The sequence below is a fragment of the Acomys minous genome, assembly GCF_964271855.1.
Source record: "Acomys minous genome assembly, chromosome: 20".
Lineage (NCBI taxonomy): Eukaryota > Metazoa > Chordata > Mammalia > Rodentia > Muridae > Acomys > Acomys minous.
In genome coordinates this window covers 8,901,887-9,017,492 of record NC_140502.1, presented here as the reverse complement: position 1 = coordinate 9,017,492, position 115,606 = coordinate 8,901,887, and the positions used below count along the sequence as shown (strand labels likewise).

General features: G+C 45.2%; 2 protein-coding genes, 1 long non-coding RNA gene and 1 pseudogene across 9 annotated transcripts; 3 read left to right on the top strand and 1 right to left on the bottom strand.

Annotated features, from left to right (window-relative positions):
• Positions 1-1,773: 1,773 nt before the first annotated feature.
• Positions 1,774-23,508, bottom strand: TTYH1 (tweety family member 1). 3 transcript variants are annotated; one of them, XM_084770731.1, is made up of 14 exons: positions 23,253-23,505; positions 19,898-20,076; positions 17,560-17,671; positions 16,026-16,246; positions 12,412-12,507; positions 11,005-11,077; positions 10,682-10,757; positions 9,495-9,550; positions 9,196-9,288; positions 8,692-8,784; positions 3,459-3,601; positions 3,280-3,325; positions 2,858-2,933; positions 1,774-2,208 (listed from the first exon to the last, which is right to left on the bottom strand). In XM_084770731.1, exons 1-13 carry the CDS (start codon positions 23,376-23,378, stop codon positions 2,895-2,897), a joined length of 1,353 nt encoding a protein of 450 aa, XP_084626857.1. In that variant the 5' UTR covers positions 23,379-23,505; the 3' UTR covers positions 1,774-2,208; positions 2,858-2,894. The 3 variants fall into 3 exon arrangements, with proteins under 3 accessions (XP_084626857.1, XP_084626858.1, XP_084626859.1); XM_084770732.1 differs by lacking the exon at positions 1,774-2,208 and adding an exon at positions 2,313-2,711 and having other exon boundaries at positions 23,253-23,506; XM_084770733.1 differs by lacking the exons at positions 1,774-2,208; positions 3,280-3,325 and adding an exon at positions 2,313-2,711 and having other exon boundaries at positions 23,253-23,508.
• On the top strand, positions 22,497-71,434 carry LOC311591285. The gene is made up of 4 exons (XR_014777049.1): positions 22,497-23,122; positions 23,225-23,353; positions 53,316-53,500; positions 71,087-71,434. It is a non-coding gene; the product is annotated as an uncharacterized lncRNA (long non-coding RNA).
• A 3,869-nt stretch (positions 71,435-75,303) lies between these two features.
• Positions 75,304-97,955, top strand: LAIR1 (leukocyte associated immunoglobulin like receptor 1). 4 transcript variants are annotated; one of them, XM_084770247.1, is made up of 8 exons: positions 75,304-75,552; positions 81,613-81,648; positions 93,849-94,178; positions 96,216-96,332; positions 96,428-96,470; positions 96,557-96,594; positions 96,759-96,808; positions 97,228-97,955. In XM_084770247.1, exons 1-8 carry the CDS (start codon positions 75,519-75,521, stop codon positions 97,372-97,374), a joined length of 795 nt encoding a protein of 264 aa, XP_084626373.1. In that variant the 5' UTR covers positions 75,304-75,518; the 3' UTR covers positions 97,375-97,955. The 4 variants fall into 4 exon arrangements, with proteins under 4 accessions (XP_084626373.1, XP_084626375.1, XP_084626372.1 ...); XM_084770246.1 differs by lacking the exon at positions 75,304-75,552 and adding an exon at positions 75,590-75,821; XM_084770249.1 differs by lacking the exon at positions 81,613-81,648 and having other exon boundaries at positions 75,305-75,552.
• A 10,737-nt stretch (positions 97,956-108,692) lies between these two features.
• Positions 108,693-111,102, top strand: LOC311590894 (recombining binding protein suppressor of hairless-like; annotated as a pseudogene). Its single transcript has 3 exons — positions 108,693-108,850; positions 109,903-110,751; positions 110,806-111,102. The product of its transcript is annotated as a recombining binding protein suppressor of hairless-like (transcript).
• The last annotated feature ends 4,504 nt before the right edge of the window (positions 111,103-115,606 follow it).

The window sequence follows — 115,606 nt, the reverse complement described above, 5'->3', positions numbered from 1 at the left end:
CTGTAGGGTGCGGAGGTAGAGATGTGTACGGAGAGGCAGCTAGGAGAATCTAGAAGTATTTGCATCCAGTGTAGAGGAGGCTGTCCTGAAACTCAAAAGAGATTCGCCACCCTCTTAGGGGATTAAAGATGTGAGCTACCAGGCCTGGCCACAAGGGCCTTCGTTAAAGCTCACTGTTCACACCGGGAGTGACTGAATTGTGCCTTCCAATTACAGATCCTTGTTAAAAGTAATCTATGAGCCGGGCGGTGGTGGCGCACGCCTTTAATCCCAGCACTTGGGAGGCAGAGGCAGGCGGATCGCTGTGAGTTCGAGGCCAGCCTGGTCTACAAAGTGAGTCCAGGACAGCCAAGGCTACACAGAGAGACCCTGTCTAGAAAAACAAAACAAACAAACAAAAAAAGTAATCTATGAAACAGAGAACCTTATACCCCTTTCCAGTCGCACTTTGTACTAGCAACTCGATAATTAAACAACACTTTGGATGACTTTGTATCATTTTGTTAATGTTAGCATGGTAGATTTCTTCCAATCCCTCTCTCTATTTATTTAGTTTTTGTTTTTTGTTTTGTTTTTCGAGACAGGGTTTTTCTGTGTAGCCTTGGCTGTCCTGGACTCACTTTGTAGACCAGGCTGGCCTCGAACTCACAGCGATCCGCCTGCCTCTGCCTCTCGAGTGCTGGGATTACAGACGTGCGCCACCACGTCCGGTTCTCTCTCTCTTTATAATGAACTTTTATTTTAGAATAAATTTACGTTTACAGAAATAAAAAGGTAATACAGGAGTTGGGCATAGTATGCCCAATTTCCCCTATTGCTAGATTTTACACCTCGAATTCGTCATAGTTTATTTGTTAAAAGTAAAAACTGACATTGCTTTAATACTCGGAACTAAGCCGCGGTCTGCAGGCTTCAGCGCTTCTCTCACGTTTCCTGTGCGCCAGAGTGTGACGCAGAGCATTGTAGTGCTTTCCACCTGTCCTGCTTGACGACTCAACTGAGGTTCAATGAGTCAACGCAGTGGTGCCTGGACTGGGGGCCCAGAGACATCCAAGCAGCCGCTGTGTGAGACCCTTCAGGGTGTGTCCCTTGGCGCTTCTGTATCCTACTGCCACTCTCTTGTCACATTCAACCTGAGGGCCCTGCTCTACCAACTTCCCCTACAGAGCCCGCTGGTTTCCCAGAGTTCTATTGGGCAGATTACTTCTCCTCCTTTTGTGCACTTTGTGTGTCTCCAGGGTTTAACTGAAACAAGCGTCGCCTGGGCAGAAGGTTCTTCGCACGCGTCTTCAGTTACCTGTTCACCTCTTTCTGGAAGCTTGTTCCCCCAAAGGATCACCATGTCAGTCATGGTGCGGTTTTCATTCTCTCCCATGTAAGCAGGTTTTTCTTTTTTCTTTCTTCTTCGTCTTTTTTTTCCCTCTCCCCCCCCCCACCCCCACATAACTGGTGACTCACAGCCTCTGGGGAGCATATTGTGAGAACCCCCTTCCTTGGGCTTCCAGACCAGCTCCAGCCAACACCCCATTCTAATGTCACAATAAGTAGGTACTACATAGGGGAAAGCAGCGCATTGTGTTTCGAATCATTAGAATTTCAACAACTTTATCAATTTCTCTTGGGGTTTTTGTTTCCTCATATGTTCGTCTCCATTGCTGATTATTAAATCGAGTTGTCTGTTAGGTAAATAGCTTTTGTGAATTATGTTTATCTATTAATACTAACAGTTTTCCTCGCCATGTGTGCTAATTTTGTTTTGTTTTTTAAAAAAAAAAAACACAACTACCTAGGTATTGTTACCCAGACTATTTTGACAATCATGTTTCTTTGTTTTCCCCTTATAACTTATTGACTGTGTCCTCTTTTCCCGTCTGGATTTGTAATGTCGTCTGTAAAGTTTCCCCCTCTACGTCACCCTTGCGGCACTACCAGCAAATAGTCTACTTTCTCTCTGTCCCTTCCCTGATACAAACTCGGGGTTTTCTGACGTCTTGTGCTGGGTTTGAGCTGTCAGGAAAGGAGTTGCTTCCACACCGTCCCTAAACCAAACAGGCCTTGCACATTCCACATGATTGGAAGCTTGACTCTCTGTTCCTGTGGATGCACGCATGTGTCGATTTTTAGTGCTAGGTTTATTCTCTTGCTGGGATCTGCTTCTTGCCTTGTCAGGATGCACATGCGACTTTCAGAAGCAGAGCGGTGCCGAGCCTGGACAAGAGGAGAGTTGCCTTTCAACCACCAGAGAAGGGGTCTCTCCCTAGCCCAGCCAGGATTTCCTCTCCCAGGAGATGGGGAAATGAGCAGGACCTGGCTACTTGCAAAATAAAGTCTTCCCTTTTATTTCAAATCAACCCTTTTCCGAGTTAGTGCCACAAGTTGAGATCGCTGGGATATGGCGGGAGCAGGGACATCCCCGCATGGCCTCCAGCTTAGGACTCCACGGACAGGGCTGGCAGCCAGAGTTGAGGGACACCCAGCTGTATAGGTCAGCCCCCCCCCCACTTCCCAGCCAGCCCTGGTCCCTGCTGTGCCACCTCAGCAACCCCCTGCGCTAAGGACAAATGGAACTGGGGCGGCGGTGGGGGGGGGAGGAGTGTTGGGGCCAGAGCAGGATGTCAGCCTATGTGAGGTGTCCACGGCCAGCAGTGTTAGTGGTCAGAGCCCAGGCAGGGTCATGTTAGTGGGGCCATCTCCAGCAGCCAGGAAAGCAGCTAGAGAGAGAGAGAGGGAGAGAGAGAGAGATGAGGAGCTGACATAGGCAGGAGACACTCCATGGACATCCACCAAGTATGAGTGCAAGCATCAGTAGGGGAGAAGCCAAGGCCCAGCTGCACAGGAAGGCATCAGTGGATCTTACCAACGAGGAGAGGCCAGCTCTGAGCTGGAAGGGAGGCTCAGATGGAAGACTGCCACTGCACAAAGCGCTTGGATTCCTGGCAGGATAACAAGGGCGGAAAAGACATACAGTGAGAATCTGTTGTGTACTGTGGAGCCCCGCCCCCCGGCCTCGCCCCCCTTCCTCCCTCAGACACAGGATGCTGGACCTCAGCCGTCCTCCCTAAGGTCCACGACCCATTCCTCTTCCCACAGGATCCAAGGCTCCATCCTCTCTCAGATCCAGAGTCCCAGGTCCCATTGCTCCTCTCCTCAGACCCAAGACTTCAATACTCTTGGGTTCCAAGTCCCTTACTTAGACCCAGGATCCCAGGCCCCAGTCCTCCCAAGCCACAGACCCAGGAGTCAACAGCCCAGCCTTCCTCCTCAGACCAGGGTCTGTACCTGAGGGTTGAAAGGGTCGTCATCATCCGTGTCGTCGTAGTCATCACTGAAGTGTGACGTGGGCAGTGGCAGAGAAGCAGGATGGAAACCCATCAGGAGGCTGTCCCATCCCCACCAGTGGCCCTGGGTACTGCCTCCTGTCCCCTCCCTGGGGACCCTGCCCTCTCTCCCCTGCTGACCTGGGCGGGAAGAGGGCCCAGGCACGGGGCAGGCTGCAAAGGGTGGTGGCCAGGGCCCCCGCGGACAGGAGAGAGAAGAGCATCAGGAACAGCAGGCCTTCCAGGGCATCTTCGCACAGGCCTCGGAGTGCCGAGCCATAGTCCTGAGACAGAAGGTGAGCCTCAGAGTGGGCACACGTGCTTTCTGTGCACAGCCATCTACCTGGCTGTGTGGATTACATGAGTCACCCAGACTCTCTGTGCCCAAGTGCAGTCACCTGTCGGAGAGCTGCTCCGAACAGGGGAAGTCACCCATGTGTTCAGCTTACGCACTTGCTGAGCTGCAGCCCCACCACCTAATCCTATTTCACCTCATTTTCCACCCACATGCAAAGCGGTCTAGCATCTCCACTCATCGCCCAGAGAACCGCTCTCCCAGAATCATGGGCGGGGCAAGCCTCTACGCTGCTGCCCCCTGCCAGCACCAGCCCTGCCTATCCTTGCCCCATCCAGGTGCTACTGACAGATGAGGATGCCAACAGCATCCTAACCTACGGCTGGTGACAGTCACATCCCCCAACGCATTGTCACATGCCTCCTGGGTCCCACAGATTGCTGGCTTACATAACACTTAGGATTGGACGTCCATATGATAGACCTGCAAAAGGGACTGGCTACCGTGACCACCACCACCCTGGAGGCCAGCGGGACCTCTGTAGCCTCAATGCCCAGTGGCGCAGCCAACAGACGGGGGCTGGAGAGACGGCTCGGTGGTTGAGAGCACTGACTGCTCTTCCAATAGGTCCTGAGTTCAATTCCCAGCAACCACATGGTGGCTCACAACCATTTATAATGACGAGATCTGGTGCCCTCTTCTGGCCTGCAGGCAGAGCACTGTACACATAATTTAAAAATATTAAAAAAAAAAAAAAAAGATTCTGCAGGGATGGACTAATCCACCTTTGCACCAGGCATGCCCCAGCACTGGCAACCTCATTTTGGAGGCTGGTGAACTGGTAGGACAGGGAGGGAGACAGATGGCAGTGCCCGGCAGAGGCCATGTGAGACAGGCACAAGGAGCCAGGGAGATGGTCAGGTCTACTCAGAAGCGGGTGGCTGGGCTGATGTGGAGGACAAGGGTGAAAACATCAAGGTGGTGGCCAGAGCTTTTGCGAGGGCTTTGTCTACACAGGCTCTTCTAGGTCAGGGCCAGAAGCCCCCAGGCTTTAATCCCATGCGAACGGGATTCAGGAAAGGGTTTTTAGAGGAAGACTGATCCGATTGTGTTTGAAAGCATCACCAGCTGTTGTTGGACAGATGGAATGAGCGAGATGGGCATGCAAGAGATGAGGAGCTGGGGGGGAGGAGCCTGGAGAGATGGCTCAGAGGTTAAGGGCACTGGCTGCTCTTCCAGAGGTCCTGAGTTCAATTCCCCGCCCCCCTCCCCGGCAACCACATGGTGGCTCACAACCATCTGTAATGAGATCTGGTGCCCTCTTCTGGCGTGCAGGTGTACATGCAGATAGAGGACTCATATACAATAAATAAATAAAATCTTAAAAAAAAAAAAAGGTGAGGAGGGCGGCTAGGGCCTGATGTAGTGTTGGCTGTGTGAGCAGCAGCTGTAGTGGGAAGTGAGGACAGGGACCTCAAAGGACAGTCCTGACTTCTTAGTTCAAATGCTGGGGTACAGGAAGGGGCTCCTCCTACTAAGGCCTGGGGTGAGGAGCCCAGCGGTTATGTTTGTTTTTATTTGTGTGCACACATTTGCACGCGCGCTTGTCGGGAAAGGGTGTTCTTCTGCCTGTGCATGTGGGCTATGGCCAAGGGTCAAAGGTCAAGTACACTTTGGGCTTTTTGTTTTTGTATTTCCAAGGCAGAGTTTCTCCTTGTAGCACTGGTTGTGCTGGAATTTGCTTTGTAAACCAGGCTGGCCTTAAGCTCAGAGATCTCCTGGCGCTGCCTCCCAAGCGCTTGGATTAATGCCATGTACCACTACAGGCAGCCAGCAAGGTTTTGTTTGGTTTTTGAAACAAGGCTCCGATCTGTTTCAAAACAGGGGTCTGATGCTCACTATTTGGGCTAGGCAGGTTGGCCAGCAGGCCCCAGATGTCCACCGTTCTCTTCCACCTCAGTGCTGGGATTTTCAACCAGCACCATATATGCTCTTCGTTCTGCATGGTGTAAGGGGATCAAACTCAGGTCCTCATGACTGTGTGGCACGTGGGCGGTGGTGGCGCACGCCTTTAATCCCAGCACTCGGGAGGCAGAGGCAGCCGGATCGCTGTGAGTTCGAGGCCAGCCTGGTCTACAAAGTGAGTCCAGGACAGTCAAGGCTACACAGAGAAACCCTGTCTCGAAAAAACAAAAAAAACAAAAACAAAAACAAAAAAAAACCAAAAAACAAAAAGCACAATTGTGTGGCAGGTACTTAATTGATGGGGAGTTATTCTCCAGCCCAGACCTAATTTTAACATGTGAGGAAACTAAGGCCTCGATAGGAAACCCAATACCCAAGGTCATGTGGTTTATCAATGTCAGGCACAGACTCTGACCCCTCATCTCTCCTTTTACAGCCATCTTAGAACCAGAATTGGACATCAGCATCTGCATGAGTCATAAAGCAGGGCTGGAGCCCCAGCATGCCATTGTATAAAAGAGCAAGGCACCCCTTTGCCCGCCTCCCCCGATCCTTCTCCTCCCAGCCCGAGTCCCCTCACCCTCACCCCCCAGCCCTTCTCAGATACCCGTTGGTGCCCTTTAGCTCCCTGTTTGGTACCATTATACACTGACTCCTCTGAGGGAGGCAGGATGCCCTATTAACTTCAGACTTTGGGTACCCAGCAAATAAGTGGTTCAGGGCCGGGACCTCCCAGGTGTTGCTTGGGGTCTCCTTGTAGAGATGAATCTGTTTACCGAGTCTGTATCCTAAGTCTAAGGCAGACCCAATGCCTAGAAGGTGGCAAAGAATCCTATGTCTTCTAGATCTGAGCTGCAGGGAGCCCTTGGGTGGTGGATGGGTAAAAATGTTTCAGAAACAGAAAGGGGACGGGCTGGCCATACCTAACAATACAGACCAGAGGCAGCTCAGTGTCCTTCCAAGGGGTCTGTCCCTTCTGGGCAACCCAGATAACTGTCTCATCCCAGCCTTTGGATTTGCAAAAACAATGTAGTAATATTTAGTGCGGAGTCTGGAAGAGCTTGTCATCCCAGCTAGTGGGGAGGCTGCGGCCAGAAGACTGAGTCCAAGGCCGGGCGTGGTGGCGCACGCCTTTAATCCCAGCACTCGGGAGGCAGAGGCAGGCAGATCGCTGTGAGTTCGAGGCCAGTCTGGACTACAAAGTGAGTCTAGGACAGCCAAGGCTACACAGAGAAACCCTGTCTCAAAAAAAAAAAAAAAAAAAAGACTGAGTCCAAGGCCTATTTAGGCAACTTAGTGCGACTCTGCCTCAAAATGGAAAAAAAAAAGTCTTTTAAAAAGCACTTGGCGGGGAGCTGGAGAAATAGATGGCTCAGAGGTTAAGGGCACTGTCTGCTCTTCCAGAAGTCCTGAGTTCAATCCCCAGCAACCACATGGTGGCTCATAGCCATCTACAATGAGATCTGGTGCCCTCTTCTGGTGGTCAGGTGTACATGCAAGCAGAGCGCTGTATACAAAATAAATAAATATAAATCAATCTTTAAAAAAAATAAAAAATAAAAAGTACATGGGGCTGGGGATGCAGCTTGGCTGGTAGAGTGCTTGTCTGAAATGCAAGAAGCCTTAGGTTCCATCCTCACCACTACGTACACTGGGTGTGAGGGCGCGCGCGCACGCACGCACACACACACACACACACACACACACACACACACACAACCTGTAGTCAAAGTACCCAGGAAGGAGGCGCGGGCAAAAGATCGAAACTTAGGATCATCCTCTGCTATGCAGCTAGTTTGAAGCAAGCCTGGGTCCCATGAGACCACACACACACACACACACACACCGATCAATGGTAGAATGCTCATCTAATAGACTGGAAAGAAAAAAGTCATCCTGGTCTTATTATGGGGAGTGTGTGTGTGTGTGTGTGTGTGTGTGTGTGTGTGTGTGTGTGTGTATGTGTGTGTGTTCGCGCACGCAACCAGTGAATCACACAGAGCCAGGATCATGGCAAAGCCTGTGTGCATGGGGGTGGGTGGGTGTCTCACTGTGGGAGACTGTAACCAGGGAAAGCAGTTATGCCTCTATTTAGAACAAGACTCTGTTATAAGGGTGACAGTCTTTTTTGTTTGTTTGTTTGTTTTTGTTTCTGTTTTTCGAGCCAGGGTTTCTCTGTGTAGCCTTGCCTGTCCTGGACTCACTTTGTAGACCAGGCTGGCCTCGAACTCACAGCGATCCACCTGCCTCTGCCTCCCGAGTGCTGGGATTAAAGGCGTGCGCCAAGGGGTGACAGTCTTTACAACGCTCAACACCACTCCCGGAAAGGTGTAAAGGTGGGGAAACTGAGGTTCAGAGATGCTGGCTTGTTCTAGAGGCCACAGAGCCCAGAGCTGAGCCCAAGGTGGCCTCACAGGCTGCCCTGTCCCCACTCCCAGCCCCACCCCCACCCCCGACCCCCAGCTTTTTTTCCTGTCCACTTCACATCAAGAGATGCCTGGGAACTAGGGGTCTGCCCGGACTCTCATTCCAGGCCTGAAGTGGCCGAGCAGCTTTCAAGGAGAAAAGGGAGAGGGTGGAAGATGAAGAACTTGGGCAGGAATGGGGCGTAGATAAGAGAGGCCCAGGGGTTCTGCTCAAACTGTGGCACCAGCCAAGGACGATACGTGCAGTAAACTTTGAACCCCAAACCAGATCTTACCAACGGACAGGACAGTCTCCACAGTTGAGTGGAGAGTGGGAACTGACTTTCATATGAACGCGGGTGCACCATATTTGACCATGTCCCCTTGATGGGGAGGCCTGGTGGCCCTCAGAGGAAGGATAGCAGGCTACCAAGAAGAGACTTGATACCCTATGAGCATATACAGGGGGAGGAGGTCCCGCCCCAGTCACAGTCATAGGGGAGGAGAGTAAGGGGAAAATGGGAGGGAGGGAGGAATGGGAGGATACAAGGGATGGGATAACCATTGAGATGTAATATGAGTGAATTAATTTAAAAATGATATTAAAAATAAAAGAGAGAGAGGACGAGAAAGAACGAGACGAGACGGGGTGGGGGGTGGGGGGGGGTGGGGGAGGAGCGGAAGCGACCCGCAAGCGTCTTGAGCGCACCTTGTGCAGACTGCGGCAGTGCAGCAGCGCCACCAACTGGTGGAAGCTTCCCTCCGTCACGTTCAGTGTCTCCTCCAAGGATAACAACGGCGTCTGTCGTGGGAGGGAACACAGTGGCTAGCCACCAAAGTAGGCCCTGCCTTCAACCCACGAGCCCCACCTCCCAAAGGGATCAGTCCCTCCCCTTTCCACAGGTTCAGCCGCACCCTAGAAATCTCCCTCACAGCCACTGTTGCCTCAGCACCAAGAGACCCTTCTACTTCTGTAGCCACACCCCCTTCCTGCAGGCTCTGCCCTAGAGACCCAAGTCAGCTCCATTCCCTTGCCCCTGTCCATAGGCTTTGCACAGCACCTGAAAACCCGCCTACTAGGAGAAGGGTCTGCCCTGCAAGCCTAGGTGACCCAGCCCATCTACCCCTTCACGTGACCCGGGCCAGCATCCCACAGGTTCACCAGGCTCCGCCCCCCCTCCCCCACCCGCTGGTGCAGTCCAATTGACCTAACCTGTGCAGCAGGAAACTGAGGGACAGCTTCCCGCTCCAGGCCCTGCAGCTGAGAGTGAACGCTGGCTAGAGCTCGCTGCGACAGAGTCAGCCTCTGCACGGAGAGAAGAGAAAGGAGGAGTCAGGTCAGGGTGTCCATCCCGTCACCCGTCCACTAGACTTACACACAACTCTGGGCCTTGGTACCCTCCACCTCCCGTGGGACCCTGGAGCCCCTAGTGTAGCCCCCAGCGTATGCCCCTGAGGGCGCCACAATTAGGCACCGCCTAAATACCCATTTCTCTTGCCCATAGTCCTAACCTGTTGGAAGGGGTTGGAGACCGCCTGGTTGCACAGGAAATAATAGTTGAGGATGTCTGAGGAGGAATGAGAGAACGGAGCAGGCTATACGCCTGGGCCCAGGCTCTCCCTGGGCAAATCTGGAGGGCCGTAGGCCGGGGGACATTCCCCACCCAGTTTGGAACTTTCTTGGGGTCTCAAAGACCTGTTAGTCATTCTCCCATCTTTTTCTTGCCCTCCCTTCCTCCTTCTTCCCATTTTCCTCCCTCTCCCTCCCTCCTCCCTTCTCTGACTCCATTTTTCCCTTCCATCCTTTCCCTCTGTTTCTCTCCTTCCACTTCCGATTCCTTTCTTTCTCTCCTCCTCTTCTTCCTTCTTGTCCTATTGTTGTTATTGTTTTTGGTGTCTCTGTGTAGCCCTGGCTGTCCTTGACTCGCTTTGTAGACCAGGCTGGCCTCGAACACACAGAGATCCGCCTGCCTCTGCCTCCCGAGTGCTGGGATCAAAGGTGTGTGCCACCATGCCTGGCCTGTTTTCAGACAGAGTCTCACATAGCCCAGATCTGCCTTGAACTTGCTGTATAGCTAAGGATGACCTTGAACTTCTTGTTTTTGTTTCTGGCTTTGGTTTTTCGAGACAGGGTTTCCCTGTGTAGCCTTGGCTGTCCTGGACTCACTTTATAGACCAGGCTGGCCTCGAACTCACAGAGATCCGCCTGCCTCTGCCTCTGCCTCTGCCTCCCAAGTGCTGGGATTAAAGGCGTGCGCCACCACCGCCAAGCCTGACCTTGACCTTGAACTTCTGATCATTCTTCCTCTACTTCCTCAGCGCTGGGATTTTAGACACAAGCCACTATGCCAGGTTTTAGAACAAGGTGTGACAAGGTCTGCTCTCGAACTTTCGCCCCAGCCTCCTGCTTGCTGGGATTATAGGTGGGCAGCATGACACGCCATATATTTATCCCTTCTGTTTCACCCATATCTGGAAGCAGATTCAACTGACCTAATTATGCGTCCTTGCTGTCCCACAGTCAAAACATCCTATCACTGAGGCCCAGGGCCCACTCACTCCCCCTTTTACACGCCTGCAGGCATTTCCATCCAACCCTTTTCCTATCCTGCCAGATGATTCTGCTCTTTACTGTACAACGGACTGGGCCCTCGAGGCGGGAGGGGGCGCTGAGGACAACAGGGACTTATGGGAATCACCTGAGCTGAGCCCAGTCTCCTCTTGGGTCAGGTTTAGCACGTAGGTGTCTGGGTTGGAGCAGAAGTCACTGAGGCCCTGATGAAGGGAGTAGAAAGGGATTAGACTGGGGTCCAGGCCCCAGCCCTTCTCCCTCAGATCCAGGGATCCACACTCCAGCTCTCCTTGGACTGAGGAATCTAGTCTAGGCCCCAGCCTCTGTTCGCCCAGGATCCAGCAAGTAAGGCTGAGACCTCACGATCCCCAAGCCTTAGGACTCATGGCGTCAATTAAGTCACACCCACCCCAGGATTCAGAACCCCTTGAATCCAAGCCCCATACTCACCACGGCTATGGCAGCCTCTAGGCCCATGGAACCCCAGCTCAGGACAAGCACCAGGAGACTCATGGCGGTCATCCTAGAGGTGGGGGGGGGGGGATGTGGTTGGACTCAGGTGTCTTAATCAGCCTTGCCTCTTTCTACACCCCCATATCCAGTCCCAGCCCTCCCTATTCCCCACCAACCTCTGTAGCCTAGAGGATTAGAGTCAGAGGCATGGGAGTAAAGAGTGGGGTGAGGCCCACGACTGACGTCAAATCGAACATCTGTTCAGTTGGAAAAGGAGAGGGGACGGTCTTGGCAGGCAGGTCAGTAGCCGCCGTCCCAACTGTTCCTGGACCCTTAGGAGGCAGCTGTCCACCCCTGGGCTGAAATTTCCTGGGGTTTGACTGTACAAGGTCTAACAGGTTCTGAGCCCGCTTCCAGGTCCTTCCACAGCCCATTTTCTTTAGCTGTAGTCTCTCCCCACTCTCTGTGTCTCCAATCTGTAAGGTGTGGGGATTGTTCCAGAGTCGCTTTTCTGAAACTCGGAGCGTGGCTTATTTAAGGCTTGGCTTACATCCAGGGGTGTGAGGGGTAGAAGGATTCTGGGTCATGGGGTGGTGGGCGAGGGTGACAACTGTTGTTAACTGAAAGACCAGTCCTATTCTTGCTTAGCACACACACACAGTGTGTGTGTGTGTGTGTGTGTGTGTGTGTGTGTGTGTGTGTATGTGTGTGTGTGTGTGTGTGTGTGTGTGTGTGTGTATGTGTGTGTGTGTGTGTGTGTATGTGTGTGTGTGTGTGTGTGTGTGTGTATGTGTGTGTGTGTGTATGTGTGTGTATGTGTGTGTGTGTGTGTGTGTGTGTGTGTGTGTGTGTGTGTGTGTTTTAAATCAGTCTTCAAGCCTTGATGACAGCCTGGATGTAATAGCTGTTCATCTGTCTGGGGGGGGGGATTCCAAAGACAGTGGGCACCAAGGGAGGAGAACCATGGGTTCTCTCAATGACAGCCAGGCTGATTTTGGGACCTATCATAGTACTTCCTGGCTGGGTGGCCCTGAACAAGTAACCCAGTCATTCTGGGTCCACCACCTCCTACTGTCAAACAGTGGACAGTGCCTACCTCCCTGGGAGGCTGAAGGTGAGAGTTCCACAGTGTCTAGTACACAGAGAACTGTTTATTGAGAGCATAGGCCCTATGTGTCCTCACAAGTACATCAAGTCCCTCCCCTGCCATATAGGGGAGCTGCTGACACTGGTTCCCCTCCATGGGCTAGTTGTGGTGACCACAAGAAAAAAGCATGGGGTGGCATGTCAGAGATCACCCTCCCCTTTAGGGCAAACACGACCTTGGTCTTTCTCACGGCTTTAGCGTGCTGCTTGCCGGAAAGCCACCCGTTTCCCCTCCCCTGGGCAATTTGCTCCACTCACACAACCACCAGCCATTTGCTCTGCTTCGCCAGGCCTAGGAGGGTGAAGAGGCAAACCAGAAGCACCAGGAGCAGCAGGAGGACATAGGCCAGCCACCTGCAGGAAGAAAGGCCGAAGACTGTGAGCCTCGGGAGGTTAGCAGCGCCCTAGATTCACCCCAACCCAATCCGGTCCTGAGTCCTGCTTGCTGTCTACTACAGCTCATTGGTGAAATGGCGCGAGGGGCCACAAGACTCTGGAGTGCTCTGCAGCGTAGGTTCTGGAACTGAAGCACCTGAGGGGGGCTGGGGGGGGCGGGGAACCTATCCTGACCAAATCACGTGGAAGTTCTGTGGTTGTGCACACATGCATTAGCCTCTCTGAATAGAACCCCCAAGCCAGCGTCGTAGGGTGTCAGTCACCCAGGACCTAATTGCATATCAGCTACCCAATTAGCCATGCAACCCGTTGCCCTCAGTTTCCCTGTAACAGGAGGGACACAACAGGCTCAATTTCAAAATCTGTCGCCAAATGAATGAATGGGTTTGTGAGTGCAGTTAACGCCAGATAAATTACCATCTAGGGGGTTTTCAATGGTACATAATAACATAAGAACGCGTAAGGACTACAGAGGAGGCTCCGTGGAAGGTCCCAACTCGGTGCCTGGCACACGGCAAAGGCTCACTAAACAGTGTCACTCTCAGCAGTTCCCATCAGCCGCGGTCTGCACTCTCTGAGCCCTTGCCCTGACCACGCCTCCAGACTCAGCTACAAGGCCCTAGTGCGTTTGTGGAGGGGCCTCTCCAATGTCAGACACTTTTACAGAGCATCACCTAGAAGCATGCTCACAGTCACCGCCTCTACCTCCCCAACCAAGCTCCAAGTGACACAGCACCTGTAGCCCATGAGCTCAGGCCTGCCTGGCCTCTCCATGTTTCAATGGCCCCACCGTGCAGCCTCAGTCAGCTGGGGATTGTTTCAGCCCCAGTGTGCTTGCACCAAGGCGGGAGACTCAGGGGCGTCAGCTGAATGCTAGATGTAATAAAATAACTATGAGTGCATAAAGGCTGGCTGTGTTGGCTGCTGAGAGGAATATCGTCCCCAGAGGGCCGCACGGCTTGACCTTTCCCCTCAAGTGCCACCCTTTAGTATGGCCCTTCGAAACACCCTGACATAAACTGTCTGCCTGTCTCCAGACAAGCCCCTTCCTATTTAATTTGTTCCAAAGCACCCACTATAGAAAATGTGTTTACTCTTTAAAAATATTTTCATTTTATACGTAGGAGTGTTTCCTTACATGTGTGCGTGTCTACGAAATGCATGCCTGGTGTCTGCAGAGGTCAGAAGAAAGTGGTGGATTCCACGGAACTGGAGGTACAGATAAGTTGTGAGGCACCATATGAATGCTGGGAACTGAACCTAGGTACTGTACAAGTGCAGCAAGTGCCCTCAGCCACTGAGCCATTTTTACGGTCCCCCCCCCCCAAGCCCTGCCTCCCTTTTGATGCTACTATGAACATAGAGAGAGCCTCGCACATGCTAGGAAGGGGCAACTGTACCTCTGAGTCATATTCCTAGTCCCTCAGTAATGGATTCTCTATATAAGTGAACCATACTCTAGCCCCTCGCTGGGGGATTCTAGGCAGGTGCTGTACCACTGAGCCACATCCCCAGTGCCTCACTGGAGGATTCTAGGCAGGGGCTCTACCACTGAGCCACACCCCAGCCCCTCACTGGGGGATTCTAGGCAGGTGCTCTACCACTGAGCCACACCCCAGCCCCTCACTGGAGGATTCTAGGCAGGGGCTCTACCACTGAGCCACACCCCAGCCCCTCACTGGGGGATTCTAGGCAGGGGCTCTACCACTGAGCCACGCCCCCAGCCCCTCACTGGGGGATTCTAGGCAGGTGCTCTACCACTGAGCCACATCCGCATTATCCACATCCTCAGTCTTTTTTTTTTACTTTTTATTTTGAGACGATGCCTCACTACGTTGTTCAGACTAGCCTGAGTTTTCAATACTTCTGCCTCAGTCTCCAGAATAGTTGACCTTACAGAGCTGTATTACCAGCCCTGGCTTCATAGGCCTGTTTTATATAGATATCCCAGCAGAGACCCACCAATGTGGGATTCCCTGTGTTATTCTCATTGCGTGGCATATCCATGCTTTATTGGCACTGTTCCCTCTGTCACTGTGTGCGCAGACACTCAAAGTTATTAATTAACTCTCTACAATCCATTTTGAGGTTTCCATGACAGGACTCGTTTAAAGGTGGGGAAACTGAGACTGGTGGATGAAAAGAAACTTGCCTAAAGATCTACAAGTACAAAGTGGCCTCCTAGAGGACACCAACCCACCCTTAAAACCTTCTACCCAAAATGTGTCTCATCTACAAGACATGTAGGGATAAAGATAAAGCAGAGATTGAGGGAATGGCAAACCGATGACTGGCCCTACTTAAGACCCACCCCATGGGAGACAGCCAACCCCTGAAGCTATTAATGATACTCTGCTATGCTTACAGACAGGAGCCTAGCATCACTGTCTTCTGAGAGGCTTCATCCAGCAGCTGAGAGAAAGAGATTCTGAGACCAACAGCCAAACAAATTGTGGCAAAGCTCAGGAAGTTTTGTGGAAGAGTGGGAGGAAGGATGGGGGAGGCAGAGAGGTCAAGGACACCACAAAAAAAATCTACAGAATAAACTAACCAGGGCCCACGGAGGCTCAAGGACACTGAACCGAAGAGCATACATGGGCTGGACGTAGACCGCCTACACATATGTAGCAGATGCGAAGCTTGGTCATTATGTGGGTGCTCTAAAAATGGGGAGTCGGGCCTGTCTCTGACTCTGTTGCCTGCCTATGGATCCTTTCTCTCTAGCTGGGCTGTCTTGTCTGGCTTCAGTGGGAGAGGATGATGTGCTTAGTCTTGCTGTGGCTTGAGGTGCCAAGGTGGGTTGGTACCACTTGGGGGGCGGGGCTTCCCTTTTCTGAGACGTAGAGGGGGAAATCAAGGAGGGAGGCGTGAGGGTGGGAGTGGGAAGAGAGGAGGAGCAGCTGGGATCACGCTATAAAGTGATCAAACAAATGAAACAAACAATTGATCAAAACCCAAAGTGGCTTCCTGAAGGCGAAGTTTCTAATCACATAGGCTGTCACTCGTCAGACGTTAAATTAAGCAGTTTGCTCAGTGAACACAGTCGCTAACCAGTTAAGCTGGTCGTCGGTAGGATTGCTACTAGGGTTAGTCCAGGAGCAACTATACGTAATGGTGATTGACTTGCTGAATGAATAGGTCAAGAAATGGCCAAGTGAGCGAATGAAGGAGGAAAGCCATCATTCAGGATTTATGTAAGTATGAAGGTGGGCTCTCGGTCACTTGGTCCATGTCCTCACAGCTGCGTTTATCAGCCTTGTCTTACCTTCCCAACTAGGTAATTCTCCTCAGGGGCTGGCAATAGGATGATGGACAGCATCCTGCCTTCACCCACTAGGTGTCAGTAGCTTCTCTTCCCACCGACGGGGACAAACCAAGCTGTCTCCAGATTCTGTGCCACATCCCCCACCCCCACCCCCACCCCAGCATCTAGTTCGAGACCACAGTGCTTACAAAGTAGGAACATCCTTCTCCACCTGTATTCTTCTACAAAAGTCACATCTTCAGCCACCTGCACTGGGCTCAGGGACACGCCTTGCCAGAAGGCCAGTCCTTGCAGGTGCTGCGCGGCAGCCTCGGCCTGCCTCCGGGCTCCACGGGTGGCAGCCACCAGCTCCATCCGTTCGGACAGCACTTCCTCCAGGGTGGTCAGTTCGGTCCTCACAGCCTCACTTAGCCTCTCCACTGTTTCCAGCACCTGGAGAGATGGTATGGTGTCCAAGTCTGGCATGGCCTTTCCCCAAAGCCTGAGGTTGGGGATGAGGGATAAGGCCAGGGTCGGCGGGCGGGGGGGGGGGGGGGGGGGGGGGGGGGAGGGGGGGGAGGGGGGAGGGGGGAGGGGGAGGGGGGAGGGGGGGAGGGGTAAAGCAGGAATAAAGAGTGCCTGAGATCTGGGCTCTGGGGCATCTGAAGACTGAGGAAAAGGTGACTCAAGGTGAGGCTCCAGGCCCCTGTCAGGAGCTCTAGCTGGTTAGGGGCTTGTATCCAAGGTAATGATTCTAACACCAGCATTGAAATTAAGTCAAAATGGAAGAAGGGATGCTAGAGAGGTGGCTCAGAGGTTAAGGGCACGGACTGCTCTCCCCGTGGTCCTGAGTTCAATTCCCAGCAACCACATAGGTGGCTCACAACCATCTATACTGTGATCTGGTGCCGCCTTCTTCTTCTTCTTCTTCTTCTTCTTCTTCTTCTTCTTCTTCTTCTTCTTCTTCTTCTTCTTCTTCTAGATTTATTTATTTATTATATACAGTGTTTTTGTCTGCATATATGTCTGTGTACCAGAAGAGGGCACCAGATCTCACTATAGATGGTTGGGAGCCACCATGTGGTTGCTGAGAATTGAACTCAGGACCTCTGGAAGAGCAGACAGTGCTCTTAACTTCTGAGCCATCTCTCCAGCCCTGGTGCCCTCTTTTTGCCTGTAGGTGTTCATGCACGCAGAGCACGGTATACATAATAAAGAAATCTTTTAAAAAAAGAAATGGAAGGGACTTTTAGGTCTGAAGTCTGCATCTGCCTTTTCAAGTTTGGGGTCTCAAATCTGATTCCTTGGGTGTACACAAGCAGGCCCTGAAGTTCAAGGTTGGAGGTGGGCTGCATCTTATCCCTGAGCCCTGGAATCCTGGGGCATATGCTGAACTTGTTTTTGGGCCGAGGACAGGGTCTGCAGCTTTGGATCTGGTCTGAGCATACACACACACACACATGGGCTGTTCTCCTCGGTGTTTTGCCTCTGGCTTGGAATATAAATTCAAGTGCGCGCTTGGGGCTGGATGTGAGTCTTTCTCAGTGTGAGTCTGAATCCAGCTCCAGGTTTGCAGGGCTGGGGTTGAAACTGTGATGTAATGTCTGCAGGTCTGAGTTTGCAGTTCTCCATCTAGGGATTAAGGTTTCGGTCTGAAATCTGCTTTGAGCCTTTTGTTCCTCAGTGGGGGACCCCGCATCGCATCCCCCATTTGGAGACCAACTGGGGCATGAATCTGCCGTCTGGCCAGAGGCTGGCCCCCTCACCATGTCATCAATGGTGCTGAGCGTGTGGTTGGCGTGCAGCAATGCCGAGCTGAGCTGGGACACCCCATCGCTGGTCTCGCTGTTGCCATAGAAACCAATGCCAATGCCGGCACTGAGGGGAAAGGAAGAAGAAATACCAACGAGTCTCAGACGCTGGAAAATGGGCATCCGTGCCTCCACGCACCTACCCCGTCCTCCCTTTTCTTCATTTGCCTATCTGATCTCTGCATTCATCCTATTGGTCCATCCTCCGTGGGAAAAAAAAGAACAGCTCAAGGTTGGCCTCCACCAGTTGCCAAGGTAACCTGAAGACCTCACTCCACCCCCCCCCACGCCCCACCCCCTAAGCCGGAGAGACGTCATTGTGATGCTAATGGTGGGTGGAGTGGTGGAAAAGAAGGAGCCCCCAGATTTAACTCGCACCTCCCCAGGAGTAGAACCACGGTTTTGCCCGTTCCTAATTATGATCAGCACACAACCAACTCCTACATCCTTTGCAAAACAAAAACAAAAACCCAACCAGTCAGCATTCACAGCTGTGTCTTAGGAATCACTAGGTCAACACCTGCCTCTTTCTAGCCCAGGTGTTCCCTGCCCCTTCCTCTTAAAAGTTCTTAGGAGCACAAGGTCCCTAGGCCCTATTCTTTTGTTAAAAAAAAGACATTGTGCCTGAAGCCCTCAGCCTTCCTCTAACGATGCCCAGGCAGCCAGGCATCTGGCCAGCTGGAAGAGACCGAGTAACAGAACGTGGGAGGGAGGGCTGGAGGCCAGGCCAGGAGCTGGGCCCCTGTCTCTGCTCAGCCAACACACAGACCTCCATTGTGGAGCTTGAATATGGGAACCCACTTTCCTCTCTCAGTCTGTGCTTTACGCTGGAGAGGGGGTGGTGGTGGTGGCGAGAGCCTGATGCCCTCACAGTTCCCAGCCTTGGGCTACATAGGCCCCCCCACCCCACCCCACCCCACTCCTTGGATAGGAGCCTACTGCCCTAGGCCCATTGTTCAGAACCCTACAAAGCTCCTCTTGTTCCCAGGCTCTGAGGGGGCTGGGGCTGTGTCACTCCCCCACTGGGCCTTTGTTAACCTCCCCTCGTCCACCCCCATCCTGGAGAGTCTGATGAGAAAACTTCTTGGATATAGGGCGCCCAACCCCCATATACTCCCAAACACACACACACACACACACACACACACACACACACACACACACACACACACCCTCTTCTTCCTACAATGAGGAAGAGTGGCCCAGAGCCCAGACTGGGGTAAGTACTTCAGGCCATACCCACCCCCCCACCCCCCCACCGGCTGGAGGGGGACACCATATTCCTCTAGGGCTCCTGCTGAGTATGGATGAAGTCCTCAGCAGGCCTGAGCCCCTCAAATCTTGAGTCCTGTCATATGTGACAGATGTCAGCTAACTAACTATGATAGTTAGTAACTATCAAGTTCACTGAAACTCCTAGGGAGTTCCTGCTGAGGGCCCTCGTGGTGTCTTTTACCGTGAGTCTCTGCTTGCCTCTCAAACCATCTTGGCTTGAAAAGTCATATTCGTCCCCTCCCCAAGGCTTCCTCATTCAAGAAAACCAGGTGTGACAGTCTCGCACACAGCCCTCATCATGACGAGGACTGGGAGCTAGCTCGGGTGTGGGCTGAGTGGGTGCTCCTGCTGGTGACTCTGTAAGGTCTCTTTCCTGGATTGGAACCATGGCTGAAATCAGAGAGCCTAGCCTGGCACGCTCAGTGTCCGGCACATGGCTGTTGAATGAATGAGTTTGATCGTGTTAACACTCACAGAGGACACTGGGAGTCATGCACTACCCACCCTGTTTTCTAGTCTTAGTGCAACTAGGCTATGGGTGGCTGTGAAACACACTTTGCTATAGATGTGCAAACTTAAGTCTCACTCCCCTAAGTAGGACCACTGGCCAATGAGAGAACCACTAAACTCCCACCCCCACCCCCACCCCCATCCCCAAACAGGGCTTAGGCTTTGAATTCTACTTCCAAGCAGGCAGACAGGCAGGCACTCTTAGCTCCTAGGGAATCTCTCTCCTAACTCTGGGACCATACTCAAAGGTATCTTGTTTTTGTTTTTGTTTTTGTGTCTTTGTTTTTCGAGGCAGGGTTTCTCTGTGTTAGCTTTGGCTGTCCTGGAACTCGCTCTGTAGACCAGGCTGGCCTTGAACTCAGGGAGAGCCGCCTTCCTCTGCCTCCCAAGTGCTGGGATTAAAGGTGTGCGCCACCACCACCCAGCTCCCAAAGGGATGTTGAAGGGTTGGAACAGCAAGTGTAGGGAGCTCTATGCCCTCTCCCCACCCACCCTGGGGCCCCATTACCAGCCCACGAGCAGGGCAGCGATACAGCTCCAGATGACACAGCCTCCTCCGGGTGGGGGACTCTTGGCCCCAGGGGGTTCTGGGGGGCGGCAGCAGCAGAATCGGATGAGGTAGACAGCGATGAAGATGAGGCTCAGGCCCAAACCCAGCCCAGCCAAGGCTGCCACCAGCAGCAGGGCCTGAGGAAAAGGTGTTGAGAAGCCTCAGAGGCACTTTCACATCCCAGACAAGAAATCTCCCCTCAGCTGCATGGGGGCCAACCCCAACCTGTGATGGTGCTTGCTTTGGTTGTGGAAGAAGACGAGACCCCCCCTCCCCCAATTCCCTCTCATATTAGCATCTGAGGCCTCTTCAGATTTTGAGGATAGGTTGCTAAAGACAGCATCCAAGTATAGGGCTTAAGCCTTGGGGTTGCAAGCTTGCTTGGTTCTTCCAGGGGTGTGTGGCTTCAAAAGCACCCCCCTGCCTGTGCCCCCATCTTGATTTTTTTCCTCACTGTAGCCAGGCAATTGAAATGAAACATGTCCCAAGGAACAGGTTCCCTCTGAACTGTACAGGATTTAGGGACAGGAGGTTCCCATTTCTGTACTTCAGGAGAAGCAGCCTTCCTTACCCCTCTCTCCCTCCCGCTGCTGAGCTCACACACCCACTGCAGCTGAGTCTGTCACCCCAGGGCTGGGGATGGAACCTGGGGTGCTGTGACAGCTTGTGTGTGTGTGTGTGTGTGTGTGTGTGTGTGACTATGAGTATGTGGTATGTATGAGTGTGTGAGGGTTGTGTATGCGTGTTGTGTGTGACACACACGTGTAAGGCTCAGAGATGGAGATAAGGAAGACAGAACAAGCAAAAGAGAGGAAAATACAGACAGACAGAGGCAGCCAAGGAAACAGACAAAGGCAAGAAAGAGAGAGATGGGGCCGGGCGTGGTGGTGAACACCTTTAATCCCAGCACTCGGGAGGCAGAGGCAGGTGGATCTCTGTGAGTTCGAGGCCAGCCTGGTCTACAAAGCGAGTCCAGGACAGCCAGGGCTACACACAGAGAAACTCTGTCTCGAAAACACAACAACAACAACAACAATGACAAGAACAAACAACAACAACAAAACCCACATACAAAACATCAGATAGATCAAGTCAGAGACAGGGGGGGAGAGAGGGAGACAGAGGCAGAGGGATGAGGAGACACACAGGCAGAGGTGTAGAAAGAAGTAGAGAGAGAAAGCAGGCGGGTAGATAGGGCCGAGTGTGTAGTGAGACCCACGGATGGAGGAAAGGAAACGTAGGCAGAAAGGATGCTAATAGCTCGGAACACCTTGCTGAGCTGGGTGTGGTAGTGCATGCCCGTAACCCCAGCAGCATTCTGCAGGCTGGTGCGGGAAGACTGCCACAATTTCAGGCCAGCCCAACACAGAAAACTCCAGCCAGCCTGGACTAGAGGGAGAGGCCATGCCTCAAGTAAGTTACGGAAATAGCGGGCTCTGTTTGTGGTAGAGACCCGTATCACACGCCTTCTCAGAGGCCCAGAGCTGAACATGGTTTGCCTAGAGCCTCTTAGGTAGGGGCAGGGTGAGGTCTGGAATCACAACCGTGCACTCACAGGGGCTCTTTGTAGCACACCTGCTTGTCCTCCACATTACCTGTGTGAGTGACAAGAGTGTGCAGTATTTAGGTGGCTGTGAATTTGCCTTCCACCAGGTGAGGGCATATGGAGCGTGAGTCTGAGGTGTTCGTGTCGATCACGCTGCATGCCCCTAGGCAAGAGAATATTTGTGGGCATTAATGTTTTCTGAACACAGCTGCTTCTGAACACAGTGCGTGGTGTTGGGTGGGCTGAGTGTATGTGTGTGACTTGGGGGTGAGTTTGTAAGCTTTTGTGGGGCGTGGGGGTGGGTGGGTGTACGTGTGTGTGGTATATAAGTGTGCACATGTGTGTGATGACGTACACCTGAGTGTGCTGTGTATATGTGACTGGGCATATATATGGTCATGCAGGTCCTATCCCAGAGTCTTGGAGCGTTTCTTTCTGGGTCTTTTCCACGAAGAATAATGGCCCAGGGTTGCGACTGTTTGCCCCAGCTGCGACTCTGACTGCTGAGTATCATCTGTCTGCTAGGTATCGGGTTGAGTGAACTGTTCTGAGAGCCTGTGGTCGTGCTGGGGGGGCCCGTGGGAGATTCCTCGTGGCTGAGGAGCTCTACAGAGCCACAAGCCCCGTGAGTCTGTGCCTGGGGGTGGGTGGACCGACTGGCTGGAGGCTGTGATTGTGTAAGTGGCTGTGGGCGAGGGGATGGCGGTCCCCGTTTGGAGGGGAGAGGGGGCGGGTGGAGTAGGCAGGGAGGAGCCGCTCAGCCTGTGCCAACCATGACCCAAATAGCAAGCACATCAGCACACATTCTCCCTTTGCTGCTTTTCTGGGAACACCCCCCTCCCTCAAAGCTCTCCCAAGCCGATGGTGTCTCTTCCCTAGAAGCCACTCTGGACAACCGCAGAGGTTCCGACTTGAGGAGAGGGCAGGGCCAACTCCCATCCCCCCCCCATCCCCCCCAGGCCCCCAGCTCAGCCAAGCTTTTCTCTTCATTAATCTCAAAGTCAAGGACTTGAATTAAACTGGGTCAGGGGACAGCACCCCCTCACACACTCAGGGGCTGCAGCTGGGCCCCTTTTCCAGGGACCCCAGCGTCTGTGAGGTTCCACCACCTGCCTCACCCTCCTGGGACCCAGGCCGAGAATCTTCGGTAGCCCTGATTCTAACCACACCTCACCATGCCGACCCTGTCTGGCGCCCTGACAACCTCGTCTGTCCTGGGACAGGCCAAAAAGCACTCTGAATCCTCACCTCACATTATTTTCTCAGCCCTGGCCCTAAAAATCTCTATTCGCTGTTTGAGGTTATCAATCCCTGTCCCAGAACTCAGCTGCCTCCCCAGCTTTGCCCCTCTCAGTTTTTTCTCCCTCACCCCCCCCCCCCCAAATCTGGGACATATTTACCAGCTGGGATCCTGTGGGGGCGGGGTCCTTCTCGCCTAGGACCTCAAGAGCGGACCTTTCCTTAGATGACCCCGGAGACTGGCTTCCCAGGCAGGTCTCAGAAACCCAACTGCTGAGGCCCCATGTCCTCCCATTCAGGACTCTTGCGGGGTCTAGGATCCCGGCTCTCCCTTATTTAGGAGAGACGGGTTTGCACCAGGTTTGCACCCACAGCGCACGTCCTAGGAGAACCTCAAGGTATGAGCTCTCTACCTCTAGTCTTGGACATGTACCGACAAACGCAGGCCGGGTCCCCAGCCCCTAAGATGCAGGAACTCTGACCCAGCCTCCTTTTCCCAGGGATCTGGCCCCCTGTTTGCCATCCCACCTGCTGGTACTCTTGGTCGCGGGGAGCAAAGCCGCTGGGCACCGGGCGGAGCTGGAAGTCGGCGCGGGGCAGCTGGTGGAGAAGATGCACCCAGGCAGAGGGTCGGTAGCCCGGGGGTGCCCCCATGGCCCCGGGGAGGGGCAGCGGGGCGGACCGGGCCGGGAGCCTGGGTGCTGTGCGGGGCGCGGGCGGAGCGGGGTTTGTGGGGCTCCCGGGAGCAGGAGCCCAGAGGGCGGGGGGTGGAGATTGGGGAGGGGGAGGTGAGGCAGGAGCCTCGGTGCTGCCTCTGGCGGCCACCGGAGGCAATGCGGCGTGAGCAGTGGGCCCAGTTGCTCCGCCCTCTCCCGGGCTTCCACCTGCTGCCTGAGCAGGTGCAGGGTCTCCACTCCAGTCAGTGGTATCCCGGAGCTGCTCTGTGCTGAGAACAAAATCCGTTAGCCTTCTTTGTCCACGTTCGTACAAGAGCCAGGATACTGTGACTGATTTCTTTTGGAGGCCCACAAGCTTTTTATCTTATATAAAACCTTCACCTTGGTGTAAAGGTCATTAGTATTTGAGCAGTGTTTTGCAAGTGGTAGCCAGGAGCACCAATGAAAATCTCTCACTTTTCTAAGAACACCCTCTGTTATTTAAAAAAAAAAAAAAAGAAGAACGTTGCTACTTGGTAAAAGTCCCTCCCTCTTTGTCCTAACCTATATATGGACACGATTTCTAGACAGATCCACACATGTTGTGAGCACTAACTGCTTATATAAGGACCCCGCCCATTTTGAATAGGACCTTCGTTTTCTATATAGGGAGCCATCCGATCCGTATATGATGGCTTCCCAGGTGTTTGAGGCCTCCTCCAACTGTCTCATTCTATATAACGACACTCGTTCATTGGCGTTCACTTTACAGTTTACAAGTATCTGCTAGCCAAAATACTTGTGTTAAGTCAAATAGGAAACTGCTAAAGTCACACAGATAGACGATGGGGGAGGGGATTTAGAGACCCTGGAAGGGAACTGGCCACCGTTACACCGTCACCAAGGCCTTCACTGTGTGGCCTAAAAACTAACATTCCTGGGGTGCTACTCAAGGGTCCCTCTTGGAGTGGAAGAGGCCTAGTCTTTGGCCCCAAAGTACTCAGTATTGTTTCTTCCTGTTGGGGGGAAGTTAGGTGGGAGGGAGTAAAGAGTGATCCACCCAGCCGGGCGGTGGTGGCGCAGGCCTTTAATCCCAGCACTCGGGAGGCAGAGGCAGGTGGATCGCTGTGAGTTCGAGGCCAACCTGGTCTACAAAGCAAGTCCAAGATGGCCAAGATGACACAGAGAGACCCTGTCTTGAAAAACAAAAAAAAACGAAACAAACAAACAAACAAAAAGAGTGATCTACCCTTCCCATCCCTGCATCTTGGTCCAGGGCTGGTAGGAATGGGCTAGCGAGAGAAGTAATGATGATGGTGTTGGTGGTGACTATGATGGTCCTGATGATAATGATGGTAGTCATGGGGACGGTAGAGTTGTGGTGTTCATGGTGATGGTCATGATGGTGGGGAGACGATGATGCTGGTAACAGTGATGATGGCGAACCTGCAGGTGACAAGGGTCTTGGTGGTGTTGATGATGGTGGCTGAAGGGAAGCAGTGATGATATTGGTGGTGATGTTAGTGATGGTAATGGTGGTCATAGTGATGGTGATGATGACGGTAATGATGCTTGTGATGGCGGTGATAGTGATGGCGGTGGTGATAATGAGGATAACAAGTACAAGTAAGAAGTTGGATGGACCTCTTTCCCCACCATCCCAACTAAATGGTCTTCATGGGGCTTAGGAACAAAGAAGACCCCGAGGTGTGCATCTGGAGGCATTCTAACTTACATTAGTCAAATACATGGCTTCTGAATCTAGAGTGTTTATTTCCATAGCTGAGAAGATAGATATTTTATGTGTCAGTTTTAAAACACGTCGTGGGCCGGGTGTGGTGGCGCACGCCTTTAATCCCAGCACCAGGGAGGCAGAGGCAGGCGGATCACTGAGTTCGAGGCCAGCCTGGTCTACAAAGCGAGTCTAGGACAGCCAAGGCTACACAGAGAAACCCTGTCTCGAAAAAAAACAAAAAACAAAAAACAAAAACCACTTCATGGTCAGAGACAGTAAGATCACCTTGTTCTAAGAGCTCTAGCTTTCAGGGCCAGAGTAGATAATACTACAGAGTAGTGGCATCTCAACTAATAGGATCACAAACTCCAGTGAGAACCATAATCCGGTGTGCACGTGCACACGGGCATGCACGCACGCACGCGCGCACACACACACACACACACACACACACACACACACACAGTGGGAGGGAGAGAGGGAGATTTTGAACTGATTGCCTGCCCCTCCACTCCATTTGTATCCATCTCTCTGTCTCTTGCATATGTGGTTTGCTCCTAGAAGGAAGCCTCTGTGGGGAATTATGTCAGCCTGTATTGATTAATAAACTCAAGATGCTTGTCTTATTACATCAGAGATGTGTGGTACCATCCGACACAGGTGTACTGGCTTGACCTCCACTTGGCATTGTACCCTGTCTGTTTCATCTGGAAGAGATATGGACGGATTATTCCCAGATGGTACTGTCGGTTTCTAGAGTCCCCAGCTGGGGACACTACTCCCCAACGACCTCAGGTCCCACAGGCATTACTTCAGGCTGGGTGTAGAGATTGCTGGCTCTGGCCACGTGGCCAATGCCATTTAGTTTCAGCCAGTGTTGCCATATGGGAAGAGAGACCCAGCCTTACCAGATGTTCCAAATTTTCAAACGGAGACTGAAATCTGGATATTTTAAAAGCAAAAATCCCTCGGCTTTTAAATGTTAAAATGAATTCAAATTAAAAAAAAGTGACTGTGTGGGCCAAATAAAACCTGTCTGTGGGTTGGAGCTGGCTGGTCTTCAAGCTCTGGTCTAGCCAGACACTGTGCCTCACTGGCATGCAAGGGGCAAGCAGAGGAGTGGGGGGGCACATGGTGATGCTGAACCAGAGAAGAGTGAGCGAATCCCAGGAGAGGTAGTAATGTGCCTCCTCCAGGGAGCCCTCCTACCCAACCCTTCCTGGCAGAAGGTGAGAGCAGGTCTTGCCTGAGAAATCCAACCTAGACTCTAGGAGCCTTGCTGGTTAATGAGGCAGGTGGAGGTTTCCGGAGATATCACCAAGTTCTGCTTCTTATTCCCAGCACATAGTAGGTCCTCTTTAAATGGAACCAGCTATTATTTATTGTCCTATATGTCTCATAGACAATATAGGTCCCAGCTGTGCTCCAGGCACTGCTTTGTGCCATGAAAACAAACAACACAGCCTCCTATAAATGGTAGACACCTGTGTTCATGTATGGGTAAGGCAAAGAAGAAGAAGAAGAAGAAGAAGAAGAAGAAGAAGAAGAAGAAGAAGAAGAAGAAGAAGAAGAAGAAGAAGAAGAATTGTGTGTGACCTTAGGAAAAGGGAAATATTTAAGTCAGTGTACCACAGAGATGCCCACATTTCTGTGTTTCCTGCACCATTATGCATGGCTGTCAAGTTACAGATTCAACCTTGGAATATATTGGCAGATGAATACAGAAAATGTGGTATGCAGGCTGGAGAGAGGGCTCAGTGGTTAAGAGCACTGACTGTTCTTCCAGAGGTCCTGAGTTCAATTCCCAGCAACTAGAAGGTGGCTCACAGCCATCTATAATGTGATCTGATGCCCTCTTCTGGTGTGCAGGTGATTATGCAGAAAGAGCATTGTATTCGTAATAAATAAATAAATCTTAAAAAAAGAAAAGAGTGTGATATGTATATACAGAGGAATTTTATGCAGATGTAAGAAAGAATGAATTATTATGTACAAAAAAATATACGGAAGTGGAGATCATTGTGTTAAATGAAATAAGCCAGATTTGCAAGGACAATATTGCATATTTTCAGCTGGGTGGTGGTGGCTTTTGCCTTTAATCCCAGCATTTGGGAGGCAGAGGCAAGATCTCTGTGAGTTCAAGGCCAGCCTTGTCTACAGAGTAAGTTCCAGGACAGCCAGGACTACACAGAGAAACTTTGCCTCAAAAAAAAAAAAAAAGAAGTAATATTGCATATTTTCTGTCATATGTCGACCTAGGTCGTATATATATGTACATATAGATGTACACATATGCACATATATGTACACATATGCACATATATGTACATATAGATGTGCACATGTACACATATATGTACATATATACATATAACATGCACATATATGTACATACATACATATATATGATATCTTTATTTCTGTGTCTATCTATCCACCCATCCATCCATTTATGCTGCTTCTCTGCGGAACTCCTACCCTATAATCTGGAAAGCCTACTCTTAGGTATTTCTTTATTCAGGAAAAATGAAGACGTATAAAAGAATGTCCATAACAGCTATATTCATGCTAACCTAGGGCTGGAAACAGCCTGCATGTCTATCCACAGATGACAGTATAGAAGCCATACCTGAAATTATTAAAGGGGCCATGAGTTTGTGTCTACGTAGGTCATAGGCCCCAGGGGAGAGCCTGATAATCTTCTGCCAAATGGACATAATATTTAAACAATGACTCATTACCATACTTGTAAATCAGAGAGTCTCCCAGGCCCTCATCAGAGAAGCCTTGCCTTGCAATAGTTGGTAACTAACACAGAAATCTTCAACTGTACAGAGAGAAAAAAAAATACTGTGGGGTTCTCAGACCTAAACTGGATGCCAAATTTATACTCTTCCCTCTACGGATGAAGGATTTTTTTTTTCAGAAGAGGCAGAGAGATTGTGAGAGGCAGAAATGGTGGGTAACTTCAAGAAAACAGTGTTTTCCAGACTTAACAGGCCAGATAAACTTATACATTTCTGGAGATGTGACATTATGAACAAAACCTACTCACGCTCCAGCCGAAGGCCTAGCATAGATGGGGAAAGGCTGACACATAATGCCACCACTAACTGAGGAGCTATTGGCACTTCATAGCTAGGAGAGGGAGAGTCCATTTTTAAAAAATGGCGCGACCCCTGGCAAGCTGAGCATACATCGTAACAAGCCCCACTCCCAAGACTAGCTGGGCAACAAAGAATGGTCTGAACTCAGTCCCAAAGAGTGGGCTGTTGGCTCCCTTCTAAAGTGAAAAGTCTTGGCAAGGAGACATAAAAACAAATAACTTTAAAGTTGAGAGCCTTGAAAACTGTTTCCTCAGCCAGTGACAAAGGTCAATGTTCAAAGCCATGAAGGTGATGGCTCCATGCCTGGGGTTATCTGAATGATGGATGCCCTCCATATTCTTGGGCATAGTCTTGGTACTGTTGATTGAGGCTTAGCTTGGTGGGAGGAAATGCGTCACTGGTAAGTTATGGGGATCATGGTAGCCCATTTCTAATCTCTCATCTTGAGAAGCAGAGACAGGGAACCCTTGGAGCTAGGTAGCTAGCAAACTCTGCCCTCAGCAGAGACTCTGCCTCAATACATAAAGTAAAGGGAGATAGAGGAAGGCAGTTGCTGTCCACCTTTGGCCTCCACATGTATGTACACATTCATGCCCAACGACTCTAACATAAGTGAACGTGCATACATACACTCATGCTCATCACACATGCGTGCATACACACACACACACACACACACACACACACACACACACACAACTGAGGAACATTTCACAAAATCCTGAACCAGTGTTTTCAAAGTTGTCAGCATTAGTGAAAACAAAGAAAAGTCTGTGAAACTTCCAAGGCCAAGAGGAGCCTGAGGAGATAGGGGGGATAAATGTAACAGGGATCCTGGGACAGTGTGCAGAGAATGTAATCTTGCCCTAGTCTGGGCCCAAGGTGAAAACAGTCTTTGGATGCTTGACCCCACTGAGACTTTGTCTCTACAAACTAATAAAGATCTTAGTACAGACTGAGATGGGGGAAGGATCAGCCCAAGACAAAAGACAGGGGCCACAGTTTCTGGCCCTGGCATTGTATTGCCAAAAGCGATGGACCATCTATAGGGAGGAGGAAGGGAGGCAGGGGGCGGAGATCGGACAGTGGAGCTTCTTCTGTGTGATAGATGATCTGGTGTCTTAGACTCCTGAGATTTACGCCAGGAGGATTTGCCTTACAGAACTGATACCCAGTTCTGTTCTCCTTAATCTCCCTTTCCCTCCTATTTAGGGTAGTTGGATGGTAAGGGAGGTACATGCCTTTAATCAATCCCTAATAAAGTAGAATCGTTAAGGAATCGGAGCCAAGAGGACAGAAAAATGACATTAAGTCAAAGCGAAGGGAATCTGACTGTAATGTGACTATCGTTAAAAAACAATGTGACCATTAGCTGTGACAAGGTATCTTAGGAATGTGAGCTGATAACAGGAGGGGAGTCTGGGAAAGATGTTACTTGGCAACTTACCTTGCCAACTGCATAATACCAACAATCTAAAATCATTCTAAAATTAAAATATTACTTTAAAAATCAGTCTGAATTAGAGACAGGGTTTCCCTGTGTAGCCTTGGCTGTCCTGGACTCACTTTGTAGTCCAGGCTGGCCTCGAACTCACAGTGATCTGCCTGCCTATGCCTCCCAAGTACTGGGATTAAAGGCGTGGGCCACCACACCCAGCTAGATAGAAGAGTTTTAAGTATGAGATCTGGAGGCCAATGCAAGGGCTCAGTTTATATGGCAACTGACACCAAGTGTCTAACAACCTGACTTTGATCCGTGGCAACCATATGGTGGAAGGAGAGAGCTGACTTCTGCAAGGTGCTCCATGACTTCCACAACCCATAAACACAAGGTGTGTCATAAACAAACAAACAAACAAATAAATGTTACAAACATCTTCAAAAATAAAGTCGGGACTCCCTGTGTAAGCACAAAACAGCCTGATCTTTCTCATCTGTCTTCATGCTCTCTGGGTGTCTGAGCCCTCCTTTCTGTTTTATTTATTTTAAATGTGTATGATTGTTTTGCTTGCCTGTATGTCTGTACAACAGGTGTGTGCCTCGTGTCCTTGAAAGCCAGTTGAGAACCCTTGGAACTGGAGTTACAGAAGTGGAGTTATACCACCGTGTGTGTGTGTGTGTGTGTGTGTGTGTGTGTGTGTGTGTGTGTTGGGAGTTGAACCATGGTCCTCTGGAAGAGCACTGAGTGCTTTTAGCCACGGACCCATTTCTTCACACCACACACATGTGTGTGAGACAAGATCTCATTATATAGTTCTGGCTGGCCTGGAATTTGCTATGCAGAACTGGCTGTTCTTGAACTCAGAGATCTGCTTGCCTCTGGCTCCTAAGTGCTATAGTTAAACATACGAGCCACTCTGCCCACGTAAGGCTCTTTTGTTTGTTAGGATTTTTTTGTTTGCTTGTTTGTTTTGTTTGTTCTTGGGCCATAATCTTGAGAATGCCTTTGATATCTTTTGGTAATTTTGGAGTTGTCCAATTGGAGTTGGAATTTCAGAGGCCCGGTCATCCACCCTAACTTATTATGAAAGCTGCTAACTGGATCAGCTCAAAGTTGCTTTTCTTAACCCAGTGGACGACTGAACGAGACTTTCCTCCACAGGACAAGGGAGGGGAGCAGAGCACAAACTATCCTGTTCTGTGCCTTTATTCTCTTCCTTTCTCTCTTGCTCTAAATTTTGAAGTCAAGTCGAGGAAAACGGGGTGCTCTTATTGGTGCTGTTTTGGCTGTTCTCTCCCACATCTGGCTGGGAAAGCAGCTGGAATCTTCGTCTGGTGGAAGCTCTTGGGAAGCCCTCGTCTCTTGTGCTTAGGCTTTTAAGAACGGCTACTTTCGGCTGTGCGGTGGTGGCGCACGCCTTTAATCCCAGCACATGGGAGGCAGAGGCAGAGGCAGGCGTGAGTTCGAGACCAGCCTGGTCTACAAAGTGAGGCCAGGACAGCCAAGGCTACACAGAGAAACCCCTATCTTGAAAAACCAAAACCAACCAACCAAACAAAGAATGGCTACTTTCCAGCCTGGCGGTGGTGGCGCACGCCTTTAATCCCAGCACTTGGGAGACAGAGGCAGGTGGATCTCTGTGAGTTTGAGGCCAGCGTGTTCTACAAAACGAGTCTAGGACAGCCAGGGCTACGCAGAGAAACCCTGTCTTGAAAAACAAAAACAAAAACAACAACAACAAAAACACAAAAAAGCTACTTTCCTTAGTGTCATTTACTGTTGATGTCAAAGTAAAACCCTGACCCTTACCTCCAAAACATGCTCCTTACCCCAAGGGGACTACGTGACAGTTTATCATGGAACCAAAAAATGAGTAGGCATGGTCCAGGAACACAGACTCAGGCTCTCCCTAAAAGCCATGTTCGACTATGAAAATAGTTGCATAAGATTTTGTATTAGTTATAGAAACACGTCATAAATCAAATATTTGTTAAACACATTGCCGGAGGAGGGGTGCACAGGTAAATGGGTTATGGAAAAGTGGGGGAGATGAAGGGACACTGGATAGCAGGACTTTGGCGGGCCTTACCCTTCTCCCAATTTCTTTCTGCCTTTGCTTAAAAACCATTACATTTCTAAAGCCAGTTCCCCAGGGTCTGTTTCCTTTTTTGGCCACTTCCTCCTTTTAAGGCTGACTGCCAAGGGCCAGCTATCAAAGTCCTGAAGTCCAGCAATCAAAACTCGCCTAAGGCTCACCTAATTAACATGTCCAATTAATATTTAACAATCCAACCTAACTTGGGGCTTTCCCTTGGTTTCTTTATACACTGCCATTTGCCCGTGGGCCAGTCTGTCTCCTCTATTCAGAGACAGTACTTTGTCTTCTGGGACAAATACCCCGCCCTCTCTCCTTTGTCCTCACCCCTTTCTCCTCTGTCTCATGTCTTTGTCTCTTATTCCTTGCCCTAAGTCCCTCTGGGGACAATAAATCTCCTTTATGCTGAGAACTTGGTCTTGCCGGTCCTGAGCCTTTACTTTTCCTTACAGGAACCTCCTGCTACAGGTTTCTGTTGCTCTCTATTTTTAGCATTTAGGTTGGTGGTATACTAAGAATACATTTTAAGGGTATTTCTTTTCCTGGTATCTCATTTCCCACATTGCTTCATGAAACCGATTAATAATTTATTTCCTCCACCTGGATTTCTAGTTCTTACAACAGCTGGAGGTCAAACAATTCAAGCCAGTTCTGACGATAACATTTTAAGGTTTTGATCTTTGCAGGATGTTAGGTCAGACACAGGGGCCGCCAGTGGATTGCTTTCAAAGGGAATGAAAATACCCCCAAGATAATTGGACTGTGGGGGTCTGGTTTGCAGCATTTTAGTTCTAGCTCTCCAAGGTCAGTCCTTATAGAGTTGTTAACACAGTTGCAACGCCTGTCTTGCCTCTTTTGTTTTTCCTCCTTCTTCACCCCCCCCCCTTAGCTTCAGCTCACATATTTTTTATGTCTTCCATTCAAAGACCACCAGGAATGCAGCTCCATTATGTTACCTCACCCTGGGATCTTTCTCATCATTTAGGGTAGAAGGGGAAAAGACAGGTGGGAGGAATGTCTTCCTCTAAATACAGCCCCAGGGGAGACAGAGACAGGCTGTTCGCTGTGAGTTAAAGGCCAGCTTGGTTTGCAAAGTGAATCAACAACAGCCAAGGTTACACAGAAAAATCCTACCTTGAAAAATAAAGCCAAGCCAAGCCAATATCCAGAAGAAGAAGAAGAAGAAGAGGAGGAGGAGGAAGAGAGGAGGAGGAGGAGGAGGAAGAGAGGAGGAGGAGAAAGAGGAGGAGGAGGAAGAGAGGAGGAGGAGAAAGAGGAGGAGGAGGAAGAGGAGGAAGAGGAGGAGAAGGAGGAGGAGGAGAAAGAGGAGGAGGAGGAGGAGGAGGAGGAGGAAGAGGAGGAGGAGAAAGAAGTCCAATCAGAAGCTGTGGATTTTCACACTGGATCTCTTAATGATTGAGATATATATATTGCACTTATCCAACAATCCACCACCCTGAACTAAAAATGTAACAGAGACTGGAGTAGAAAAAAAGAAGTGGGCTAGCTCTAGTTGTGTATGATTTGGTGTGTTAATGCATCTAGGTTTATAAGGGGGCAGACCTGCCAGGCAAAGAATTTATCACATGAATGGAAAAGAAGCCATAGGGGATTTTGTGTGTAAAGGAATGACATTCTAACTGTCATCTGCATCCCCGTGACCAAAATACCTGGCAGAAACACTTTGAAACTAGGAACAATTTATTCTGCTCGGTGTCAGAGGCAAGGCAGGGGAGATGTGGTGGGTCTCAGCTCATGATAGCCGGGGGCCTGTGGCAGAAGCTGTCCCACAGGTAGACTAGGAAGCAGAGAAAAATAGGAGTCAGGCACCACCTTGAAGGGTCTGCTCCTGGTGACCTGCTCCTTTCGGTTAGACCCCAAGTAAAGATTTCACAGTTTTCCCAAACAGTGCCGCCAGCTGGAGATAAACCTTTCCGAAAGAGCCTGTGGGGAGCTGTGGGGCCGAGTAGGGTGGGGCGTGGGTTGTGATTTTAGATTCAACTCACAAAAAGCATCCTGCTGGATAGTTGGAGCCCTGCTGAGCTTACCAAGATAGTGCTTGGGCTGTTTGGGGTAATAAGGGTCTTTTTTTCCTTCCTTCCTTCCTTCCTTCCTTCCTTCCTTCCTTCCTTCCCTCCTCCTTTCCTTCCTCCCTCCCTCCCTCCCTCCTGTCTTCCCTGCCTCCTTCTCTCTATTCTTTCCTTCCATTTTTCCTTTTCTTTTGTTTGAGATGGTTTTAAGTACTCCACTCTGACCTTCCTCAAACTTGCTATACAGCAAAGAGCACCTTTCCATTTCCAATCCATCCACCTCTGCCTCCCAGTTCTGGGATGGCAGGCATACACGACCACACCCAGTTTTAATGTGGTGCTGGGGCTCAGACCCAGGGCTGCTTTCAAGCCAGGCGAGCGCTCTGCCAGCTGAATTACATCCTCAGCGCTTGCTTATTTTCTTTCTCATTGGAAAGTAGCATCCCAAACAGGCACCACAGCTCCTCCCCCCCAACCCCACCCCCACCATCAGATGAGACATTGTGGCTATTCTAGGAGTGGAAGACTGCAAAGATTTTTTTTTTCTTTTCTTTCTTTTTTTGGTTTTTCGAGACAGGGTTTCTCTGTGTAGCCTTGGCTGTCCTGGACTCGCTTTGTAGACCAGGCTGGCCTCGAACTCACAGTGATCCGCCTGCCTCTGCCTCCCAAGTGCTGGGATTAAAGGCGTGAGCCACCATGCCCGGCATGCAAAGATTTTTTTTTCAACGCTAGGCTTGGTCATGAAAATTTGTCTCAGCGGCTCTATCTGTCTCTGTGTCATCATCTGTAGGAGCATCACAAGGGACTAAGGAGTGGCTCACCTGTGCAGAGAGGATCTGCAAGTGAGAAAGAAAACTCTCATGGTGTCGGGACTCAGGTTAGGTCCCCAAATCTATCTGCTCTATGTTACTTCCAATTCATGTGGGCCGTGCACTAGCTCTTGCTGTCCTGCTCTGACCCTCTGTGCTCTTGTTTACCATCCGTCTCCTTGGGCCAATCTCTCCCTCAGGCAGCCTTCGGGCTGTTCTCATTTCTAGGCCGCTTTCTCACCGCCAGACCTAGATCCTTCTTTGAGTCCCCTACGATCCCTGCAAAGACGGCTTGGTTCAACGCTCACAGTGGCAGCCTTCCCACCCCAAACCTCTGGGTTGCACATCCTTATCTCTCATTTTTGTGCAGGCATCAAGATGTTGTAAAACACAGACGTGATGAAACCAAGAGATATGAAGAGAACATTGAAAGCGTAGCTTTTTATAGACAAGGCGGCGTGCGGTGCCACACGAAACTGCACGGGGAAGCACCAGGCTCATCAGGAGGCACCGGAAATAAGGGGAACCGATGAGCAAGAGGTATCCCTGTGTTTTGTGAAGGTCAAGTTTTGGATTAGTTATGTTGCTCTGAGGAAAAGGGTATCTTTCATGCCTGGCATTTTTTTTTTTTAAGTGTTGAGGACAGAGAATTACCCAGGGCAATGACAGACGCAAGAGAAAAGCAGGTAATGTGCATTTGGGAGTGGGTTCTAGCTTGTGTGGTCTGCATAGGGAAACCACAGTCACAGATATATTAGGTGGGTTTACTTAAAGCAATGGTTCTCAACCTTCCTAATGCTGTGACCTTTGAATACAGTTCTTCATGTTGTGGTGACCTCCAAACACGAAATTATTTTCCTCTTCACTTCATAACTGTAGTTTTGTTACCGTTCTGAACTGTAATGCAAATATCTGACTTGCAGGATATCTGACGTGTCACCCCTGTGAAGGGGTCTTGACCCACAGGTTGGGAAGAGCTGATTTAGAGGAACAGAATTGCAGAATGGGTTGTTGTTATTGTTGTTTGAGACAGAGTACCAAGAAGAGACTTGATACCCTATGAGCATATACAGTCACAGTCATAGGGGAGGGGAGTATGAGGAAAATGGGAGGGAGGGAGGAATGGGAGGATACAAGGGATGGGATAACCATTGAGATGTAATGTGAATAAATTAATAAAATATATTTTTAAAAAAGAATAGATATTATATAAAGAGTTTATTAGATTGGCTTATACAATACAGACTGGATACTTCAGCAATGGCTGTCTGGACATTAGGGAGGATGAGAGCCCAGTAGCTCAGGCCACCAAGCCGGATGCCTCGGCTGTCTTAATCTAGTGTTGAAGGCATAGAAGATTGCTGGAGAGACACTGATGTCCAGTCTGCCTTGGACGGCTGAAGAATCTGGCTTCTGATGTCAGGAAAGGATGGCTGTGGTACAGGCAGCAGTAACAGCATAGACACACTCAGCAGCCAAAGCTGACATAGGCAGGCCAAACCCATCCTGCTTCTTATTCAGGTCTCTTTATCTAGGCACGAAAATGGACAGCCCACTCTTGGGGGCGAGCCTTCCACTCTTAATGCTTCTAAGAAACATACTGTGGATGTTTAGTTTTAATGATCAACTTGACCGTAATCTAGAACGCCCAGGGAAAGGCATCTCCATAAGGGACTGGCTCTATTAGGCTCCTGATGGCATGCCTTTGAGGAGTTGTTATGATTGATACAAAGACCTGCACACTGTGAGTCAAGTGGCCCCAGTTCCTGAATAGGGGATTCTGGATAGTCTGAAAATGGAGACATTTAGTTGAGCACAAGCGTTCATGTATCAAAGCACTGTTCTCTGCTCTTGGCTGTGGTTGCGATGTAACTGGCTTTTTGTCCAAGTTCCTGCTTCCTGACTTCTTCTCCACAGTGGTGGACTGCAACCTGGAGCTGAAAACCAGATGACCCCATGTCTCACTCGAATTGCTTTTTGGTCAGAACATTTTATCATGGTTAAAGGAAGTGACCTGCCTCAGGTAGCTGCGTCTCTTGAGCCCAGGCCCAGTCAAACTGGCAATGAGATGAAACACCACAACAAGTGGGGTGTTTGGCATGTCTAGAAATTTAGTTAGCCCTTTACAGATTTTTCAAGACCCCCCCCCTTTTTGTTTTTGTTTTGTTTTTTTTTGAGACAGGGTTTCTCTGTGTAGCCTTGACTATACTAGACTCGCTTTGTAGACCAGGCTGGCCTCGAACTCACAGTGATCTGCCTGCCTCTGCCTCCAGAGGCAGAAACAAATATATGGACTAGAAGTACATGATTCACGTGCAAGACCTAATGGTCAGGAATCCAGTGGTTTTGAAGGGAGATGTTTACCTCGCTGTTTTAAATGCATCTGACTTTCTGCAAGGTATTAGGAATGCAGTAATTTGTTGCATAGATTATCCCCAGGCATAGCCTCATCATTGAGTTTTTTTGGTCTTAACACTTGGCACGCTGGATACTGACACCTAGTGGTACTATCTAGAACGTTGGCCAACGTCCCTCGAACCAGTAGCCTGTTTACTTCTCTTGGAGTGTTTCTGCCTCAGATATGGGGGCGATTTGAGAAAGACTTCTCTCAGGAGTTCCCTGGGATCCTTCCTTTTGAGTGTTGTAGAAGCATCTTCTAGATTGCATGGCTTCCGTATGGTCCTATAAATCTACTCCCTCCCCCCTTTTTGTTTTACTTTTAGTTATTTAAGTCTGGTGGTTTTTTGTTTGTTTGGTGTGTGTGTGTGTGTGTGTGTGTGTGTGTGTGTGTGTGTGTGACAATTTCATATATGTATATACTACAGGATTGCTTGCACTCCTGCCTAGCCTCTCTTATCTCTCTCCCACACTTGTTAAATTCCTATAAATCTTTTTCTCCCATTTGTGTTTTTTGGTTTTGTTTGGAGACTCAGAGATTAATGAGTATTTTCTGTGTTGTTATCTCTTTGGAAGTATCTACTGGAGCCTGGTGGATGCACCAGAAGGTTGAGAACTAAAGGCAATGGCTCTCTCTCTCGCTCTCTGCCAGAGTTTATCAGTAGTCAATAACTAAGCAGAGAGGGTGTGAAATCTACGCTCAACAGTACCAACCTCCCAGGCAAGACTAGTCTCCTTGTGCAATAGCAGCATGACTGTTATTGGAGTAGCACATCTCTGCTTAGATTTGAGTTCTGCTCCATAGAAAGGAATCCATCCTTGGTACTGCAAATCTGGTCAGAAACACATGACTGGAGAACTCATGAGCTCTCAGAGGAAAATCAGTACTGTTGTTCAGCTAAGTTGACATGGCCTCAAACCACTTTCTAAATATATGTATACCCACAGATAGTTGTTACTTAGCCTTAATCAAAGAAACTTGTCTTTGTAGCAAACAGTGGTGAATACAGAAACTTATACTGTACAAGGTGCTGAGAATAAATGACAGTTAAGTGTTGGGGGACGGTCTGATGTACTTGATGCTAATTACATCTTGTTGTCTCTGTGACCCAACTTTTGCTTAATAAAAAGCCATCCCACCTGGGCAGGGCAGGGAAAAGTGGCTAGGAGAATTCAAGGATATTCTGAAAGTTGTCTTTCAGGCTGCAGATACGTATGTCATCACATAGTGAGGAGAACAAGAAAGCTAGAGAGAGAGAGAGAGAGAGAGAGAGACAGAGAGAGAGACAGAGAGACAGAGAGACAGAGAGACAGAGAGAGAGAGAGAGACAGAGACAGAGAGAGAGAGAGAGAGAGAGAAAGAAAGATAGATAGATAGATAGATAGATAGAGAGAGAGAGAGAGAGACAGACAGACAGACAGAGAGACAGAGACAGAGAGAGAGAGAGAGAGAGAGACAGAGAGACAGAGAGACAGAGAGAGACAGAGAGAGACAGAGAGAGAGAGAGAGAAAGAAAGAAAGATAGATAGATAGATAGATAGATAGAGAGACAGAGAGAGAGAGAGAGACAGAGAGAGAGAGAGAGAAAGAAAGATAGATAGATAGATAGATAGATAGATAGAGAGAGAGACAGACAGACAGAGAGACAGAGACAGAGAGAGAGAGAGAGAGACAGAGAGACAGAGAGACAGAGAGAGACAGAGAGAGACAGAGAGAGACAGAGAAAGAAAGATAGATAAATAGATAGATAGATAGATAGATAGATAGAGAGACAGAGAGAGAGAGAGAGAGACAGAGAGAGAGAGAGAGACAGAGACAGAGACAGAGAGAGACAGAGAGAGATCTAAATATAGTGTATCTTCTACCACATCAGACACTAATTCCTTCATGGAGGCTTCTCCTCATGACTTCATCTAAAACAAATCACCCAAAAGGCCCCACTTCTAAATTCCCATTTCATTAGGGTTGGGATTCATGATAGAAATTTCTTCGTATTTTTTCCAAGAGGGGAATGAAAACAGTTTCCCACTACCATAAAGTATACAGCCGAGTTTCCCAAGTTTGGGGGGAAAGCACAGGAGCCAGAGCATCCAGAGTGGAATGGGTAAGCCTCACCCTGGGAAAACCACCTTCGTGATCCCGGTGTCACCCCTGTTAGGTAAGTATCAAGATATACATTTCAGATGTAGAATTCAGAAGAGACGGTTCCTGCTCTTGACTCTGCCTGTGGTGGTTGTGGGTTGGGAGCAGTGCACAACCCTTCCCATGTGACCACACATGGAAAGGGTGATGATAGAATATAAATATGGCTGGACACCGATGGCACACACCTTTAATCCCAGCACTTGGGAGGCAGAGGCAGGCGGATCGCTGTGAGTTTGAGGCCAGCCTGGTCTACAAAGCGAGTCCAGGACAGCCAAGGCTACACAGAGAAGCCCTGTCTTGAAAAAACAAAACAAAACAAAACAAAACAAAACAAAACACGAGTATGGATATGGAGGTGTGATGGGGGCACAAAGAGGGACCTTTTTTAAAAAATATATTTTTTATTAATTTATTTGTATTACATCTCAATTGTTATCCCATCCCTTGTATCCTCCCATTCCTCCCTCTGAGTGACCTGTTTTATTTGGAATAATCAGAGGCATTTAAAACATTTTTGTTTTTTAGTTTAAAAAAATTATTTCAATGTATGTGTTGTGTATGTATTTAAGTATGCATGTGCCCCACGTACGTACCATACCCACAGCTGCCAGAAGAGAGCACCAGATCGTTCTGAAACTAGATTTACAGACTGTGAGCTGTTATGTGAGTGCTGGGAACTGAGCCCAGGTCCTCTGAGAGAGTTCTCTTAACTACCCAGCCATCTCTCAGGGTATTTCGAGGCTTCCAGGGGAGAGATTTTTTGAGGTAGTACCACAAGGTGATACAGGGAGCACAAGCTATGGTCAGTTGCTTTCTGTCTGATGGAACAGCAACTGCAAAGGCCCTATACAGGGCTGAAGACACCGAGCTCGTTTTAGGGAAAGCTGGTTGGAGTGAGCTGGGAGGATTGCTGAAGCAGGGGTCTGGAAGCAGGCAGGGAGAGCCCCGCAATATTCTGGGAGAAATGAAAGCAGAGAGTTCAGAGTTTATTTCCAGGCAACAGAAGCTGCTGGGGGGATTCCAAGCACAGCAGTAAAGCTCTGAATGGAAGTTGGCAAAGAAATATGTGTGGGCTTTGATTCTGCCGATGCGCTTGCTCCAGCAGGTGATATTAAAATTTAAATCACTTTATTTATAGCGTGACAGGCATGGAGCGATTTGCCACCAACTAAGAAAAAGGCAACAAAACCTAACAGTTCCTGGATTCTACAATTCAGATTCCGCCCATCTTTCTTCTCCATTATCTCTGTTGTTCTCCCTTGTAGGCTCATTGAAGAATGCAATGAAAACATTTTATAAGAAATGTTATGTTGGGCATGGTGGCACATGTCTTTAATCTCTGTCCTTGGGAGGCAGAGGTAGGTGGATGTCTGTAAATTCAAGATCAGCCTAGTCTATATATCAAGTTCAAGGACAATCCAGGGCTACATGGAGAGACCTTGTTTCTAAAACAACAACAATAACAAAACAAAAACAAAAACAAAAAACAAACAAAACAAAACAAAAAACCAAAAAAAAAAGAGGAAGAAAGAAAAATTGAGCTGGGTATGGTTGTGCATGCATGCCTTTAATCCCAGCATTCTGGAGGCAGAGGCAGGAGCATCACTGTGAGCTCCAGGCCAGCCTGGTCTACAGAGTGAGGTCCAGGATACGCAAGGCTACAGAGAGAAACCTTGTCATGAAAAATAACAAAGAAGGGAGGCTGGAGAGATGGCTCAGCGGTTAAGAGCACTGACTGCTCTTCTAGAGGTCCTGAGTTCAATTCCCAGCAACCACATGGTGGCTCACAGCCATCTATAATATGATCTAATGTGCACTGTATACATAAAAAAAAAGAAAGAAAGAAAGAAAAAGAAACAGAAAGAAGAAAAAAGAAAAAGAAATATTAAGCCATCATAGTGGAGCATGAGTTTAGTTCCAGCACTCTGGAGGCAGACAAAGGTGGATGTCTATGAGTTCAAGACCAGGCTGGCCTAAAAAGTGAATTCCAGGGTAGGTAGGGCTACACAGAAACCCTGTCTCAAAAAAAAAAAAAATCCAAAGACAAACAAACAAAAAAACCCGTGCACCACCGCGCCTAGCAAGGCAGGGCCTCTTTATTTGTTGCTGTGTCCACCACGCTAGCTGCCCCACAAGCTTCCGGGAAGTCTCTTATTTCCATCTCTTTTCCTGCTGTAGGAGTGCTTGGATCATAGACTCATGCTTATATGAGTTCTAGAGATTTGAACCCAGGTTCTCATACTTATGTGGCAGGAGCATCTCCCCAGGCCCATAGAATGTTCTGTGCCTTACATAAGTAATTCCTCACCCCTTCTGACCCTGTCCCACGTTAATCTCCTTTCTGACCCTGGATTTCCCTTCCGGGTGTCTCATAATGATTGGGATCACGCTAGCCGTGCCCTGTGGGGTCTGCTTTCTAATCACAGGGCAAGATATTTTCAAGGATCCTCCAACAACAGGGGACTGCGCTGATTAGGTTTTGTGAAGTTGATATAAACTGTAGTCACCTGGGAAGAGGGCATTGCCGCCATCAGACTGGTCTGTGGGCTCGTCTCTGGGGACATTTTCTTGATTGTTGACTGATGGGTGAAAGAAGTGTCCAACCCGCTGTGGGCGGTGCCATCCCTGTGCCGCTGGTCCTCGGGTGTATACAACAGCAAACTGAGCATGCCGAGGAGAGCAAGCCAGCTCCTCTATGGCCGCTGCTTTAGATCCTGTCTCCAGGTTCCCACTTGAGTTCCTTCCCTGGCTGCTTCCATCCATCAGTTTGTGAGCCAAACAACGCCTTTTCTTCCCACGTTGTTTTTGGTCAGCATTTTAGCACAGCCACAAAGAAGCAAAGTTGAACAAAGACATATCAGTCCTCTTTGTGTGTGTGTGTGCATGTGTGTATGTGTGTGTGTGTGCATGTGTGCATGTGTGGTGTGTGTGTGCATGTGTGCATGTGTGTGTATGTGTGTGTGCATGTGTGTGTGCATGTGTGTGTGTGTATGTGCATGTGTGTATGTGTGTGTGTGCATGTGTGCATGTGTGTATGTGTGTGTATGTTTGTGTGTATGTGTGTGTATGTGTGTGTGTATGTGCATGTGTGTATGTGTGTGTGTATGTTTGTGTGTATGTGAGAGAGAGAGACCGGGTAATGATCTATTGTGTGTTTTATCACTTCTACTCTGTCCTGCCATGATGGCTGTCCTAGGTAGAGTTTCATTGCCATAAAGTGACACTATGACCATGACAACTCTTATAAATGAAGACATTTAATTGGAGCTGGCCATAGTTTCAGAGGCTTTAACTCATTATTGTCATGGCAGGAAACCATGTAGCGTGCAGGCCCGCATGGCGCAGGGGAAGGAGCTGAGAGTTCTACATTTGGATCTGAAGGCAGCAAAAGGAGGCTGCGTCCCGCGCTGGCCATAGCTGACCTCACAGCTGGCCTCCACAGTGACACTTTCTACCAACAAGGCCACAGCTACAAATAGTGCCACTCCCTGTGGCCAAACAGTTACACACGGGGGTCTTTTGGGGGCCATTGCTATCAAACCACCACAAGGGCCACATTTCTTCAGCTGCTGTTATGGCTTTGGGGGTGTTTCCGAGGGGTAGGGGTTTTCCAAAAGAAGAAACAGAGAAAGAGAAAGAGGGAGGAAGGAAGGAGACAGAGAAGGAGAAGGAAGTAGGAGAAATAAAGAGAAAGAGAAAGAGTAGGAAGGGAAGGAGGAAGGGGAAGAGGAAGAAGAGGAGGAGGAGACCTTGACGCCCATCCTGTGAGTCAGACGCAGTCATTACTGCCATCCTGTGTTTGAGAAAACCGATGTTCAGGGAAGGTGAGCAATCTGCCCAGCACCACACAAGTAGAGGTGGCATTTGAGGGCCAGATATGTGGGCCCACAGCTAGATCCTGTAACTCTTGGGTTCCACAAAGAAGTTGGAAGGTTATTAGAACCAACCCGTCAATGGTATGACCATGCAATGGAATATTATTCAGTCCAGTCTTGTGGTACGGACCTGTCCATTCAACTGTTCAGAAGACTGAGACAGGAGGGGTACAAGTTCAAAGCTGGCTTGAGCTCCAGAGTCTTGATCTAAAGACCTGCCTAGGAAACTTAGTGAAATCCTGTCTCAAGTAGCATTCCTCTATGTTTCAGTTTCTGCTTCGCCTTCCCTTATTGATGGACTGTTAACTAAAAGTATAAGATTAAAATAAACTCTTCTTCCCCAATTTGATTTTGGTCATGATATTTTATCAGAGCAGTAGAAACTTTAAGTGAGAGGTGGACTTCGTATCTATCAAACAGCTCTCTAAAATTTCCATCTCTGTACCCAGTGATTAGTGTGCCTCTCAGATCTCAGCAAAGAAGTTTCTTCGTATAATGGATGGCAGTTAAGGCAGAAAAACCACAGCTGATTGAAGTGCATGGAATAAGCGAGTGTGGAACGCTCAGCCTTAAATAGGACGTTGGCATCACACTCACTATCGAGGCCAAAGGCTCATCATCATGGAAGAGGAGACAGAGATTCCAAGAGCCAGAGGCCAGGGAGGATGTGAACAAAATAGTGTCTTCTGGATACAACGGGACTGCTATGTCTATGAACTCAACAGGGGCTGAGGATGCCTGCTCAGAATCATGCCAGTTGACAATCCAGTACGGAGGTGGGGGAGGGGATCACCAGGCACCCTCCCTAGATCCCCTTCCCAGCTGAGATGCTGTTGACAACTGATATCTTCTGGGAGAGAAAAGAGTCGGTTTTCTTTAAGGGTGTGGCCCCTAGTAAAAGCCCACCAAGCTCTAGTGTGTGACTCTATACTGATGAGCACACGAGCAGCACAAATCAGGCTCTGCAGATCATTAAACACAAAGCAAGAGGACTCAAAGTTAGAAGGGATGAAGGATGGATCTGAGAGGAGTTAGAAGAGGAGTGGGGGGTGAGTACGCTCAAAACACTCTGTAGGAAAGTATGAAACTCTCAAAGAATTAATAAAGTTGCTATATTTTTAAACCACACAGGGTAAGATGCTATTGGAAGAACTCAAGCGTGATATGATTAGTTCATCATTGTCAATTTTTTTTCAACCTTTATGTCTGAAAGTTTTTCATATGGAATTGTTGAAGAGCTCAACCCTCTCACCCACAGGTCTGTCAGTCTCTTAGTTAAAAAGCAAACCTTCCTCGGGCACCTGGCAGAGAGTGTGTGGGCAGGCAGGAAGTACAGGAGGTTTATTTAAGGTGTCACCTTGGCTGGTGCGCACAGGGACTGAGCATGGTTGCTGTCTTCAGCTCTGTGCATGGACGTTATTTTCCTGTTTGGAAAGGAGTTTCCATCTATCTGGGACTTAGTGGGAAGTCTTGCTTTGCCTCCTCTTACGGAAGCCGAAGTACTTTTGCTAGCCCGTTGTTACCACCTATTGAGTTTTGTTTAGAGTCAGTTCTGGACTTCACCTATCTTATGGTCCTGCGTGGGACATCTCTGGTTAAGCCAGAGATACAAGGAATGATGGTGTACCTAGTTGCCCGTTCCCCTTCCTCCTTCCCTCCCTCCCTCCCTCCCTCCCTTCCTTCCTTCCCTCCCTCCCTCCCTCCCTCCCTCCCTCCCTTCCTTCCTTCCTCCCTTCCCTCCTTCCCTTCCTCCCTCCCTCTCTCCCTTCCTCCCTCCCTCCCTCCCTTCCTTCCTTCTTTCCTTCCCTCCTTCCCTCCTTCCCTCCCTTCCTCCCTCCCTCCCTCCTTCCCTCCCTCTCTCCCTCCCTCCCTCCCTCCCTTCCTTCCTTCCTCCCTTCCCTCCTTCCCTCCTTCCCTCCCTCCCTCCTTCCCTCCCTCCTTCCCTCCTTCCCTCCCTCCCTCCCTCCCTCTCTTGTGGCAGTGTCTCACAGTCTTATGGAGTTCAGGGTGACCCTGAACTCTTGGCCATCTTACCCTCACCTCTGTAGTGCTGGGAATGCCTGCATGTGCCACTACACCTGGTTTACGTGGTGCTGGGGATGAAACCCAGGGTTTTGCGTATGCTAGACAAGGACTCTAACATTTGAGCTATACCCTAGTCCCAAACTGGAGCATCTTTCACACTCTGATGTCCCACTGGCCCAAAGTTGTCTCAATAGTTTCTGCCTTGCTTCCTCTGAGTCATTTTGAATAGGGATGGGGTGTGGGTGAACAGCATGGTCTCACTCTGTAGCTCAGGCTGCTGTTCATATCCTGGTAATGCTGTTCATATCCAACCCTCCTTAGTGTTGGAACTATAGGCATAAAGCACCAAGCTTGGCCTCAAAGCCTGATTCTCCAGGCTTTTTCTTTGATTGCCTAACATCTTTGCAATCAGTTTCTGCCTCAAGGCAGGGCCTCATGTAGCTCTCACTGGCCTCGAATTAATTATGTAGCTAAAGGTGACTGGAAGTCTTGCTTCTCCTGCCTCTACCTCCCAAATGCTGACATTACATACAGATATGTACCACCACACCAGCCTCAGCCCTTTATAAAATTCTTGTTTCTTCCAATATGTATTTGTATTATGTTTATTTTGTGTGCATGCATGAGGAGAAGGCATCATGTCCCACAGCATATATGTGAAGGTCAAAGGGCAAATTCTCTTCTTCCACCATATAAGTACCAGGGATTGAAGTCAGGTGCTTGGAGGCAAGCACCCTACTCACTGAGCCATCTTGCCATCCTAAAATGGATTTGTTTTATTGGCCTTGCTATGCTGCCTAGGTTGCCTATTTTTTTTCACTTGTCACTATTTTATGTGTATGTGTGTGTTCCTGAATGTGTGTATGTGTGTGCAGGGGTGTGTAGAGGCCAGAAAAAGGTGTTAAATCTCCTGGAACTGGGGTTACAGATGGTTGTGAGCCATCTGGGAAAGAAGCCTGGGTCCTCATCAAGAGTACTAAGTGATCTTGACTGCTGAAAGAGCCATCTTTCTGGCTCTCTGTTATCTAATTTAAAGAAAACAAGCCAACTGCTCTTACTGCGTTCACAGAATTAGGCTGCTATCACCCTCATCAACCTCTGGATATTTTAATAACAAGAAAGGAAGCTTACAATGGTTAGCACTCAATCTTAATTTCTGTCTTCCCTTAACCTCCTTCATCCTTCTTGGCTCCAGACAATCTCTGATTTGCTTTCTGTCTCTCCATGTTAACCTAATCTGAACCCCTCAGGTAGCAGTAATCATGCATCTTTTGACCAGCATTTCACCATATTCTCCTCCTCTCATCTTCTGACCCTTTCTATTCTATCCCTGAGCTCACCTCTGTAGATTTCAGTTATGATGTAGCCTGACATATTTCATATACCCTCTGGGTTTATTCATGTTGGCACAAGCGACAAAATTTCCTTCTTTTAAATTTTTATGTGAAAGTTTTATGTTATTTATTTATGCCTGTATATACTAGGACTTGGGAGGCAGAGGCTGGCATATCTCTGAGTTTGAGGACAGTCTGGTCTACTTAGTGAGTTTCAGGTCAACCAGAGCTATATAGTGAAAACTTGAATAACAGACAACCAAACAACCAAACAAATAAAATGGATGCTTTCTGCACCAGGAGATGAGTTAGGAAGATTTATCTTCCCAGCTATCACTCCTGAACATGTGGGCCTGCAGACTGAGGGGAAAGGGAAAAAGAAATGCCAGGAATTAAGACTAATCTGGAGAGCTCAGCCCTCCGTGTGGTACCAGTTGGGGTTAAACGTTCTTAGATAAGTTCACTGAAGATGACTAATTACTTATAGCACCAGCCAAGGACAATATGTACAGTAAACTTCAAACCCCTACCCTGATCTAGCCAATGGACAGGACATTCTCTACAGTTGAGTGGAGAGTGGGGTCTGACTTTCACAGGAACTCTGGTGCCCCATATTTGACCACGTCTTCTGAATGGGGAGACCTGGTGGCACTCAGAGGAAGGATAGCAGGCTACCAAGAAGAGACTTGATACCCTATGAGCATATACAGGGGGAGGAAGTCCCCCTCAGTCACAGTCATAGGGGAGGAGAGTAAGGGGAAAATAGGAGGGAGGGAGGAATGGGAGGATACAAGGTATAGGATAACTATTGAGATGTAATATGAATAAATCAATAAAATTTAAAAAAGATCTTTCAGCCAGCCTACCATAATGTTTCTTTTCCCGGATACCAGGGAAATTTTAGCTGCTTGATTGACACCTATCTAGAAATTTCCTTTGTGCCTAGGTCCAAGGGGGACAGTGACAAAGGCTGGTTCAGAATCATGATAGTTATCTTCTCGGTTACCAAGTTCAGCATCCAGGAGGTCTGTGGATGACACGGCTGCTATGTCTGAAGGCTCACTGGAGGTAGACAGCGCTTCCCTGGGGGAGCCATGGGAGCTGTCAATCAAGCATCTGCTTCCTCAGCCATCACTGTGACTGTTGTGACTGCTTTAAATCCCCCCGTGGCTGCTAAAAGAGTCACTAACCCAGCCACTGACGCCTGGGAGAGGCTTCAGATCAGACAGTCTCCCATGGTACTTTGCTCCTTCTATGGTAACCATAGTTATTATTGTGGCTACTATTCCAACAACATCTCTGCTTTGGGGAACTTTGCTTAAGCCATGAGAGCTTAAGGGAGCCCTTAGATGATCTTGCCAGGAGATGCTCCAGATGACTCTATCGGTCACCACGTCTGTCCTTCTCTCAGCTCTGTCACTCTGGTCAGGGAGGAACACCCCTGCCAGCTCGTGTGCACTGCTGACTGAATATAAAAGCAGCGTTTCTCTCACTGCTCTCGGAGAACTCTGATTGGTGCTTCAGTCCCAACAAACCCCTCTGGGTCCTGGCTTTTGGTATTCTTGTGGGGCTCTGTCACCTCTGGGTCTTTTCCTCCTTCATCCCACTTTTCACCCAGGACTCTCTCTTTATTGCCCAAGTTTTTGCAATGAGTCTCAGGATCTGTTTCGAAGGGCTTCTGGGTGTAGCCTTTTGGAAGACAACTCTGCTAGGCTACAGAAGGACCTTTAATAATGAAAGTTTACCAGGAAGACAAGTTGGATGATCCTACAATCGCGTGAATTCTTCTCTATAAAAACCATTTATATTAATCGCTTGAGAATCTCATACATAATGTTCTGATTACATTCACTCACCATCTCTTCCCACATGTACCCTCTTCCATTGTCATCCAACTTGGTGTCCTTACTCATCGTTCAGAAAACCACCGACCCCCGTGTGTGCTAATTCCATACTCTTGGCTGCATGGCTGCATCACTACCTAGTGATGTGAAGTCAGCCTACCAAGAGCCACATCCTTAAAGAGAGTTGACTCTCCTTCTCCCAGAAGCTATCATTTGCCAACAGATCCTTATCTGGAGGTGGGATTTTGGTGCCCATCTCTCTGATCCACGCTGGGATTTCATCTGGCTTGGGTTGTGTTCGTGTGGGTCTTGCATGATGGAACAGTCATTGAGTTCACATGCGCATCTGTCCTGTTGTTCTGGAAAACACTGTTTCCTTTGTTGTCATCTGGATCTCTTTCTGCCTGCTCTTGTGTAATGCTCGCTGAGCCTTGTGAGGAGAGTACAATATCCTGCTTAGGGCAGAGCACTCCATTGTCTCTTATTCTCTGAACTTTGACAAACTGTGAGTCGCATTGTTAATCCCCTGGAGAACGAACCTTCTCTGAGGGTTGAGAGTTGCACTAATCTATGGGCATAATGAGAAGTCATAATATAATATATAATATGGTATGATATAATATAATATATAATATGGTATAATATAATATAATATAATATATAAAATGGTATAATATAAAAAGGAGTTTTCTTCTCTTTTAAGATTTTTTAAATTATGTATACAATGTAGAGCCTGCATGTGTGCCTGCCCACCAGAAGAGGGCACCAGATCTCACTATAGATGGTTGTGAGCTACCATGTGGTTGCTGGGAATTGAACTCAGGACCTCTGGAAGAACAGACAGTGCTCTTAACCTCTGAGGCACCTCTCCAGCCTGGCTTTATCAACTTTCTAGCTGTAGGTTCTTGACTAAAATTTCTTGAAACAGCCATGGTGGTTTTTCATGGATGAACTGGGCCATGTGCACACAGGAGAACACTGTTCATCAATACAGTTGAAGGAGCTCCACTTGTTAGCTAAATTGTCATGGCACCAAGATATGTTCTGGCACCAAAACTTCTGTTCTAAGGCTTCATCAGAGAAGCTTTTCTTCACAAGGAATGGCAGCAAATACAGGGACTCACTTAGGGTGCTGAGGATAAATGACAGTTGGAATGCTCAGCCCTAAAAATGGGTAGTCACATCATCTCCTTGCATGCTCTGGGAACACTGAAGAAGAGTTTGTAGAAAGAATGTAAGAAGCAGAAGATAGGGAGAAGAGCTGGGACGTGCCAGCCTCCTAGCAGGACACAGCCCTTGTAATCATGATGTCTCAGCAGCTGTGGTCTCCTGCACTGGGCCTGCACAAGGCTGAGCTTGTCGTCACTCAGTTATGGATGGAGGAAGGGCTTGCGATGCCCTACCTCTCTCTGCTGAACTATTGGTTACTGGCAGATTGGGGGGAGGGGTAGTTAGGGAGTGTCATTGCCTTTAGTTGTATACCCACTCGTGAGTCCATCGGGCTCCAGTGAATAGTTATAAACCCATAGCCACACAGATGGCTCTGGTGAAACTCAGTGGGTCACACACACACACACACACACACACACACACACACACACACACACACACAAAACCCAAAGGAAATGTGTGTGAGGAAGATATTTGTGATGGTGGGTGAAAGGTGTGGCTCAGTGGTAGAGCACCTGCCTAGAGTCCTTCAGTGAAGGATTTGGAGGGGTGGCTCAGTGGTAGAGAGCATTTGCTTAGATTCCCCCAGCAAAGGGGCTGGGGGTGTAGTGCAGTGGTAGAACACTGGCCTAGAATCCATGTGTGAGAAGTTCGGCGCATGGCTCAGTGGTAGAGTCTTTGATAGCATGTGCAAGGGGCTAGGTTCAATTCCAAGAACCAAATAACAAAAAAGTGAAGGGGAATCATTCAACTTTTGGGGGCTTCAGAGGCTAGGTGACTGGTGGGGCTCTCCTGGGCATCTTGAACCTTGATGTTTCAGGAACATCTCCCTGAGTTGTGACCATTACCATGTCTCCAGTTCCTAGCCAGTGCCTGTGTTTGGAAGCCTGCTGTTAATGCTTTGGGCACCATAACTGCGTGACAATCACACGGTAGATCTAATGCCTCTGCTATAATTATTCTGCTGGCTGTGGGAGCTCCTGGTACCATGAGCCAGCTGGGCTGCAGTTCCTCATCTGATCTCAGCGACTGTACATAGTTACACTCTGGCGTCTAAAGCCCTGTCACCATAATTATCCGCCTTGCATAGCAGTCTATTTCTTAAGGGATGACATCAAAGCTCCCGTGTTTCTGTTTCTCTTCTGGGTGCCTCTGGTGTTCTCACATGTGAGGGGAGAGAAGTTGAGGCACCTATTCCCTAGTGAAATAATAGTGCAGGCAGAAACCTCTGTAGGTAGTCAGAGGGAGTATTACAGATTCACCACGCACAGATATGTGGAGTATGCACTATACAGCTTAGGGGTCACCACGCCACACATTGTGAGGAGCACTGTGAGACCCCCACCACAAGACAGGCATTCAGGAGTCATGCAGAGCCCCGAGAAGGAAGGGATGGGCAGCTGCTGAGGAAGATGGCTGACACTGTTTGGAGGTTACTGCCACAGCAGATCGCTTGTATGAGCAGGTCAGCTTTATTGTGGAAGTCTAGGAAAAAGACTCATTGCTGGAGGTGTCTTTAACTTCGGGCAGCCTGTGATATTTCCTAGTTTATTTAAGGTAACTGCAGAGACTGACAGGACACCCCCCAACCCCCGCCATGATCTGGAGTCAACCCCCTGGTATTTTGTCTTTTTCTATGCCTTTTCTCAGAACCCAGCATTTTGTACTTTCCAGAGGTCTGTGGCCCTCTGGATATCCAGTGCAAGCTGCTCAGCTGCCTCATCCTTTCTGATCCCTTTAAGCAGACGGTGAGCCAGCTCAGCAGCCTGCCATCTGTGGGGAATTCATTTCAAGACACCCAGCAGATGCCTGAAACCACACAGCGTATTGAATTCTCTCTCTCTCTGTCTATATATATATATATATATCCTATGTGCCTACATCCCCACCAGAAAGTTCAGTTAGAGACCAGGCATAAGGCCTAGCAGTCATCACTAAAAACAGGACAAGCGTGAAGCATGTTATTAGCATTGTTTTGGAAAGAGTATTGAGACTTTGTCAAACTACTCAGAGAGGCACATAATTGTGTTTACTTCTGGAGTTTTCCATTCGGTGTTTTCTGGCTATGGTTGACAGTGGGTGATGGTCTGCACTGAGGTGCAGCTATGGATGGGGTGGGGAGGGGGGAAGGGCTCCTATATTGCTCCTGTAGCATCTCATCTTCAGTCTCCTGTTGGTCTTCAAGGTAACTGGGGGATGGTTGTCTGTTTGCTGTCTATTCTGATAGATACAAGGAGCCTGGACAAGTATTTAGCAGCTTACCACATTTTACAGAATTTACTGAAAGCTCCACACACACAGATAGACACAGACACAGGCACAGGCACATGAACACACAGACACACAAACACACAGACACACACGATTTTAGTTTTCAGGACCCCATCCTCCATCACTCTTTTCTTTTCTTTTCTTTTCTTTTCTTTTCTTTTCTTCTTCTTCTTCTTCTTCTTCTTCTTCTTCTTCTTCTTCTTTTGGTTTTTCAAGACAGGGTTTCTCTGTGTAGCCTTGGCCATCCTGGACTCACTTTGTAGACCAGGCTGGCCTCGAACTCACAGCGATCCGCCTGCCTCTGCCTCCGGAGTGCTGGGATTAAAGGCGTGCGCCACCACACCCGGCTCCATCATTCTTTTCTAATCCCCCCTTTTTCCTCAAAGCTTTCTTCTTCCTGGAAAATTTCCCTCCCATAATTCTGTCTTTTTGTGTGTGCTTAACTTCCTGCAGGGTTGCTTGCATGAGTGTGTTGTTTGAATGTAAAAGTTGGGGAGGGGGAAAAATCTACTTTTTAAAACCTACTTAAAAGGGAATGTTTCCCACCATGGCCACAAGAGGGAGCCCAGTACAAAGATTAAGCATTTGCAATGAGAAAGTGGGTGGTCTGGGTGCCTTAGCCTAGTGACTTTTAACTGGACCTTCTGTCTCCCATAATAATCCTCTGCTTCTCCATTAGTAGCACGGAGACCAAAGATATGAAGAAGCTGTTCATAGCAGCCTTATTCATAATATCTAGAACCTGGAAACACCCTAGATGTCCCTCAGTCAAAGAATGGGTAAAGAAACTGTGGCACATTTACACTATGGAATACTAACTACTAGGCTATTAAAAACAAGAAAATCCTGAAATTCACAGGCAAATGGATGGAACTAGAAATGATCATCCTGGGTGAGTTAACCCAGACCCAGAAAGATACACATGGCATATACTCACTTATAACTGGACACTAGCCCAAAAGAGGTGTCCCCTGAAAGTCTTCACTTAGCCAGAGATGGGGATAGATACTGGGACTTCCTTTTGGGACTCTAGGTGAGAGAGGTAAGGGAGAATAGGGGAATAGTAGGATCCAGAGGGTCCTAGAAATTGATAAGAAGACCATTAAGGCTGGCAGATCTGGACCCAGGTGAGTCTGCTCAAACTACTGTACCAAACAAGGACAATGCATGCAGTAAACCTAGAACCCCTATCCAGATCTAGCCAATGGACAATGCATTCTCCACAGTTGTTTGGAGAGCAGGGACTGACTCAGACATGAACTCTGGGGCCCCCTATTTGACCACTTCCCCTTGGTGGGGAGACCTGGTGACTCAGAGGAAGAGTAAGCAGGCTACCAGGAAGAGACCTTATAGACTGTGATCTTATCGTGGGGGACAAGGTCCCCTTCTGTCACAGACCTAGGGGAGGGGGAATAAGGTAAAAGAGGGAGGGAGGGAGGAACAGGAAGATAGAAGTGAGGGGATAACAATTGAGATGTCATCTGAATAAATTACTTAAATTTAAAAAATGGGGGTGGGGGTGGGGGTGGAGGGGAATTTTCCACCATGGCCACAAGAGGGAGCCCAAATACAAAGATTAAGCATTTGCAATGAGAAAGTGGGAGGTCTGGGTGCCTTAGCCTAGTGACTTTTAACTGGACCGTCTGTCTCGCACAGTAATCTTCTGCTTCTCCATTGGTAGCATGGAGACCACAGATATGAAGAAGCCAGGAAGTTCTTTCGTCTGCACTGGCCACTGAAGCTGAGACTTCCCCCAGATATACTTGCCTGCGGAGAAAAATCTAATCCATTGCGTGCGGACTGGAGTCAATAGCAGTGCTTTGCATCATGAACTTTAATACGTAAGTGCATTGTTGCTATTTTCCTTGGGGCGGGGGGAATGGATTACTTTGAGAGAATGTGGGTGTGGCAGTTTCTTCCAGTATAGTAATTACTTTATTGTATATGTTTATTAATGCATCGTATTGGATGTATCTTAAATACATATAAAATTTATCTTAAAAGCTCTTCCTGTTGTACAGTTTAACTACATAAAGTGTAAGTAGTTTAAAAATTATTACTTGTTTAAACTTACCAAATTTTATAAACATATGATATATGTGATATATATATGTATATATATATATACATATATATATCAACTGTAATTTGTAACAGGCTCTCAGACCATAGGATAACCGATTCCATGATGAAGTACCATCCAGGCCATAAAACTCAGCGTATAGCACCACCTGCCAAAAAGTAAACAAAGACCTAACCCATCAAAATTGTTAACTCTGGGAAAGTCTCTAAGTGTACTAACCTTGCCTTTTTACTTCTGTAAGTTCTGTTCCTAGCTATGTGCTCTTGTTAAATGAAGTATGTCAATCCAAGATGTGGATTTTGTGTTTACAAGCTAACCCCAAGAACTGCTCGGTTAGTGCTGCCCTGGGACACTGGGATCCGGAACGGCCAGTGCAGGTGCGGGTTGGCTAGTTAAAAACTTTCTATTGGTTTAAACCCATGTCCAAGGAGTCTCTTCTGGTGAAAACCCCACAGAATTATTCATCCCAATCACAACATTGTCCTTTTTTGCACCAATCACAATATTCTCTTGGCTGGGCCACCAGGGCAGGCGCTCCTCAACTGGCCTGGGTAGAAATAGCTGGAGAGACACTTCGCTGTAGACTTTCCAAACAGTTACAACTGGGGCTGCAACTTCAGGAGCCAGGGTTACATGTTGACAGCAGGTCGCTGCAGTTGTTGCATAGCTTAAGGCATCTGTAGACTATTCAAAGTTGTCTGTGCTGGCAAAAGGAGAGCTAGGTTGTCTGCCCTAGCAACTGCTCTTTAGTCAGGTTGTCCACATCTCCCAACATGGTTGTTTGTTTATTTTCAGTTATAGAAGGGTAGGGGGATGCTTGCTATAACAACATAATTTAGCACCAGCATTTACTGACGTGTCCCGTCGCATCCAGCTTCACACAATTTAGATTTTCTTTTCTGGAGACATGGTCTGTTTAGGTTGCCTTGCCTGTCAGAAAATTCACTATGTAGACTGGGCCCAATCTTGGACTCACAGAGATCCTCCTGCCCCTGCCTTCTTAAGTCCTTAAGTGCCTGTGCCTCCGTACCTATCCCTACACACATATTTAATACAGATTATTTACTCTTGGAAATTTTCATACATGTATACAACATATCTTGGTCATTTTCTTTTCCCGCTCCCTCCATCCAAATCTGCTCCTAATTTTTCCCAACAGGACTCCGTTCAAACTTAGGTGTTCTTTTCTTTTTAAATTTTGTTTTGTTTTTAGTTACTTGTTTGTTAATTTGTTTCAAACCATTAACTCCGGATAGTTGCTTCCCAGATACCCATGTGCTTGAAGTCACCCACTGGGACATAGGGAGGCAACTACCAGTTATCTTTCCTCCACAGAAGAATTGTAAGAGCAACGTTTATTCACCTGATACAATTGTCTTGGAGGCTTACTGCTGAATAAGCTGACCCTTTCTAGTTCTTTCTCAACTTTGGATGACTGGTTCAACTCAGCTGTTCTGGCTCAAACTCCTCTCCAAGCTGACTCATTCACCCTGTCTTCTCTCAGCTTCTGACTGAATTGCTCTGCTTGGCCTCAGACCGGCTCTGGCAATTTGGTCCAATCTTCTGGCTCCTCCTCCTCCTCCTCCTCCTCCTCCTCCTCCTCCTCCTCCTCTTCCTTCTTCTTCTTCTTTTTGGTTTTTTGAGACAGGGTTTCTCTGTGTAGCCTTGGCTGTCCTGGACTCACTTTGTAGACCAGGCTGGCCTCGAACTCACAGCGATCCACCTGCCTCTGCCTCCCGAGTGCTGGGATTAAAGGCATGCGCCACCACGCCTGGCTTTCTGGCTCCTTCTTATTCTCTGGCTTCAACTGACTCTGCAGGAACTCCAGGACAAACTCAACCCCACTGCCCTGCCCTCGCTCAACTGTCCTGAACTCAACAGACTGAACAGAAGTGACTGACTCTCTCCCTGCACTGTTCCTAAATAGCTTTCTCCTGAGAGATGGCCATATCCTTTCTCTGACTCATACTGTCAGATCTTTCTCTGATTTGTCACTTTGTCTGGCCCTCAATTAGACATCATTGTTTGGGATTAAAGGTGTGTACTAGAGGATTCCAGCCAGAGGGATGAAATCTGTGTACTAAGCATGTGTCTAAATTCCAGATGGGCCACACAGACTTAGAAGGTCACGAGTTGGTCCTCTCCTTCCAGCTCATTGAGACAACGTCTCTCTTGCTGTTTCCTTTCTTCCAAGTGATTTTTCCTGCCTCCGAGGCTCATCTCAATGTAGACTTGCTGGGGTTACAGACATGAGTGACCGTATCTGGCTTTTTTTTTTGGTGGACTTTGGGAATTGAACTCAGGTTTTTATGCTTGTTCATAAACCTTTCCCCACAGATTTATTTCCCCAGCACCCTTTCCCTGCTCCTGACAAAGTTTTGCTCTCAAGGGAATGATTTCCAAGAATGATAGACACGAAACTGGCACGTTACCCTCTCTCATCCGGAAGAGTACAAACTCTGAGAAGAACTGGGCTGGTGCAATGTGTGGGTGCCATTCCTGGCACCTCACAGCTACTGTGTCATCTGTCACCCTGTCTATCAGAATGCCCCCAATTTGCAGGAGAATCGACAGGCTTTTAACAGATTAATTATGCTACAATATCCTGGACAGAGTAAAGGGAACATCTTTTTAAAAAATTAATTTATTCAGATTACAACTCAGTTGCCGTCCCATCACTTGTATCCTCCCATTCCTCCCTCCCTCCCACTTTCACCCTATTCCCCTCCCCTAGGTCTATGACTGAGGGGGACCTCCTCCCCCCCACTATGTGGTCATAGGCTATCAAGTCTCATCTTGGTAGCCTGCTTATTCTTTCTCTGAGTGCCACCAGGCCTCCCCACCAAGAGGGTGGTGGTCAAATATGGAGCACCAGAGTTCCTGTCAAAGTCAGTTCCTGCTCTCCACATAACTGTGGAGAATGTTCTGTCCATTGGGTAGATCAGTGTAGGGGTTCGATGTTTACTATTGTATTGCCCTTGGTTAGTGGGATAATTCGAGCAGACTCCCGTAAAGGGAACATCTTAGGAGAAACCAGGGTGAGTCCTTACAACACTGTGGATGATAGGATGATAGGTCAGGTGGAGGTTACGAGATGTGCACTGGCTTTGGTGAACTGTGAGGGGAGACCCATATAATTTGCTGGGGTGTGAGGGAAAGGAAGCATGGAGAATAATCATGAATTTTATTTAAGGCTGCAAAGGTAGAAGATTGGAATTCTCATTATCTGACACAGGAAGCATCATCAGGAGAGCAGCTTAGGAACATGGCAGTCTCATTTCCATATTCTCCTGTCTCTCTCTCTCTCTCTCTCTCTCTCTCTCTCTCTCTCTCTCTCTCTCTCTCTTTCTCTCTTTCCCTCTGTCTGTCTGTCTTCCTTCTTCCAGTCCTCCCTCTGTTTATATATACATGTAAGACACCACCATGTCTGCATGTCTGATACAATCTTTACAAATTAAAACCAATTTTTACATGTATGTGTGTATGATGTTCAGGTGTCCATGGAGTTCAGAAGTAGGAATTGAATCCCCTGGAATTGTAGTTACAGGAGGTTCTGAGGCACCTGATATGGGTGCTGGGAACCACACTCCAGGCGCCTTGTATGTGACCATAACTGCTGAGCCATCTCTCCAGCTCCATTAAGGAATTATGTGCTAGGTCTGGGTAGGGGTTCGAAGTTTACTGCCTATATTTTCCTTAGCTGGTGCCATGGTTTGAGGAGGACCCCAGGACCTAGATCTGCCTGTCATAAAGTTCTTCTTGTAGGTTTCCAGGACCCTCTGGATCCTTCTCGTTCCCCAGTCTCCCTCTCACCTAAAGTTTCAATAGGATGTCCTCCTCTCTCACCCACTTTCCTGGTAAGTAAACGAACCCCTATCCAGACCTAGCCGATGGACAGGACATTCTCCACCGTTGAGATCTGACTTTCACACAAACTCTGGAGCCCCATTTCTGACCACATCCCCTGGATGGGGAGGCCTGGTGGCACTCAGAGGAAGGATAGCAGGCTATCAAGAAAAGACTCGATATCCTAAGAGCATATACAGGGGGAGAAGGTCCCCCTCAGTCACAGACATAGGGGAGGGGAGTAGGGGGGAAGCAGGAGGGAGGGAGGAATAGGAGGATACAAGGGATGGGCTAACAATTTAGATGTAACATGAATAAATTAATAAGATAAAATAAAAAGAAATTATGTGCTTGATAGCCTATGATCGTATAGTGGGGGAGGAGGCCCCCCTTGGTCACAGACATAGGGGAGGGGAAAAGGGTGAAAGCGGGAGGGAGGGAGGAATGGGAGGATACAAGGGATGAGATAACAATTGAGATGTAACCTGAATAAATTAATTAAATAAAAAAAAACAAAAATTAAAAAAGAAATTATGTGCATGTGTGTTTTGCCTGCATGTAAGTCTCTATACTAATGAATGTCTAGTGCCTACAGATGCCAGAAGAAGACACTGGATCACCTCTAATGGGAGCTATAGGTGGCTACATTTGCTATATGGATTCTGGGAATTGAACATGGGTCTTTTGGAAGGGAAGCAAAATGCTCTTAACCATCTCTCTAGATTCCATTTTTTCCCCCTGATTGTATTAAATTAAATTAATTAATTGTTTTTGGGCAAGGTCTTTACCTTGTAACCCAGGTTTCCCAACTCTTGATCCTCCTGCCTCTGTCTTACAAAGTATGGAATCACAAGTGAGCCCACCCAGGTTTTCCACTTGACTTTTGTGCTCCAGTTTGAGTGCTGTCTTTTGCCCTCATCCTCCTTTGAAATCAAAGTGAATGGAAGGCCCTTCTTACTTCTGCCTCAGTTAGTCCCTTTCTAACTATCTGAGTCTAACTTGCTGCGGACCTCATCTGCTGAAGCTTCGTAATTCAGTAGCCACACTGATCGGTTCTGACATTTTCACCTAGCTAGTTCTGTGCCTTCTATTCCTTTGCTGAGACTCCAGTTCCCGTTCTTTGCTCTCATGTCCCTCATCTGCTACTTTCACTTTCAGATCCAGTAAACCCTCGCTCACCCAAAGCATGAACCCCCGCTCTGAACTTCCTTCCTTGTCCCGTCTTTATTTATGTTATTTTCAAGAGTTTCTCTGTATAGCCCTAGCTTTCCTGGAACTCGTTCTGTAGACCGTGATGTCCTCAGACTTTACAGAAATGAACTTGACTTTGCTTCCTGAGTGCTGTGATTTAAAGGTGCGCACCTGGGTTAACTCACTCATTATGATCATTTCTAGCTCAATCCATTTATCCACAAATTTCGGGAATTCCTTGTTTTTAATAGCTGAATAGTACTCCATAGTGTATATGTACCACAGTTTCTTTATCCATTCTTCTACTGAGGGACACTTAGGCTGTTTCCATGTTCTGGCTATTATGAATAAGGCTGCTATGAACATGGTTGAGCAAATTTTCTTGCTGTGTGCTGGAGCATCTTCTGGGTATGAAAGACTCAAATGGTATATACTCACTTATATCTGCATATTAGCCCAAGGGGCAGGTCCCACGAAAGACTTCACTTACCAGGAAACTGAGACAGAGGGGAGGACATTCTAGTGGGACTCTAGATGAGAGAATCATGGGAGAATGGCAAAGTAGAAGGATCCAGAGGGCCCTAGAAGCCTACAAGTAGAACATTATGATAGGCAGATTTGGGCACAGGGGTCCCGCTCTAACTAAGGCACCAGCCAAGGACAATACAGGCAGTAAACCTTAAGCCCCTACTCAGATCTAGCCAATGGACAGAACACTCTCCACAGTAGGGTGGAGAGTGGGATACTACTTTCTCACATACTCTGGTGCCTCACCTTTGACCATGTCCCCTGGACGGGGAGACCTGGTGGCAATCAGAGGAAGGACAGCAGGTTACCAAGAAGAGACTTGATACCCTATGATCATATAGAGGGGGAGGTAATCCCCCTCAGGAACAGTCATAGGGGAGGGGAATAAGGGGAAAATGGGAGGGAGGGAAGAATGGGAGGATACAAGGGATGGGATAACCATTGAGATGTAACAAGAATAAATTAATAAAGGAGGAAAAAAAATAAAGGTGCGCATCACCACTGCCTGCCTCCTTGCTTGTTCCAAAATTGGAAACTCTGCTCTCTCTGCTTTGGAGAGGCTCCAGTGTATGGACAGATATTCTGTTTTGTTTGTTTTTTCAATATGGTTTTTTTTTAAGATGTTGAGAATCAAACCCAGCTTGCTTTACCGCCAAGCTATACCTCCATCCATTAAAATATTAACTGTTTTTATGTGTATGAGTACTTCGCCTGCATTTATGTCTATTCACCACATACATGGCTGATGCCATTGAAAGTCAAAAGAGGGTGTTAACTCCCATAGAACTAAAGTTATAGATGGTTGTGAGCCACTATGTGGGTGCTGGGTGGGAATCAAGTCTGGATTCTCTTGAAGAACAGACAGCGCTGTTACCTGATGAGCTAGCTATCCAATGTCATCCCCCATTCATTTTTCAACAGTAAAATTATTTGTCTAAAATGATTTAGGCTGCGGTCTGGGGCAGTTAAGAAGAAACTGCAGGATGGCTCGCCAGCGACATCTTTATAGAAAAGGGAGGAAGTAGTCAGACTCAAAACGAAATGATAACATAACGGTACACAAAACCCAGAAGGTCATGTGTTTTGAAGGCAGCCTGAACTACATAGCCAAACCCTGTCTCCCTCCTCCCTCCCCCAACACAGAATGGAGACTCAGAACTAGGATGCAGCTCAGTAGGAAGAGTGCTTGCAGTTAGCATGTGTGAAGCTGCCTAACTTGGAAGCGGTGGTGAACACTTGGAATAACTCAAGAAGTGGAGGAGGCAGGAGGATCAAAAGTTCCGTGGGTATCTACGGAGTTCTAGACCAGCCTGAGCCACATAGGCTTTGAAAAGCTATCCCAGCCCCATTTTGTAACCAGGAGCCAGTCTAGCTCAGTCAGGGTTCTGTCTACTGTAAGACCTGTGTTTCTTGGTGTTGGGCTGCACCCCACCCCTGTAATTACAAAATATTCTGTAACAAACATTTCAGGAAGATTTTCTTAAAGGTCTTGATTCTGTAACTAAGCTTGGTTGTAAAATCCACCCCCCCTCATCCTATGGCATTGCCCTGTAAAGGAGGCTTGAGAAATTGGTTAGGTTGATCTTTTGAACCCCGCCTTAGGGAGGAGAAAGCCTCTGGACCAGGTCTGGTGCGCACAGAATAAAACTTGCTTTGATTTGGGTATAATATGGTGTTAATGGTCTTTCTCCTCACATCTGTGGAATGAACAGTTACATAGTGAGACCCTGTCTCGAAAAGAAAAGAAGAAAAGAAAAGAAGGGAGATTGTATTTCTTCCAGCACTCTCATTATTGCAAGTTCTACCTTTCTGTGCTTTAGATCTATCCACAAATAATCACCATCGCTGTCACCAACTCCACCATCCCAGTCCTAAATGCCCCACTGCTCTCTGCTGGCTGGAGCTGCACTGCATTCAGGAACTTTACTCTTCAGAGCTGTGGATATGCAAAATTTCACTGGCAGTATACACCTCGATTTTGTTATTACACCACTATCCTTATATAAAAATAGCACACAGTACTCAGTCCCATGTCTTCATAGAAGATGGCCAAAATACTTAAGTGCGTGTTGATGTTATTTTTTTTTTTATAAAACAATGTTTGTTTCTCTTAGCTTATTTCTTTTCTCAAAAAAGATTTATCTATTACATATACAATATTCGGCCTACATGTATGCTTGCATACCAGAAGTAGGCACCGGATCTCATTACACATGGCTATGAGTGACCATCTGGTTGCTGGGAGTTGAACTCAGGACCTTGGGAAGAGCAGGCAGTGCTTCCAACTACTGAGCCATCTCTCCAGGCCTTAACTTATTTCTTTTAAAAAATTTATTTATAGCTTTTGCTGGCTCCAGTTCCTTCCTCCTGATATTTCCCAGACCCATGGCCAAATCCCCTGCTTCTTTTCCTAACTCCTCTTCCCCTGGCTGGCAGGAAGTCCAGCCCTATTCTCTCCCCTGCTTAGTGATTGGCTGTAAGCTGCTTTGACGGCACACCAGGGAACAATTTGGGAGCAGCATTTACACAACAATGAGACAGATACCAATAAACTTATGCCTACAGAGGTGCACCAGAGTGATGTCATCTGGGTCTCTATTGGTAATTAATATCTATTGGAAGAGGGAGTGTCAATATCTTCAGCGGCATTACCACTGGTAAGTTTCCCTTGCTCCAGTAGATACTTAAACCTTCCCAGTGCCGGAGCTAGCAACCCTAATTATTCAGGGGCCCATGCACAGAAAAGACATAGGAGTAGAAAGTGGATTAGTTAAAAAAAAAAAAGGGTTTCAATGGGAGAAGGAGGGGTTGAGAAGGAGTAAAAATGACCAAAATTATTTATATAAATGTCTGAAATTGTTCAAAACAGTGAAAAGAAATCTCAAATATTCTCTTAGGCTTTTAGGCTATACCATTCAGTTGTTGCTTTCCATTTGGAATTGACTCAAATCTCAGAACAAATAAGAGATATTTTCCTAACTTCTGGCCATGGCTGATCTGCTTCAGTGTCCTTGACCTTCCATGGGCCAGCTCGCCACTTTTCAAACTACACAGTTCTGCAAGAGCAGCAAGATCTTCTTGACATCTGCTTCAATATCATCTTTTTTGTTTGGTGTGTTGTTGTTTATTTTATTTTGGCATTGGATCATAGGATTAATTTTTTGCTAGTAGTATGTGTTTTTAAAATATATTTTATTAATTTATTCATATTACATCTCAATTGTTAGCCCATCCCTTGTATCCTCCCATTCCTCCCTCCCTCCTGCTTTCTCCCTACTCCCTTCCCCTATGTCTGTGACTGAGGGGGACCTCCTCCCCCTGTATACGCTCATAGGGTATCAAGTCTCTTCTTGGTAACCTGCTGTCCTTCCTCTGAGTGCCACCAGGCCTCCCCATCCAGGGGACGTGGTCAAAAATGGGGCACCAGAGTTTGTGGGAAAGTCACCATAGGATTAATTTTATATTACTGTACTGGCCTGCCGGCCACACCCTCTACTGTGTCTCTGTATTCATGGAGGACAGCCTTTAGTTCCTAACACTGTAATGTCATCCTCCAGGCAGCTGCCACAAGAGAAACTCTACTCCCTTCTAAGGCCAGGCTGTGTGGACTCTTTAATTGATTTTCACCACTGGAATGTGAGCAGAAGTGATGTGTGCCATTTTAGTGTTCTAAAAGAGGGATGATGGCATGGATGCAGGGGAAAAGGATTCCTTACACACTGTAGTGAGGATGTAGATTAGTGAAGTCACTATGGAAATCAGTTTGGAGGTCCCTCCGAAAAAAAACCCCTAAAAGTAAAGTTAGATTTGATCCAGCTGTATACCACTTCTGGCAACACGTGTAAAGGAGTCAAAGTCCTCATACTGTGGAGATTCCTGCACACTTATGCTTGCTATAGCACTATTTACAACAGCCAAGTTATAGAAGGAACCTAGATGTCCACAAACCGTTGAGTGGATAAAGAAAATGTGCATATGAAAAGCAGGACGTTTACTCAGCCATAACAAAGAATAGATTTAGGCCATTGTTAGGAAAATGAACAGAACTGGAGATCATTGTATTTAGGGAAGTAAGACAGACTCAGAAGACAAATATTGCATATGCTAGTGACATTTTATATCTATCCATTTCTATATCTATTTTTTTTCCTCAAATGAAAGAAGAATGGGGATTAGTTAGGGGTAATGGAGCAGAGGAAGGGGAGTCGGTAAAAGCTGGGAATGGGGGGTGGGATATGAACAAAATACAAGGAAATACACGTGCGACAATGTCACGACCAAACTCGTTTCTGTAACAATTTACTAAAAAAATAAAAATAAAGGCAACAAATAGATACACAGTTGCCATTCTTTCCCAGGTTCAAGTCCAGAGGGAATTGAAGCTGGAGGAGACCTGGGTACCTGAGCTACCCCAGGAAGTAACTCCAGGTGCACGGCAGTCTCCCACCACAGAGGAATGTTTAAGATTTTATCTCTGCCTAGCCAATGGTCGGAACACTCTCCACAGTAGAGTGGAGAGTGGGGTATGACTTTCTCACATACTCTGGTGCCTCACCTTTGACCACGTCCCCTGGAGGGGGAGACCTGGTGGCACTCAGAGGAAGGACAGCAGGTTACCAAGAAGAGACTTGATACCCTATGAACATATACAGGGGGAGGTCATCCCCCTCAGGAACAGTCATAGGGGAGGGGAATAAGGGGAAAATGGGAGGGAGGGAAGAAAGGGAGGATACAAGGGATGGGGTAACCATTGAGATGTAACAAGAATAAATTAATAAAGTAAAAAAAAAATTAAAAAAAATAAATTAAAAAAAAAGATTTTATCTCTGTCTCTGTCTGACACACTTTCTCTCTCTCTCTCTCTGTCTCTCTCTGTCTCTCTCTCTCTCTCTCTCTCTTTCTCTCTCCATATGTATGTATTTGTACATAGGTGTACAAATAAACAAGGGTTTGTACACCCCTGTTTAAGATTTTGTCTCTGTCTGTCATTGTGCCTGTATCTGTATCTCTGTCTCTGTCTCTGTCTCTCTCTCTCTCTCTCTGTATGTATGTATGTATTTGTACACAGGTGTACAAATGCCTGTGGAAGCCAGGAAATGGCATCAGCTCGCTTGGAGCTGGAGTTAAAGTCAGCTGTAGCCTCTTGATGTAGGTTTGCAGAGTCGAACTTAGGTCCACAGGAAGAACAGTGTACATTTTTTACCCTTTAGCAATCTTTTTCCATGCTCAGGTTGGTTCATTTTTTTAAAAAAATATTTATTTATTTATTTATTTATTTATTTATTTATTTATTATGTGTAGAGTGTTCTTCCTGCATGTACACCTGTCGGCCAGAAGAGGGCATCAGATCACATTACAGATGGTTGTGAACCACCCTGTGGTTGCTGGGAAATGAACTCAGGACCTTTGGAAGAGCAGGCAGGGCTCTTAACCTCTGAGCCATCTCTCCAGCCCCGAGGCTGGTTCATTTTTTAAAGCATCTCATGTGACTTCAAAGTTTTATAATTTTTTGAGGAGGTTTGTTCTGTAGCCTTCTTAGACTGTGAGTATCATTCATTGGCTTGTGTATTTCAAGTGTCATGTAAACAAAGAAACAATCCATTCCACAGCCACTACTGTGAAAATGTCCCAGTTGATAAGAAAATAAATAGAACTACACAAGATTACAGGGAAAAGGTGACTTATTTAAGATTTTTCCATTCTATTTTAGGTAGGCCTAGCACACTGATGCCATGTTCCAATTTAACTGTGCTTCAGATACAGCAACTGAAATATCTCTTGGCAGGTCAAGGTCAACATAGCTAATATAAACTTGATACTTAGATCAGAGATGCTATTCATGGGGGACATGGGCAGGCAGAAGAATATTTCAAGAGAACAGTTCTCTCTTATGCCCCAGTCAAGAGAAAAAAGAACCAAGCCATGCATAAGAAAACCACAGGTAATTATGATACAACCCTGTACATTTGTTAGCCAGGCTGAGACCAAGGGAAACAGCACAATGCCTACTGTATTTTCTTCCTAAGTTTCCCTCAGGGAATTGTAGAATCACCTGGGAAGAGAGGGATTATCATTGAGGGATTTTCTATATCAGGTTGATCTGTGAGCAAGTATTTGGGGGTGGGGAGGGAAGGATGTCTAAGATTAATGATGTGTGAAGATTCACTCCACTGTGTGTGACACTGGTCCCTAGTCAGTAAGAGTAAGAATGGAGTGAGTCTGGTGCCTCATATTTGACCACGTCCCCTGGAGGGGGAGACCTGGTGGCACTCAGAGGAAGGACAGCAGGTTACCAAGAAGAGACTTGATAACCTATGAGCATATACAGGGGGAGGTAATCCCCCTCAGTCACAGTCATAGGGGAGGAGAATAAGGGGAAAATGGGAGGGAGGGAAGAATGGGAGGATACAAGGGATGGGATAACCATTGAGATGTAACAAGAATAAATTAATAATAATAAAAAAGAATGGAGTGAGTAAGAATGGAGAATTCAAACAGCACAGGCAAGCAAGCAAGCAAGCAAACAAACACATATTTACTTCTCTCTGCCCTTGAATATGAATATGATGTGACTAGGTGCACCAAACTCATGGAACTGTCACTTTTGGGCTGTAGTGGACTGTAGCTATATAAGTTAAACATTTCCCACCCCCTGGAGTTCCTTTTCGTCAGGGTGGTTTATCAAAGCAACCAGAAATGAAACTGCAACAAATAAGAAAATACATTGTCCCATGTAGAAAAGGTCCTGTGTCCCAGTGCAGAGCCAGGGCACTGAGAGAGAAGGCAACACCCTACAAACATATCAGCCTCTATGGCAGGAGTGTGAGGCAGCTACCTTTAGCTTTGCGGAGATTTATGCTGGTTTCTGGGAGGAGCTTGGCCTGTCTCCTTTTAGTGTTACTTAGAGCTTCAGGTTGTTAAGTTCCCCCGGAGTAAAGAGTCAAGGTTAAAGATCTAGACAATGGACAGAACACTCTCCACAGTAGAGTGGAGAGTGGGATATGACTTTCTCACATACTCTGGTGCCTCACCTTTGACCATGTCCCCTGGAGGGGGAGACCTGGTGGCACTCAGAGGAGGACAGCAGGTTACCAAGAAGAGACTTGATACCCTATGAACATATACAGGGGGAGGAAATCCCCCTCAGGAACAATCATAGGGGAGGGGAATAAGGGGAAAATGGGAGGGAGGGAAGAATGGGAGGCTACAAGGGATGGGATAACCATTGAGATGTAACAAGAATAAATTAATAAAGGAGAAAAAAAAAGAGTCAAGGTTAAGGTTGTTTGTTTACAGCATATTTGCTGTGGTGTGAATGTGAAATGGCCCACACGAGTTCAAGTTCTGAGCGCCTGGTGTCCAGCGGGAAGTTTGTGGAGCATTTAGGACATGTGTCTAGTTGGTGGACACAGGCCACTGGAGGTGGGCCTTTGAGGGTTATAAGGCTGATCTTTTTTCAATCCCAGTCTCCTGATCCACTAAAATCTGAACAAGATACACTGAAAGCTACTGATACCACAGAACTTTAGGTCGGCCCTTAACATCAAGACACTGAGCTTTGGGAAACTGGTAAATATTGGGTGGTTGGTTTCTTTCTTTTCTTTTCTTTTTCTTTTTTTTGGTTTTTCGAGACAGGGTTTCTCTATGCTATCTCGGCTGTCCTGGACTCGCTTTGTAGACCAGGCTGGCCTTGAACTCACAGCGATCCACCTGCCTCTGCTTCCCGACTGCTGGGATTAAAGGCGTGTGCCACCACCGCCCGGCTAGGGTGGTTGGTTTCTTTTTTTTTCTCATTTTTTCCTCCTTTATTAATTTATTCTTGTTACATCTCAATGGTTATCCCATCCCTTGTATCCTCCCATTCTTCCCTCCCTCCCATTTTCCCCTTATTCCCCTCCCCTATGACTGTTCCTGAGGGGGATTACCTCCCCCTGTATATGCTCATAGGGTATCAAGTCTCTTCTTGGTAACCTGCTGTCCTTCCTCTGAGTGCCACCAGGTCTCCCCCTCCAGGGGACATGGTCAAAGGTGAGGCACCAGAGTATGTGAGAAAGTAATATCCCACTCTCCACTCTACTGTGGAGAGTGTTCTGTCCATTGTCTAGATCTGGGTAGGGGTTTAAGGTTTACCGCCTGTATTGTCCTTGGCTGGTGCCTTAGTTTGAGCGGGAACCCTGTGCCCAAATCTGCCTATCATAATGTTCTACTTGTAGGCTTCTAGGACCCTCTGCATCCTTCTACTTTGCCATTCTCCCATGCTTCTCTCATCTAGAGTCCCTCAATAGAAGAATGGATAAAGAAACAGTGGTACATATACAATATGGAATACTACAAGGAATTCCCGAAATTTGTGGATAAATGGATTGAGCTAGAAATGATCATAATGAGTGAGTTAACCCAGAAGCAGAAAGACTCAAATGGTATATACTCACTTATATCTGCATATTAGCCCGAGGGGCATGTCCCACGAAAGCCTTCACTTACCAGGAAACTGAGACAGAGGGGAGAACATTCTAGTGGGACTCTAGATGAGAGAAGCATGGTTGGTTTCTAAGAAAGGAAATTTCATATCTAAGCAAGTCTACGAGGGGAAGCAACCACAGCCAGGTCAGTGAGGCCATGGGTGACTGAACCAGAGGAGGAACAGACCCTAACATTTGACGTGGCAGCCAGTGTTCAGAAAACCTTCAAATAATCTCAAACTAAGTTTTCACTGAACCCTTGTTAAGATGTCAGAGCAGCAGCAACTGTGGACAGTGGTAAAGTTGAGGATTTGTGGGAACGTGGTTTTCAGATGTGGGGATTGGTGTGGCTCAGCAGCTGCAGTTACAGGGAGTCTGGTTCTGCTTTTCAAAAGTGTCTTTATAAGGCCCACCACTCTTCAGCCTTGCTATCTGCTCAAAGGAATTGAAAAGCCTTGTGTACCCAAAAGTCTTGTTCAGGGACTTAGAAAAGATGTGCATCATTAAGTGACAGAAGCCCATCCAAAAGGAACACGGGTGGTCTGACTTCAACTGCCAGATGTTCTGAGGTAGACAAAACTCATGGAGGCAGCAAGTCACTGGAGTTGTAGCACAGAAGCAGAGTGCTTGCCTAGCATGTGTGAAACTTTGGGTTCTGTGAGAGTTACATTTCATTGTCAACTTGGTGAGATTTAGTAACACCATGGAATCACACCCCCGTGTATGTCTATAAGGCAATGATTTTCTTTCTTTCTTTCTTTCTTCCTTCCTTTCTTTCTTTCTTTCTTTCTTTCTTTCTTTTTTCATCATCAACATCCAAAGCTTTTAAATAACAGATCCAGGGTTAGTTCTTGTAGCCTCGACTGGCCCTTCGGCCTCTGGCATGCTCGGATTTCCAGCCCTTGGAGCGGACATAGGGTTTGGTGTGGCTGTGTGGGGTCCCTGGGGCCTTGCCAAAATGCCGGTACACTTCTCGGCCCTTCTGAGGACCAGACAGAAACACGGTTATGAGGCGATGATTTTCAACCTGTGGATCTAGACCCCATTGGGAGACGCACTCACAAGATTGCACATCATAAATCCTGCATATGAGATATTTACATTGCAACTCATAACGGTAGAAAAATTATAGTTATGAAGTAGCAACAAAACTAATTTTGTCGTTGATGGTCAGCACAACAGAAGGAGCTGTATTAAGTGGTCGCAGCATCAGAAAGGTTGAAACCTCTGCAATAAGGATATTCCCAGAAAGGTGTAGCAGAGCACAGATGATCTTCCCTGAACGTTGGTGGCACCATCCAGTGGCTGTGGTCCCCTAGTCTGAATTAAAAGGAGAAAGCAAACTCGGCATCAACGTTCATTGTTCCCTACCTCTTGACTGTCAGATATGTGACCAGCTGACTCATGTTCCTGATGCTATGACTATTTCTGTCATGACAGACTGTGTCCTGGAACTGTGACCGAAAAGAAACTCTTCCTTCCTTAAGTTGCTTTTGTCAGCTTTTTTTTTTGTCACAGCAATGAGAATAATAACTAACACAAATTCTATCCTTAGGCCTTTTGTATACTTAGAAACACACACACACATACGAGAGAGAGAGAGAGAGAGAGAGAGAGAGAGAGAGAGAGAGAGAGAGAGAGACAGAGACAGAGACAGAGACAGAGACAGAGACAGAGACAGAGACAGAGACAGAGAGCTCAATGAGTCACAGATATTTTAAGAGGCAGCAAAACTGCTTGTTATGGTTCTATAGTGATGGATACATGTCACTAGATATTTATCCAACCCACGGTGTACACAATACTATATGAACTAAATCCTGGAAGACAGCAATATGTCTGTGCAGGTTAGTCAGTTGGAGAATGTGTCCCACTCCCGTGGGTCAGAGCAGGGCAAGAGTACAGTGGAAACCTTTTCACCTTCTGGCCAGTTTTTCTGTGAAACTTGAGTTTCCGTTGAAATGTATTTTTAAACATTGAGTCAAACCAGCTATCAGTGTTTGGTATCTGCTGGCGGGCATTAGTTGGGGAGGTGGATTTTGTTTACGTGCAGCCATTGGTTACCGGATGAAACCCTTCTTAATGTGGTGAGGTCTCAGGCAATAGGAGCCAAGCTCAAGGGAAATGGGTATTTTTGTTTCTCTGAGAAATTGACAAAGAAAATAAAATCATGGCATACTACCTGCCCAAGGCTGCCTACAGCATCATTTTTCTATACCTCTGACTGTTATTTCAGACTGTTATCTCATCCTCAGTATGGCCACAATTCAGGTTGGCTGCAGGTGAGACTTCAACTCCAATACTCTAAGAAGTTTAAACTGTCAAGATAGAGGAGCCAGTCATTCTCCAAGCTATAACATGCTACAGTGGTGAAAAAGAAGAGCGCAGGGCTGTTTATATATTCCCATGAACGTAAATGCATCATGCAGTAAAAATGACTGCAGGGCAAAGACATATATGTAGCCACCTCCAACGTGTTGTGTGTCATGTAAAGGTTTGGATGTTTAGTGTTATCTCCTGGAGAGAATCAAGCATCACCTAGGAGAGTGTCCTCTGGTCATGTCTTTGAGGAATTACTTTTTCATCATTAAAGTGTGAAACCCACCCACTGTGGGTAGCTCCTTTCCATGGGTCGTATCCTAGACTCTGCAGACAGGGAAAGTGAGCTGAGAGCAACAAGCATTCATTACATTCCGCTTTCTCATTGTAGATGTAACGTAATCAGGTACTTCAAGACTTTGCTATTGTGACTTGCCCACCCTAATGGATTTTAGTTTGAATTGTGTGCTAAAGTGAATCCTGTTTCCACTAAGTTCTATTTGCTGAGGAATGTTATCACAGCAACAAGAGAAGGAAATGACAAAGTGCTTATATCGTCTCTCTTGTGTCTGGTTTTTCTTAATAAAATGTGAATAGAATCATGCATGCCATTCTTCAGCTGGTGGCTTCATTCCCCCTGAATCTTGAGTGAATTGTCATGAAAGCAACGGCTTAGACTAAGGCAGTTTTATTGACTTAACAATTTGGGAGGTCAGAGTCTTAGCTGATGTTACTTGTGGGAGAATCTGATCTAGAGTCTCCTTTAATATCTTGTTCTAGTGTCTTCAATGGAATTTTAAAATATTTTTGGAGCCTGGAGAGATGGCTCAGAGGTTAAGAGCACTGACTGCTCTTCTGAAGGTCCTGAGTTCAATTCCCAGCAACCACATGGTGGCTCACAACCATCTATAACGTAGCCTGATGCCCTCTTCTCTCCTGCAGATGCACATGTAGACCGCTGTATAAATAATAAACTTAAAAAAAAATTTGTTCTACAGATGCTGAGACTCATAGCCAAACATTGCGTGAAGCATATGGAATCTTCCGGAAAAGTGGAGGGAAGGAGAAAGGGACCTGGCGATGATAGGAGCTCTACAAGAAGACCAACAAAACCAACTAACCAGAGTCTAGAGGGGCTTGCTGAGCCTGAAGCACCAAACAAGGACCATGCATAGACTGGACCTAGGTTCTCTACATAGATGTAGCCAATGGGCAGTTCAGGCTTCATGTGGGCCCTCTAGTAAGGGAGTGGGTGTCATTTCTGATATGGACTCTGTTGCCAGCTTCTTGATCTCTCGCCCCTGGCAGGATTGACTTGCTAGGCCACAGAGGAAGAGGAAAAACTCATCCTTTTTTTAAAAATTTATTTTTTATTTTTTTATTAGAACAATTTTTTTCTCCTTTATTAATTTATTCTTGTTACATCTCAATGGTTATCCCATCCCTTGTATCCTCCCATTCTTCCCTCCCTCCCATTTTCCCCTTATTCCCCTCCCCTATGACTGTTCCTGAGGGGGATTACCTCCCCCTGTATATGTTCATAGGGTATCAAGTCTCTTCTTGGTAACCTGCTGTCCTTCCTCTGAGTGCCACCAGGTCTCCCCCTCCAGGGGACATGGTCAAAGGTGAGGCACCAGAGTATGTGAGAAAGTAATATCCCACTCTCCACTCGAGAGTGTTCTGTCCATTGTCGAGATCTGGGTAGGGGTTTAAGGTTTACCGCCTGTATTGTCCTTGGCTGGTGCCTTAGTTTGAGCGGGACCCCTGGGCCCAAATCTGCCTATCATAATGTTCTACTTGTAGGCTTCTAGGACCCTCTGGATCCTTCTACTTTGCCATTCTCCCATGCTTCTCTCATCTAGAGTCCCACTAGAATGTCCTCCCCTCTGTCTCAGTTTCCTGGTAGGTGAAGGCTTTCGTAGGACATGCCCCTTGGGCTAATATGCAGATATAAGTGAGTATATACCATTTGAGTCTTTCTGCTTCTGGGTTGAAAAACTCATCCTTGATGTGACTTGATGAGTGCACGGGAAGGAGACCTCCCCATTTCTGAAGAATAAGTGAGGGGAGATTGCAGGAGAGGAGGGATGGGGGCTAGGACAATGATGTAAAGTGAATAAATTAACTAATAAATAAAATATTTAGTTTTAAATAACTTCTGTGTGTGTGTGTGTGTGTGTGTGTGTGTGTGTGTGTGTGTGTGTAGATGCCGGTGGAGGTCAACAGAGGATGTTGAATTCCCCAGAGAAGGAATGCAAGAAGCAGTTATGGGTTTCCCAACATAGGTCCTTGAAAAAGGAGCAAGCATGTCTAACCACTGAACATTTTTTCCAGCCCATAAGGGATTGAGTTTTAACATGTAGGCTGTGATGGCGGGAAGGCACCCAAGCGTTCAATTTATAACAACATGGAAGAGAGTGTCCTATGAGACCTCCAGGAACTTCCTAAGTTTTGGTGTCTTATATTTAGCTCTAGAGTTGTGACACTGGAATTCAAAAAATGCGGGACATAATCACCTCTGTCATTTCTTTCTGTCCCATAAGAGATTTCAGGTGATGCTGGACGCCTACTATTCAACAGATGCATGAATAAAGGAAATGTATTTACACAGTTGAATTATATTCAGCCATGAAGATGAGGTAGATTGCATTGTCCTCAGGGAAATGGATGGGTCTGGGGTTTATTTTTTTTTTAAGATTTATTTATTTATTATATATACAAATCTCGTTATAGATGGTCGTGAGCCAACACATGGTTGCTGGGAATTGAACTCATGACCTTTGGAAGAGCAGCCAGTGCTCTTAACCTCTGAGCCATCTCTCCAGCCCGGGTCTGGGGTTTATTATGGTGTTTATAAAATAAATCAGACCCAGAAAAACAGATATCCTATGTTTTCTGCCACATATGTAACCTACATTATATACAACACACACACACACACACACACACACACACACACACACACACACACTTTAAAATAAAATACACAGTAAGACAAACTGGATCATAGTAGGACTCAAGAATTCTGTTCTGTAAATTGTGCCAGTAAGACTGAAAACTGTAGATGAATGGGCATTCATAGTGTATGGATTGGCCTGTGGGCAAATCTATGAGACATTTTCTTGATTAGTGATGGATGTGGGTCAGCTGATCCCACTGTGCATGGTTCATATCTTGGTATCGTTGCCCTGGTTTCCGTAAAAAAGACTGAGCAAGCTACTAGGATCAAGCCAGTAAACTTCATTCTCCCATGGCCTCTGCTTCTGTCTCCACTTGCAGGAGGCTCTTTCCTTGAGTTCCTGCTCTGACTTCCCTCAGTGATAAGTGTTACCTGGAAATCTAAGATGAAATGAGCTTTGTTCTCCCCAAGTTGTTTTTTCTCATAGTGTTTTATCACAGCAATAAAAACCCTAGCTAGGGTTTCAGAAAATCTGTTGTCCTAACAGTTTAACTGTGCGTTTCACTAACATGGACTAGTTAGGTGTTATGTTGTCTTAGAGTTATGCATATTAATTGACTAAATTCTTTTCTATTGGTAAATAAATTTCCATTTTTTTCCTTTCCGGTATACAGCATTCCAAACTCTGCTTTTATGAATTTTTACCTCTTCATTTATTTATTTTATAGTTTTTGAGACAAAATCTTGCTATATAGTTCAGACTGGATCAGAGCTCATAATGAGTACAGACTGGCCTTGTACTCATGGCAATCCTCCTGCCTCATCTTTCCAAATACAAGGATTATAGGCATGGGTCATCATGTCCACCTTCAATATGACTATTTTACATATCTCAAAGCAGCGGAAGAGTGTAACCTGTCTGGTTCTTTTTTTTTCCAAGACAGGGTTTCTCTGTGTAGCCTTGGCTGTCCTGGACTCACTTTGCAGACCAGGCTGACCTTGAACTCGCAGAGATTTGCCTGCCTCTGCCTCCCGAGTGCTGGGATTAAAGGTGAGCGCCACCATGCCCGGCCATCCTTCTGGTTCTTAATCATTTCACTTAGAGCCATTTGTTGAAGGTACAGCCATGGCTTTTCACAGAGCATCATCATCATCACTTTCATTCCCTGTGTATGTACACCACATTTTCTTCAACTGTTTCAGACTTATTTCTCCATCATAGATCTTGTGGTGTGAGCTGCAATGGTTACATTAGTGCTGACATCTCACTTCCACACCATCTTACTGTGGTTCTGTTTGTAATTTCCCTTTTCTTTTCTTGTGAAACCGTCATGCTATTTTCAGAGAGGAAGATATTTTTTCCCTCTGGCTTCTACTTTTTTTTTAACTAGTCACACGGGGGAGGGGAAAGGGAAGGGCCCAGCATTTTCAAAATGATTCATTTATTTATTTATTTATTTTGTTTTTGTATTTTCCCTTTTGAGACATGCCTTCTCTGTGTAGTGCTAGCTGTCCTGGAACACTCTCTGTAGAGCAGGCTGGCCTTGAAGTCACAGAGATCCACCTGTCTCTGCCTCAAATGTGCTGGGATTAAAAGCATGCACCATCAGACTCAGTTCCACAATGATTCTGCCTCATTCACCTAGAGGCAGGATTCCTCAGAACAGCTGAAGCTGTGCATTCCACATTCTCATTAACCGTAAGAAAAGGATCCAATTTCTGCACACTTCTGAAAAAATTTTTTTTATATCTTTAAAAATCATCATCTGGGGTCAGTGGTTACAGACACTTGCTACTGATTCTGACAACCTGAATTTGATTCCTTGGGGAATACATAGTAAAAGGAGGAAACTGAGTTCAGCAAGTTGTCCTCTGACTACTACACACACTGTGATACCACACACTGTGACACACACACACACACACACACACACACACACATCAAGACCTCTCTCTCTCTCTCTCTCTCTCTCTCTCTCTCAGTTCATTGAGACAGGGTTTCTCTGTGTAGCCTTGGCTGTCCTGGACTTGCTGTTCAGACCTCCCCAAGTGCCAAATCAATATTATTTAATCGCCAAAGCCATTATCCAATAGCAGGACACACACAATGTGTGAACATCTGGTCGAGCTTTTTGCAAACATAACACTAAACATTTAGTGGGGACTTTATGATTCTAGTAAAGGCAATGTGAGCTCTGGGCATTGAAATGTCTTGGTGAATGGTTGGTGGCCATTACTTTCTACAATGGGGAGTGACATGTACAATCTTATCCTTCTATATTTACAGAGTGACAAAGAAGTCAAGGAATAAGCTCTGTTATAGCCGAGCTTAGGAGCCCAACACATTCTGTAGACTCTGATATCATCTTGTGAAGCCAATTACTATTGGAGAGGATGGAAAGTTCATGAGAAACCTCTTCCTCTTTATATTGGGAAACTCCGAAATCTTGTGATGAGCACCAGTTCCTGCATCCTGTCTGTTGTGTCTGCTGCAGGACTTCAATTCAGGTCAGCCTCCTGGAGCCTGGGTCATGTCTCTTCATCTTGCCACTGTGCTGGCCCTGGGTGAGTTCTGTCAGAAATGGAGGGATAGAGAATGTGGTTTAAGGAAGGTAGTCTATTCATGCTCAGGCCTGAAACCAGCCAAGGAGATTCTGGAGACCCCCCGGGAGGACAACTCTGCAGATTTATTGCCAAGAACAGGCATGGAGCATGTGGCCAAGTTCAGCTTTAAGAGAAGTTAGGAAGAGTTGTTTGGAAGTGAAGGTGACTCTGGGACATTTGTTTTTTTCCCCAAATGTTGGTGGGTGAACCTGGGGCCTCATGCATGCTAGGTAAGCACACTACCATCTAATTGTATTCCCTACACCCCAACTCTCTTAATTTTTTTTAAGATCATAAGGTTTTGTATTGTTTAGTACCCTTGTTAAAAATTTTTTTCTTTTTTTCTCCTTTATTAATTTATTCTTGTTACATCTCAATGGTTATCCCCTCCCTTGTATCCTCCCATTCTTCCCTCCCTCCCATTTTCCCCTTACTCCCCTCCCCTATGACTGTTCCTGAGGGGGATTACCTCCCCCTGTGTATGTTCATAGGGTATCAAGTCTCTTCTTGGTAACCTGCTGTCCTTCCTCTGAGTACCACCAGGTTAAAAAAATACCTTTTATTAGTTTTTAGAGTTCCTTAAATTACTCTCCTTCAACTCTTCCAAGATCTACCTCTTTTCCCTACACAGTCAGCTTTATTCAATTTTTGTACTCCTTTTTAGACAAAGTTGTGTTGACCAAATATTCCTGGGTGTGTGGTCTAGCACTGGAGCATGGTTGCCTTACAAGGGCTACAAATTTTATTTTATTTTATTTTATTTTGGGGGGGGGCAGGCTCTTACTATGTAGCCCTGGTTATTTTGGAACTCGTTTTCCCAGGCAGGCCTCAAAGCCACATAGCCATTTGTCTCTGCCTCCCAAGCACTGTGACTAAAGGTGTGCACCATTAAGAGCAGCTCTAGGGGCTACAATCTTATAGTAAACTGACTCTTCCTCTCTCAGCAGCCAGTAATTTCTGCTGGCTCCAAAGCTGAAAGCAACGAATGTAGGGCTAACTTCCCTTCCAATTCTGGTACTTTATATAGCTTGGCCGTGCACAGGTCTTGTGTTTGCTGTCACAACGGTAGTGAGTTTATATGTGCAGTTGCCCTCTGTGTTCAGAATACACTCTAGTCTCTGAAGTCATCTACTGCTTCTGGCTCTACCATTATTTACATCCCTTCTTCCCAAATGTTCCCTGAGTCTTGGGAGGAGGATGTGTGTAGTACCTTTGCTTCCTTTAAGGCTGAGCATTCTGTGGTCTATTTTTCACTGCATCTTGGCCACTTCTGGGGCCCTGTGTTAATCTACATTTACTGCTAATAGAAACTTCTCAGATGAAGGTTGGGAGATGCATTAATCTATGGGCATAATGATAAACAAATTGCTGTTATTAGATGTATTTAAAAATACATTTTTGAGAATTTCATAGGTGCGTGCAGTGTATTTTGACCATATTCGCCCCCCATTTTTGCATTTACCTCCCATATACTACTTCCTTATCCCAACTTTGTTTCATCTTTTTAAGAATTTTATTTATTTATTCACCTTAGATCTTGGTTATAGCCCCATATTTCTTTTTTAAATATTTTATTAATTTATTTATATTACATCTACATTGTTAGCCCATCTCTTGTATCCTCCCATTCTTCCCTCCCTCCCCCTTTCCCCCTACTCCCCTCCCCTATGACTGTGACTGAGGGGGACCTCCTCCCCCTGTATATACTCATAGTGTATCAAGTCTCTTCTTGGTATCCTGCTATCCTTCCTCTGAGTGCCACCAGGTCTCCCCATCAAGGGGACGTGGTAAAAAATGTAGGCCCATACTTCTTAACCTCTCAGTCACACCCCCTCACTTTTCCCCATTCCCAACCCCTTATTCCTCAGAAAAGGGAGCCCCCATTCCCATCCATGCCAGCTCATCAAGTCCCATCAGGAATGACCTTGTCCTCTTCCCCTATAGCTTGGTATGGCAGTCCTGCCAAGGGAAAGAAACTGGAAAGCTGGCAAGAAAGTCCATGTCAGAGAGAGCCCCTGTTCCCCTTTCTAGGGGACCCACATGAAGCCTGAGGTGCCCATCACCTACATCTTCGTAGGATGCCTAGGTACAGTCCATGTAAGGTCCTATGTTGGTACTTTAGTCTCAGCAAGCCCCTCTGAGCCCTGGTGAGTTGGCTCTGTTGGTCTTCTGGTGAAGCTTCTGTCATCTCCAGGTCTTTTTTTTTTTAATCCCTTCACTTTCCCACAAGGCTTCCTACACATTGGCCAATGTTTGGTTGTGAGGCTCAGCACCAGTTTTGAGGTGCTGCTGCATGAAGCCTCTCAGAGGAAACTTCTGCTTGAATGCTGTTTGCAGATATCGTTAGTAGTGTCATGGGTTTGTTCTCTTCTGTGGGGTGGGTCTTGGGTTGGGTTAGGCATTTGGTTGGACCTTCCCTCAATCTCCGCTCTATCTGTACTATCTTTATCCCTGCACATCTTGTAGGCAGGGTGATTATTGAGTCAAAGTTTGTGGCTGGGTTGGTGTTCCTCTTCTATTAGGAGACTTGCCTAGTTAGACAATATCCGCTTCAGTCTCTATAACCCCTGCTATTAGAAGTTTCTGCTAGAGACCTAGCCAATGGACAGGACATTCTCCACTGTTGAGTGGTGAGTGAGGTCTGACTCTGGGGCCCCATTTCTGACCATGTCCCCTTGATGGGGTGGCCTGGTGGCACTCAGAGGAAGGATAACAGGTCACCAAGAAGAGACTTGATACCTTATGAGCATATACAGGGGGAGGAGGTCCCCCTCAGTCACAGACATAGGGGAGGGGAGTAAGGGGAAAATGGGAGGGAAGGAGGAATGGGAGGATACAAGGGATGGGACAACCTTTGAGATGTAATGTGAATCAATTAATAAAAAAACAAGTTTCTGCTAGGGTCCCTCTCATATCCCCTAGGGTGCCTATCCTGACTTAGAGCTTCCTCTTGTCACAATGATGCCCTGGCCCAGTTTTTCTTTTCTCTATAGGCCCTTTTATCTTCCTCTCCCACGCTCCCTAGGTCTGACCTCCAGTGTCATATCTTCCTGTGTTACCTCTCCTTCTTTGTTCCCTCTCTTCGACGACTACATCTATCTATTCAATTTGTGGTTCTGAGTGAAATCTAAGCATCCTCCCTTGGATTCTCCTTGTTACTTATCTTCTTTTGGTCCATGCAATGTATTATGTTTATCCTGTACTGTATGACTGAAATTCACTTATAAGTAAGTGTATATCATGTGTATCTTTCTGGGTCTGGGTTAACTCACTCAGGATGATTGTTTCTAGTTCCATTCATTTGCCTGCATATTTCATGTTTTCTTTGTTTTTAATAGCTGGGTAGTATTCCATTGTGGTAAATGTAGCACAGTTTTTTTGTATCCATTCTTTGGTTGAAGGACATCTAGGTTATTTCCAGATTCTGGCAATTATGAATAAGGGTGCTCTGAACATAGTTGAGCAAGAATCCGTGTATGGTGGAGGTTCTTTTAGGTGTATGACCAGTGGTACAGCTGTGACTTAAGGCAGAGCTATCCCCAGTTTTCAGAGAAAACACCAGATTGATTTCCAAAGTGGTTGTACACCACTTTGCACACTCCTACCAGTAATGGAGGAATGTTTCCCTTTCTATACATTCTTTTAAAAATTTTTGTATTAATTTATTCATATTACATCTCGATTGTTAGCCCTTCCCCTGTTTTCTCACATTGCTCCCTCCCTCCCACTTCCCCCCTTCTCCCCTCCCCTATGTCTGTGATTGAGGGAGACCTCTTCCTCCTATATATGCTCTTAGAATATCAAGTCTCTTCTTGGTAACTTGCTATCCTTCCTCTGAGTGCCGCCAGGCCTCCTCATCTAGGGGATGTGGTCAGAAAAGAGGCACCAGTGTTCATGTGAGAGTCAGATCTCACTCTCCACTCAACGGTGGAGAATATCCTGTTCGTCGGCTAGGTCTTGGTAGGGGTTCGAAGTTTACTGTCTATATTCTCCTTGGCTGGTGCTTTAGTTTGAGGCGGACCCCAGGACCCAGATCTGCCTGTCATACTGGAGGGGGAGACCTGGTGGCACTCAGAGGAAGGACAGCAGGTTACCAAGAAGAGACTTGATACCCTATGAACATATACAGGAGGAGGTAATCCCCCTCAGGAACAGTCATAGGGGAGGGGAATAAGGGGAAAATGGGAGGGAGGGAAGAATGGGAGGATACAAGGGATGGGATAACCATTGAGATATAACAAGAATAAATTAATAAAGGAGAAAAAAATAAAAATAAAATAAAATAAAAAGTGTTTATAACCACCAAAAAAAAAAGTTCTTCTTGTAGGTTTCCAGGACCCTGTGAATCTTACTATTTCCCCATTCTTCCATGCTACTCTCGCCTAAAGTCTCAATAGGATGTCCTCTCCTCTGACCCACATTCTTGCCCTTTCTATACATTCCTGCCAGCATGTGTTGACACTTGAGTTTTTGATCTTAGCTGTTCTGATGGGTGTAAGACGGACTCTTAGAGTCCTTTGATTTGCATTTCCCTGATGATTAAAGACATTGAACATTCCTTTAAGTGCTTCATGGTCATTTGAGATTCCTCTGTTGAGAATTCTGTTTATCTCTGGGCCTCATTTTTAAAAATTGAGTTATTATGTTTGTTGGTGTTTAATGTTTTGATTTCTTTATATATTTTGGATATTAGCCCTTTGTCAGATGTAGTATTAATGAAGATTTTTTTCCCAATCTGTAGACCATCATTTCATTTTATTGACAGCATCCTTGGCTTTACAGAACCTTTTCAGTTTCTGTCAGAGTCTCTCTGCTCTGTCAAGATCCAGGATAGGATCTGGTACTTCCTCTTCACTTTATCTGTTGGAGCACTGAGCTGATGGCTTTGGCAACTGATCATGATTGAAAGAAGAAAGAGGGGAGGGAGGGAGCCCAGGGTTCTTCTTTACAGAGTGACTGTACTCCAATTAAGGAAGAAAACTTAAAGTGATCACATTTTTTCCTGTAGCCAGAGCTCTAAAAGTAGGCTTTGGCCAAAACTGCAGAGGGTTGTAAGAAGAGGTTCTTTCATCTGAAGATAGGCCTCTTTGTGGAGATCTCTGGTAAGCTAAAGTATGCCTCCTTGTCGGAGAGGGTTGATTGGAGTTCTGAGTCTGCTAAGTTATTTGTGGATCTACTGGGGGAATAGAAAGCAAGACAGAAAGAGAAAACGAACCACTCTCATGCACATCCATTGAAGAGGAAATGGTGGGTGAAGTTAAAGATTTCAACTTCAACACTGTTTATCGTCTTGTTACAGTATTTATACCTCCGAGAAAAAGGAATTACTTCATAGTCAATAAAGAAATTAATCACAAAAACAGGTGAATTCTAAATTATGGCAGGTTACATATTTTGAACTAATCGACTCTTAGCCATGTATCCATTTCACGAGTTCATAGTGAGTTTAGAATGACAAAAGGTGACAAGGACTAAAGTTTAATGGGGTCTAAAAGTTATGAGAATATGTCTTTTCAGCTAGGGCCATACCTGCCTACACAATTGCCAGCTATCCCTTAGTTTATTATGAGTTCAAGGACAATGATTTTTATCTGTCTTTCGCTCCAGGAAACAAAGAAAAATTAAAATGACAGCATATAATGCCATAAGATGACATGGTGTACGGAACTGTAACAGAACAGTTTGTATATTTGGACATTAAGATTTGTAATTAATTGAAACATTTCTAGGTAATCCCATTGTATTTTTGCGTTCATGGGAGTTTAAGCTAACATCACTATGCTTACGGCGTATACTAGGGTTCATTGTGTCATCTGAAGTGAAGGTTTGTCTGAGGCCAAAAATCTGCCTTGTGGCTGGTTCTGAGGATATGTTAGAGTTATTAAAAAGCAAGAAGTAGGATTATGCTCTGAGATTAATGTGGAGCAGGAATGGCTGGGTTGTGATGGGAGGCCTGATGTCCTCACCTACATAAGCAAACCATGTGGTAAATGCCCTTCTCACTAGGTAATTCTCTTTCAGTGCTGTGCCTGGGATGGAAAATTAACGCAACGCATGGTGAGTCATGTCTTAAGTTTCTTCTACACTCATGGGCAACCTTGAAGAGGATCATGTCCACCTGGGAAGTCTGGAGGATAAACCTTGTATATTCCCTGTTATCATAGACACTTCCAAACATGCCAACTTCATCTCTCTTCCCCTACCCCACTTGCATTTCTTTGTTATCTTGTTTAAAATATTTTTAATTGAAAAAATAGGTATATATTTATGGAATGCAACACGCTGTTTTGATGTGTATTTATATTACGCTAAGATTAAATGAGGCTAAGTTACATGTAAGCCATCTCTGACACTCATCAGTTTTTACATTGAGAATGTTATGTGTCTACCATTATTGGAATTTTGAAACAAACAACCTGTAATTGTCATGCATGAGAGGCCTTGAGAAATGTATTTCTTCTGTCTAAATAAAAATTTGTACCTTTGACCAGCATCTTCTCTTTCTCCATCCACCCTCCCCTTACTCCCATTCTAACTATCTCCGAGGTTACATTCCATATATAAGTGAGATGCTGTGGTATAGGTTTTTCTGTGACTGGCTTATTTCACTTAACATCTCCATATTCATTGTGGTCGTCACCATCATCCTCAGCTCCTTTCTGAGGTGTGACCAACATTCTAACATGCTTGTACATCACACTTTGTTTTTTGTTTTTGTTTTTTTTTTTTTTAAAAACTATGTACTCACTGACAGTTGCTTTGATTCTGTCTCTTCTTCTTTACTGGGAGTCATGTTGTAGAGACAATGGGCTATTTCTGAAGACAATTCTATTCAGTAGGACCAAGACCTTTGTTCGGATGCCCTTAGGAAAGCCTTGGCAGTCCCCAAAATAAAGCCTGAGAATTCACAACTGATCATCTTCCTACGCAGAATATGTCACTAAGTCCTTGATTCTGACCAGTTCAATTTTCTTATTAATTAATTAATTAATTAATTAATTAATTTATCACTTTACAGCCTGATCCCAGTCACCTCCCCCCTCTCCTCTCAGTTCCACTCTCACACCCCCTTCCCTTCTTTGCTCCCCTCTTTCCTCAGAGAAATGGAGCCCCCAAGTGGTACCAACCTGCCCTGCCACCTCAAGTCCCAGCAGAGCTTAAGTGCATCTCCTCCTACTAAGGCCAGACAAGGGAGCCCAACTAGAGGAAAGAGATCCAAAGACAGGCAATAGAGCCAGAGACAAAGTCTGTTAGTTTACTAGTTTGTTTGCTCTGAGACAGAGTCTCACTGTGTGTCCCTGACTATCCTGTAACTTGCTATGTATACCAGGCTGACATAGAACACACTGCTTGTGCCTCTTGAGTATTTGGATGAAATGTTTGCACCATCACACCAAGCCTCAAGTCGTTTTATCTCCTTTCATAAATTTCTGATTTCTTTTCCCTATGTTTGTCCTTTCTCCACTCTTTGCTGTCTTTTCCCTTGATTCCTCAGCTTGTCTACACCTCCTATGGCTCTCACTCATTTTGGCACTGCTAAGATTGTTTCTTGCCATGCAGAAGCGCAAATAGTATCTACTTTCAACAGTTTGAAGGTTCCATCCAGCAGCTTTTAATTATGTTTTATGCTAGATATAGCATATTTTTAAAAATCCTTTTACTCCCCAACACGTCTTCTCTCATATGTCACATCCAGTCTTCAGTTCCCCCCTCTCCCATATTGACTTCCTCCAGAAAACGGGCTGGTTTCCCAGGGACAACAACCAAAAATGACACAACAGGCTACAATAAGACAGGGACGTGTCATCACATGAAGGCTGTACAAAGCAATCCAGTAGGAAGAAAGAGACCCACAAGCAGACAAAAGTGTCATATACAGCCCCAGCTACACTGGTAGGATTACCACAAGGGCATCAAACTACTTATAACACAACACAACACAACACAACACAACACAACACACACAGATATGCGGAGGACCTAGGACAGACTTCTATAAGCTCCCTGATCTCTGTGAGACCCTGTCATCCCAGTCAGCTGATTCTGTTCGCTATGTTCTTATAAATTCCTGGGAGTTTCCATTTTCCTGCTTCTGACTTGATCCAGAGATGCCCCCCACCCCCAATGATTTCCATTCTCTCTCTCAGTCCTTTCACCCTCCATCCTTTCCACACTTATCTCTCCTGTAATCTTCTCCAACCCTCTCTCGCCCAGTTCCCTCACTCTATTTACCTCTGACGTCTATTTTATTTCCCTTTCTAAGTGAAACTCAAGCATTCTCCCTTGCACCCTCCTTGTTACATAGCATCTTTGGGTCTGTGCATTGTTAGCATGCTTATCCTGTACTTTATGGCTAACATCCATATATAAGTGAATACATTCCATGCGTGTCTTTCTGGGTCTGGGTTATTTCAGTCAAGATGATATTTTTCAGATCCATCCATTTGCCCGAAACTTTCTCAATGTTCTTGTTTTTAATAGCTGAGTTGCATTCCATTGTATAAATGTACCACAGTTAGTTTATGCAATATTTGGTTGAGGGATATCTAGGTTGTTTTCAGGTTCTGGTTATTGTGAATGGAGCTGCCATGAACATAGTTGAGCAAGTGTCCTTGTGGTATGGTGGGGCATCTTTTGGGTATATGCCCAGAAGTGGTATAGCTGGGTCTTGAAGGAGAACTATTACTGATTTTGTGATAAACCGTCAAATTTGTTTCCAGAGTGGTTGTACAAGTTTCCATTCCAACTAGCAATGGAGGAGTGTTTCACTTTCTCCACATTCTCACCAGCATTTGCTGTCTCGAGTTTTTTTTTTTTTTTATCTAAACAACTCTGATGGGGGGTAATATGGAATCTTGGAGCCATTTTGATTTGCATTTCCCAGATGACAAAGGATGTTGACCATTTCTTTAAGTGAGTATCAGCCATTAGATATCTTTCTGTTGATAATTCTGTTTATGACTGTACCCCATTTTTCAATTGGGTTACTTGGTTTGTTGGAGTCTACTTTCTTGAATGTATTACATAGCTTGTATGTTAATCCTCTGTTGGATATAGGTTTGGTGAAGATCTTTGCTAATTCTTTTTTTTGTTATTTCAAGACACTTTATTTTCAAAATGGGTCACAACACAAGCTTTTGGCCCATTCTGCCAATGTACAAGCCACAAATGCTTGCTCAGCAGCTGAGGGGGCACTCATTAGTCTCATGTCTGAAAAGTGAATAAAAACCCATATAAGAGGAAGGACAGCAGGTTACCAAGAAGAGACTTGATACCCTATGAGCATATACAGGGGGAGGAGGTCCCCTTCAGGAACAGTCATAGGGGAGTGGAATAAGGGGAAAATGGGAGGGAGGGAAGAATGGAAGGATACAGGGGATGGGATAACCATTGAGATGTAACAAGAATAAATTAATAAAAAATTAAAAAAATAAAAATAGTGATAAAAAGAATATTTTCCCTAAAAAAACAAAAACAAATATTCAAAGTTTCCATAGGAACACAGGTAAGTGTGACCCTATCTCCTAGCCTTTCATACTGCATTGGTGCTGACCCTACTCTTACAAGACATTCCAAAACTAGCATAGTTAAGTTAAATGGTGCCCCCAAATCCCTTATTTTTTTAGTGTAATTTTTCCTTTATTAATTTATTCTTGTTACATCTCAATGGTTATCCCATCCCCTGTATCCTCCCATTCCTCCCTCCCTCCCATTTTCCCCTTATTCCCCTCCCCTATGACTGTTCCTGAGGGGGATTACCTCCCCCTCTATATGATCATAGGGTATCAAGTCTCTTCTTGGTAACCTGCTGTCCTTCCTCTGATTGCCACCAGGTCTCCCCCTCCAGGGGACATGGTCAAAGGTGAGGCACCAGAGTATGTGAGAAAGTCATATTCCACTCTCCACTCAACTGTGGAGAATGTTCTGTCCATTGTCTAGATCTGGGTAGGGGTTTAAGGTTTACCGCCTGTATTGTCCTTGGCTAGTGCCTTAGTTTGAGCGGGACCCCTGTGCCCAAATCTGCCTATCATAATGTTCTACTTGTAGGTTTCTAGGACCCTCTGGATCCTTCTACTTTGCCATTCTCCCATGCTTCTATCATCTAGAGTCCCAATAGAATGTCCTCCCCTCTGTCTCAGTTTCCTGGTAAGTGAAGGCTATTGTGGGACATGCCCCTTGGGCTAATATGCAGATATAAGTGATTATATACCATTTGAGTCTTTCTGCTTCTGGGTTAACTCACTCATTATGATCATTTCTAGCTCAATCCATTTATCCACAAATTTCGGGAATTCCTTGTTTTTAATAGCTGAGTAGTATTCCATAGTGTATATGTACCACAGTTTCTTTATCCATTCTTCTACTGATGGACACTTAGGCTTTTTCCATGTTCTGGCTATTATGAATAAGGCTGCTATGAACATGATTGAGCAAATTTTCTTGTTGTGTGCTGGAGCATCTTCTGGGTATATTCCAAGGAGTGGAATAGCTGAGTCTTGAGGAAGCCCTATTCCCATTTTTCTGAGATAGCACCAGATAGATTTCCAAAGTGGCTGTACTAGTTTGCATTCCCACCAGCAACGAAGGAGTGTTCCTCTCTCTCCACATCCTTGCCAGCCAAATCCCTTAATTCAAGCTAAACTTTCAGGTAAGAGCTACAAGAATGGCATCTACACATTGATACTAGCAGAAACACAGGCTGCTGGGTGATGGTCCATCCCACTCTCCTGGGCACAAGACATAGGCAGAGTGCCAACATCCTGCTCCTCCACTTCCGGTGGGAAGCCATGGCTCTGGACCTGCTTCATGAGTTGCCACATTGGCCGTGACATTACATGGTAGATGGTCGACCTCTGGAACCCATTGAAAGTAGAAGCAGCAGCAATGGTGTATGGACCCATGTTCTCAAAGAGTATCCAGTCACCCACATGCATCTCAGGCAGGTTACAGTGCTCCACGATCTTGTCAAGGCCATCATACGTTGTTCCCCAGATGCTGAGTGAGGAATACTTCTCATCTGGCTTGGGTCTCTCCTGCTCTTTTCCAATTCTGTAGGCTGCCATTTTGTTCTATTGACAAGTGTCCTCTGCCTTATAGAAGAGTTTCAGTTTTATGAGGTCCCATTTATTAATTGTTGATCTCAGTTCCTGAGCTGTTGGTACTTGGTTCAGAAAGTTGTCTCTTGTACTGATGTGTTTAAGGCAACGCCTCACTTTCTCCTCTATTAGATTTAGTATCAGGTTTTATGTTGAAGTTTTTGATCCACTTGGACTTGACCTTTTTTGCTGTGATGTGTATGTATCTATTTGCATTCTTCTACATGTGGACATCCAAACAGATCGGCTTATTTGTCAAAAATGAAATGTCCATAGGTATGTGGGTTTGTTTCTGTGTCTTTTGATCTCCTTGAGCAATCTGCTTGTTTTTTTTTTTTTTGCCAATACTATAAAGTTTTTTTTCCTTTCCTTTTTTTTTTTTGTCGAAAATCAAGTGACCATATGTGTGTGGATTCATATCTGGGTCTTCAATTCGATTCCACTGATCAACCAGCCTGTTGCTGTGCCAGTACCATGCTGGTTTAATTACTATTGCTTTATACTACAGTTTGAGATCAGGTATGGAGACTCCTCCAGAGCACCTTTTATTGTACAAGATTGTTTTAGCTATTCTGGGTTTTTTGTTTCTCCATATGAAGTTCAGAATTGAACTTTCAATGTCTTTAAAAAATTGTGTAGGTATTTTGATAGGGATTGCATTGAATCTGTAGATTGCTTTTGGTAGGATGGCCATTTTTATTATGTTAATTCTCCCGATCCATGAGCAAGGAAGATCCTTCCATCTTCTCATGTCATCTTCAATCTCTTTCTTTAGAGTTTTGAAATTTTTTTAAACAAGTCCTTCACTTGCTTAGTTAGAGTAACTCCTAAGTACTTTATATTGCTTGTGGCTAATGTGAAGGGTGTAGTTTTCCTAATTTCTTCCTCTGCAAGCTTGTCATTTGTGTATAGGAAGGCTACAGACTTTTTCGAGTTAATTTTGTATCCAGCCAATTTGCTGAGGGTGTTTATCAGCTGTAGGAGTTCTCTGGTGGAATTTTGGAGGTCAATTATGTACACTATAATATCATCTGCAAATAGGGATAATTTGACTTCCTCCTTTCCCATTTGGATCCCCTTGATCTCCTTTTGTTGTCTTATTGCTCTGGCTAGAACTTCGAGTACTATATTGAAGAGATATGGAGAGAGTGGGCAGCCTTGCCTTGTTCCTGATTTTAGAGGAATTTCCTTGAGTATCTCACCATTTACTTTGATTTTGGCTATTGACTTCCTGTATATAGCCTTTATTATGTTGAGGAAAGTGCCTCGTATTCCCGATCTCTCTAAGACTTTAAACGTGAATGGGTGTTGGATTTTATCAAATGCTTTCTCTGTGTCTAAAGAGATGATCATGTGTTATTTTTTTTTACTTTCAGTTTGTTTATATGGTGGATGACATTGATGGATTTCCGTATATTAACCCATCCCTGCATGCCTGGAATGAAGCCTACTTGGTCATGATGAATGATGTCTTTGATGTGCTCTTGTATTCGTTTTGTTTACTTTTGCTCCATAGTTGTATCTTGAGATCAGTGATGATGAAGCCTCTGGAAGTTCTGTTATTGCATACGACTGTTTTTAAGATTTTTTTCTTTTCCAGTATGAGTTCAATATTGTTTCTAGTTAGAACTTTAAGTACTATAATGAACAGATATGGAGGGGGGGCCCAACATTGATTGTTTTTGGCTTTAATGGATATTTTCTCCATTTAAGTTGATGTTGGCTATAGCTTTTCTGCAGATTGTCTTTATTATGTCTAAGTATGTGCCTTGTATCCCTGATCTATCCAAGACTTTTATCAGGAAGTTGTGTTAGATTTTTTTCAAAGGCCTTTCTAGCAGCTAATGAGATGATCATGTGATTTTTTTCTTTCAGTTTGTTTATATAGTGGATTACATGGACAGATTTTTATATCCCGAATCATCCCTGCATTTCTGGGATAAAGCTTAGTCGATCACCACTGATGATTTTTTGATATGTTCTTCAATTTGGTTTATGAGTATTTTGTTGAGTATTTTATCATCAATGTTCATGAGGGAAATTAGTATATTATTTTCTTATTTTAAATTTTTTTGTTTGTATATCAGAGTGACTTGTGTCCTCATAAAGTGAATTTAGCAGTGTTCTTTCTGTTTCAATTTTGTGGAATAATTTGAGGAGTACTGCTATTAGCTCTTCTTTGAGAGTATTGTAAAGTTTTGTACTAAAAACACCTGGTCCTGACTTTTTTTGGGTGAGAGACTTTTAATGACTGCATCTATTGCATTAAGGGTTACAGGTCTATATAAATTGTTTGCCTGTTCTTGATTTAAGTTTGGTAAGTGGTATCTATCTAGAAAATGGTTTCTTTTTTTATGTTCCTTTTTTTATTTTTAAAACATTCTGTTGCTTTTTTTTAAATTTTTTTCTCCTTTATTAATTTATTCTTGTTACATCTCAATGGTTATCCCATCCCTTGTATCCTCCCATTCTTCCCTCCCTCCCATTTTCCCCTTATTCCCCTCCTCTATGACTGTTCCTGAGGGGGATTACCTCCCCCTGTATATGTTCATAGGGTATCAAGTCTCTTCTTGGTAACCTGCTGTCCTTTCTCTGAGTGCCACCAGGTCTCCCCCTCCAGGGGACATGGCCAAAGGTGAGGCACCAGAGTATGTTTATTTCTCTATTGACATCAAAGTCTTTTTCAGTAGGAAGTTGTTCAGTTCCATGAGTTTGTAGGCTTCTTGTTGTTTCTGGCATTGCCGATATCTAGCTTTAATCCATGATGGCCTGACAAGATACAGGGAATTATTTCAATTTTCTTGTATCTGTTGAGACTTGATTTATGACCAAGTATGTGGCCAATTCTTTTTTTTTGGTTGCCTTAAATACTTTATTATTCCAAGTTTCATGCATGTTTTCACTCACTTGTATTTAAAGATGAAAAGGAAAAAGATTCATTATCATAAATATGATGATCATATTACAAGAGCTTGTACTACATTAAGAAAGAAGAGTATTAATGGTACATCAGTTATAGTTTAAATATTAAAATGCTATCATGAGATGAAACAATAATTTTCAAATTTATTCCTTTGCATTATGGCCAGATATCTTAAAATCTTTCTAACTTTACTTATAAATTAGTGTATTAAGCAGGCTTCTGCAAAGTGACACCCAATGCAATGGATATACATACTTTAAAAAAAAAGAATTGTTAGATTGCCTTAACAAGAGAGGCTGAATTGGGCAAAAAAATAACCATGGGTATACTGTTGTGTCTCAGAGCCCAGTAACTTCTTGGTCCATGAACCTGCATGCTTCAGAAGGCTTAGTCTGTTGCTCACTGTCAGTCCAATCTGGATTCTGAAGGAGCTACAGTTTGAAGTCGGTGGCCAATTCTTGAGAAGGTGCTGAGAAATAGGTATATTCTTTAGTGTGTTGGTGAAATGTTTTGTGCGTATGCTAGTTCCATGTGAGTCATAATGCTATGTTATGAAGCTAATAAAAATTAACTCCAGTATTTTTTTTGGTTTAGATTTTGTCTGGATGATCTGTCCATTGGTGAGAGTGAGGTATTGAAGTCTCCAAAGTATTAGTGTGTGAGATATGATGTTTCTTTTAGAACTGTGGGTGGCCTCACATTGCAGGCATGTTAAGCACTGAAACATCACTGTGGTGGATTTTTTCCTTTGATGAATATGAAATGTCTTTCACCATCTCTTCGAATTGATTTTGATTTGAAGTCTATTTTGGTAGACACAATTAAGCTTAGTTGTTTAGGGCTTAAGATGTTATTAGGTCTAGATAGATGTTTTAAGTTGATAGAGATGAGATATGATAGATACTGATTTACGTTTAGAATTTTACACTCACCAAGATAGGAAATATATTTTCTTCAAGGTTGTCAAATACAAATAACCAAAACATTATGAATGTAACATTAGTATAATTCCTGATTGTTTTGTGGTACCTCTTGCTGTATATAGTTTATCTTATATATGTGTCATAATATAAATGTATGTGTAAAAAATAAAAATGAGAGAAAAAAAGAATAGCCACACCAAGTTTCTACTTGGGTCCATTTGCTTAGAAATCTTTTCCCAACACTTTACAGTGACATAATATCTATCTTTGATGTTAAGGTGTTTTTTTGTATGCAGCAGAGGATTCATTCTATGTTAGTATGTATTCTGTTAGCCTGTTCTTTTCTCTGGGAATTAAGTCCATTGATATTTAGAGATACTGATGACCAATGGTTAATTCCTGTTATTTTGTTGTTGTGTTGTTGTTGTTATTGTTGTTGTTGTTGTTGTTAGTGTATGTGTGTGTGAGAGAAAGAGACATAGATAGAGATAGATAGATAGATAGATGATAGATAGATAGATAGATAAGAGGAGAACTTCCCTTCTTATGGTTTTGCTGATGTGGAAGTCTTTACTGTGTTTTCATGAGTATGCTTAACATCCTTGCTTTGAAGTTTTCCTTCTAGTACTTTCTATAGGGCTGGATTTTTGAAAGATCTTGATTTAGCGTCACTTTGTAATGGAATACCTTGATTTTTCTATCTATGGTGATTGAAAATTTTGCTAGGTACAGTAGTCTAGGGTGATATTCATAGTCTTTTAGAATCTTCAAGACATCTGTCAAGGCCATTCTGTCTTTTAGAGTCTCTGTTGAGATGTTGGGTTTAATTCTGATAGGTCTCTCTTTGTGTGTTACTTGGTCTTTTCACTTGCAGCTTTTAATATTTTTTCTTTGTTTTATATGTATAGTGTTTTGATTGTTATTATTTTCTCTGGAAGCTTTTATTTCTGTTTTATCCTAGAGTCTTCACATGTGTCTCTTAACAGAGTTTTTTTTCCTGGCCTCAGAAACTGGGCATCATTACTACCTCTCTTCTATATTTTTCATAGCAGCCTTATTCATAATAGCCAGAACATGGAAACAGCCTAAGTGTCCCTCAATAGAAGAATGGATAAAGAAACTGTAGTACATATACACTATGGAATACTATTCAGCTATTAAAAACAAGGAATTCCCGAAATTTTTGGATAAATGGATTGAGCTAGAAATGATCATAATGAGTGAGTTAACCCAGAAGTAGAAAGACTCAAATGGTATATACTCACTTATATCTGCATATTAGCCCAAGGGGCATGTCCCACGAAAGCCTACACTTACCAGGAAACTGAGACAGATGGGAGGACATTCTAGTGGGACTCTAGATGAGAGAAGCATGGGAGAATGGCAAAGTAGAAGGATCCAGAGGGTCCTAGAAGCCTACAAGTAGAACATTATGATAGGCAGATTTGGGCCCAGGGGTCCCGCTCAAACTAAGGCACCAGCCAAGGACAATACAGGCGGTAAACCTTAAACCCCTACCCAGATCTAGCCAATGCACAGAACACTCTCCACAGTAGAGTGGGGAGTGGGATATGACTTTCTCACATACTCTGGTGCCTCACCTTTGACCATGTCCCCTGGAGAGGGAGACTTGGTGGCACTCAGAGGAAGGACAGCAGGTTACCAAGAAGAGACTTGATACCCTATGAGCATATACAGGAAGAGGAAATCCCCCTCAGGAACAGTCATAGGGGAGGGGAATAAGGGGAAAATGGGAGGTAGGGAGGAATGGGAGGATACAGGGGATGGGATAACCATTGAGATGTAACAAGAATAAATTAATAAAGGAGGAAAAAAAGAAAAAATTTGTTTTAATTAAAATATAATTACATAAATTTCCCATATCTATACTCCCTCTAACCTTGCTATGTCCTTCCATTCAGTGATCCTTCTCAAATTTATGGCCTCTTTTTCTTTATTTTTCCTCCATACCCATGGACACATATATTCAAAGAAATACACAAATGCAACCTGCTGTTTAGTTTTTTGTTACTAATGTGTGTGTGTGTGTGTGTGTGTGTGTGTGTGTTTAGAGATGACTCTCTTTGATGTTGGATAAGCAATTAAGGGGCTCATTTCTGACAAATACTAATTATCTCTCTCTCAGTAGTGATTAAATGCGTATACCTCTTTGACTAGGCATGGAGACCCATGAGATTTTCCTCAGCCATGCTGGGATGTCAACTGATGATGTCTTTGTTCAGGGAATGTTTAAATAGCCATATTGTTGATGTGTCATGGGTGTAGTTTTTCTGACACATCAATGTTGGATCCCCCATGTCCCTGTCTTCTAGGTATAAGAAATTTACTCCCATTTCTTGGGTCTCAGTGCAAGTTTCATGTTCCCTGTCATCTGGTCTCACCATCCTCTTGAGATTTCTATGCTCATCCCTCACATTCATCACAGTCTTATTCTAGTCACTCTATTGTATAATTTTTCTCTCAACATCAGTCTTTCCTCCCATACTTTCCCTTCAAATGGAAGCAATCCTATTTATTGTATAAATAAAACCATGGGATCATTGAAGACACCCCTAGAAGGTTTTCAAAATATTTGAAAGAACGAGTGAAGGAAGGAGAGAGATTTAGAGAATGTTGGTCTTTGTGTATAAAGTTTCATTTACCTATGTATAAGGCTAGTATGTCAACTATGCATAGTTGGTAGCACCTGTGTTTTTGTAAGCTTGGAAATTGATAAATGATGGTGGTAAGTGATTAATATTATCTTTAAAAACGTGTAACTTCACCTGCTAATCGATATTGATTATGTTGACCCAGCAGTTTCACAACATACATCACTTTCACAAAGCAGACACTGTGAACAGAGTAAATGTGAGCATGTTAAATTGTTCTCGACATAAGTATACATGCCTATGATTTTATCAAGTCCTCCTAAATCCAGACAATTAGAAGAAAATGGTCTTTTAAATCCCAATAACAGACTGCAAATAGGTGGAGAAAATGGTAGAGAATGCAAAGGTCCCTGAAATGAGCAGGGAGGCAGGGCACTCTGCCCCAGATGTGCTCAGACTAGGTCGCTCTGAGATTTCCTTGGATGGATCTTCTCCAGAAACAACATGTGCTTAGGTTTAGGATACTTATTAGTGAGGAGTATTCAAATGCACACAAAAGTGGGGATGTTATAATGATGGCATTTGATTATGTCTAGAGAACTCTAAATTTGGTAATATTATTGAATGGCGCACCTAATTAGGTTTTGTGCTATGGCAGTGTCCTTACTATGTACACTGAGACTCCTGCTCTGCTCTCTCCTAGGAGCTCAGTCTGTTCCCACCATCAAGGCTGAGCCAGGTCTTGTGATCCCTCAAGGGAGTCTTGTAACCTTTGTGTGCTCAATCGTCGGTGAATATGAGGGTGTCCGCCTGGAGAAAGATGGTCAAAACTTCATGGATAATAAGATTGATTCATCTTCTAAGAAAGAGAATAGATTCTTCCTCGGCCCAGTGAATGCATCTATTTCTGGACGATATAACTGTATCTATATGAACGGGCGCATCTGGTCTGATCGCAGTGAGAGTGTGGAGCTAAAGGTGACCAGTGAAAATATCACCCCCGGTCCTGCCCCAGGTCCAACAAAGACCTCAGGTTTGTTCTCAGTACTCTGGACTCTGACCCATAGCTGTTATTGCAGTCCTCAACATCCTTTGCTTTTTCTTAACCTCAAGGATCTGTCTCCCACCTTGCTCAGCACCAGCTGCCCCTCCTTGTTCTAACACCACAGATTCCCCGGAGCTTTGGTCTTACCGGACACTATAAATGACACAGATACATCTGCAGTCTGAGGGATAGGTAACAGAACTTTCACTGCTTAAGTGGGTAGCAACTGAGCCCCACCAGCAGTTGAAGATAGACTCCTCTCAAGGTGATGTATGTCTTTTCAGTGCACATGGTGGATTATCTTCTTTCCACTGAGTCAGAGCCTGCTTTGGCTGCAGGAACAAATCTCCTCTAGTGTGGTTCCATCTTACTAGGTAGGTAGTATGGTCCAAGGATGGCTGGTGGGCAGACCTGGACTAGTCTAGGCCTGAAATTGTCTCTGTGTCCTGGAGTGATGACCTAGGAAGAACTTCTATTCCACTTCCATGTCTTCCCAGGTCTTAAAAGGAGTTGCTCAGTGCAGATTCTGTGAGGCCAAGCAGAACAAGTGAGGGAGGAATCAAAGGAAAGTCCATTCCCCACCCACCACAGGTGGAATTGAGGAGGAGCTCTGTCAGATTTCATATTTTCCCTGTCCTATCCTTTCAGGCATCTCTTGTGGTTGGTCTGGAGTTGAGTGACAGGCAAGGTCTCCATTTTGGATCAATACTTAGGATGGAGAAGAGGTCTACAAAGCTCCTCTCATAAGCTCTCAATCCTTCATCCTTTTTCTTTGCTGGTGTAGTAGTTTATTAAGAGGTTATATATTAGGTTGATGTGACAACCATCCTACTGATTAGCTTCAGAACCAGATGTCAAGGTATCATTCATACTATTTTTTTGGTTGTTATTTTGTTTCTTCGTTTTGTTTTTAGGACCAGGTCCCTTTGTGTATCACTGACTGCCCCAGAACCCAATACATAGAAGGCTGACATTGAACTTAGAGAGAGTCTCTTTCCTTTGCTTCCTGAGTTCTGGGATTAAACGAGTGTACTACCATGCCCAGAGAACCTACTAGTTTAAATATGGAGAAATTTAACCTTTTTTTTTGGTCAAAGATACCACATTCTGAAGACTCTGCGAAGAAGCAGCTGCAGTCCCTGCAGCTACACTCTAGACCATAGGATGCATAATTCTGTGTTGACCTCTTGTGGCCGAGCCTCACTATACATATTGTGTGATGGAGCCAATTAGGGTAGTTAGAGTAGGCTAGCCAATTAGCCAGTTAGACTAGAACCTTGTCAGTGTAGGCTCTGAGATAGCCCAATGTATGTGCCTGACAATGAAGAATCCCCGAGAGGAAATTGACACGGGAAGAGTGTAACCTGTGAAAGGCAGTCAGTCCGGGTGGCCCTGTGATGTTGAACAAAATGAGGACAGATGGGATCTATCTTATGTGGTCCACCTGTGAGGTAGTACAGTGAGTGCATGGGTGGAGGAGGGTGCGTGTTAAAGTAGAGGATTGGATGAGCACTAGACGCTGCCTGCAGGGTATCAGGCAACAAGATAACATCGGAACTGAGCATCTTCCTGCCACAGGTTACCCTGAGGAACATACAGGATGAGATTTCTTGACCTCGGTGAGACACCAAAGTGGGTTTGTTGAGAGAGTTATGCTTCTTTTCCTGGTGGTTGTGAGCCTGTCTGCAAAGCTCTACAGAGTGTTATTGCCAATGCAATCTTACATGGTTTCACTCAAAAAGTTAGTGCCCTTAGCTATGGGAACCATGAATGTCATTAGCCACATATGACTGGTGAGTCCTTCGAAAGGACCTTGCAGGTGGTTATTGTGTCCCTGAGTACAAAAAAAGGTAGGCGCTACTAAACTGGTAATATAGGGGTACTGAGTTCATGTTTCAAGACTATGGGCTATGTGAAGTTTTATATAGTCACATGCTCATGAACAACACCCAGTACATGTGTGTGATATGAAGTAGGTGCTCAATAAATGCATGCTGCTGATAACCTGGTTACCATCTTTCCTAGATAATACACCTGGGCCGAAGACTGACAGCATGTATATTTGCATTATAGTCTTTGTGGTTTTCCTATTTTGCCTCTTCCTCCTCTTCAGCTTCTATAGGCAACACCAGAAAAAGCAGAGTAGGTATTGGTGGTGAGAGTTGGCTTTGGTGGACTGTTGGGAGTGCTGGGAAAAAAGACCTTCCTCTTAAATGTGAACAACTGACTATTTCCAGGGCTCCCAGACAGCAAGATCAAGCAGCAGAGACCACAACAACGGTGAGACCCCTGGAATGACTTCCATACTCTTGTCCAATCCTTTGCCTCCAGCCAGTCTCTAATGTTCATCTATCATTTCTGCTCAGGCTCAGCCTAGCTACTAATGACCTGGAGAGGACACCAGGTAAGGGATGTGAGGAGCAAGGAAGAGGTTACCCAGCCCACTGAGAAGCAATTGGGAAGGAAACCCTCTAGGGAAATTCTAAGGGTGGTGGTAGAATATAATGTGGTAATATTCTTTTCTACTGTCTATTAAAGTGAAATTATCCAATGTCTTCTTTTCTATAGACATACTCACAGATAACAGGCTTCCTGAGGACAGAAGAACAGAATCCTTGGTAGGGTTTTATGTGCATCATCTAGTGTTCACTAACAAAATGTGCCCAAACTTAGCAGCTTAATAACATGGTTTCAGTCTCTCAGGTAAGGAACCCAGGAGGGGACGAGTTAACAAAAATACTGACTACAGCTGTTGTCATATATAATGCCTAGTGGATAGAAGATTCATGTCCAGAGTAACACATTCTCACGGCTACAGGCAGGAGGGCTCTCCACAGCATATGGCCTCCCTCAGAGAGAGCATCTAAGAAATGAAAGGGCAGAAGTTATTTCTGATATGTCTTTGGGTCATATGATCCAACCCAGACACTCCTGGGAGGGAACTTCAGGATAACATGACTACAGTTCATAGAGCAGGTAGCTTCCTATTCTACACCTGTCCTAACTCTTTCTGGTCGTCTGGTCTTCTTTCTCTCAGACCCAAGTTGCGGGAGACCTTCAGGAGGTGACATATGCCCAGCTGGATCACCACTCCCGCACACAGAGGATGGGTGGAGCTGTGGCGCCACAGGGCACAGATAGCATGGTCAAATCCAGCATATATGCAGACATCATCAGACGCTGAGCCCGGGCACACCTGGAGACACACACACACACTCACTACTGAAAAAACCCTGAAACAGAAATTTAATGGCTCCTCTTTGGATTGCCCTCATGTGGAAAGCTAGCTAGCCAGTTCTGCTGGAGGGGGAGACTGGAGTTTGGAGGTCCCTGTTCCCCATCTAGGGGTTGTATTGTATAGACGATAGTATCCGTCCTTGGAAAGAGTATATTGCAGTAACCTTCAGAGCTCAGTTGCAATCACCCAGTTGTTCCTAAGGCACAGTTATAGCACAATAGCTGTTTCTACAGATCCTTCTACAGTCCATGTTGTAATTGTCCAGCTGCCTCTACATCTCCAGTTGTGTAATGAACCCAGTGAACACCAAAGGCTTCCCTGGATTCCCTTGCTGATTCTGACTGGGCTGTACTCACGCAGCTGAAAGCCAAGTCCCTTCTTTGTGTCAGGCCTCATGGGGTGCATCATGGGTGTTTTTGAAGATGGAGCATCTACAGTGTTTGTGGGTGTTGGACACACCGCTTGTAAGGACCCAAACTTTGCTTTTGTTGCTGTTCAGAAATAAATGGAGAAATGAGAGATACAGATAGGTGATTATGATTCCTCTTTCCTTTCAATATATGTTTAATTGACCATACTCATGTGTGAATCATCAGAACTTGATATTCTGTTTGTCTGTAGCATCAGCACAAATAGTCAGCACAGTTGACACCTCCACTGGGTGATCTCAACGTGTTCCCTGATGATTGTACTTTGGGTCAGTGTTTCTTGATGGAAGTGTGTTGATCTGGAATGGAAGAGGTAGGAGGAGTCAAAAGGAAGTGGCAACTGAGAGTGAGTTGAACTGTTCTACCTACACACACTTACACACAAAATCACACAGGCAGACCCACACATGAAAATATGCACACCCCAACGTACATGTGCACACAAATGTATGGATGCATATGGAGTAAGAGAATACTGTGAGATGCTATTTGTCAGTATCTTTGCCCCCACACAGAGTCAGGTTCAAAGATCCCCATACCCGTGCACATATGATCAGCACTGTTTAGACTTACAGAGCTATTATCCACCACAACAGCAATGATATAAAAAGGGAACATTGCTGAGCATTGTGGCACACACTTCTTCAACCCTGGTACTTAGGAGACAGACTTTTGTGAGTTCTAGGGCAGCCTGGTCAACATAGCAATGTTCCAGACCAGCTAGGGCCACAAAGAGAGAACCTATCACAAAAAGAGACAAAGTCACCTTAAAAGACATGAAGTAGGAGTGATAAAAATCTTACAATGGTAGGACCTGAGGGTGGCTGGGGAGAGGTATTGGTGAGGTAGACCAGTTCCAAACGTATTTTCACAGAAGTGAAACATAAAATTAAGAATATTAATTAAATCAAACATAGATTTAAAAATATTAATTAAAAAAAAGGAAAATATTCATATGAACTTACAGAGACTGAATGGGCAAGTACAAGGCCTGCACGGGTCCACACCAGGTCCTCTGTGTATATATTATGGCTTTCAGTTTAGTGTTTTTATGGGATGCCTGAGTGTGTGAATGGGAGTCTCTCTGATTCGTCTGCCTTCTCTTGAGTTCCTTTTTTCCCTGTTAATTTGCTAAGTTCAACTTTGTTTTTTTCCATTTACTTATTTTAATTTATTCATTTTTACATCCTGATCATAGGCTCTCCCTACTCTCCTTCTAGTCCCACACTCCCTCCATCTTCCCTCTATCTGCCTTCCTCTACTGCTCAGCGAAGAGGAGCCCACACCAGCACTCAAGTCACGTCAGGACTAAGTTCATCTTTTCCCTCTGTGTCCTGGAGAGGCAGCCCCACTAGGGGGGACGTGATTGAAAAAACAGGCAACAGAATCCACATCAAAGATAGCCTCCTCTCCCCTTTCATGGGTAACATGAAGGCAAAGTTACCCATAATCTATGTATTTGTACAGGGCCTAGGTCCAGTTCATGCATGGTACTTGGTTGGTGCATCAGTCTCCGAAAGCCTCCCTGGGCCCAGGTTAGTTGGCTCTGTTGGTCTTTGGATCTTCTGTTCTTTACCCCACTCTACCACAAGACTCTGTGTCCTACTCCCAGTGTTTGACTGTGAGTCTTAGCATCTGTTATTTATTAGGCCACAGTCTTTTGTTTTGTTCTCTATGAAGCACAGCTGTCTTCATTGCTGTGGGAAAACAAGGGATCATGGTTCTAGTGGGTCACAAAAGAAGGCAGGGCTGAGGGTCCCTAGATGCATGATGTCTGGCTTTCCTGACTATGTCAGGTTGTGCTTCGTTTGCTGCGAGCCAGTTGAGGATCAGAGGTAGGTACCCAGCTCCAAAGAGTTTATGTGTCCTGGGCTGGAGAGATGGCTCAGTGGTTACGAGCACTGACTGCTCTTCCAGAGGTCTTGAGTTCAATTCCCAGCAACCACATGGTGGCTCACAACCATCTACAATGTGATCTGGTGCCCTCTTCTGGCCTCCTGGTGTACATGCAGACAGAGCACTGCATACATAATAATAACCAAACTTTAAAAAAAAGAGTTTATGTATGCCAAGTGTTACTATATTTTGCAGCCAACGTTTATGTTATCTGAGTATCTGCTTCTCTACCATGGCTTTTTTTTTTCTTCAAATTGTTCAGTGATGTCAGCCTGATTCACAACATTCGTCTCCTTTCCAAGTCTGTATTCATCTATTACTTTTCAATGAGATCCCGTGGGTTCTTCCAAAGTCATGTGGGCAGAGGTGCTCAGGTGGCATAGTTACTCTTAGCAGAGGCAGCCATATGGACAGCCAGAACCTGTGGAGCCACAGGTCCTTCTATTCACTGCCCGCCATTCTTTTTTAAGACTCCCTATCATCCTCTCAATGTTTGGCTGTGAGTCTCGGCACTTATTTCAATCCTCTGCTTCATGGAGCCTCTCAGAGGACAGCTATGCTAGGCTCGCATCTATAAGCAAAGCAAAGTATCAATAGTGTTAGGGGTTGGCTTTCTCCCATGGTGTGGGCCTCAGACTGGGCCAAGATCTGGTTGAACATCCCCTAAATCTCTGCTCCATCTTTTTCCCTGCACATCTTTAGGAAAGGTAAATTTTTGGTCGAATATTTTGTGGGGTGTTTGGTGTGCCCCATCCTTCGCTAGGAGTCCTATTTAATTAGAGAAAGGCCTCTTCACTCTCCATGACCTCTGCTACTACAAATCTCAGCTAGAGTCACCCCGTATCCTCCCAGGATCCTACTCTGTCATAGGTCTCCAGCATCTATACCTCTGCAACAAAGTGAAATGAAGGTCCACCTTTTGAGAAATGGGTCTAGGGTTGAGGGAGATGAGAGAGAAAGGAAATAAACTACTATACAGAGACTCAGTGAAGGAAAGCATCACATCCTAGTGACAACCTTAACATCCCAGGCATTGTGGACACGAGGACCATTGGGAGAAACAAGAAGAGGTAGCTCAGAAAAGAAAAAGCAGTATTTGACGGGTGACTCAATGTTGCTGGGGATGAGGTTATAAAGTCATTCTCATGTGTATATTGAATTTCTGTTCTGTGACATAAATGGACCACTGTAGGCTCAGCGTGGTTGTAGATAAGAATATACCACTAAATGGGATCTATCTGGGTGTTTGTAAACTGGACAGTCCAAATTTTCATTCCATCAGAACATTCCCAGTAGAATATCAGTGCATTTGGGTCTGTAGAAAAAGGCTTGATGATGGCAATGCCCAGTGCTCGTTTCTGAATAGAAGTGAGTGAGAAGCTGTGCTATAGACTCCAAAATGCCAGAGTTTGTGTTTATCAGGTGACAGGAGAGCCCACAGGTGCCAGGAATAAGTTGTCCTAGTCTTGGGCCACTTGGCAGTTCCCACCTTCCCAAGGAGAGCTCTTGGGTTCCAGGGCCAAGGTCCCAACCTCTGGCCACTTGACTCCCAGTATCTAGGGAAAAGGTCCAGCTTTCAGTCCATAGCTCTACCCATCTCCCCTGAAGATACTGGCCAGAACTCAGAAACTTACAGGATCCCTTTCCATGATGGCAGCTTGATCTCAGAGACCATGGAGCAAGTGAACAAGTGATGAGGCTTCTGATTCAAGGAGTTCCCCCTATTAAGAGGAGGATACCTAGGTTCCCACAGAAACTCATTGGTCCTCATGATCATAAAAACTAGACACCCCAACTCCAATCTCCTGCCTGTGTGTCTACCTGGGACACAGTTACCTGAGGAGAATGGTGTTGTGGTTAAATTATCAGTATGGCCTAATAATGTTTATTATCAGGCCTACAATTATTATTACGACAGCGTTTTCTAAACCACTAGGAATCAATCAAGACACAGACACCTGTTATATTTTAAAATAGCCTTAGTTAACCTGGGGCAGGGCAGATATTAATCATCTCAACTGCTTCCCATAGTGGGGCTAGTATAGGATACCTACTCCAATCCCATGCCATCTTCTTCTAATAATTTCTATTCCATAATCCCAAATACTTTGCTAATTATCACCATCTGGGACAAATATCCATCCAAGCCAGCCATGTGTTTCTCCTCCACCCATGATGCAACCTTCTTTCCTCTAGTCTCTTCTTCTACCAAGATTCTTTCTGTCTGCCAAAGCCTGAGGACCTTTGCCACACCTATCCCATTTGCCCTGCCCAGTGTGATGGCCTTTTATTGGTCAAACAGATTAGGCTCTTAGGCAGGGTACAAGGTGGGGCAGAGAGAAAGCAAGCAATAAATAGCATCAAAATACATCAGACCAACCTCCAACAGAATGGTGGACTCATTCCTAAAATCCAGCAGCCAGTCCACTACCACACATACAATCCCAAGGAGGTAATGCTCCAGGAACACCCAAGCCTCCTGTCTAGGACTCTTTCCATACCCTCGAGAAATCCAGAGGGCACCAGGAACAACCAGCCAATGGCAGAGACAAGCAGATGGCTAACGGCCTGCATTAGCACACAATCAACAAAACCAGGACAATATGGCACATCCAGAACCCAGTTATCCGATAGCAAGCAGCTCTGGGTATTTCAACACAACTGAAACACAAGGAAATGACTTTAAGTCTATGCTTATGAAGGTGATAGAGGCATTAAGGAGGACACGGATTAATCCTTCAAAGATATACAGAAAATATAATCAATCATATAGAGACCCTTAAAGAGAAAATGAATAAATCACTTAAAGAAATACAGGAAAAACAAGTAAATAGGTGAAGGAAATGAATAAAACAATTCAAGACCTGAGAATGGGAATAGAATCAACACAATCTGAGAAAATCTTTGAGATGAATGGATCCAGAGGGTCTTAGAAACCTACAGGAAGAACACTATGATGGGCAGATCTGGGCCCAGGGGTTCTGTGTGACCCATGGCACCAGCCAAGGACAATATGTGCAGTCATCATCAACCCCTATCCAGACCTAGCCAAGGGACAGACTATTCTCCACAGTTAAGTGGAGACTGGGGACTGACTTTCACATGAACTGTGGTGCCCCTTATTTGGCCATGTCCCCTTGATGGGGAGGCCCGATGGCACTCGGAAGAAGGATAGCAGACTACCAAGAAGAAACTTGATACCCTAGCATCATATTCAAGGGGAGGAGATCCACATAGATCACAGTCATAGGGAAGGGGGATGGGGTGAAAGTGGGAGGGAGGGAGGAATGGGAGGATGCACAGGATGGGATAGCAATTGAAATGTAATACGAATGATTTTATTTTTCAATAAAAAATTAAAAAAAAAGAAAATTTAGGAAAGAAAACAGGAACTACAGAGGTAAACATCACAAACAGAATATAAGAGATGGAGGAAGGAATCTCAGATGTAGAAGATATGATAGAATATTTTGATACATATGTCAAAGAAAATGTCAAATATGAAAAATTCCTGACACAAAATATCCAGGAAATCAAGGACACCACAAAAAGACAAAACTTAAGAATAATAGGAATAAAAGAAAGAGAAGATCCCCAGCTCCCAGGCTCAGAAAATATTTTCAACAAAATCATAGGAGAAAAATTTCCCAACCTAAAGAAAGAGAAATGCCTGTAGACCTACAAGAGGCCTACAGAACACAAAATGGATTATATCAGAAAAGAAAATCCTCCTTCCAAGTAATAAGCAAAGAACTAAATGTACAGAGCAAAGAAAAAATATTAAAAGATGTAAGGGAAAAAGGCCAAGTAACATATAAAGATAAGTTAATAGAACCACACTCGACTTCTCAAAAGAGACTCTAAATGCCAGAAGGGCCTGGATAGACTTTTTTACAGACCCTAAGCAGTGACAGATATCATCCCAGACAGCTACACACAGGAAAACTTTCTTTCATTCTTTTTGTTATTAATTTATTTATTCACTTTACATTCTGATCGTACTTGTTCCTCCTTTCTACCCAGTCCCTACACTCCTTCCCTTTCCCCTCATTCCCCTTCCAATGTCCCTCAGAGAAGATGAACCTTACCTACGGACCCACCTCAGCTCATCAAGTCACATCAGGACTGAGCTTGTCATTTCCCTTTTTGGCCCGGCAAAGCAGTCCTTTCATAGGAAAGTGACAAAAAAAAGCAGGTCACAGAACCCATGTCAAGCACAGCCCCTGATACCCTTACTAAAGGTCTCACATGATAACCTGAGCTGCCCATCAGCTACATCTGTGTGGCAGGCCGAAATCAATAACTTAGAAACAAAGAGAACGGTAAAAGAACGAGCGGAACCAAGAACCCGTTCTTTGAAAAAGCAGCAAGACAGACAAACCCCATGCCAAACTTACTAAAAGGCAGAGGGACAGTATCCAAATTAACAAAACCAGAAATGAAAACAGGGACGTAACACACTAAATACCCAAAACATGTAAAGAATTCAACATTAAACACCACCAAACAAAATAATACAGTTAAAAAAAAATGGGGTTCGGAAAACAGAAATTCACAGCGTAGGACTTTCTTTTTTTTTAAGTTCAATTTTTTATTAACTTATTAATTTAATCACTTTACATCACGGTCATCGCCTCCTTCCTCCTCTCCTCCCAGTCCCACTCTCCTTATCCCCTGTTCCTCAAAAAGGGGAGCCCCCCCCTTACCCACCCACCCCCTCATCAAGTCACATCAGGACTGAGTTTGTTCTCTTCACCCGTGGCCTGGCAAGGCAGTCCCATCAGGGGGGAGTGTCTGAAAAGCAGATGGCATAGCCTATGACAGAGACAGGCCACACCCCTCTTACTAGTGGACCCACATGAAGCTTGAGCTGCCCATCAGCTACATCAATGTAGAGGACCTAGGCCCAGTCCACGCGTGGTTCTTTATCTTGAACATATATATTTATTTTTTTTATTACACGCGTATAAAACAAACTCCGTACAGCAGGGAGAACCATGAGACAATCATGAGTTATATAAATGTCACATTCATATCGATCTGGCTATTTGTAGAGGCACTTAAATAAGTGCTTAACATCATTAGTCATCAGTGACATGAAAATCAAAACGACACTTCACACCTTTCAGAATCGCAGAACATGAAAACTCTGGTGACAGGGAATGCTGGCAAAGACGTGGAGAAGGGGGAACACTACTTTACCTCTGGTGAGAGCGCAAACTTGTACAAATACTTTGCAAATCAATCTATTGCTATTGGAATCAAGCTATTGGAAATAGCTTATGACTCAGCTACATCACTTCTGGGAATGTACCCAAAAGATGCTCCAACATACTGCAAGGACATTTGCTCATCTATATTCATAGCAGCTTTATTCATAATAGGCAGAAACTGGAAACAACCTAGATGTCCCTCAACTGCGGATTTGATAAAGAAAGTGCAGTAAATTCACACAATGGAACACTACTCAGCTGTACACATGGAATAATGCATCTCTAAACCGTCATCAGAGAAGCTTGTTTATTCAGAGATCCACAGCTGTCCAAGTTTCAGAGAATAAGAGGCTGAAGAATGTTCAGCTGTGCATGGCTTATTTGCATCACAGCCCCATCTTCTCAAGACTCAGAGATAAATATGGAAGAGGAGAGTGGAAAGATTAACGCAATCAAGAATTAAAAAAAAATGCCCCACAGAAATTTCTACAGGCCAATCTGACGTACACAATTTCTCAGTTGACATTTCCTCTTCTCGGGTATGTATGGGATCCTTTAATGTTGACAAAACAAATTCATTAAAGCTGGTACAGGTCTTTACAAGCCAGGACAGAAGATGTTTTAAATACAAGTAGAAAGGAAGGGGGAAAAAAACTATAGGTTTTTCTTCCTTAGGCTGGGACTTCCCCCTGCACACTCCCTTCCACCCACCCAGTTTGCCAGTTTCCTTGTTTTTTTTTTTTTTTTGTTGTTGTTTGAGAGCACGTGACTCTCCAGTGTTAGCCCCAGCTTGTGTTTGAAATGTTTAGTCTTTTCAAGGATGTCCCTTCTGTAGGCTTAGTGACCACAGCACGCAGAGGGGAGACCTACAGATGTCTATGTTTTCACCCTAAGTACCTTTTTGAATCATTATCACTGAACATAGTGCCAGGGGAGGGAGCATCTATCCTGAAAGATGCTCAGTGACCCAACATTTCCCATCCTCTATCTAGCCAGCACATTTTTAGTGAAACCCAAGGAAAACACCCTAAATGTTTTGTATCATAGAGAATTCAGTACATGAAATTGTGTACTATGGCAGGCAGGGCAAGCAGCCTCCAATGGATAACCACATTCTTTTTTTTTTCTTTTTTTTTTATTATTATTAATTTATTCTTGTTACATCTCAATGGCTATCCCCTCCCTTGTATCCTCCCATTCTTCCCTCCCTCCCATTTTCCCCTTACTCCCCTCCCCTATGACTGTTCCTGAGGGGGATTACCTCCCCCTCTATATGTTCATAGGGTATCAAGTCTCTTCTTGGTAACCTGCTGTCCTTCCCCTGAGTGCCATCAGGTCTCCCCCTCCAGGGGACATGGTCAAAGGTGAGGCACCAGAGTACGTGAGAAAGTCATATCCCACTCTCCACTCTACTGGATAACCACATTCTTAACTGTGGCCTGTACATAATTATGTCATGTGATCTAATGTTGAGATGTAGCTTATGCCCCAAACATGATAAACAGAGTGATTGGTCTCCAGTGTGAACATTTTGAAGTACAATATTATGTAAGAGTTGAGGACTGATGCTTCATGGCTGAGCTAATAGGGGAGCTGTCTTAATAAAGTACCTAATGTGATTTTCATAGGCCAATGATTTGTTCTTGCCACTGTTCCTTGTTAGACACCAAAGTCAATGATGCAACGGGTCCTTTCTGTACCACAGCAATGAAGCATAGACACAGTATTGGGCTTAAAGGGGCTACAGACACTGAGAGTTACATGGAGACACTAAGCTACTAAGGAGAACAAATGGAGGAAGGGATTCCCCTGTTTTTCTAGGTCACACTGAGCTGGGTGAGGAAGTACAGCTCAGCCCATAACGATCTACTTTCCAGGAGTCTACAGAAAGTCCTCCCTCTTGGCCCTACTAGCTCCTTATGAATTCAAGAGGGAGAATGACAGTACTATACTGCTCAAATATAGTATTTAAGGCTTTCATTCTTTTTATGCAGATGGAGGGGGTAAATTAAGACCGACCGTCTGTACCTTGTGGATAAATCTTACGTTGGGGGCTTTTAGGCCGACATCTCCATGGCTCCTGAGATTGCTTCACATGTTGACTCCTACAGATGTTATAGTTATTTCAATCATCAATCCATATGCATGGCCAGACCCAAGTACTTCCCTGGACATCAAGATCACAGGTCAGAGTGTCCACATTTGTCCTTCACTATGGTTAAGAGACAGACCATGTGCTGTAGAGCATGGAAGTCCTGGGAGGTGATAAGAATGATGACAAGAGGATTTATGAAAATGAAAGCTCTGATGAATTTTTTTTTATCAAGAAAGACATTGAAAAAGGAGGTTCAAGTACAGAGCATTTAACATAAACAGTGCATATACAAAGGAAATATAAAGATGTCATACTTGGGTATAAGGTTCAAGGAGAGACATGGTGATGGAACATATGGATCAGCAGATGGTATCCTTTCTGTACTTGAGAAGAAACCTGAACAGTTCAGAAGTTTAGTTTTCATTTTACTACGATTCTCATTTTCCTTTTAGGAGAACTGGACAAATCACATGTCTAAATTGAGTTACAGTGTTGAGCTTGCCGTGTCTTTGGCTGATCACTCAGGGATCCCTAGGTTTCTTTTCAGTTTTATACCAGTAAGTGTAGCTAGTCTGTTTCCTCCTTTTTGTTGAGATTTATGCATAATTTGTCCTTGTTAAAGTTAATATACGGTACTTGGAGGATGTAGGTTCAATCTTCTTTGTGGCCCTTGGTGAAGTATCCATTCTACCAATAATTGAGGTCAAATAAACAAACATAGAAACACCCTACACACACACACACACACACACACACACACACACACACACACACACACACAGTGAACCAGATGTTGAAAAAAGAGAAAGGGTCTCAGAACAAAAGTGAGCATAAAATTGGAGATGGTGATTAGAATTGGCAAGGAAAATAGCTAAAAACTGGAATCCATAAGGTAAAAAAATAAAGACAGAGATAAGCTCAGATCCCAAAAGAGCTAGAGAAATTCTGAGAAACACTAGACAGAAAATAATGCTCATCAATGTTAACCTAGAACAACACAGAGCAGATTAGTGTAGCTTGTGTGCAGAGAGAACATAGTAATGAATGGAAATTTGCTGTACAGTTAAGTGGCTAAGGAGTCATCTTCTAGATGCCTTGGGATTAGTACTCAGAACTTTAAAGATGAAGGAAACAAATAATAAGCAAATTACCTTGAATAAATACATCCATATAATTGGAATACGTATGAATATGCTTTTCATTTAGACCTATTGATGAACGAAGGTAATAAAAGTGCAGGTAAAGAATCAGAAATTTAACTTAAAAAATAGCTTTCCATACTTCTACAAATCAACCAGTGAATAAAAACATAGTTGTTCACAGTAAATATTAAGTACATACTTTGATTGTCAATCTACAAAAAATCTGGGTAAAATATCGTGATCACAATCCTTAAAATTGTAGGTTTCCAGGGAAGAAAGTGAACAGGATCCCCCTAGTCCACTGGCAGCCTGAAGTGTCTGGGGCATGAAATGGGGGGTGGAGTCGGGTGTGGGGGAGGTGGGTGGCAGAGATCAGGGAGGAAAAGGGAAGGAGCAGGGGAGAGGAGCAGAGAAAGGCAGCCGGGTGTGGGGCTGGGGTGTGGGGGAGGAATCTGGCGAGGGTTAGAATTTTGGCGAGAGTTTGTGGAAGATGGCGCCTGCTGTGACACGGAAGTTTGGTGACTGGCCTCCAGCTAAACGACTCACTAAGGAAGCTATGTGAGATTATTCAAAAGAACGAGGAGGTCAAACAGTGCTCATTCTTCACGCAAAAATTGCAAAGAAATCTTATGGAAATAAAAAACTATTGTTTTACTCCAGCTACTTGATGGATCATTGTCAGTTCTATTATGTATTTCCCCACCTCCTGGGGTTCAATTACCCTTGGCTGTATTTCCTCACAGGTGACTTTCAGGTTTCACCAGGAAAAGATGCCTCTTTTGAAGTTAACTTTTCCTCCCCCTACAGAAGACCCGTGGACTAGTATGGCCTCCTGTTTGTTTATTTGAAATGAGAGTGGGGACCGTTTGTAGCCCCATGTTTACTTTGCTCACTTAGCTGTAGTGTCGGCCTTGTCCTAACCCCGTGCTACCTCATTTGTCTTTCTTTCTTTCTTCCTAAAGGCAATATGTTCTTTATTTGTTTTCTGGAGTGCCAGAATCTGAGCATTTTATATCTTTCTTGGTTGGTAGTTACTTTCATCTTTTTAGTTATTTTGGGACGTGAATGTTTAGGGTAAGTCTAGAGCAATCAACCTTTATTCTAGCTTTGATGATTCCATTTATCTGTGTTGTGGCCCAACTTAGACATTGCTCAATCCCCACATGTTGAAAAGATGGAGAAAAAATTCTCAGGTCTACTGAGCTGTAAAATGTTTCTATCTTAGAGATTAAAAGTAAATTATCTTTACCTAGAAGTTGTGTTTGTATAGATTTTCATATCTTAGAGATTAAAAGTAAATTATCTTTACTTAGGAGTTGTGTTTGTATAGATTTTCATGATTTTTACCATGCATGTGTGAAGACTTTTATTCATCCAAACACTCAAGTACAGATTACATAGATTCTCTCTCTCTCTCTCTCTCTCTCTCTCTCTCTCTCTCTCTCTCTCTCTCGCGTGTGTGTGTCATTTCTTTAGTAATTAAAAATTATTTTGGTATAATGGAGGAGAAGGTCCCCCTCAGTCATAAACTTAGGGGAGGGGAATAGGGTGAAAGAGGAGTGAGGGAGGAGTGGGAGGAAACAAGTGATGGGATAACAATTTAGTTGTAATCTGAATAAATTAATAAAATTAAAATAAAAAATTCAAAAATTAAAACAACAAAAACAATAACAACAATAACAACAACAACAAAACGATTGTTTTGGTCTTCCTCCTTGTGTGTATCTTATGGGCAGTGGTTGGAAGAAAAAAAAAAAGAACAAATGGAACGAGACAGTTGTTCTGAACAAGAATCTCAACCCTGTGCATTTATTGAATAGTGACCAAGAAATGCAACAGCTAAATTTGGAAGGGAAGAACTGCTGCACAGCCAAAACATTGTACATCTCTGATTCAGACAACAGAAAACACTTCATATTGTCAGTAAAGATGTTCTGTGGCAACAGTGATGACATTGGCTTATTACTCAGCAAATGGATCAAAGTCATCTCCAAGCCTCCCAAAATGATGCACTTATTGAAAAATGCCACAGGAACAAAGGGGACTTTGTTCAATTGACTTTGATCACAGACAGTTAGTACCAGATACCTGCATGTAGAAGGAGGAAATTTTCATGCCAGGTCACAACAGTGGGGAGCATCTCATATTCCTCTCTTGGATGATGATGAACGAGAAGGAGAGGCATTCACAGTTAGAGAGGGTTACATCCATTATGCACAAACTGTAAGACTTGTGTGCTCAGTTACTGGTAGGGCACTCCCAAGATTGATAATTATGAAAGTTGATAACCAGACAGCATTGCTGGATGCAGATGACCCCATATCACAACTCCATAAATGTGCATTTTACCTTAAGGGTACAGAAAGAATGTACTTGTGCCTTTCTCGAGAAAGAATAATGCAATTTCCAGCCACTCCATGTCTGAAAGAACCAAATAAAGAAATGATAAATGATAGAGCTTCATGGACAATCATTAGCACAGATAAGGCAGAGTATATATTCTATGAGGGAACGGGCTCTGTCCTTGCCCCAGGCACTCCCGTGACTTTAATAAAACCCTTCACTTGAATGGTGTCGGGATGTAACAATGCTTGAACTCACAGGAAAGAACTTTACTCCAAATTTACGAGTGTGGTTTGGGGATGTGGAAGCCAAAACAATGTACAGATGTGGACAGAGCATGCTCTGTGTGGTCCCAGACATTTCTGCCTTCCAAGAAGATTGGAGATAGGTCAGGCAGCCAGTCCAGGTTCCAGTAACTTGGGTCCGTAATGATGGAATAATTTATTCTACCAGCCTTACCTTTACCTACACACCAGAACCAGGGCCAAGGCCACACTGCAGCACAGCAGAAGCAATTCTCAGAGCCAGCTCATGCCAAGTGCTCACCAACGAATCAAACACAACAGGGAGGGAAGTTAACATAAGCTCTAGCACAAATTCTACCAGTGTCACATCGTCCACAGCAACTGTGGTGTCCTAATTACCGCCTTTTTGCTGGCGCTTAAACTGACTTGAATGTGGCAAAAAGTTGACAAGAGAAAGAAAGAAAGAAAAGAAAAGAAAGAAAGAAAAAGGAAAGAAAGAAAAGAAGAGAAAAAAAGGAAAGGCAAGGATAAAAAGAAAAATCTTTTGTGATTTCTTGAGAAAACTTTTTGTAGCAGGTGATCTATTAAAAAAAAAAACCATTACCTGCAAACACTGATGTGAAGTGCAGAAGCCACATAAAATGAAAACCATCAAAATGTACAAACCATTGGAAATGAAGGTTTTCAGCTCTCTCTCTCTCTCTCTCCTCTCTCTCTCTCTCTCTCTCTCTCTCTCTCTCTCTCTCTCTCACCCCTTTTCATTGTTTTTTGTTTGGTTTTGATTAAATGGTCAAGAAACAGATATGTGATTGAACCCCTAACTCAGATCTAGCCAAGGGACAGGTCATTCTTTACAGATGAGTGAAGAGCGGGGACTGACTTTCACACGAACTCTGGTGCCCCATTTTTGACCACGTCCCCTTGATAGGGAGGCCCGGTGGCACTCAGGGGAAGGATAGCAGGCTACCAAGAAGAGACTTGATACCCTATGAGCATATACAGGGGGAGGAGGTCCCCCTCAGTCACAGTCATAGGAGAGGGGAATAGGGTGAAAGTGGGAGGGAGGGAGGAATGGGAGGATAGAAGGGATGGGATAACAATTGAGATGCAGTATGAATGAATGAATAAATAAGTTAATTTAAAAATTATAAAAAAGAAATAGATGTGGGTAAACTATAGGTTAGGCTAGAAGACACACATCTAACATTGTTTTTATGAACCAAGGAACTTGCATGAGCTTTAGTAAAAGGTACGCTTCACCATACCTTTTTTATACCACAGTGTGGAGTACACCTTGTTACCAAATAGGTTGCGTTCCCCACCCTTTGAGCGTTGGCTCAGAAGTACATTCAGGATTGAGCCTGACCATGCTTGTTCAATCTGAGTACCGAACACCTCCAGGTTCTTTCGGCCTAAGGCTGGAACGTTTTAAAGCTGAAGTCTTAATGACTTTTTTTTCACACTTTGGAATTGTTTGATTTCAGCAAGTCAAATTTTGTAAAGGCCTGCATATTTTTTAAAAAAGATTATATGAAGTCTGCAAAAGCTTTCAATATGCCTCTGCCTTGCCTGCAACACATGCAATGTATGTTAACTTAGTCTATTCTCAGATACTGTTGGTAGGTATTTCTGTATTTTCCTTTTTTTAAAAAATGTATTTATCGTGGTAATCTAAGAGACTCTAATATTTACATGGGGTTCAGTGTGGCCATTTAGTCATTTCTGAGGTTAACTGCACCTAGCATCACTATTGGAAGGGTATGAGCCTCTGCGTGCTCATCAGTTTGTTCCTGTTCCAGGATTTGTTCACATTTCCTTCCTCCCCCAAATCTTGTACATAACTTGTATTATGTGTAGGTTAAGCATTTTGTCTTTAACTTGGAATGTTCCCAGTGATTACATTCAACAGGGAGTTTCCCACCTTGTTGGCAAATGACAAAAAAAATATCATGAGAATTATTTGCTACCAAGATGGTGCCTTTAGGGTGAAATGAAGAAAGTCTCTGCAGGACCATTCATTGTACTGCTTTTCCTTTTTTTTTTTTAAGCCTAGGCCAGAACATCATTATAATTTTAAACATAAGGCCATAAAATGTGCTTCTCCTACACCTAACCCATGGCCCAGTCACCTTTTCCTCTCCTCTCCTCTGGTCTCTCCTCCCAAGATTCTCTCTCCCCCAGCCCGGGAACCTTAACCACGCCTGTCCCATTTGCCCTGTCTAGGTGTGATGGCCTTTTATTGGTCAAATAGGTTAGGGAAGGTACAAGGTGGGGCAGAGACAGCAAGCAATACTTAGCATCAAAATACATCAAACCAACTTCTAACACCTAACTATCTACTTTTGGTGGCCAACCAGGAACAATGGCAGCAAATGATGTATTTTGAGCCTTGGAAACACCAGCACCCTCCCTGATCAACAACTTGAGTTGAACTATACCACACCTGGTACTGTGATTTTCAGTTAACAATCTATGGCTTCTGAGGACATCATTATTTACTTGTGCAAGCTATTTCATTTTCAACTTGTTTTCAATACTTTAAATAGCTTGCAAAAATGCCATGTGGATTTTTAAAATAAATCTTTGTTTGTTTGTTTGTTTGTTTATTTATTTATTTATTACAGAGTGTTCTGCCTCCATATACACCTGTACATCAGAAGAGGGCATTAGATCTCATTATACATGGTTGTTAGCCCCCATGTGGTTGCTGGGAATTGAACTCAGGACCCCTGGAAGAACAGACAGTGCTCTTAACCGTTGAGCCATCTCTCCAACCCACCATGTGGATTTTTTTTATGCCTTGTTAGTTTTTATTAACCCCCACTTACTCTGAGGGTTGCAATCCAGACTCTAAACCTTCCAAGTTCCAGGACTGAATGCTCCTCAGACTATTTTCCCTGTGGAAAGCTATTACATGTTTGAGATCGAATAACAGTAAATGTTATTCCTTATATCTTACATGGAAAGAAATAAATTTCTTTTTTAACACATTTTTATTGAAAAATAAAATAATTCATATTACATCTCATTTTCTATCCCATCCCATGCATCCACCCATCCCTCCCTCCCTCCCACTTTCACCCCAATCCCCTTTCCCTATGATTGTGACTGAGGGGGACCTCCTCCCCCTGAATATGGTGCTAGGGTATCAAGTCTCTTCTTGGTAGCCCGCTATCCTTCCTCCGAATGCCATTGGGCCTCCCCAACAAAGGGACATGGCTAAATATGGGGCACCAGAGATCCTGTGAAAGTCAGTCCCCAGTCTCCACTTAACTGTGGAGAATGTTCTGTTCCTTGACTAGATCTGGGTAGGGGTTTGATGATGACTGCATGTTTTGTCCTTGGTTGGTGCCTTAGATCAAGCAGAACCCCTGGGCTCAGATCCACCCATCGTAATGTTCCTCTCGTAGGTTTCTAGGACCCTCTGGATCCACCTACTTCCCTATCCCCTATATTTTTCTCACCTAGATTCTCAATAGGATGTCCTCAGGAGGAAAACTACTTGATTGCTACAGGTAAGAAATAAATTTCTTGCAGCAGGTATTCGTGTCATGAGAACTAAGACTGAATTTCCACTGTTGACACAGCACGGTCTCCTGTGGTCAGGAGAAAAGAGGTACTAAATAGAAACCATGAGGAAGTTTAGACAGGGTACTGTCACTGACAATAATGAGGATGTAAAAGGAAAAAAAAACTATAAGCAACCAAAGCATAAGATGGGTCTGGAGAAGCTTAACTTTTCTCTGTAAGAAAATAAAGTCTTGTTATCACCTCCGACTTCCTCTTGGTACCATCAGTGGCGGCTACATTGGATTCCTTGATCAAGTCAGACAGAGGGTAAGTTCAGTTCTTCCATGTTTTTTTCCATTTTTTTTGCATCAATTGTAAAGAAATCCCATCTCAAGCCCCAGATAAGTCTTGTCCACATTCAGTGAAATTCTAGTTGACGTGTAGTAGCATTTTCCCTAACGCAAGCTCCTGTGACCACACTTGCCCATTTCTCTTACCACTTCTTGTAAGGACCCATGCTCTCCTCCATTCTGAATGGAGAGCTCTATCTCAGCAATATATCACAGAGTGCCTTTTTTTTTTTTGCCATAAGTGATCATCTACATTAGTCTACTTCCTCACAGACCAATATCATTCTTGTTAGAGGGGGAATTCAACACAGGTCACCATCAGTTCCTGACAGACGTACATTTTCAGCCACTAATTCACTTGTGTCTTTCAGAGGCAGCCACCGGCAGCAGCAAGAGACTATCAAATACTTTAAAAACTTCCTCAGTGTGATAAGGACAGAGAACCAACTCACTCAACTGAAAGTATATTCATTAGGTAAAATTATGTTAGAGATCCACAGAGACCCTACGCAACTTACAATACTAATGGGAACAGTGGATAGATTCACAATGTTGTGGATTTTCATCACCGTTTTCTATTATTTACAATTCTTTAACATTCATTACCCACTTACTGGTGGTATTAAAGATTTACAATTTCTTTAATTTATCGGATACTTGTGGGTAGAATAATCTGGGCTGAGAGTTGTGGTCTTTCAGGGGGTGGAGTATATCTCTCCAGGTAGTTTAAAGATTTCTTTCAAATAACCCAGTTTCTAATGCTTTTATTTGTCAGTGGCTTGCCCTTTGTCATGGCTATTCTTGGTTGTCAACTTGACTGAATCTGGAGTTAATTAAAACCCAAGTGGCTAGGTAGACATATGAAGGTTTTTTTCCCTTAATTAAGTCATTTGGAGTGGGAAGGGACACATTTTAAAAATTTTATTCTATTAATTTACTCTTACTACCTCTCAGTG

Excerpts from the sequence above, each read along its gene's own strand:
- TTYH1 (XM_084770733.1), bottom strand. The coding sequence starts at position 23,378 with ATGGGGGCACCCCCGGGCTACCGACCCTCTGCCTGGGTGCATCTTCTC. Across the intron at positions 3,602-8,691 it reads ACTGCCGCAGTCTGCACAAG|GACTATGGCTCGGCACTCCG; the intron begins GTGCGCTCAAGA and ends CTTCTGTCTCAG. Across the intron at positions 2,934-3,458 it reads TGGGCCCTCTTCCCGCCCAG|GAATCCAAGCGCTTTGTGCA; the intron begins GTCAGCAGGGGA and ends TTATCCTGCCAG.
- LAIR1 (XM_084770246.1), top strand. The coding sequence starts at position 75,785 with ATGTTGGTGGGTGAACCTGGGGCCTCATGCATGCTAG. Across the intron at positions 75,822-81,612 it reads TGGGGCCTCATGCATGCTAG|TGCTGTGCCTGGGATGGAAA; the intron begins GTAAGCACACTA and ends ATTCTCTTTCAG. Across the intron at positions 96,333-96,427 it reads GCAACACCAGAAAAAGCAGA|GGCTCCCAGACAGCAAGATC; the intron begins GTAGGTATTGGT and ends GACTATTTCCAG.